Raw genomic sequence first — 121,896 nt, forward strand, 5'->3', positions numbered from 1 at the left:
TATAGCCTAGTTTTTTTTTTATGTAGCCTATGACTTGCAATCTTTATATAGGCTACAGCGACTGAGGAAAGGAGAAATGGACAGGCGCCAGTTTTGAGAAGAAAATTATACCCGTTTAGTTGAACGAATGATCGTCAATATTTAGAACTTAAAAAAATGTAAACTTACATGATAGCCTACCCTATCTTGTATTTTATTGTGTGTAACATCTAAACGAGGCGATCATCAGCGCTGCCAGTCAGGAGATTAACGAGCAGCTTTGAGGGTTTGTGAGTTTTAACGTTAAAGACACTATCAACATTACAGTAATATTTTACTTTTAATAAAGTAATGTTTTATTTTAATGCCTTAATGTTGATAATATTTGTCCAAATTACTCTTTTATTACTATTAGGCCTACTATAATTCAGTTTGCAAATACTGAATACACATTTTGTTTGTTTTTCACATTTGGTCATTTGGTAATGTTTGCAATATTTTAATTGCATATTCAATAATAAATTGATACTTCCACAAAAAAAAACTTAACTTGCATGTCAGTTTTATTGCAACACTCTAAGTGATTGTCTGGGAAGCAGACACACTCTGTCAGTTTAAATCTAGACAAACGCATACCTGGCATTCATATAGAACATTATACATTTCTATTATTCAAATCAGTTAAATGATTATTAGGCTGCATGTCAGCCGGACACTTTCCTATAACACCTGATGTACTCATTATTTAATAAGAAGAATGGCATCTATGCTAATTTTTGTCTTTCTGTTCATTCTAAAGTTTACTGAAGTCAGCCGGATCCGGGCCGCATCCAGATCAGAAGGTGGACCTGCGCCTGGACCCATCTATGACGCATCCCTGAAGTGCCAGCCTCATCAACCCTGTGAAGGCCTCATCGACACGACTGATCCTCAACAAACTCGTCTCCTTACCGGTGTGATGACTCCGACTTCCAACCAGATGGAACTGGATAAATATTCTGAATTTTCTTATTCAATCTGACCTCTGACCTGTAATGCTGCCTGAATCATAATCATACACTGTTCGCTCGATGGCCAGAGGAGAACTGAACGACTGAGCCTGGGTTCTCCCAAGGTTTTTTTCTCCATTCTGTCACCTGATGGAGTTTTGGTTCCTTGCCACTGTTGCCTTGGCTTTTGGCTTGCTTAGTTGGGGACATTTAATATTCAACAATATTATTGATTTGCCTTAAGGTGGACGATGACGCAATTTTCTTCTAGAAACAAACTTTGTTGTATTATTTTCATGTTACAGTATCACTGTGAAGCTGCTTTGATACAATCTGTATTGTAAAAAGCGCTATATAAATAAAGATGACTTGACTTGACTTGTGTAATCAACAGGTGAGGACAAACATGGTTGAATATTTACAAAATGAGATGACTGGAGAATTGCTGCACATCTGTGCCTCAGGGATGAGACGAGGGGGACATGTCAGACCTTTGACATTGATTAACATTTGAATTCAATAACGAAAAGTATTAAAGAAATGTATAACATTTAAAAAAAATAAAATAAGATTGAAATCGCATATACAGTGGCCTCTCTGGTTTATTGTATTACAGAGATAATAATTATTTTACATTCGTAATATAACAAATATTTGTTACTAATTTTATTAAGGCAATGAGACAAGAAAAAACCCAGCACATGAGTAAGACTTAACCCAGCAAGAGGGTTAATTTCACCCACTGGTTGGGTCAAATGAATGACCCAGAAATATGGGTTAAATGGTAAAACCCAGCACTTGGGTCAAACCAACCCAGCGCGTGTTCTGTCCAATAGTGACACAGCGGTGTGGTTAAGGTTGGGTTATTTTTTAACCCAGCAGTTTTTAGAGTGCATTTTACCATATCTGGAAAGCATCTCTACCAAAACCTCATTCTTAATAAAGGGTGGCACATTAGATAACGTTACCCTTTTCGAGGGTGTAGAAAGAGGAAGCACCTGCGCAAAAATGCCACGAATATCAACACCAGTCTCCACCAGTTGATTCGCCAATTCAATTGTCTTAACGAAAACAACAACAGCACCATTCATCCGCGATGCTGACAAGATATTCTCGTAACCAATTAACGTACCTATAGCTAAACTACATTCTTCAACACCAAAAACTGAATCAATTTTAACCGCATGCCGTCTCGTTAGAAACCCGAGATTCTGCACACCTGAATTCGCCATACTCCCAGTACAAACACTGGGAGCAGAGAGCCCCGCGAATTAACCACTTCACCAACACTCACGAGGTCAACAAAGTCACCCACCAAGCAAAACAAAACATACACAAAAAAAAAGAAGAAAAAAAAGATAGAAAAGAAGAAAAAATAGTAAGGAATCACTCGTACCTCACACGCTCAACGCTCCCCACACTCTTCTTCTTCTTCTTCTTCTTCTTCTTCTTCTTCTTCTTTTAGTTATCTGGCCGTTTACTCCATAGGAGCATTACCGCCACCTACTGAATATTTTATCCACCTGGGTGATGAATCTGTATTGTTTTATTTTCTTTTCTTTCTTTCACCTTTCCTTCCTTTCCTTTCCTTCCTTAAAAAAAAAAAAAAAAAAAAAAAAAAAAAAAATTAATTGAAGGGGGGTGGATACCCCACCCACCCCAAAGGATCAGAGCCCAGGCTTCAGCTGACGCTGCGTGTTCAGCTCCTCCAGCTTCCACACTGGGCTCCTCAGCCTTTAAGGCAGGCAGAGGCACCATACATCTCACCCTCAGACCCTACAGTATATTCCTATATCCTGTAACATATACCTGTAACCTCCAAAAAGATTAAAACAGCCCTATATATCTGATTGTCACTTAAACCCTTCCCCAGAAGATCCACAACACTCACTGGCCTATTTTTAATACTATTAAAAAGACTGTCACGCTGACCATCATATTTACCACACTTAAAAAGCACATGCTCAACTGTTTCTAAAATATTGCATTCGTTACACATCCCACTGTCATGCTTCCCCATTAATGCTAATGTTGAGTTTAATCCTGTATGTCCCATTCTTAATCTAGATATCATTACTTCTTCTTTTCTATATCTTCCAAAAAACTGCACTTTTTTCCCTACTGATTTCTCAATACTATAAAACCACCTACCTGTACTGCTATTTTCCCATCTTTGTTGCCATTTTTGTATTAATTTCCTATTAATCACAGATTTTATTTCACTTCTACCCAAAGGGACTTTAACTTCCACCATGTTTTTCTTTAATGCCTCTTTTGCTAATTTATCAGCTATTTCATTCCCTATTATCCCGATATGTGCTGGCACCCAACAAAAATATACAGTTATACCTTCCATTTTCAGTCTGTACAATAAAGTATAAATTTCCACTAACAAATCTTCTCTATCACTTTTTGTAGATTTTATACTTTTAAGAGCTGATGAAGAATCTGAGCAAATTAAAATCCTGTTTGGCCTAACCTGTTCAACCCATTGTAGTCCTACTATAATTGCAGTTAGCTCAGTAGTGTACACAGACAGTTTGTTACTTAGCCTCAAGCTTATTTCTGTCTTAAAATTGGGAATATACACTCCTATGCCCACTTTTTGCTCAATTGGATCCTTAGATCCATCTGTGTAAATCTGCACAAAAGAATTAAAGTTTTCTCTCATAAAAACATTAACTCTATAACTATTACTGCATATTTCTTCTGCTTTTTCCCGAGCCTCCAATAATCTCATTTCAACAACAGGTTCAGTAATATTCCACACTGCCACACCACTTAATGGCATGTTAGGACAAATTGCTTCATCCTCTATACCATAATCCTTGACCCACTGTCCATATTTCCAGCCAAAGCTATTTCCTCCATTCTTTTTGTATTCCCAACAGTCATTTAGTATTACGCGTGTACAATGATTCTTCTTACCACCTTTTAAGTTAGCCCAATACATCATTGCAAGCTTTTCTCTTCTCAGGTCTAATGGCATTTCCCCCATTTCAACCCTGACAGCATCTAGAGGAGTTGATCTTATAGCTCCACAGCAGATTCTAAGTGCTCTAGATTGTATGTTCTCCAGTTTCTTTAACTGAGATATAGCTGCATCACCATACACTGCACATCCGTAATCTATGCTAGAACGTACTAGGGCTTGATATATACATAACATTGCACTTTTCCTTGCTCCCCATTCATATTTAGTTATTGAGGTCATACAATTTATTACTCTTTTGCATTTATTTTCAATTTTCTTAATATGTTGTTTCCAAGTCATCTTCTCATCAAAGATTAAACCAAGATACTTAAACTCTGTCACTCTCTCTAAAAGTTGATCATATAATTTCAATGTAATCTGTTCAATTTTCTTTTTCCTTGAGAAAACCACATATTGAGTTTTTGATACTGAAAACTTCATTCCCCAATCTACTGACCATCTTTCAACTTCATTTATAGCTTCTTGTACTCCTTTAATTACATTTCCTATATTCCTACCTCTTTTCCATATAGCACCATCATCCGCATACAACGCCTTCCCAATGCTTGGTTTAACTTTTTCAAATATATCATTGATCATTAAATTAAATAAAATTGGGCTAATCACGCTTCCTTGTGGGGTCCCATTCAGGATACCATATGATGCTGATGTTTCCTCACCTATTCTTACCTGAAATGTACGTTCAAATAAAAAATCTAATATCCAGTTATACATTCTCCCTCCTACACCAATTCTATCTAACTTAATTAACAGTCCTTCCCTCCATAGAGTGTCATACGCTTTTTCAATATCAAAGAAAACTGCAACAAGAAACTCCTTCATTATTAATGCCTTCCTAACCTCATTTTCAAACAATAAAAGAGCATCCATTGTTGATCTTTTTTTTCTAAAACCACACTGAACTGGTGTTAATATTTCTTTCTTTTCCAGAAAATAATTTAACCTTCTTACTAACATTTTCTCCATTACTTTGCATAATGTAGATGTAAGAGCGATTGGCCTGTAGCTATTAGATTTTGTTGCATCCTTACCTGGTTTCACTACTGGTATTACTATTGCACTTTTCCAATCTTTGGGTAAATAACCTTCATTCCATATATGATTGTATAAATCCAACATTGTTTTAATTGCTACCTCTGGTAAATTCTTTAACATACTATAAGTAATCATGTCTTTCCCTGGAGTTGTATTCTTTGAGTTGTTAATAGCTATTTTTAACTCAAAAACATTAAAATCCTCATCCATACTATTTTCAGCTCCTTGTTTTTTCACACGAACATTCTCATATATTCTGCTTAATTCCTGTCTTCTATTTAAAAAATTGTCACTTAAATTTTCAATACTATGGACTTTAGAAAATGTTTTAGCTAGGACTTCTGTCTTCTCTTTATTTGTTATGGCCACTTTCCCTTCCTCTTCAATTACAGGAATCTTCTTACAACTATTAACACCATTCATTTTCCTAATCATTCTCCAAACCACATTCATTCCAGTTTCTCTCCCAATTGTATTACAGAATTCCTGCCAAGCCTTTCTCTTTGCGCTTTTAATTACCTTCCTTGCAATAGCCCTTTTTTTCTGATATTCTATTACGGTATCCTGAGTTATTACTCTTTTTAAAATCCGGAATGCCTTATTCCTCTCTCTCACTGCCACTGAGCACTCTTCAGACCACCATGGCACATTTTTCTTTTCCTTTCCATTACCTGTTATTAATGGTATAGTCTGATTTGCTGCAGAAATTATTCCTCCTACTACCTTATTATATTTCTCTTCAATATTTCCTTCCAGCTTAATGTTTGTGAAATTTTCTTCACACAACATATAAAATTCCTCCCAATTTGCCTGCCTAAATCCCCATCTTGCAAATTGACCCATATTTTCCTTTTGCACTGTACTCTGGATCTCACATATTACAGGCCAATGATCACTGCCCAAGTTATCTTCAAGTACACTCCAAGTACACTTACCAGCTAAAGCTGCTGACATTATTGTTAGATCCAAACATGACATACCACCTTTTACTATATCCATTCTTGTTGGTTTCCCATCATTCAAGCACACAAGTGAGTTTTCTTCTATAAATTCTTCTACGATTACCCCATTGTTATCTGTATTTTTACTACCCCACAAACCATTATGTGCATTAAAATCCCCACATATGATAAATTTGCCCTGAATATTACCCATCATTTCTTTTAATATATCATTACTTATTTCTTTACATGGATTGTAGAAATTTGTAATTCTGATTCCTTCTTGTTTTCCCAATACGTCTAAGGTTACACATTCTAAACTATTACTTGTGAATACTCTTTTATATGCAATGCTCTCTTTAATAAATGTTGCACACCCTCCACCTCTTCCAGCTTCTCTGTCTTTCCTTTCAACTACATATCCATCGATCTTAAAATCCAAGGAGCTATTTAACCATGTCTCCTGAATACACATGATGTCTGGCAATTTTCCCATTTCTACGATATGTTTTTTAAAACCTTGCCCATTTGATATCAAGCTCCTGGCGTTCCAATGTAGTAATAGGAAACACATTATATACCTAAGTATTATTCTGAGTCATATCCAAAGCAACATTTCCTTCCTTAGCTTTCAAAATCTCATGGACCTCCTCTGCTGTAACACCTGTTAACTTCAGAAATTTATTAGCACACCCAACAATAATCTTTATCTTATCTGACTTCCTTTCCACTTGCGAGGTACCATTAACCACCGCACAAATAAAAGCCACAAAATCAATTTTGTTCATCACAATATGTTGGTCTGGTTTATTTCTCACATCATTTACATCTTTCTGAAGAAAGGATTCTGCCATAGTTCCTTGCACATTAGTCATTTTTGTTTCAACTGCACCTTTCACCTTACGAGTTGCTTCTGCATATGTTAAATGTTGTACCGTTTTTATTTTTTGTACTTCACGGGCTTCTTGTTGTACTGGACATCCTGCATATGCTGCACTGTGTCTTCCTCCGCAATTGCAACATTTTATCTCTGCACCCTCCTCACACTTTCCATAATCATGTTCTCCCCCACATTTTGCACAACGCATTTTCCCTTTACAGATACTAGCAGTATGTCCCATGCGTTGGCATTTGAAGCACCTTAAAGGCGGAGGTACGTACTCTCTCACTGAGAAGCTTACAAATCCTAGTTTTACTCTTATCGGCAGATTTTTCCCTTCAAACTGTATCATCACGCTCATGCTTTCACATTTTTTATTGTCTTTCCACATCTGTAGCCTTCTAGCAGAAATGACTGTGCCTCCACTCAGGCTGCCTTTGATATCATCCATACTTACATTAAGAGGTACTCCCGAAATAACACCTTGAACTTTATTGCCTATTTCTGTGCACGTTATCCGTGCCCCTGCTAGCATTTTCATTTTCATTATTTTTTCCTTCTGCTTCTGATCCATGCATTTAATCATTATTCTTCCATTGCTAAGACAAGATACAGCTTTCACTACTCCTATCTCTTTCTCGATTATTTTCGATATTTTGACAGGATGGGCTTGCTGTTCTGTCTGCTTAGCAAATGTAATAATCACTTTGATTTCTTTTCCAGACATCTCTTTAGTAGCTTCACTTCTCGTGTGTCTTCTTTGTTCACAATCAGATCCATCACCCAAACTACTCTTTTTTTTCCTTTTATTGTATCTTACTTCCTGATACTCCATATCTTGACCATTATCATCATCCGAGGTGTCTCCCCACTCCGCTCCTTCTTCCGCCATTTTTCCCTTCTTCTTCTTCTTCTTCTTCTGTATTTTTTTATTGGCAGTTTGCAGTCAATGTGCATTACCGCCATCTACTGGGCTGAGGTGTGATCGCATAGGGATGTATAATAATAATAATAATAAAAAAATAATAAAAAATTTAAAAATTAAAAAAAAGCTTCAGCTGGCGCTGCGTGTTCAGCTCCTCCAGCTTCCACTCTTATAACTCCTCAACCTTGAAATAATAATATTAATTATATAAATAAATAAATAAATAAATAACTAAATTCTTCTTGCTAGTTGGCTTTCTTTAAGATAATTAATAACCGCCCTAACTGTGGACTGTGTGCTGTTTACACTCAATAAATTTCCCATGGTTAACTCTCTGTCTAGTGCTCTCTTCATATTCTCCCTTTCTCTGGTGTATTGTGTACAATCTATAAGTATATGTTTTACATTTTCTACTACTCCACAATTTATGCATAGTCCAGTCTGATGTTTCCCTATTATATGCAATCCACTATTTAAACTTGTATGTCCCATCCTCAGTCTGGAAAACCATGTTGCCTCCTGTCTTTCCAATCCACTGATTTTCCTAGCTATAACCTCTTTGTTTAACAAATGTCTGCCTTTTCCTTCCTTATCCCATCTCTCCTGCCACTTTCTGTTAACTTTATTCTTAATAATACTTTTAATTTCTGACCTACTTAATTTAATATCGATTTCAACCAGTTCTAATGTAACTGCTTCCTTTGCCAGCATGTCTGCCTTCTCGTTACCCTTCACTCCCCTGTGTGCAGGAACCCATATAAATCCTACGCTTATGCTTTGTTGACTTATTATAAAATTTATTTGATTAATTTCATCTAGTAGATCCTGTCTACATGTAGATTTTCCACTCTGAATGCATTCTAGTGAGGACATCGAGTCTGAACATATAATCACCTTATTTGGTTTTACTTCTTCCACCCATTGTAAAGCCAGAATTATTGCTACCATTTTTGCTGTAAAAATGGCCAGATGATCTGTTGTCCTTTTTTTAATATTTGCATTATACTTTAAAATGTGTACTGCTACCCCTGTTTTCCCAGTCTGATCTTTTGATGCGTCTGTAAAAATCTGAACTGTGTCTTCATAATTTATGTCAATGTATTGCTGAACGTTTTGATATATCCCTGATTTAATTATATTTTTAGCTTCCAAATCTACCCTGGGATAACAAAACATCCATGGTGGGATTGTTGGTGTGCTAACAGTTTTGCAACAAGCAATGTTGTCAATTTCCATATCTTTGGCTCCCCACACTCACTCCGCACATGCGCACAGAGAGAGAGAGAGAGAGAGAGAGAGAGAGAGAGAGAGAGAGAGTTAGTGTGTTGGACTGGGACCTCGTCTGCTGTTGTTGTTCTCACAGAGAAATCGCCAAAGAGATAATCTGGATTATTGTGTTTATGTGCTGTGCTGATAGCACGTTGAACGCGCTCTGTGCGCACCCTTTCTGTTTTGAACTTTTTGCTTCAATAAAAACGAGTGTCCCAGTCTCGCCGACCCCTGTCTTCTTCCTTCCCTTCATTTACATCGTTGAACCTCATCACATATCTCCCTCTGTTGGTGTCTGTCTCACATGAACGTGTAGTAAGCCTATTAAATGTTTTAGATTCTTTAATAGTGCTGGCAAAAATTACAATAAAAAAATTTAAACAATTCATGGGTTTAATTACATCTGAATGGCGAGATAATTGTAGGGGAGAGCGGGGGACAACCTAACGCAGGGCTAGTTGTAACACACTTGTTTTAAATACCTCCACACAGGGGCGTAGCCATCATTTCAAAAGTGAGGGGGACAGAATGCCAAGCGTTATACAAGTTTTTTTTTTTGCATTTTTTTGCAGTGTTATTCATCATTGTGCAACACAATTCGGATACCACATGACAACTTTCAGTGCTTAACTTTTTCGGGAAAAAGGAGTGAAGCGTTTATGCCGTTTTGAACTCGTTGCGACCTCTATGATGAAAATGATGGATTCAGCGCGGGTGCGAGCATGGGCGTGTCGTGATGCACGAGTGATTGATTATATATAGATATATCAACACTATATAGAGAAAAAATTGTGCCAAAATTAAGACATTTTTGGGAGATTTTTCATCTCTGTTAGTTAGAATTTTTTGAAGCATTGAAAATACATTTTGGTCCAAAAATAACAAAAACTACAACTTTATTCAGCATTGTATTCTCTTCCAGGAGTCTTCCTGCGACTCCGCAGTGACGCTGCTGACGTAAGACGCTGCTGGAGGTACCAAGATGGCGGCGGAGTAGGCAGTCGCTTTTTTTGAGAGCTCTCTTCAAGACCGCAGATTTTCATGATTTAAACTAATTTACTCCACCCGAATTGAAACGATGAATATTCAGCAGATACTTAAACCAGCAATACTGCAGCCGCCGACCTCTTCAAATCCTATAATATCAGAAAAGCCAAAGGACGGTGAGCATAATTATTGTGCAATGGATGTAACTCTGCAATCAAAGCGGGAACGCGGACCAGACTCGACGCCGCCAACTCCAAGTAAGACTTTAAAAGAAAAGAAAGCTAAGCCAAACTTTGAGAGTGGTCATCCCCAAGCTTCAAATAACGATATTTTGGAAGCAATATTGGAGCTGGGAAAACGTGTGACTGGAATTGAGTCGCAGTTAGGAGACATCAAAGAACAAAACCGACAGAACACCGCCATGATTGCTAGTTTAACCAAGACCGTGCAGTTCAACTCGGAAGAGCTAAATGAGATTAAAAAGAAAGTGTTGGAATTGGAGAGGGCTAATAGCCATTTACTGGAGGAAAACAAAGAATTGAAGAAGAAAGTGATGGAACAGAAACGATATAGCATGAGGCCGTGTCTCCGAGTGAGGGGACTAAAGGAGAAGAAAGATGAAAACCTCAGAGCGACCATCATTCCCATACTGAAGAAAATTACTCCAGAATATGCGGCAGACATGGAGCGCACGGTGGATGTTGTTCATAGACTTGGCAAACGAGAGGATAACCGCACCAGGCAAGTCATTATCCTGTTTGCATTGAGACATGTGATTTACTTTTAGCTTCTGACCAAGGCTGTATCTCAATACTAGTTTTACTTGATCTTAGTGCTGCGTTCGACACTATAGATCACACATTACTCTTAGATCGACTACAAAATGATACTGGTGTTCAAGGACAAGCACTAAGCTGGTTCAAATCATACCTATCTGACCGCTACCATTTTGTCTATTTAAATGGAGAAAAATCGATCATAAATCCAGTAAACTATGGAGTGCCGCAGGGATCTGTATTAGGCCCTCTGTTATTTTCAATATATATGATGCCACTTGGAAATATTATAAGGAAACATGGAATTAGTTTCCATTGTTATGCTGATGACACTCAAATATATATTTCATCACGGCCGGATGAAAACGCTAAATTTTCCAAATTGACAGAGTGTGTTAAAGATATAAAAGATTGGATGACGCGTAATTTTCTTTTATTAAATCCAGACAAGACAGAGGTAATACTTATCGGTTCAAAAAACCGCCCACAAAACCTCGCACAATACAACTTTAACATCATAGGATGTCCTGTTACTTTATCCTCTACAGTAAAAGACCTGGGTGTTATACTCGATTGCAACCTGTCTTTTGAAAATCACATTTCATATGTTACAAAAACAGCCTTTTTCCACCTTAGAAACATTGCTAAGCTACGTAATATGCTATCAGTTTCTGATGCAGAAAAGTTAGTCCATGCATTCATGACCTCGAGACTAGATTACTGTAATGCTTTATTAGCTGGTTGTCCTGCATCCTCAATAAACAAGCTACAGTTAGTCCAAAATGCCGCCGCTAGAGTTCTAACGAGATCAAGAAAATATGATCATATAACACCGATTTTATCATCACTGCATTGGTTACCTATAAAGTTCCGTATTAATTATAAGATATTGCTACTGACTTATAAAGCCCTAAACGGCTTAGCTCCAGTCTATTTAACGGATCTTCTATCGCCCTATAATCCATCGCGCTCTTTAAGATCACTAAATTCAAGGCTTTTGGTCATACCTAGGATATCCAGAACCACCAAAGGAGGGAGAGCATTTTCACATTTGGCTCCAAAACTCTGGAATAGTCTTCCTGATACTTTTCGTTGCTCAGACTCGCTCTCCCAGTTTAAAACTAGATTAAAGTCGCATCTCTTCAGCCAGGCATTCATATAATCCTACAGTTCAAACTACAATCCGGCCTCTAGCTCATAAATGCCAGAGGAGAACTGGCCCCCGACTGAGCCTGGGTTCTCCCAAGGTTGTTTTTTTTCTCCATTAGGTCACCTGATGGAGTTTTAGGACACCATTAGGTCACTTGATGGAGTTTTTCGGTTCCTTGCCACTGTTGCCTTTGGCTTGCTCAGTTGGGGATATTTTGGGGATATTTAATTTAATCTTATCAATCAATAAATTCCTCTTGAAACAAACTTTGTTGTATTATTTTAATTTAATACTGTGAAGCTGCTTTGATACAATCTGTATTGTGAAAAGCGCTATACAAATAAACTTGACTTGACTTGACTTGACATGTGAAGGATGAAGTATGGCTGAAAACCCAAGACTCGCCAATATGCAGTATGGAAGGTATCAGCTTTGCGGAGATGTTACCCAAAGAGGATTTGGAGGCACGAGAGCGTTTGTGGCCGTTGGTTGACCAAGCAAGAAAGGCGGGGAAGCGAGCCCGGATGATAGAATTTCGGGCTGGAAAGCGGACTCTTTTCCGGGGGCAGTACGTGTACTTCGATGGACGCCGTGTTGAGGACAACGGATTACAGACTTCTTCAGGATGATACAATTTCGGGCTGGAAAGTGGATCATTTTCCGGGGGCCGTACGTGTACTTCGATGGACGTCGTGTTGAGGACAACGGACTACAGACTTCTTCAGGATAAGACTTTAAAGGTGGAAATTTCATGAGCGGTTTGAGAGCTCTAACTTGTAGCATTTTCTTATTTCACGAGTTCACACATACATGAAATCTAATGTAGTATTTAGGCGTATTGGCTTGCTGTCCAGAGGAGGGCTCCGAGCTTGGAATTTTGCCCGAACCCGAGTACTCCCCCTTATATTGGGGTAGACCCAGCCGAGTGTGAGGTGATGGGGTGGGGTGGTGGAGGGATGCTGAGAAACTTGTCGTGAGACAGAATGTGAGGAAAAGCTTTATTTATAACGGCTTCCTCTTGAGCTTATTGGTTGATTGCCTGAACGTGCTCCTCCCGAACTTTGTTACATAAAACTTCATTTCACGAGTTCACATATTAATGAAATCTGATGTAATATTATAATGCGTATTTGGCTTGCTGTCCGGGGGGAGGGCTCCGAGCTCGGAATTCGGCCCGACCCCAGAGTACTCCCCCCTATGAATGTATAGCTCATAGGTATCTATGAGTAGACCCAGTCGAAAGTGAGGTGATGGGGTGGTGGCGGGATGCTGAGAAATTAGTCATGAGACAGGAGGTAAGGGAAGGCTTTATTTATACTGGCTTCTTCTTGTGCTGATTGGATGATTACCTGAACATGCTCCTCCCGAACTTTGTTACATAAAACTTCATTTCACGAGTTCACATATTAATGAAATCTGATGTAATATTATAATGCGTATTTGGCTTGCTGTCCGGGGGGAGGGCTCCGAGCTCGGAATTCGGCCCGACCCCAGAGTACTCCCCCCAAAAAGGCCAGATGAACGCAGGACAGCGAGCGTAGAATTTATCCCCCCAAAATGTGGAGGGTATGTATTACCAAGGAACGAGCTTGCCTGTTCGACTGGGAAGGCTCTCGCAACGTCCGACGGGAACTTGGATGCTCACGGCATCGGACGGATAAGCCCGTTCTGCAGTTGAACTAACACCTCGATGACGCAAAGATTATGCAAGCATGAATTTGTGGACGAGTTTAACCGTTCACCCAGGAGGGCTCTCGCAGCGTCCGACGGGAACTTATGTGCTCACGGCATCGGACGGGTAAGCCTCGCCAGGTTGGACGGAGGGCGCCCGCTGAACTCGGTCGGGAGGGCTCGACCGGCGCTTCGACGGGGCTGGGGCACGGGAATAGACCCCTCGCGGCCCGACGAATGGGGAGCCCACCTGGCGACACAAGCACGGACGTCCGGCGACGACTAAGACGGGCAGACTCTCACTGCAATTCGAACGGGAGGGCACGACCAGCGCTTCGGAAGGGGGACGGAGCCCGGCATTCGAACGGGTGAGCCATCGCAGCGTGCGAAACGGGGGAGTCTGCATATGATTGAAAAACGTTTCATATGAATATTAAGCGAGCGTTCAAGCGGCGAGCCCAGATGCAAACGGAAGTTTTGGTGTAACGGATGTAACTAAAAATGAAGCGCGGCAGGTACGAACTAATTAGTGAGGGCTTGGTGAGCATTTCTGATATGAAAACGGCTGGATCTAATGTAGGTTTTGAAGGCATTCGATGACCAGCGACCGAGGGTTTTGATTTGTTGTTGGGAGAGACCTTTTTGTGCGGCTGTGGTAGCTGCTCCGATACGGAATGAGTGGCTAGAGAAATGATCTGCTGTGACGCCGGATTTGTTGAGGACTGCTTTAAGGTGCTTTTGGAACCAGAATCTCGTAGCTGGATGATTGGAGTCGTTAGTGAATAGTGGGTCGAATGGGGATTTGGACGTGGAACGTTTGTACTGCAGGTAATTAAAAAGAGCATGGTACGGTTGGATGGGAGTTTGTAGATTGAAAATATATACGAAGTGACCTTTTTTAGCTCTGTCAGTTTTACTTTGTTTAATGAAGAATGATATGGTTTCATTATCTACGATCTGTAAGTCTGAAATTGTAGGATGAATATTTGGGTCGAATAAGGAAGTGATGGTCAGTTCGGAGCAGCGGAGGAAACCGAAGAATGCTAGGATGAACATGGCTTCTAATGTATAGGCGGTGTTGGAGGAGTGGTATCCGAGACGGAGTGAGGAAATGCATCTGGTGAGTATATCGATTGTGATTGGTTGTCTAGTATCTGGGCGAGTGGGGCGGGTTCTTTGGATTCCCTTAATTAGAAGGGACGTTTGGGAGTTATTAAGCGCAGGTGCAGGTTTACCGTGGATTAATTTATGGAAGAATTGAATGCCGCTTAGATAACTTTTTATGGATCCGGCTTGGAGACCTTTGACTCTATGAAGATGGGATATGAATGAAGTAACTGATAAAAGAGAAAATTCGGGAAACGAGAGGTTGTGAGAGAGATGGAACGATTTGAACGATTTCCACGCGGTGTAATATGTTTGCAGGGTTCTGGGAGAAACTGCTTGGAGGATGGAATCGATAAACGTGTCCAGGAGGGATTTTAGCGGATGGTTTATGGGAAGATCAGCTGAGAATAAGGAGGTACTGGGGTTGGAGTGGGGTCTGCTTCTGGTGCCAGCATCCTGAATTTCTGAAAAGAGAAACGGGAGAGAGAGTCAGCTATTTGATTTTGAGCCCCTGGAACGTGTTTTGCAGTTATTAAGAACTGGTCGCATGCGGAGATCCAGATGAGGCGTCTGAGGAGTGGCATTATCGCAGGTGAGCGAGAACGACCTTTATTAATACAGTGTACGGTTGCTTCGTTGTCGCAATGGATTTGGATGCTTTTGTTTGACCACTCTTTCCCCCATAGGGAAGCTGCGACAACGATCGGGTAGAGCTCGAAAAGGGCCGAGGAGGCTGAAGACTGGGGTGTGTCTAGGAGCTGAGGGGGCCAGGGAGACGCGAACCAGCGTCCTTGGTAATAGCCGCCGAAGCCGATCGAGGGAGCTACGTCTGTAAACAGTTTGATGTCGAGGGGGAGAGAGATAAAGTCGTCGTAAAAAAAAGTTAAGCCGTTCCACTGGTTAAGGAAATTAATCCATAATTTTAGCTCGTTCTTGGACTCGTCAGAAAGGATGATCCGATCTTCCAGCGCATGAACGGATGAAGTGAGGGCGAGAAGATGCGCGATAAAGGGGCGGCCCTGAGGAATAATGCGCATAGCATAATTTAGGTGGCCCAGCAGCGAGAGAAGTTCGCGTTTTGAACAATCTGAGCTGTCTGTAAAATTGGATGCGATTAAGATGATACGATCGATTTTTTCCTTAGGCAGTGAGGCCTGGAATTTTACGGAGTCCAGATTGATGCCTAGGAACTCGATAGATGTAGTTGGACCCGATGTTTTCTCCTGGGCTAACGGAATCCCTAGCTCGGCGAAAACTTTTTGCACTGTGAGGAGGTGAGCCTCGGGGATGGCGTTGTATGGTGAAATTATTAGGAAATCGTCGAGCAGATGGAGCAGATGAGGAATTGCATAATTATTGGAAAGGATCCAACATATGGCTTCAGAGAGAGTGTCAAAGATTTTCGGGCTGCTTTTGCAGCCGAAAGTTAAGCGCACGGCGAAATAATACTTTTTCCGCCAGTTTACACCGAATAAGTGCCACGAATCAGGGTGGATTGGCATTACTTTGAAAGCAGAGGAGATATCTACTTTTGCAAGCCATGCGCCTCGACCAGCTATTTTAATCATAGTTATGGCCTGCTCGATATCATGATGCTCGGATATGGAGAATTATGGGGGGCTGAAAGGTCGATAATCAACCACTTTTTTCCTGAGAATTTCCTGGTAGCCACGCCTATGGGGCTGATGCGAAATTTGTCGAACGGGGGAGCCTCGAAAGGGCCTATCATGAACCCGGATTCAATTTCTTTTTTAATTAGTTTATCTACTACTTCAGGCTCCGCTAAGGAGGACTGAAGATTAGCGCAGATAATGTTTTGCGTGGGATAGCTTTCTACGCCGGGTTTAAAGCCTTGATTGAGACCTGTCAGCAAATAATTTGTGAAGTTTACGTCTGGGTGGTGTGATAATTCCTAGGCCAGGCGGAAAACATTCACAGGAGTCGAGAGATAGTTTTTTGCATTTTTATTAACAGATTTTTTGACTGGGCATACCACGCGGGCGTATGCACCGCCACAGTAATCGCAGACGTGAAGAAAACGACAGCGTTGTCTTAGGCATCTCCCTTCATTGAAGTTTCTACAAACTTGTCTGTCGGGTGCCGTGTATGGTGCTCTGATCGAAAGATCTTCTCTTGCGGGTCGCGGAACGTAACTTGTGGATTTTATGGCATTCTGTTCTGGGCAGGGAGGGATCGATGGATTAATTTGGGGGCATGCCGTGGTGACATGGCTTGTGGATCTGCAGATTGCGCAGGAGATACTTCTGCACCCGAGGAAGACTCGGTTATGGAGATCGGTGTCCAACGCTCCCCAATAAGGACACTGATTCCACTGGGAAACGCGGACGGCGCATTTTGCGGAAAACAATTTGTGGTATGTATAAAAATGACTTCCCCCCATAGGACAACGCGAGCTCCGCTATGATGGAAAGATAATCGTTCAGCTCGCGTCGTCTATGGGGGAAAGACGAGCATATGATTTCTGTATAGCGGCTGAAGGCAATGCAGAATTCGGCCAGTGATAATGTACGAGATGAAACCTGTGTGTTATTTTTTAGAGTAACTGAAATATCGCCGCAGTCCACCTGGCGATTGGACTCTGATGGGGGAAACAAGGACAAGAGAGAACCCAAATCTACATCTGCACCTGCAAGGATCTGGGCTCTGATGTTGTTCGTCACTGGAGGAGGTTCTGCGGCAACTGCATTCGGAGGGGCTGGTTGAGGAGTGGCTGAGAAGAGAGAGAAAGGAGATCACACTTGGAGGGGGTTGAAGGGAGGGAAAGTCGGGGCTGTGGCCATTTGCGGAGGCATCCTCGCGCAGAGATCGGCCCCCGGGATAGATGGAGGAGGAATAGGAAGAGCATAGTGTGGAAGGGGAAGGGGAAGGGGAAGGAAATGCGCTGGCGATTGACCGGCTAACGGAGGCATCCTCACGTTAGGGTGAGCACCTGGCGCTTGGGAAGGAGGAAAACTGAAAGAAGTAGAAGGGAAGAAAAACATTTGGGGATCATGTGTGAAAGTGGAATTGCGGAGATCTGGAGCGTGAGGTACCACGGTGGGAGGGGCTGAGGAGGGGAGTTGACCCGGAAAAGGTTGGCGCCCTTCCGCGACTGGATCCGGGGCGCGGCCCAGGCTAGCGGAAGGTCTGCGATGACGTGGCGCGGGGGTGGGGCCCGGCGCTGCAGGCGAGGAAGGTGTGGACGCTGCGGGACGAGCGATCGGGGCCCGGCGGGCCTTGCTCGTTTGAGCCGATGAGATTGGAGCTGAAACAGAAGGGTGAGAAGATTGTAAGGTGACATATAAATTAAACAATTCTGCTTTTTTCATCCTGCGGGAAAAATTTGCATTGGAATTAATTAAGGCTTGTCTCAGCCCCTTAACTGTCCACTTCCCTATGGGAGGGATGTTTGGGGGCACTGAAAGGTGGGAAGGCGCGGAGGAAGATGATGAGGAAGATGATGAGTTCCTCGCTGGCGGTGGTGAGGGGAGTCTTCGGCGTCTCGGAGTACGCGGAGAGGATCTGGAGAGCCGGCGTCCCCTGTTTGAGGATGGAGGCTCGATGATGTTAGCTGCTGGAGAGGAAAATGTCGCTGGAACGGCGGTTTGCGATGGAGACACTTCCGTGGAGAAAGACTCATCGTCGGAGGGGAAGAGCTCTAACTCGGACATGACGGCACGAAGGCGGATTCCGATGCTGAGAAATTAGTCATGAGACAGGAGGTAAGGGAAGGCTTTATTTATACTGGCTTCTTCTTGTGCTGATTGGATGATTACCTGAACATGCTCCTCCCGAACTTTGTTACATAAAACTTCATTTAGTAGCACAGTCAAAAGTATTGTACAAAATTAGTATTATTATTTATTTATTTATTTTATTTTTGTTAGTTCATGTTTAATGTTAAAATTTATTTTGGTTCTTTAAATGTTAGGGGCTTGAAAGAACTTGTTAAATGAAAGGCATTGTTTTTATTTTGTTTTTTACAAGAAACTCATTCCTCAGAAGCTGATGCATCGTTCTGGTTGAATCAATGGGGCGGAAAAATCCTGTTCAGCCATGACTCTTCAAGATCCGGTGGAGTAGCGATTTGCTTCAATAACTTTCCCGGAGAAGTTATCACACATCGGACTGACACAGAAGGACATTGGTTGACAGCTGTGGTGAAAATTGAAGGTTCTTTCATAATATTGTTTAACGTATATGGGTATAATAATGATAACCAAAATTAGTCAATGCTAGATGATATAACAAAGGTGATTTCTGAGCTTAAAGGTCGATATCCTACAGATTACATTTTTTGTGGAGGGGATTTGAACAGGACTCCAAATGAGTGGCTTAATAGGTGGCCAGCTAGTGTTGGAAAACCCCAATATAATATCCTAATTAATAACTTTATGGCTGATAATTTTAGTGACATTTGGAGAAAAATATATCCAGGAATAACAGGTTTTTCATGGTTTAGACCAAATGGAAGCTGTAAATCTAGGATTTATTATTGGTTGGGTACTGACAATATAATGAGTCATGTTACAAAGACAACTATGTCAAATGCACCTTTATCAGATCACTGTTTCATGGAACTAGTCTTAGAACCTACAAATAAATCAACATATAGGAAAGGCTTTTGGAAATTGAATGGCAAATTATTACAAAATGAAGAATATTGCAGTAAAATCCGAGAAATAATTACTGAAATCCAAAATGATAACGCAATTATTGGTCATAGTAACAAATGGGAATTCATCAAATTCAGAATTAGAGAAGTCAGTATTCAGTTTAGTAAAGTACTTGCCAAAAAAAAAAAAAAAAAGAGTTGGAAAGCAAATTATTACAAGAAATACATACATGCTGTAGCAACACCAATTTAACCTCTGAAGAAAAAAGCAGACTAGTCGAATTGCAAAACAAGTTAGATCAACATTATCTTGACAAAGCACAGGGAGCTTTCGTGAGATCGCGAGCAAGGTGGATTGAATCAGGTGAAAAGAATTCCTCTTATTTTTTTAATCTAGAAAAAAACCGACAACAAAAAAATTGCATCTCTAGTCTTTTAGTAAATGGTGAGGTAAGGAAAGATTCTAAAATCATAGAAAATGAAGTCTACGTGTTTTATTCTAAATTATATTCTTCTCAGTTCTTGAAAGTAGACTGTAATAATCTCTTTCAAATCTTTGTCCATTAATCCCCCAGATTGATTTATCTCTAAAAAGATTCTGGACGCAGTTCTTAAGAAAATGGCTTCAAATAAATCCCCAGGATCAGATGGCCTCAAAGTTAATTTCTATAAATATTTTTGGGAAGATCTGAGAATCATATTATTTGAAGCGTTAAAAGAATGTATAGTTAGGAAAGAATTGATGACTAGCATGAAACAGGGTGTAATTACTCTGATTCCAAAGCCGGGGAAAGACAAACGGCAATTTGACAATTTAAGACCAATTACTCTATTAAACACAGATTATAAAATATTTTCAGGATCCATTGCAACTAGACTTAAAGGTCCCATGACATGCTACTTTTTGTAGGCTTTAATATAGGCCTAAGTGGTCCCTAGTACTGTATCTGAAATCTCTTTCCAAGACACGCAGTCGTTAATTTCTAGTTTAGAGAAGACAGTAATGTGGCTTATTTTTTAATGACAAAGTTCTCCATGTCCTCATATATTGAAGTCATGTTACACAACCAATGATTTACTCCTCAAGAGTTAACTCTACTCAACACCTGCATATATATATATATATGTATATATATATATATATATATATATATATATATATATATTAGGGGGTTTGGTTCGATACTGTAATGTTGCTGAGGAAGACAGACGAAGACGAGGATCTAAACGCAGGGTGATTTAATAAAGTAAAACAAAACAGAGAACACAAAGAACAAAAGAACAAAACCTTGGGAATCACAGAGAGATACAACCATTACACGTACAATAACTGACAAAGTAACAAGTGAAACACAAGGGCTATAAATACACAGGGACCAACAAGCTAAACAAGATAACAAGGGGGTGTGGCTAATTAGAAACACCTGGGAAGACTAATAAACTACAAAACTACAAAGGACTACAAAACATGGCACAGAACAGGAAATAAGTCCACACAAGACATGGGGAACACAAGACAGGAATCATGACAGATACGATACACTTGTGTCACGGTTCGGTTCGTTTTTGATACAGCAAAAAGAGAGAAATGCCAGAGAAATTTCCTTGTTTTTTTAATTTTTTTATTCTTTTTTTAATTAAAACTAACATCATAAACTATTCTTTCTTTTTTTTTTACTTTGAGCAATTCTAGAGCTATAATTGACTCTTTTTAGGAGCATATAAAACAAAACAGCTACTCCGGAGAAAAAATAAATGTAATATTGTAGTAGTTATAAACAGGTTTATTTTAGTTCAGATTAACATTTGAGGGCAGCAATTGTATTCATAATGTCAAAATAAAACCGACGTAATGTTACTTGAAGGCATTATAGCCTACTATTCCTGCCAAACTTCCATGTCTGCAGTTAGTTTTACTACAGTAAATCCATGGTGAATGTTGCAGATCTGTGGACACTGGATAGTTCATTCATGGCACAATGTTTCTTCCAGGTTTCCACGTCAGCGCTGTTTGATCCGTTAATAACGGAGAAATGTGAATGTTTCTCCCTAGATCTCGCAGAGATGTTATTACTTCTGTGGCGAATTCAAATGCTTTCTTTACTGGATCTCTTATTAGCACTGTGTAGTAACAGTGTCGCATGATCACGATCGGCACGCGCTGCACTGATCCAAACTGATAAACGGTCCTTCAACCACACAATAACGAGCAGTTTCGTTCCGCTTGCATTACGTTTGCCATTTGATGTTGGGCAATGTTGTGGTCGCTCCGGCGGTCTTACATAAAAGCCATGATATCTCTCGTGGACAAACTAAAATCGCGCGTGCGCGTTCCTACTTCCTAGCTCATTTTCTCATGGGCGGGAAATATTCTCTGGGCGGACAAAGCAGAGAAAGGGGAGGTACCATTTCTCCTTATAACGTCATAAGGAGGAGATTCAAGATCAGCCCGGTTGAGCTTCCATTTTCTCAAAGACAGAGAAAGATAGCAAAAGCTCGATTTACACCGATTAAAATTTCTAGAAACTTGGGGACCATATACAGGCTAGGGGAACTCATATTAATGTTAAAAAACCTCAGAAAGTGAAAATTTCATGTCATGGGACCTTTAAAAAAGGGATAGCAGACATAATAAGTGAGACACAGTCAGGCTTTATAAAAGGAAGAGTCATTCATAATAACCTCAGACTTGTTATGGATTTATTAGACCACAGTGATTTAATTGATGATGATGGTTTTATATTCTTCCTTGATTTTTATAAGGCCTTTGACTCTGAGCATGAATTTATTTTAAAAAACACTTCATTATTTTGGTTTTGGCTGCAAATTCAAAGATATTATACATAATTTATGCTCTATTCTGATATAAATAGCTGTGTGTCTTTGGGACACGGGACTTAAAGATTTAATATTGGTAGAGGAATAAGGCAAGGATGTGGAAGCTCTCCCTTGTTGTTTATAATGGTTGCAGAAATTCTGTCTATTTTAATTAAGAACAGCGTGATAGAAGGTCTGAATTTGATGGGCAAACAAATAATTATAAGTCAGTTGGCTGATGATACAACTTTGTCTCTTAAAAATGAGTTCCAAATTCCCATAGCATTACAAGCTATCAATATTTTCTCAAAAGCCTCCAGACTTCAGTTAAACTTAAATGAATGTGAATTATTGCCATTAAAAGACCAATCCATGCAATCATTATATAACATAAAGGTAAAAAAAGAAGTCAAATACTTGGGTATTGTGGTGACTAAAGACAAAACGATCTCTGAAAAACAAAACAAAGACAATGTTGACAACTGCAAATCATTTCTAAATAGATGGCTACAAAGAGATCTTTCCATTTTTGGCAGAATATTGTTAACTAAAATGGACAGTTTATCTAGATTAATATATCCAGCTTACTTCCTTCCAATAGCACCCCAAATAGTTAAAACTATCAACAAACTAAATTTTTATTTCATATGGCGGAATAGATGTCATTATATAGCCAAGCAGGATTTAACTAGAACTTACGAGGATGGAGGTGGTAATGCAATAGATTTTGATTGTATGAATGGTATGTTGAAAATTAGATGGTTGAAAAACTATATTCAAAATCAAAATTCATTGTGGTCTTATATTCCCAATCGGGTTTTTGTGAAAAAGTAGGCGGCATTAGTTTTCGATTTTGATTTTAAGAAACTTCCTTTGAAACTTTCAGATTTCCACCAACAGGTCCTTCTGTATTGGAAATTAATATTCAAGCATAATTTCACACCACACAATACACCAATTTGGAATAATAGGTATATATTGGTAAATAGAAAATCTCTTTTTATTAAAGAATGGTTTTCTAAAGGTGTCTGGGCTATTGCCCACTTCATAGATGTGGAAGGAAATGTCTTACATGTTGAATTCTGTGACAAATTTCAAATTAGATGTACCCAAAAGAAGTTTAAACAGATTGTGAAAGCTCTCCCAGTATCACTTGTAGCTATAATTAAGCAGGATATAATATATTCAAAAATCACTCCTACCTTAAGACAACTTTACATTAATGTGTCATAATTCAGGGGCGGAAGCAATATGCAAGTAAACTCTTTTATTGTTGGTCAGAAGACACAGCAAAAACACACGGGTGGGCTGGTGGCGCAGGGACTTGATGGTCAGCGTGGAGGTGAAGACAGGTGACGGTGAATCCAGTGAAGTGAACATCCAACACGACGAACACCACGAAACACCGAACAGGACACGATCTGGAACTGGAACTGGAACTGGAACTGGAACTGGAACTGGAACTGGAACTGGAACTGGAACTGGAACTGGAACTGGAACTGGAACTGGAACTGGAACTGGAACTGGAACTGGAAGAGCAGACGACGACAACACACTGAGGACACCAAAACCAACGATCTGACAGGGAAAGGAGAGTGCGATGAGTTTATATAGCAGAGATGATTGATGGTAGCTGATGAGGGGAATGAGATCAGGTGGAGTGCTGATCAACTGAACGAGCAGCCACGCCCACTCACACACACCCACACACACAAAACAACAAATACACGAGACACGAAGAAACCAGTGAATTCATGAACCGTGACATAATGGTATTAATTTTCAGAATTACAAATGTAACAAGTTTATAAGGAACTGTTTACTTAACTGGCCAAACAAGCTCTCTCAAAAGAGATTATATTCTCAAAGACTTTGGAAAGGAGATAATAAAAAAGATTAGATGTAAATACTTAAAATTCCCAGTCCCGCCAAAGATGAAAGAAATGCAGTTTAAAATTATAAATAGGATTTATCCAACTAATGATTTCTTAAAATTGAGATTTAAAATGGATGTAGGAAACTGTAACTTCTGTGAAAATGAATCCGAAGATTTGGATCACCTTTTCTGTTTGTGTGAAGTTGTACAAAGGTTTTGGCTGGACCTTCAACAATTGTTCGTCTCCAAAGGAATTCAGATGATGAATCTAACAATTAGTGATATCAAATTTTGTATTTTTCACAATGATCACAATGGTTTTGGCATTAACAATGTAATTTTGTTAAGTAAACATTTCATAGGCTGAAACTTTTTTATAACTCTTTATTATTGATTAATAACAAGAATGCAGAGAAACTGGCTTCTTTTATAAACAATCTTATTGAATAATTGCCATTTTGATTCATTTTCTTTTGAATATGTAAATGCCATTTTTTTGTCATTTAACGTGCTCCATGTTATTCTGTTCTTTTATGTATTTATTTTCTAAGATGTGCACTGTAGGTTCGTAGTAAGATTTTTACATTGTACCTGATTTGTTTGTATTTGCTTCGTTAATTCAATAAAAAAAATTTTTTAAAAGACGCTGCTGACATGTTATCTGGTGCGCCCGAGCTTCGTTTACAGTCTGAGGGAGACGCACGCTGTATTCAAGCTATTCTACATTGTTTGTATTTTGGTATTGCTATATTTTTATATATACAAATACTGTAAACGAAGCTCAGGCGCACCAGATAATGCTGGGTACACACCAAAAGATAATCGGGCTGATTTTGGGCCGATTTCTCCCCTTCCGACAATCCTAGCTATGTCCCGATTATCTTGATGGTTTAACAGATTATTTTATCAGATTTTCCCTTGGTGTGAGGTGTGATAAGAGTGTCCGAACCTGCTCGGAAGAACGTCGGAGCCGCTCCGATCGCGAATCGTAAATATTAAACATGTTTAATATTTACGATCAGAAATCCTGATGTGTGGGGGGAACTCCGAGGACAAACACGCGCACGCTCTGTAGATTATCACGTGAAACGAAACAATATCCAATCAGAAAGCGAGATGATGGAAGACACGGTCATTCTCACACACACACACACACACACACTTGCAGGAAGCTTAATGTTAAGATTTAGTATTCATAAGTGTAAATTTCGAGGAAACAAGCCTTTGTTTTTCATTTTAAGAGCAGAAATTTTACAATACCTAAACACAATATTGGGTTTGAAAAATAAGAAAGCTGCAAAGTGCGTTTCAATCTGTAAACATTTTCAATTTTTTTTTAACTTTTAAGTTTGTCACTGTTTATGTATATGTCTTTTTATGTTTGTTTATCGGCTTTACTCTTTGTACCCCCCTGACTGTAATTGTATAATTCTTAAAATCAATAAAAAAAAATAAAAATAAAAAAAAAGCTGAGTGTTAAGGGTTCAGTGAGGTTCTATAGACTAGAGGGATTAAATAACTTTTTCTAAAGAGACAATAAATCCAATAAAGAATAAATAAAGACAATAAAGAATGAATATATTTCTGTATAAAAGGTTATATATAATGGTAGGTACAATGGTTTTTTTCACGTGAATTTTCTGTGAAAATCATTCCAAACACTATCGCAATTTCTTCCTGCATATCGTCCGTCATGCTTATTCTGAAGTCTCACGATATTTTGCGAGATTTCCTGTGTTCATAGTCGAGACTCTGGTTGAAAATCTGTTTGTGTGTGGTGTGCTGTCTTTGTCACATCATGGCAGACCACACACTATAGGAGCAAAACGCTTAAATCTAGGATTTTTTGTCCTCATGTTTGTGGTCTGTCACATTTTGAAAATCTTATAAGATGTAAAAAATCTTTTGGTGTGTACCCAGCATAACACGTCAGCAGCGTCTTACGTCAGCAGTGTCACTGCGGAGTCGCAGGAAGATTCCCGGAAGAGAATACAATGCTGAATAAAGTCGTAGTTTTTGTTACTTCAAAAAAATTCTAACTAACCCACTGATGTCACATGGACTACTTTGATGATGTCTTTTTACCTTTCTAAACAAGGACAGTATACTGTGTATACATTTTCAATGGAGGGACAGAAAGCTCTCGGACTAAATCTTAAAATATCTTAAACTGTGTTCCGAAGATGAACGGAGGTCTTACGGGCTTGGAACGACATGAGGGTGAGTCATTAATGACATAATTTTCATTTTTGGGTGAACTAACCCTTTAACTAGTTGTTAACCAGCAGAAGACACTAGCCTGGTTTAAATCCCAGTTGACAAATCGGCAACTCGAGCACCAGAAACTACCACCAAAGACACACTGAATATAATGCCCTGAATTAGCATTAAACCAGAAGACGACCTCATTTAAACATGAACCGCTATACAACACAATTTTCCGATGCTTTATAAAATTAATTGAGAAAACATAATCCTCATAATATGATTGGTTAGCATCAAAGGTACAAAAAAGAAAGGCTCAAAAGCAGAGTGTGGCGAGTCATGCTTCCCCTCAAAAAGATCAGGGACCGGCTCGTCGCTCTTAGCAGCCTCACAATAGACCTAAAGAAAAAGTCTTGAGGGTTTTCTGTCATTTGTTCTGATTCTTCATCAGCTCTCAAAAGTATAATATCTGCATTATTTTATAGACTGAAAACAGAGAGTATAATTGTACTTTTGTTGGATACCGACACATGTTGGGATAACAGAATGAAGCTGGTTATGAGTTAGCAACAAAAAAAAGCATTAAGAAAAGTTTGTTGGATATTAAAGTAGTCTGATCCTCTGGGGTGGATGAGGCACTACATTCTCATGAAAGAATACAGTGCAGAAACATCACCCATGCAAGAGACAGGTATGCATAGGTGGCGGTTTTTAGCTTTTTTAACACTGTTTTAGCATAAGAAACAACATTTATTGGACAGTTCAAATCTGATTTGGTCCTGATTTACATGTAATGTTATTGCTCAACATGTTATTAAGTCACGTTTGATGAGGACGCAGCATTGCATTTGAAAGAGCTGGATCTGAAGATGAATTCAAACATTACATCATGATTTCAGACATTTGTTTTTTGTATGATAGAGTAGAGAAGATGAATGAGTGAAACTCTTCCCACACAGAGGGCAGTGATACGGTTTCTCTCCAGTGTGGATCCTCTCATGTGTTTTCATGTGTCCTAACTGACTGAATCTCTTGTCACAGTGTGAACACTTGTAAGGTTTTTCTCCAGTGTGAATTCTCTGGTGCTGTTTCAGTTCAGCATTTGTAATAAAAGTCTTTCCACAATCAAAGCACAAATAATTCTTCACACCACTGTGTATTTTCTGGTGTACTTTTAGATGACCCAGATGACTAAAACTATTTCCACACAAAGAACACATGTGAGGCTTCTCCTTTGTATGAACTTTCATGTGGACCTTCAGCGTATCTGCCCTAACAAAGTTTTTACCACACTGATCACAGTTAAATGGTCTTTCTCCTGAATGATAATGCAGATGTGATTTAAAAGAGCCTAATTGTGTGAAACTCTTCCCGCACTGATCACATGTGTGCGGCCTCTCTCCAGTGTGGATTCTCATGTGATCCTTAAGATTTCCTTTTTGTGTGAAACTCTTCCCACACTGATCACATGTGAAAGGTTTCTCTGCCGTGTGGATTCTCATATGACGTTTAAGACTTTGTTTGTATGAGAAACTCTTTCCACACTGAGAGCAGGTGAAAGATTTGTTTGATCTTCCTTTCAGTAAAAAATGTATTTTAGTCTGTGAGTGACTCAAAGATTTATTTCCTTTTTTGACATCATGTTTCTCCTCCGCTTCACTCAGTTCTTCACTCTCCTCATTCTTCTCCTGCAAGTCTAAAATGAAAGTAAAAAAGTTGTCTGTAAATCATTAAAAAAAATCAAAGAGAGAAATGTGAAGGGGGGAAAGTGAACACTGATGTAACAGCAGAAAGTAGACAGACGCTATACGAAAGTTATAACTGCGTACAGATAACAGCGTGAGTCCTGATTTTCACCTCTTCTTCTGCATTTAAAATGTGCAAATTGGCGAGACAAAACACGTCCAAATGATGGTGTTGGTAAAACTTAGCAGTTAATCCACGAATCGCATGCATTTTCTGGTGCGCATCATTTATTTTTACCAGATACCAGTTATGTATGTGCACCCCTCACTATAAATAAGTATTTGGTTCATTTACGCAAAAGTTGCATTCCTGTTACCTTGAATTTTTTTTTTTGAAACAAATTGTTTCATTTTTATATTTGATTGTTTATTTCTAGAAATTAATAAAATCATGTGAATGTCAAATATTTTAAATATTTACAACAAAAGTTCAGTAACATGGTTGCAAAAATTGTGAACCAGATGTAAAATGTAAAATAAAACCACGTGGATAGTATTTAGTTCGAGTTCCTGATGTTGACAACTAGGGATGCACCGATACCATATTTTCATAAACCATCTGATATTCCAAATTCTTAGTATCGGCTGATACCGATCCGAAAACATTGCTGTTTTTTTCTTGATCACTGTAGTATATCTATCTATAGTGGAACTGGTTACTAAACACATTGCACTAAATACACACATTACTTATTATAGAGAATTATAGAGAAAAACAGCAAAAACAAAAATTATCAATCTACAACAACACAAAATATATTATAAAGGAGAGTCGATAATTCAGCAGCAAAAAAAAATTGGTGCACAGTAATTTTATAAAATCTAATGAAATGCAAAATTTTGTGGGGAAAAATGAACATAAGTGTATTGGAAATCTGATTAAATGTCAAAACATAAATTAAAAATGGCCCTGTACGTTATTTTTTTTACTTTAACTGTTATTTCACAGCTCCTATAGCTTTTCTTTTTTTTTTACTACAACCATAAAATCTTTTCAACTGCATGAAGTTTTATAACCTTAATGATCTTCAGCATCATTAATAAAGAATAAAAAATAAACACCAACCTCTTTGTTCTTCAATTTCTTCATCTTTTATCCTGCAGAGTTCTGGATCACTCATGTTCTCACTGTCCTCAATCTTCTTCACTTGTAGACTGATGGGAATAATCCAGCATTTATTGGTGAACTGCAGTGGGAGGAGCTTCACTGAAGGGGAATCAGTGTGTGGTAGGAGGAGCAGATCTGCCCAAATCAAAAATAAATCATCAAATTTGTTTTCACAATTTTACACATTGTATGCATTTATGTTCATCTATCAACATTTACATTTGTACAAAACATGTAGAAAAACATGAATAAATACCAGAATTAAAATAATCCAAATATAAAGAAAATGTAAGAATACAAGTAGGATAAACTAAACTAAAACTAACAGATTAATAAGCAACAAATAACACATTTAGATGAATTTTTATTAATCGTTTTTTAGTTTGTAGTCGTTTTTACATAAAATATGGTTTATCACAGACTATAACAAAATAAATTGTAGATTTTCAAATTATGCAGTTTGTCTCAGTCTGTTGACACCAGTGAAATGAGCTTTAAGTGTCAGTTTACAGGTGATTGAAGACATCAGCATAATGAATGAGCTGAAAACTATTAAACTATAGACATTCAAAATAGAGGCTTTTTAGCAGCTGTTAATAGTGACACTCCTGAAACAAGCTTTACAGATCAACAGCAGAGATCTGACTTCATTTGAGTCAGGATATGCTGAACAAAAAAAAAACTGCTTTGTCAGTATATTGATTCTCACAATCTGAGACAAATAAAACATCAGTAATAAAAATAAAAATACAAATGACAACCATCTTTGCAGTAGTTTTTTTCTTTTCTGCTTCTTTTATTTAGGAGACGTTTCATTCTATAACTAGCCTACCCTAACAGTGGGATAAGATATTCATTTGAACCTAAATTTAGTTTGATTTTCCAATAACTACATTATCAATAAAGAAATTAGATCATTCATTTCTCACAGACTTAGTATAAAATACCCCCTTTCTCTTTTGATTGATGTAGAAGATAGTCAAAGCTTCTCAAGAAAAGAAGTGAGATCTGAATCTCACACTTGAAACTGTCTTTCAGTTGAACTCTGATCACAGTGACAACTTTGTATGATGTTTCTTTGCCCTGATTAATATGGAAAATAGAGCTTTTATTGCTCAAACTATTTTTGGGTCATGTTTGGTGAGGACGCAGTGTCGCACTTGAAAATGTTGGATCTGAACATGAACTACATAGATCATGATTTTAGACATTGGTCATTCGTATGTCTGATTGATTGAAATTCATCCCACATGGAGGGCAGTGTTACGGTTTCTCTTCAGTGTGGACCCTCTCGTGTTTTCATGTTTCCTAACTGACTGAAACTCTTCTCACAGTGTGAACACTTGTAAGGTTTCTCTCCAGTGTGAGTTTTCATGTGATCCTTCAGGACTCCTGTTCGCGCAAAACTCTTCCCACACTGATTACATGTGTGCGGCTTCTCTCCAGTGTGGACCCTCTCAATTCAGAATTCAGCCAGCCATGCATTATATGTTTTATGGGTAATCTTACTGTAAATAATGAATGAATGAAATGAATGAAACCTCAGCACAAACATCATATACACCACAACAAAACTCAAGTTTCTTTTTTTATATAATAGTTGTCACATACACAACACAGATGACCCATAGCTGCTGTTCACACAGGACTTGTTACTAAACGGGTTTAAATCCCAGTTGCGCAAGAATTTACAAAACAAATCGGCAAGTCGAGCACCAAAAAAAAAAAAAAAAACTCCCCACACTAAAATCTACCACCAAAGACACACTACATATAATGCCCTGAATTAGCATTAAACCAGAAGATGACCTCATTATTGAATAAAAAATAGTTCCCTCACAAAACGCTTCTATTAAACATGAACCGCTATAAACCACAACTTTCCGATGCTCTTTGAAATTCAATGAGAAAACATAATCCTCAAAATATGATTTGTTTGCATTAAAGGTACAACAAAGAAAGGGTCGTACTTCCCCTCGTAAAGATCGGGGACCGGCTCGTCGCTCTTAGCAGCCTCACACTAGACCAGGGATGGGCAACTTCGGTCCTGGAGGGCCACTGTCCTACAGAGTTTAGCTCCAACCCTGAAAAAATCACCTTCCTGTAATTTTCTAGTAATCCTGAGGACCTTGATTAGTTTGTTCAGGTGTGTTTGATTAGGGTTGAAGCTAAACTCTGTAGGACAGTGGCCCTCCAGGACCGAAGTTGCCCATCCCTGAACTAGACCTAAAGAAAAAGTCTTGAGGGTTTTCTGTAGAGAAGATGACAGGACTTGTGTGAAGCTCTCCAGACTCACATTGGACACTCATTGGACTCATACATTTGCATATAAGGAAATAATGGGAAAGATGGCACCTGTGAGTAGTTTGGCATGCCGTCGGTCGCTGTTTGTGTTTTATGCTTTAATTGTCTTGTTTTTATCCTTGTTTGTGCAGCCAGTTAGTTCTCTTCGCGTTTATGAGCGCGATTTTCTTTTAAGTCTCCAAGAGTCAGCGGTGGTGGCTTCCAGCTGTTACTCGGGTGGAAATAAGTTTTGTGATTCCCCGTTTATCGCACACGCAGCTGTGAATCTGTGTGGCCTCTCGGAAACGCAATAGGAGATGAAGCGTTGAGGAGTGTGGAGGCGTTGGTGAAACAGAGACAAGCCCGTACCTTTGCGGCTGGTCCGGCCGTGCATGTGGGCTCATCGGTGGATGTCATCGACTCATCTCGTACCTCTTCGTGTCAACAGGATGCAAGGTACTCTTATCTGGTTTCGGATGTTCCTCAGAACCAAGAGTTGTCAAGGTTGATTAAAGTTTCGCGACGTCGTGTTAAGAAGAGGGGGGTTGCGTACATTTTTAAGAATTGTTTTAAATGCAGGCTGTTGACAGTGGACAAGTTTTCTAGTTTTGAGGTGCAAGTTTTTAAAGTGGTCTTGATTAGGCCAGTTATTTGTGCACTAATATACAGACCTCCTAATTATAACAAGGACTTTATTGGGGAGTTTTTATCTTCTGATCACTTGTTGTGATAGCCTTGTTAAATTAGGTGATTTTAATATTCATATTTGCTGCCCTGAGAAGCCCTTGGTACAAGATTTTTTGTTGCTGTTGGACTCTTTCAACCTCACACAGTCTGTCGATGGTGCTACACATAAGCAGGGGCATACTCTTGATTTGGTTCTGTCCTGGGGTGTACCAGTGGGTGAGCTGACTATTGAGAACATGGGGCTCTCAGATCATTTTGTTATTATGTTTAACGTCACATTTGCTGGGCTCCCTTCGGGGTCCGTGCCAGTTAGCCGTCGTGCTCAGGCTATCAATGCTGGTTCTGCCTCTAACTTTTCTGACCAGTACAATGCCGTTATGTCAGTTATTGAGTACAATCCATCTATTTGGGGTTTAGAGGAGCTGGTATCTGACTTCAGTATGGGCTGTAATCATATTTTGGATTGGATTGCCCCCTGAAAACAGGTAAAATCAAAAACTGTAACTCAGCCTTGGCTCAATGAAGAGAGTCGGCTGCTTAGAAAAAAATGGAGGCAGGCAGAGAGGAAATGGAAGACAGATAAACTACAGGTCTCATATAAGATACTTAGAGAGTGTATGGTATCTTATCAACAGTTTGTCAAAGCGGGTAAGGCCATGTCCTCACTAATACGTTTTCGTTTGAAAACGTATATTTTTCTCTCCGTTTTGGCCTTCCGTCTACACTGAGACAGCGTTTTAAGTCAACGAAAAGGTAGCTTTTGGAAAATGCTCTCCAAAGCGGATACATTTGAAAATGCCGTCTTCGCGTTGTAGTGTGGCCTGTGAAAATGGAGGCTTTTGAATACGATGACTCATTTTTAGTCATGTGATGCAGTCATATGACCAATTCAGCCAAGATGGTGAATGACATTGTACAGCAGTTGTTTTGGATGCTCTGTTTGACAGCCTTGTTAAAAATTAATGTTAGTTTGTACATACTGCAGATTGTGTTTCTTCAAAGGAGCCAGAATGTTTACTCGCAGTTGCGTTTCAGACCGTACATGGAGCGGAGATTTTGGGTGAGACCTGGATGCTGCCTTGCGTGGTGGGATAACTTTGTGCATGGAATTGTCGTGCCTGAGGAGTGGCGTGAAAACTTTAAGATGTCTAGGTATTCTCTGTATCATCTGAGTGAACTGTTACGACCTCACATTCAAGGCCAGACAACACGACTGAGATCACCGGTGGACGTTGTTACAAAAGTTGCATGTACTATTTAAGTGACGAAGGTAGACTGCAGAAAACAGTGAAAATAATCAGAGAAGTGTGCAAAGCAATCACATTTCACCTGGGTCCCGAGTATGTTTCACTTCCATTCACAGAACCAGAGATACAGACACTTGTCACAAACTTTTATGAAACACACGGAGGGGCTGAAACATGCCACAGTGTCTAGGGGCTATTGACGGCACACATATCGAAATTAAGCAGCCTTCATCAAACTCCACTGATTACATCAATAGGAAAGGCAAATTCTCCGTGTACAGGCTACCTGTGATTACAGGTACGCATTCATGGATGTTGTTATTAAATGGCTGTAATAAGGGATCCACTGGAGGCAAGTTGAGAAATGAGAACCCAAGTGCAGTTTATTGTAACTAAAATAAAACATGACGTGGCATGAAAACAAAAACCATGGCATGAACATGAAACTTGCACAACAGCAGAATTACAAGAAACAATACTTGACCAAGACACATGGCAAACATGAGGGCTAAATACACAGACTAATGAAAAAACAAGGGACACCTGTGAACAATGATCAGACAATTAACCAATGACAAGACATGGCAGGATCACATGACAAACAGGGAATCACATGACAGACATGGAAACAAGACATGACAAGAACAAACCCAAAACGTGACAGAATCCCCCCCCCTCTAAGGGCGTCTCCCGACGCCCAACAAAACCAAAACACAAGATAAGACCAGGAGGGTGGTGGAGTGGAGGAGGTCATGGGGGAGGGATGGTGGGCCAGGCCCGTGCAGGGGGACAGGACATGGGACGTGGCATGGCGTGGACGGGCCTGGGTCATGGCATGGCGTGGGCGGACCTGGGCCGTGGCAAGGCGTGGGCGGACCTGGGCCGTGGCAAGGCGTGGGCGGACCTGGACCTTGGCAAGGCGTGGGCGGACCTGGACCGTGGCAAGGCGTGGGCGGACCTGGACGTGCAGGAAGCCAGGGCGGACCCGGCAGTGCAGGAAGCCAGGGCGGATCCGGCAGTGCAGGAAGCCAGGGCGGATCCGGCAGTGCAGGAAGCCAGGGCGGATCCGGCAGTGCTGGAGGCCAAGGTGGACCAGACAGTTCAGGTGGCCAAGGTGGACCAGACAATTCAGGTGGCGAAGGTGGACCAGACAGTTCAGGTGGCCAAGGTGGACCAGACAGTTCAGGTGGCCAAGGTGGCGCGGCCTCCATGGTCCTATCAAGGACCCTACTGCCCCCCCCCAAAAAATTTTCTTGGGGACAGCTATGGGGTTATGGGCTGGAACAGACGTGAACAGGATCTAGCTCGGCAGACGTGACGTGAACAGGCTCTGGCTCGGCAGACGTGACGTGAACAGGCTCTGGCTCGGCAGACGTGACGTGAACAGGCTCTGGCTCGGCAGACGTGACGTGAACAGGCTCTGGCTCGGCAGACGTGACGTGACAAGAACAAACCCAAAACGTGACAATGGCCTGGTAGCGTTCACGATGCTCGAATATTTGCAAATTCAAAAATCAATGCTTGCTTGAGAGATGGAAAGATTCCTTCTTGTCCAAAAGTAATCGTGGAGGGAGAAGATCCTGTTCCTGTATTTCTTCTCGGAGACCCAGCATACCCCCTGCTGCCCTATGTTATGAAAGAGTATGCGAGTGAAGGTTCTACTCCTCAGGAACAGTACTTTGGGTTTTCACTGTGCAAGTGCAGAACGGTGATTGAATGCTCATTTGGACGTTTAAAAGCACGATTTGGAGCATTACGGAGGGCAATGGACATAAATCTGGATGATCTTCCATTCATCATCAATGCCTTTTTTGTTTTGCATAACTTTTGTGAAGCTAACAGAGAAATCAATCCAGACCAAAATGTTGCTGCAGCTGTCCAATATGACAGAAACTTCCAGCCACCAACACAGCACAATAATATCAGAAAAGAATGCAATGAAACTGAGGGAAGGCGAGTAAGAAATGTGCTCACAAAGTTTCTTGACCCTTGAATGATGCTCATTTCAGATTATTGCATATAAATTTTGCCACTTACTGTTATTTCTCTGAATGAAAAAGTTAAGCAAAATTCAGTTTGGTTGACATTAAGCTTGTCTGATTAAATTATACATTAAGATTGTGAACGTGATTTAATGTCCAAAGTGCTTAGGCTCCTGTAAAGTGTTAATGCAAACAGCATTGAAACGGTCATTATATTCACCATATCTGTATAAAGCAAGACACTGAGTCATGTTTGGATGACATTGAGCTTGTGTGATTAAACTATACATTCAGTTTGTTTTATATACAGTTTTCTGTTAACATGATATAAAATCGAACGTGCTTATGCTCCTGGAAAGTGTTAACTCAACATTGTAACACATTATATTCATCAGATCTGTAAAAAGCGATACACTGATTCAACAAATGAATAAAATGTATTTTGTTTACGAACAATCATTTATTGTGTAATTGCTTCAAGATATGCAGCAGGGGAAAAAAGTTAGGTTACTTGTTGTTGTTACTGCAGAAAAAGAAAAAAAACTCCACTCTGTCAAACAGTACAGTGAAAATTAACTCATGCCTTTGTAGGCATTGTAAACATGAATTGCTGAAAATGTCCACAAAAACAAATTTCACTTTAATGTAAACTTTACACGTCTGTCATCAGAGAGGAGTCAGAGAAAAACAGCATTACCAAAAAAGTCCATTAAACAACTTAAAAAAAAGGACCAACATTGTAACCATGGCTACAGGAAACTTGAACAAGGCATCAGAATTAAACCAACAATAACAAAAAGTGTTTCTTTTTTAACAAGCACTTATATCATGTGTATTATTGACATGACTACTCTGTGTCATTCGAGTAAAGATATTCAGTGTACGAAAATGGAGCAGAATCTTCATGGTGCTGTGGTGGTGTTTGTCTGGTTGGTGCTGAAGAGGGAGCAGAGGCAACAGCTGAACCATAAAGGTAACCATTGCTGATGGTGTGAGCTGTAACGTCGTGGCTGCGGCGGTGGTGCAACAAATGGAGTCTAGCCCATTGATTATCTCATAAGTAAAAATACGTCTGTAACTGAATTTGTAATTTTTTCAATGTTTGATGTCAGTCGGCCAATGTTCTCTGAAAACTCTTTGTTTGTTGCCTCCATCCTCTCAAATGTCTGCCTCCTTAGCTTAAGATCTTCCTGTGCAAATGTAATGAGCTGTCCTTCATTTGACAATTTTCTCTTAAGCCTCTCTTGTCTGTATGATGACAGCGTTGCATTCAGCCTGTCATGTCTGTTTTGAGTCTCTGTAGACATCCCATCTGAGTCCTCACTTGCTGTAGCAGGAGAAGGAGCAGAACTACAGAGCGAAGGAGAAGGGCTATCGCGACTGACTGACAGTGGATAACTTTCATCGCTGGTGGTGCTGCTTCTGTTGTTTATGTCGCTTGTTTCAATGCCACAATTAATGGTGGTGACGGCTGGAGAACCACCCCAGATCTGCTCACAGAGATCAAAGTAGAGTAGTACCACTCTTCCATGGCCGCTTCTCCTTCCGGAGTCTACTGCATGCCTGTATTTAAGCCTGTGTTTTATCTGTGCAAGAGAATTTAACCCTTTAAGCATGTGCGATGTTTCAGATAATATGGCAAGTGTAAACACATGAATCGGATATGGGTCACAGTTGAAAGAACGTGTAAACGGACGATAAAAAAAATCTGATAAAGGTAACAAATCAGAATTGGGCATCAAGACCTGCAGTGTAAACGAGGCCTTAGATTATTTAATAGCGCTGGCAAAAAAGACAATAAAAAATTTAAACAATTTATAGGTTTAATTGCATCTGAATGGTGAGATAATTGTAGGGGTATAAGCGGGCACAAGCTAACACAGGTCTAGATGTAACACACTTGTTTTATATACCTCCACACATACCAACATGACGTGCATTTACTAGTTGCCATATCAACACTATATAGAGAAAAAAATTGCGCCAAAATTAAGAAATCTTTGGGAGACATCACTGAACATTTATTTAACCATTGCAAAAATAAATTTCTGAAGTTCATTTTTCATCTCTGTTTTTTGTTTATTTAATACAAGACAAATCCGAAATTATTTTAATCTTATCTTTTATTTAACAGTTGTTAAATAACTATTTAACTAGTTGCTAACCAGCAGAAGACACTAGCCGGGTTTAAATCCCAGTTGACATATCGGCAACTCGAGCACCAGAATCTACCACCAAAGACACACTGAATATAATGCCCTGAATTAGCATTAAACCAGAAGATGACCTCATTTAAACATGAACCGCTATCCAACACAATTTTCCGATGCTCTATGAAATCCAATGAGAAAATATAATCCTCAAAATATGATTTGTTAGCATCAAAGGTACAAAAAAGAAAGGCTCAAAAGCAGAGTTTGGCGAGTCGTGCTTCTCCTCGAAAAGATCGGGGACCGGCTCGTCGCTCTTAGCAGCCTCACAATAGACCTAAAGAAAAAGTCTTGAGGGTTTTCTGTAATTTACAGCTCTCAAAAGTATAATATCTGCATTATTTTATAGATTAAAAACAGAGGGTATAATTGTATTTGTTGGATACCGACACATGTTGGGATAATGGAATAAAGCTGAGCAACAACAACAAAAAATCACTAAGAAATGTTTGTAAGTAGTCTGATCCTCTGGGGTGGATGAGGCACTACATTCTCATGAAAGAATATAATGCAGACACATCACCCATGTAAGAGAAAGATGTGCAGTAGGTGGCGGTTTTTAGCTTTTTTAACACTGTTTTAGCATAAGAAACAGTATTTATTCGACAGTTCATGTCTGATATGGTCCTAATTTATGTTATTGAGTCATGTTTGATGAGGACGCAGCATTGCATTTGAAAGAGCTGGATCTGAAGATGAATTCAAACATTATATCATGATTTCAGACATTTGTTTTTTGTATGATAGAGTAGAGAAGCTGAATGAGGGAAACTCTTCCCACACAGAGGTCAGTGATACGGTTTCTCTCCGGTGTGAATCCGCTCATGTCTTTTCATGTTTCCTAACTGAATGAATCTCTTGTCACAGTGTGAACACTTGTAAGGTTTTTCTCCAGTGTGAATTCTCTGGTGCTGTCTCAGTTCAGCATTTCTAATAAAAGTATTTTCCAATCAAAGCACATGTAATCCTTCACACCACTGTGTATTTTCTGGTGTAATTTTAAAGCACTCAGGTGATTAAAACTCTTTCCACAAAAAGAACACACGTGAAGCTTCTCCTTTGTATGAACTTTCAGATGGTCCTTCAGTGCACCTGCCCTAACAAAGTTTTTACCACACTGATCACAGTTAAATGGTCTTTCTCCTGAATGATAACGCAGATGTGATTTAAAAGAGCCTAATTGTGTGAAACTCTTCCCACACTGATCACATGTGTGCAGATTCTCTCCAGTGTGGATTTTCATGTGTTGCTTAAAGTGTCCTTTTTGTGTGAAACTCTTCCCACACTGATCACATGTGTACGGCTTCTCTCCAGTGTGGATTTTCATGTGTTGCTTAAAGTGTCCTTTTTGTGTGAAACTCTTCCCACACTGATCACATGTGTACGGCTTCTCTCCAGTGTGGATTCTCATGTGTTCCTTAAGGTGTCCTTTTTGTGTGTAACTCTTCCCACACTGATCACATGTGAAAGGCTTCTCTCCGGTGTGAATTTTCATGTGAAGTTTAAGACTTTGTTTGTATGAGAAACTCTTTCCACACTGAGAGCAGGTGAAAGATTTGTTTGATCTTCTTTTCTGTGAGTGACTCAAAGATTTATTTCCTTTTCTGACATCATGTTGTTTCTCCTCCGCTTCACTCAGTTCTTCGCTCTCCTCATTCTCCTCCTGCAAGTCTAAAATGAAAGTAAAAAAGTTGTCTGTAAATCATTAAACCATCAAAAAGAGAAATGTGAAGGGGGAAAATGAACACTGATGTAACAGCAGAAAGTAGACAGACGCTATATGAAAGTTACAGTATAACTGCGCACAGATAACAGCGTGAGTCCTGATTTTCACCTCTTCTTCCGCGTTTAAAATGTGTAAATTATGCAAGACAAAACACGTCCAAATGATACTTTCGGCAACGGTAACTTTCACTCTAAAATGGTAAAACTTAGCAGTTAATCCACGAATCACATGCGTGCCGAACCGTGGGGCCTGTCCCGTATGGATCACAGATCAACTATACGATCCGTTGCACCCCTAATAATTAATGAACACACTTATCATCATGATTGCTTACCAAATTTGACCAAAGCTGGAGAAAACTCCTACTCCAGTAAGTAAACGTGTCCCTGTCCCCGAACATGTTGGTACTCAAAAGCACTTCCCTCCATGTTTTCTGGTGCGCATCGTTCATTTTTACCACATGTACACCAGTTATGTATGTGCATCCCTCACTATAAATAAGTATTTGGTTCATGTAAGCAAAAATTGCATTCCTGTTTCCTATTCAGGAAAAAAAAATATTTAGTTAAAACAAATTGTTTAATTTTTATATTTTATGTTTACTTCTAGAAATGAATAAAATCATGTGAATGTCAATTTTTTTCAATATTTACAACCAGATGTAAAATGTAAAATAAAACCACTTGGATAGTATTTAGTGCGAGTTGCTGATGTTGACAACTAGGGATGCACCGATACCATATTTTCATAAACCATCCAATATTCCAGATTCTTAGTACCGGCTGATACCGATCCGAAAACATTGCTGTTTTTTTCTTGATAATTGTAGAATATCTATAACTCTCTGTGTGTGGAACTGGTTACAAAACACATTGCACTAAATATACACATTACTTATTATAGAGAATAATAGAGAAAAACAACAACAACAAAATATTAATCTACAACAACACAAAATATATTGTAAGGAGAGAGTCATTTTTCAGAAGCAAAAAAATAAATAAAATAATTGCTGCACAGTAATTTTATAAAATCGAAACCTTTAATGAAATGTTAAGTTTAGTGGGGAATATTCGTATAAAATACATTCATGAAAAATGTATATTACATTAAGATTTATATTTGTATACATCTAAGCTATATATATATATATATATATATATATATATATATATATATATTTATATTATTATTATTATTTTTTATATATATAACTCCGGCTAGATAAGCAAATTCACAGACCTTCATATATACAGATCAAGTATAAATTAAAGGGTACCCATACGAAGAAGAAGTTTATTCAAGTGTGCTATTAGTATACTTATTTTAAACTACAAAATAAGAAATTAGTCTACTTAGCAGAAAAATACTTTATGTAGTTCTCAGAAATATACTTCGAATTGCACTTGAGCATACTTTACTTATACTGACAGAAAAGTCCATGGGCCCTATTTTAACGATCTGAAACGCGCGTTAACTTTGGGGGCGAGTTTTGGCCGTTGTTGCTATTATACCGGCGGGATAAATGACTCTTGCGCCCGACACAAATCTAAAATGAGTTGGTCTGAAGTACCTTCATTATTCATAGGTGTGGTTTGGGCGTAATGTGAAATAAACCAATCAGAGTGACATCTCACATTCCCTTTAAGAGCAGGCGCGCTTGTTCCATGGTGGATTGCTATTATAACAGCGGATTTGCCAGGCGCGCCAGGAGCGGTTCACAGCCGAGGAGACCGACGTTCTCGTCAGGGCCGTTCTTGTCATTTTTTCACATCTTCATGGACGCAACAATGATTTCCCTAGTTTGTTCAAATGAATGAATGAATTAATTAATTAATTAATTAATTCTTTATTTTGAACAACTAAAAAATTAATTAAACCAAAGACAGCAACACATGAAATATCCATCAATAAAAATAAAACAAAACAAACATTTGCATAATAATCACACTGTTCAAAAAGGGATAGGCAGAATGTCTCAGTGTCTGGTTTGTGTTCCCTGGTTACCACTAGATGTCCTCCTTCCCCACGGTGTCTGTCACATTCTGAACTACATTCCCCACGATCCTTGTTTCCTCATTGCACTCAGCTGTCCCTTGTCACTAATCATTGCACTCAGCCTATTCCCCATTAGCATTGTCATTTCCCTGTGTATATAAGCCTGTCTGTTTTAGTATGTGTCACGGAGTCCTTGTATTTATCATGCCACTTTTGTGTTCTGTTTCCTGCCTGTTCTTGTTTGTGTCTTGTTTTGGATTGCCTTATCGGATTTTGACCCATGCCTGGACTTGACCACTGATACGGATTTCCCTAATAAATACTTACTGCAATTGGATCTTCTCCCTTGTTTCCTGTGTGTGGATTCGTGACACAGAAGCCCTAGGCTTATCAAGACCTACAAGACCTAATATTTTCCTTGTAATAATGTATGATTTGTAAAAATGAAAACTGCTCCTTCTGTGTAGATGAGAGAATCAAAGTGCATGCGCGTTGTGCACACGCTACATTGATTATGGCCAAGCACGCGCCCTTAAAATAGCATATGAATAACATGCGCAACGCGCCACTGACTTTAAACTAGGTTTTTCGTACGTGTCAGTGTCAAATAACGTAATAATGTAAACATAATGAATGGTGACTGTAGAAAGCAAAAGCCGAATCCCAGGCATTTTGGGCGATCTCGAAATCCTGGCCAGATATGTCCTGGTTAAACAGGACGTATGGTCACCCTATCATATACAGTCTTATGTAACTTACTTTGATTGAAAATATTGATTAAAATATTGATATAAAACAGATATGATTCTAATTCTGTGTATTTCTATTTAGCTAGTCCACTGCTAGTGTACATAGGAATTTACTTTAATTCTACTTAAAGGACAAGTTCGGTATTTTACACTTAAAGCCCTGTTTACAGATCGTATCTGATGAAATAGAACGGTTAAGATTAAAATTTGGACACATGCTCCTGTCCCGAGAATTTTAGGTTTATTTCGCTTTTGTGGACCTATTTTGCCAAGCGTCACACCCGTGATTCTTCCGTTGAGCGCTTGAATAATAGACACTCCAGCCCAGTTGGTGGCGATAATGCACCTTTGCCAATTGCAAGCAAACCATGGGCATTTCATTGAATACACAGAAGAATCAGAAGAAGAAGTGGCGGAGTAATACCGTAAAGGTGCTGCGGTCTCACAGCACGTCCTATTAAGTCAATGGAGTTGGACAAAAACTACGATAAAACCTGTTGGAATGCATCTTTTTCAGCGATTTTTGAGTGAACATATCAGTGAACACCCCTGACCACTCGGTGAGTTTCACGTCTTTGTAAACGAAAGTTTAATGTGTTTTTAGGACGGAATCTTCCAGTGCACATAGACAACCATTGTGGGGGTGGGGGGGGGAAGCGAAATAAACCTAAAATTCTCGGGACAGCAGCATGTGTCCAAATTTTAATCTTAACCGTTCTATTTCATCAGATACGATCTGTAAACAGGGCTTTAAGTGTAAAATACCGAACTTGTCCTTTAACTCATTATTTAATTTTGCAGCTATCCATGTTTCACTGTTATACGGTAGGGGGCGCTATGACACATCTTCTAGTACAGAATCTCCGGATCAAAACACAGGAGAAGAAGAAGCTGTAACAAGAGATAGAAGATTGCTCACTCAAATGTAAAATAACATGATCATCAAACATTAAAAAGCTTGCAAATCAAAACTGCTTAATGTTAACAAATTAAATGAAGCGTAACCCAAAATGTTAAAATGTTGCCTTTCTTAATGAAACTTATCAACATTCAAGTGTTGATAAAAGGATGCATGAAGCTAATAAAATGTTTTTAAAATTAAAGTACAGTACTACAGTTAAAGGTATTTTTCAAGTATAAAAAATTAAATTTGAACATAGTTTAATAGACTAGGCCTACTGCAAGTGCAAAAAATAATATATAAATAGTAAACTATAAGTATAATGTCAAGTTCACTTAAAGAAAACTTGTAGTATAAAACTACTAAACTAGTTGTTTAATGAAAGTATACTTCAAAGTGTACTTACATAAACTAAAAATTTGCTACAAGTATTAAAATAGTAAACTACTAGTATACCCATAAGTTCACTCGCAGTACAAATGAGAAACGTGAACTAGTTGTGCACTTAAAGTTTACTACTGTTACACTTATAGTGCACTTAAACATATACTTTTACATACTAAAACTGGGCCAATTTAGTCCCAATTATTAAAATAGTCAAGTCAAGTCAAGTCAAGTTTATTTATATAGCGCTTTTCACAATACAGATTGTATTGTGGCAGCTTCACAGTATTAAATTAAAATAATACATCAATGTTTGTTTCGAGTGGAAAACGTCCACGTTTGGTAATGCTGATCAATAGTATTGTTGATTGATTGATTCATTAAATTAAATATCCCCAAATATCCCCAACTGAGCAAGCCAAAGGCAACAGTGGCAAGGTTACACTTACAAGTTTACTACAAGTACATATTGACATTAGTATACTTACTGCTTAATGTATATTTAAAATATACTTGAACATTACTTAAGTATACTTCATAAAATTAACTTGAAGTACAGTATACTTCTTTTTCATAAGGGTATCGAATCATCTCGGAGTGAGTTTTACCGCGCTGACTGTCGTAACAGAACGTGACATGCTGTTTAAATGCTGAATAGAGGATGGCTGAGCCTGAGAAAGAGTTTCTGAAGAGTAAATATTAATCTGTCCAACACAACATACTGCACAAAGCTTTACTATGCTTTTTTGCCTTTTCTGGAGCTTAACAGTAACAACCACGAGCAGTGTTGTGCATGAACGCGTTCAATGAACGACGTTCACTGAACGCGTTCATATTTTCGCCGAACGCTGAACTGAACGAATCACTTTTCATACAATGAACGTGAACGAGAGCGGCGCTCACTCTGGCAGGAATGAGCAGCACGCGCAGTTCACGTTCACGCTCATTTGAAAAGTCAGGTTTTACGACACTGTTTACGGCAAACACCTTGATGATGGTCCAGCATGGCTAGTGCTAGTACTAGTTCACGTGATTCAAACTTAGTTACTGCTGAAGCCAGTTTTGAAGAGCACTTAGCAGAGTTGTATGTACAAACAAAGGAAGACTCAGACGGAAAAAACCTAACGTTTTTGTGCAAACTGTGCCCACCGGGACTAAACAAACAAGTGCGTACGTCAGCCACATCGAGCTCAAATTTGAAGCGACACATCGAGTTACGGCATCCGAGCTATCTTGGCAAATATCTGCGACTGACTGATGAACGCAAGAAATCATTAACGAAGAGAGGACCGCCGCCAAGCACACCCACCCAAGTTAAGCTCACTGCATTTAGTAAAGGACCTGCTGTTTCCTTCGTTTCCCAGCAACAAGTGGACAAGCTTGTATTGGATTACATTGTGGGAGATCTGCAGCCTTTGAGTAAGGTCGAGAAGCCATCGTTCATCAAATTAGTGACAGGTTTGCAGCCATCCAGGCATGTGCCTTCAAGAAAGCAGGTACAGAAACTACTGAACAATGCATTCCAGGAGAATATTTCTGACTTAAAGAATGAACTCTCTGAAGTTGATGCCGTATGTACAACAGCAGATTGCTGGACTGCAGTGAATAAAGCGTTTTTAGGCATTACTGTTCATTGGCTCAACAAAAATAATATCTCTCAGAGAAGCTCTGCAGTGCTTGCATGCCGTCGTGTTCGAGGAGCACACACACATGATGTTCTCGCCAAAGCATTGTCAGAGGTGCATAAAGAGTTCAGAATCCAAAACAAGATTGTGTGCACTGTGACAGACAATGCTTCTAATTTTGTGAAAGCATTCAACTGTTTCACAGAAGATTTTCCCACTGCTGATAAAGATCCAGATCCAGATGTTGACAGTGATAATGCAGCAACTGAAAATGAAAATGAACCAGGATCTACCTCGCCTCCTGCTGTAGATGAAGAGGATGACATGGAACCTGAGCCTCTCTCAGCATTGGAAGACCCCCGTCTTCCCCCTCACAGAAGGTGCATGGCTCACACCTTAAATCTTGTTGCCAAAGACACAGAGAAGGTAACTGATAAACAGTACAAAACACTGTCGAGGGCTGTTTTTGCTAAGGCATCTGCTTTGTGGAACCGGATTAAAAGAAGCCCCAAAGCTTCAGATTTTATTGAGGGAAAGCTTGGGATTGGTTTTGTGTTCCCAAATGATACACGGTGGAACTCTTTGTATCTTGCTATGAAGCGACTGTCTCACATAGCAACATTAATTCCCCAGGCAGACACCAATGAAGCTGCTGATACTGTCACTCTTGCATATGACAACCTTATCCTGCATGCTGTCTGTGATGAGTTTGGCTTTAGGCGGTTCTCTGCAGAGGAAATCAGCTTCATCCACAAGTTTGTGGATGTAATGAGGCCCCTAGCATCTGCACTGAACATCCTGCAGGGAGAGAAAAACGTCTTCCTCGGGTATTTGGCTCCGACCATTGTACAACTACAAAATGATATGAATGGCCTGCTGGAGGAGAGCACAAAGCCCACTGCTGCACAAGGTCTGATTACATGCCGTCCTCTCATACTAAACATCCTGCAGTCACTGAAAACAAGGGTTGAAGCCATGCTTGAGAAGAAGGAACACATATTGTCAGCCATGCTGCTGCCAATATTCAAGCTCAACTGGGTGGAGGATGAGGAAAAACGGCTGCTTTACCGAGTTATGCTGAAACGAGAACTTCTAACTAGCAACTCAGATGACTCAGAAACACAAAACTCTGATCAGTCTCAGCCTAGTGGTGATACTGACAAAGACACAACAGCTTCCTTCTTCAGGTTTAACCAAAACCCTCAGAATCTCAAAAAAAATGAAGCAGACACTTACTTGGATGCACCAACCACAGATGGCTTTGCAGAGTACATGCTGCTGCCCAGGCTCAAAAAGCTCTTCCTTAAATACAACACTGCACTCCCCTCAAGCGCTCCAGTGGAGAGACTTTTCAGTATCGGAGGCCAAATATTCAGGCCCAGGAGAAACAGGCTTGGTGATGAAAACTTTGAGAAGCAACTGCTCTTGAATGCAAACAGAAAGCTTAAAGAAGTTTAACTTCTTGGTTGATGTATTGGACTAGTAATATCCACTGTAACTCTTTTGTGGTGCTATAAGAGTGGGACATCTTGTAAAGATGTTCCAGCATGACAAAAACTCAGGAGTCAACCTTCTTTTTTTTTCTCCAAATGTTTACGTTCAGTAAGTTATGCTGCTTGACTATTGCACTTTGAAGCCTTTGACTCCTTTCTGTACAGATAAATCCAGCATCTGAAATTGAATGCTATGTTTGTTTATTAGAGCTATATGCTGTATAATTTTCAGTTTTCAGTTTTCAGACAAATATAAGTCAGGAAGAGTTAGAAAAAAAAAATATTAATGAATGTAAATGGCATTGTCATTGTTTACTCACTGTTTACTGTCTTTTGAGGATGCTAGAATGTGTTGGTCCAGTATTTCACATTGAGCAGGGTAAGGTCATCTTAAGTTAAGTTGTTCAGCTGCTAGCTGTTCATTTTCTTTAGACAAATATAATCAGGAAGATTGTTTTATTATAAATGAATGTAAATGGCATTTTCATCGTTTACTCACTGTTTACTTCCTTTTGAAGGTGTGAAAATGTGTTGGTTGAGTATTGCACATTGAGCAGGGTAAGCCCAAGCTAATTTGACATTACAGTACATGACTACTTTGGTTTGGTTTACATAGTTACTGCCGTTCAGAATATGCTGGATTTTTGTCAGTAGGCTGATCTTTTCCCCATGAACCTGAATATACCTTTTTTTTAAGTCCTGGGTAATTTGGTTCATGCTGGCTAAATAAAAGTTTCACTGAACATACAGTATACCTTGACTGCACCTTGTATTTTCCAATTTCTACATATCATGATTACACATTATTTAAGGGGTAAATATATTCTCTATCTCAACATAATTTTTCTCCTGGCTATAATAATTGTCTCTTGTTTATTGGTACAATAATTTTGATTAGTTTTGGAGTGGCAGTGATTTGCAGCTGGTAATGGATGGTAAAGAGGTTCTATTGAGTAAGATAGTGGCCTATCTTAAAAAGAATTTAACAAATGAACGTGAACTAGTTCATTTTTAGATATGTGAACTTAGTTCATTTTTAAAAAAAATGAACTATGAACATGAACTAGTTCATTATCATCTGTGTGAACTGAACTTTGAGCTAGTTCTTTTTAAGTATGAACTGGCACAACACTGACCACGAGTACGAAAAGTATTGGATTTGGATCAGTCCTGTCCAAAAATTGCAGTATCGGAGCTGATAGATACTGGATATTGGATCAGTGCATCCCTATTGACAACCAATATAAATGTTTAATTTGAGTTTCAGGATATTTTCTACCCGGTTCATAGAAAGTGCACTGTATTTTTTCACATTAACTACATTACTTCACAGCTCCTATAGCTTTTCTTTTCTTTTTACTACAACCAAAAAATCTGTCGAACTGCTTGAAGTTTTATAACCTTAATGATCTTCAGCATCATTAATAAAGAATCAAAAATAAACACCAACCTCTTTGTTCTTCAGTTTCTTCATCTTTTATCCTGCAGGACTCTGGATCACTCATGTTCTCACTGTCCTCAATCTTCTTCACTTGTAGACTGATGGGAATAATCCAGCATTTATTGGTGAACTGCAGTGGGAGGAGCTTCACTGAAGGGGAATCAGTGTGTGGTAGGAGGAGCAGATCTGCCCACATCAAAAATAAATCATCAAATTTGTTTTCACATTTTTACACATTGTATGCATTTGTTCATCTATCAAAATGTACATTTGTACAAAACATGTAGAAAAACATGAATAAATACCAGAATTAAAATAATCCAAATATAAAGAAAATGTAAGAATACAAGTAGGATAAACTAAACTAAAACTAACAGATTAATAAGCAACAAATAACACATTTAGATGAATTTTTATTATTTGGTTTTTAGTTTTTGGATGGTTTATCACAGACTATAACAAAATAAATTGTAGATTTCAAAAGTGGTGATTATGCAGTTTGTCTCAGTCTGTTGACACCAGTGAAATGAGCTTTAAGTGTCAGTTTACAGGTGATTGAAGACATCAGCATAATGAATGAGCTGAAAACTATTAAACTATAGACATTCAAAATAGAGGCTTTTTAGCAGCTGTTAATAGTGACACTCCTGAAACAAGCTTTACAGATCAACAGCAGAGATCTGACTTCATTTGAGTCAGGATATGCTGAACAAAAAAAAAAACTGCTTTGTCATTATATTGTTTCTCACAATCTGAGACAAATAAATCATCAGTAAAAAAAAATATATATAAAAAAACAAAAACAAAATACAAACACAGATGACAACCATCTTTGCAGTATTATTATTTTTTTGCTTTTATTTAGGAGACGTTTAATTCCCCACTACAGATAAATAACTAGTCTACAGTGGGATAAGATATTCATTTGAACCTAAATTTAGTTTGATTTTCCAATAACTACATTATCAATACAGAAATTAGATCATTCATTTCTCACATACTTAGTATAAAATATTTAGAAGTAACATGAAATGTGGAATGGGTATTCAATTTCATTTTAACAATGTAAAGTAGAGTAACTAAAGCATATTTTATGATTATGTAAATATAGAAAGCACTGTAAACTTCTAATCTTATTTCAGAAGAGTGAGTCAATGCGGTGCACATTTATAGACATCTTCAATAAACACAAAACTCTTACAACTTTTCTCAAAACAAATGCATACATGCTCTCTCTGAGCCCCAGCCCGACTGCGCTTAGATTGTTAAAATAGGGCTCTCTGGATCTCAAAGTGCTGTGGTTAACAGTGTTAAGACACACGCAAACACTACGAATGTTATAATGCAGCTAAAGCAAGAATCAAGGCTTCTTCGGGACAGCATTCTCGCATTGAGAAGCGCAATTACACAACATTTTAAGATGAAGAGGTGCTCTTTTGGTTTTCAACTGAAATCAGACACTACTGATATTTATTTAGTACATTTACCGTTATGAATTATAATACCATTTGGTTTGTTGGTCCGTTGGGTCGGATTGCTTTCACATCTCAAGCGAACCGTTCCAGAGTTTGTTTGCTATCGGTCCGAGACCACCTAGTTCAGGAGGTACAAAAATATTTAAAAAAAATAAAATAATTTGTATATGGAGTCTTTTCATTCCTCTTCTAATAAATCACCAATGTCTCTTATTATCTGAAAGTTTTTGATCCTTTTAGTTTTTATACACTGCAGTGATGGAAAGTATAGTTACAAATAAAATCTACAAAAAAAAAAAAAAATAGAAATTTGGTTGTGTCTTCATATATTTAGATTTCTGAATAAAGCTTTTGCCCATAATCAACATTACATTTATCTTTGTCTCCAACCAAGACATATCTGAGTGCACATAAGAAAAGAAAAGATGAACAGTTCATGTCAACTTGATATAATACAGCCATTTAGTTTAAAATTAAACCAGTGTCTTAAAAACTCACTTGACAAATGTATATATATATATACTAATCAAGTTATATAATCATTATTATATTCAACAAGTGATTCACATATATTTTTAATCATATTTTGTTGTCAGCATTTCTACCAGTATATTTCTAAGTGCATTATGGTGTCTGTGACTAATCTTTATTACTCTGAACGAGGACCTTGAGAACAGGCTCTTTTTATTGGGAAAACAGCTAAAAACTAATAAAAGAGGGCAAGCCTGAAGACTAATCAGATGACTCTGTGTCTGTTTTCTGTTGACCAAGTTAAGGTTACAGGGGTCAACCTCTACCTGACTTGATCTAGTTCACAGAATTGTACTTCTTTCATGTGTATTTCTCTACAGAATAAAGTGAAAATGATACTTCTTTCTGGAGGGAAGGTGTTATCAGTATGTTTTGGGTAGTCTGTCCTGATAATACAACCTTGGTAGAACTGTTATTCTCGTTGTGCTTTTGTGTATGCGTTGCATGTTCTGTGCAGGTCTTCTGATATCTGTCAGAAATAGGGGTACAGTCCATTTCTGTCCCCCAAAGTACAATCTACACTAACATACCCCATAGGGCTTATTATTGGACCTCAAGGTACATGAGGGTCAAAAAGCATTAAAAGGTACATATATGTACCTTTTATTTTAAAAGTTACGGTACAATATTGTACCCTTGAGGGTACAGCCCCAGTGACAAGCCATTGTACCCCTAAACGTACAATTATGTACTTTTTTTTTCTGAGAGTGTATGTAGCAGCAGATCTCAAGACCCCTTTCGACGACCTCCAAGGTCATCATCGGACCTCCAGGGACTCTGATGGCAATTAAGCAAACTGCACATTTGTGGTTCTTTCAAAAATCCTTTATTAAGACTTTGGCAAATCCAGCACTTTTCTTGGAATTTCATTTTAACAGCCTGTTAAAATCGTGCCTGCTACCTTCTAGGAGCCATAAGAGAAGAATGATGAGGATGAGTCACAAGGATGAATGATGACATGTGTGAATATTCATTTAAATACTAAATGTTTACATACGGTGGGTATTAGCCTAATAATAGGCCCCAAGTGTAGTATCAATTCCAAATTCAGCCAGCCATGCATTGCTTTATGGGTAATCTTACTGTAAATAATGAATCCACATGATGGTTTATCATGAGTCTTTGTTCATCTATTCATAATATTTTAATACAAGTCACTCTGAGATGTTTCAGAGCTTGCACCAAGAGCTAAAAATGAAATCTGTTGTTTTATTCAGCTCCAAGAAGCAAAGGTTTATTGAGCGTTCACTATTTTAAAAAAAAGTCAATGATCTTTATCTAGTTAGGCTGTAGGCTACAAAGAGAAGTTGTAATAGTGAGGGTTTTATTCCCCACAATGTGCACAAAAGCATCTGCTTGAAACCACAGCACATACATCACATACAACACAACAAAACTCAGTTACTTTTTTTTTTTTTCACAGGACTTGTGTGAAGCTGGACATGGTCAAGTTACACCCATTTTGCTCTGCAAATAGTGCTGACAAAAATTACAATTAAAAAATTAACAATTTATAGGTTTAATAACATCTGAATGGCGAGATCATTGTAAGGGAGAGCGGGGGACAACCTAATGCAGGATGTAACACACTTGTTTTAAATACCTCTGTCAGGGACCAAGGCAGTGAGGCAAGAGGACACAGGAGACTGTTTCCAAAAAAAAGGGGTTTTATTACCCAAAATATTGAAAAGTTACATAAAGACCAAAATTAATAACTAGGCCTTAAAAAGAGGTCAACAAAAAATAACTGACTATAGGCTCAAATACATAAACTCATAACACAAGGTTAACTGAACAAAAAACTGACCTGCCACAAAAACACAAAAGGGAGCTTATATAACAGCTTGACAAAACCAAATAAGATAGAAGGGGTAAACAAACTAACACATGAAAACTCAAGAGCTAACTAAGGACAAAATCCCCCCCGGCACATGGTGAGACATGGTATGGCCTAATGAGCTGGCTCCCGGATATAGGTCTCCTCAGCCCTTAGCCACTCCTTTCGCCCAACCAGGAAGGGACTGCCCCAATAGTCCAGGTAACTCAACACAAAGAAACATGTGATTAGTGCACTCCCTGTAAATCAATGTAAAGGTAAAGCAAAATAAACTAAATCAAAAAAACTGTTGTGTTCATTATTTAGATATCATAGTTTAGATGACTGTAAATGATAAGTGCAACAAACTAAAGAGGTGAAATAATAAAACTGTAATCAAATGTTTAAAACTGAGGTGATGTTACCCTGTGTGGTCGTAGCCATCACAACCTCCAAACATGCCAGCATGACGAAACGTGCAATTACTAGTTGCCATATCAACACTATATAGAAAGTGTCGTACTTCCCCTCGTAAAGATCGGGGACCGGCTCGTCGCTCTTTGCAGCCTCACAATAGACCTAAAGAAAAAGTCTTGAGGGTTTTCTGTAATTTGTTCTGATTCTTCATCAGCTCTCAAAAGTATAATATCTGAATTATTTTATAGATTGAAAACAGAGGGGTATAATTGTACTTTTGTTGATACCGACACATGTTGGGATAACGGAATGAAGCTGGTTATGAGTTAGCAACAAAAACAAAAAGCATTAAGAAAAGTTTGGTGGATATTAAAGTAGTCTGATCCTCTGGGGTGGATGAGGCACTACATTCTCATGAAAGAATACAGTGCAGAAACATCACCCATGCAAGAGAAAGATGTACAGTAGGTGGCAGTTTTTTAGCTTTTTTAACACTGTTTTAGCATAAGAAACATTTATTGGACAGTTCATGTCTGATTTGGTCCTGATTTACATGTAATGTTATTGCTCAACATGTTATTGAGTCACGTTTGATGAGGACACAGCATTGCATTTGAAAGAGTTGGATCTGAAGATTAATTCAAACATTATCTCATTTCAGACATTTGTTTTTTGTATGATAGAGTAGAGAAGATGAATGATTGAAACTCATGCCACACGGAGGGCAGTGATACAGTTTCTCTCCGGTGTGAATCCGCTCATGTGATTTCATGTTTCCTAACTGACTGAATCTCTTGTCACAGTGTGAACACTTGTAAGGTTTTTCTCCAGTGTGAATTCTCTGGTGCAGTTTCAGTTCAGCATTTGTAATAAAAGTATTTCCACAATCAAAGCACAAATAATTCTTCACACCACTGTGTATTTTCTGGTGTACATTTAAATGACCCAGCTGACTAAAACTCTTTCCACACAAAGAACACATGTAAGGCTTCTCCTTTGTATGAACTTTCATGTGGACCTTCAGCGTATCTGCCCTAGCAAAGTTTTTACCACACTGATCACAGTTATATGGTCTTTCTCCTGAATGATAATGCAGATGTGATTTAAAAGAGCTTAAATGTGTGAAACTCTTCCCACATTGATCACATATGTGCGGCTTCTCCCCAGTGTGGATTTTCATGTGATCCTTAAGGTTTCCTTTATGTATGAAACTCTTCCCACATTGATCACATATGTGCGGCTTCTCCCCAGTGTGGATTGTCATGTGATGCTTAAGGTTTCCTTTGTGTGTGAAACTTTTCCCACACTGATCACATGTGTACGGCTTCTCTCCAGTGTGGATTCTCATGTGATCCTTAAGATTTCCTTTTAGTGTGAAACTCTTCCCACACTGATCACATGTGAAAGGTTTCTCTGCAGTGTGGATTCTCATGTGAAGTTTAAGACTTTGTTTGTATGAGAAACTCTTTCCATGTTTCTCCTCTGCTTCACTCAGTTCTTCGCTCTCCTCATTCTCCTCCTGCAAGTCTAAAATGAAAGTAAAAAAGTTTTCTGTAAATCATAAAAACATCAAAGAGAGAAATGTGAAGGGGGAAAGTGAACACTGATGTAACAGCAGAAAGTAGACAGACGCTATACGAAAGTTATAACTGCGCACAGATAACAGCGTGAGTCCTGATTTTCACCTCTTCTTCCGTGTTTAAAATGTGTAAATTGGCAAGATAAAACACGTCCAAATGATGGTGTTGGTAATGTTGGTAAAACTTAGCAGTTAATCCACGAATCGCATGCATTTTCTGGTGCGCATCATTTATTTTTACCACATGTGCACCAGTTATGTATGTGCACCCCTCACTATAAATAAGTATTTGGTTCATTTACGCAAAAGTTGCATTCCTGTTACCTATTTAAGAAAAACTTATTTATTTAAAACAAACTGTTTAATTTTTATATTTTATGTTTATTTCTAGAAATTAATAAAATCATGTGAATGTCAAATTTTTTCAATATTTACAACAAAAGTTCAGTAACATGGTTGCAAAAATTGTGAACCAGATGTAAAATGTAAAATAAAACCACTTGGATAGTATTTAGTTAGAGTTACTGATGTTGACAACTAGGGATGCACCGATACCATATTTTCATAAACCATCCGATATTCCAAATTCTTAGTATCGGCTGATACCGATCCGAAAACATTGCTGTTTTTTTCTTGATCACTGTAGTATATCTATCTATAGTGGAACTGGTTACTAAACACATTGCACTAAATACACACATTACTTATTATAGAGAATTATAGAAAACAACAAAAATGATCAATCTACAACAACACAAAATATATTATAAAGGAGAGTCGATAATTCAGCAGCAAAAAAAAAATTGGTGCACAGTAATTTTATAAAATCTAATGAAATGCAAAATTTTGTGGGGAAAAATGAACATAAGTGTATTGGAAATCTGATTAAATGTCAAAACATAAATTAAAAATGGCCCTGTACGTTATTTTTTTACTTTAACTGTTATTTCACAGCTCCTATAGCTTTTTTTTTTTTTTTACTACAACCATAAAATCTTTTCAACTGCATGAAGTTTTATAACCTTAAAGGGATACTCTAGCCTGGGTTTCCCCATACTGCCTTGAGCAGCGCGATTTTATTCACGCTGCAAGGTAGTCTGGCTACCATGGGCTAATTTTTCCCCTGAAATAGGGAACCAATCACAGAACGGGGAGGGAGCAGCAAGACGATGACGAAGTATATGCGACACACCGAAGCAGTTTGTTTATCTATGGATCCAACATGACAGACGTAAAAATATATGCATATTTAGTTTAGCAAGCAAACACATCTACAAAAATATGCCTGTATTTCAAGTTGATAAAATAATTTAAAATCCACATCAGTTTATTTGTGCCGACGCGCCACCCCTCCCAGAATCTATAACGTTACCTAGGCTACTTCCACTTTTAAAAATTCATCATAACCGCGCGCGCGATCTGCTTGCAGTCGTCGAGATGGATGCTGAGGAGTTGAAGAAAAGAATAGCATTGTAAAGTTGTCGACAATACGTCATCAAAAATCAAGTCCAGTGTGTGGGAGAAATTTGGAGTTATCTGAAGAAAATATTGTAAAAAGCTTTGCTGCAAACATTTTCGTGTTGGATAGCCGCAAATGTGGAACTTCATCCCTGAGGAAGCACGCAGATAACTGTGGTAACAAAGCAGTATTTTTCATATTTAACACTGTTAAGTATGTGTGGTGTGCAGGGCGTGTTTGAACCCAAAATTGTCAGATGTAGGCTAGACGAAATTGTGTGGCATATAGTGGTGTAGCCGCGTCTGTTCGATTTGTGTGGTAACGTTAGCCATGTTCTTCATGTATCGGCCTTTTGACAGCTTCGGCTGAAGTTGTCCTTGTGTTAATTGTCGTGTAATAACTTCTGTATGACCTGGCAATAAACATTTTTGTAAGTGTCTATAATGTGATAGTCTAAACTGATTTTATTTCGGGTGCGGGTCGGGTGTCGGTTCTATTTTAAGCGGGTCGGTGCAGATTTTTATTAGTGCTGCTGTTGGAAAACGGGTCGGGTGCGGATTTACAAAATCGGACCCGTGCAGGACTCTCTGGTGTACACATAAATCTCTGACCCATCGTCGTCTTCTTCGTTGAATATCTGTCGCTCTACTTACGTCATCTGGTATAATTTGAAACGATTGGCTATAAGCTACGTACAGGCGCATTTGATAGACATTTGTAGCGCCCAATAAACGGCTCTGGGCATTCGTAAACCACGCCTCAAATACGAGAAAATGAACATGTAGTATCCAGACCACGTCTCAAAGAGAAAGTGGTCTGACGTTAGCCAGGCTAGGGATACTCCACTTTTTTCGGAAATATGCTCATTTTACAACTCCCCCAGAGTTAAACAGTTGAGTCTTACCGTTTTAGAATCCATTCAGCCGAACTCGGGTTCTGACGGTGCCATTTTTAGCATAGCTTAGCATAGATAATGGATTCTGATGAGTCCAGTTGCATTTCTTTCAAAATGACCAAAGAGTTTCAATATTTTTCCTATTTAAAACTTGACTCTTCTGTAGTTAAACCGTGTACTAAGATCGACGGAAAATGAAAAGTTGCGATTTTCTAGGCTGATATGGCTAGGAACTATACTCTCATTCCTGCGTAATAATCAAGAAACTTTGCTGCCGTACCATGAGTGCAGCAGGCGTAATGATATGACGCAGCGCCTGAAAATAGTCCCCAGCTCGGTAACTTCCAACGTGACCGGGACTAAGTTTGTCTAACCTATTAGACCTATTTTCAGGCGCTGCGTCATATCATAACGCCCAGTTCCTTGATTATTACGCCGGAATGAGAATAGTTCCTAGCCATATAGGCTTAGAAAATCACAACTTTTCATTTTCCGTCGATCTTAGTACACGGTTTAACTACAGAAGAGTCAAGTTTTAAATAGGAAAAATATTGAAACTCTTTGGTCATTTTGAAAAAAATGCTACTGGACTCATCAGAATCAATGATCTATGCTAAGCTATGCTAAAAGTGGTACCGTCAGACCCGGAGTTCGGCTGAATGGATTCTAAAACGGTAAAACTGTTTAACTCTGGGGGAGTTGTAAAATGAGCATATTTCCGAAAAAAGTGGAGTATCCCTTTAATGATCTTCAGCATCATTAATAAAGAATAAAAAATAAACACCAACCTCTTTGTTCTTCAATTTCTTCATCTTTTATCCTGCAGAGTTCTGGATCACTCATGTTCTCACTGTCCTCAAGCTTCTTCACTTGTAGACTGATGGGAATAATCCAGCATTTATTGGTGAACTGCAGTGGGAGGAGCTTCACTGAAGGGGAATCAGTGTGTGGTAGGAGGAGCAGATCTGCCCACATCAAAAATAAATCATCAAATTTGTTTTCACAATTTTACACATTGTATCCATTTATGTTCATCTATCAAAATATACATTTGTACAAAACATGTAGAAAAACATGAATAAATACCAGAATTAAAATAATCCAAATATAAAGAAAATGTAAGAATACAAATACAGTAGGATAAACTATACTAAAACTAACAGATTAATAAGCAACAAATAACACATTTAGATTAATTTGTATTAATCGTTTTTTAGTTTGTAGTCGTTTTTACATAAAATATGGTTTATCACAGACTATAACAAAATAAATTGTAGATTTTCAAATTATGCAGTTTGTCTCAGTCTGTTGACACCAGTGAAATGAGCTTTAAGTGTCAGTTTACAGGTGATTGAAGACATCAGCATAATGAATGAGCTGAAAACTATTAAACTATCGACATTCAAAATAGAGGCTTTTTAGCAGCTGTTAATAGTGACACTCCTGAAACAAGCTTTACAGATCAACAGCAGAGATCTGACTTTATTTGAGTCAGGATATGCTGAACTAAAAAAAACTGTTTTGTCAGTATATTGATTCTCACAATCTGAGACAAATAAAACATCAGTAATAAAAATAAAAATACAAATGACAACCATCTTTGCAGTAGTTTTTTTCTTTTCTGCTTCTTTTATTTAGGAGACGTTTCATTCTATAACTAGTCTACCCTAACAGTGGGATAAGATATTAATTTGAACCTAAATTTAGTTTGATTTTCCAATAACTACATTATCAATAAAGAAATTAGATCATTCATTTCTCACAGACTTAGTATAAAATACCCCCCTTTCTCTTTTGATTGATGTAGAAGATAGTCAAAGCTTCTCAAGAAAAGAAGTGCGATCTGAATCTCACACTTGAAACTGTCTTTAAGTTGAACTCTGATCACAGTGACAACTTTGTATGATGTTTCTTTGCCCTGATTAATATGGAAAAGAGAGCTTTTATTGGTCAAACTATTTTTGGGTCATGTTTGATGAGGACGCAGTGTCGCACTTGAAAATGTTTGATCTGAACATGAACTACATAGATCATGATTTTAGACATTGGTCATTCGTATGTCTGATTGATTGAAATTCATCCCACATGGAGGGCAGTGTAACGGTTTCTCTTCAGTGTGGACCCTCTCGTGTTTTCATGTTTCCTAACTGACTGAAACTCTTCTCACAGTGTGAACACTTGTAAGGTTTCTCTCCAGTGTGAGTTTTCATGTGATCCTTCAGGACTCCTGTTCGCGCAAAACTCTTCCCACATGTGTGCGGCTTCTCTCCAGTATGGACCCTCTCAATTCAGAATTCAGCCAGCCATGCATTATATGTTTTATGGGTAATCTTACTGTAAATAATGAATGAATGAAATGAATGAAACCACAGCACAAACATCATATACACCACAACAAAACTCAAGTTTCTTTTTTTATATAATAGTTGTCACATACACAACACAGATGACCCATAGCTGCTGTTTACACAGGACTTGTTACTAGCCGGGTTTAAATCCCAGTTGCGCAAGAATTTACAAAACAAATCGGCAACTCGAGCACCAAAAAAAAAAAAAACTCCCCACACTAAAATCTACCACCAAAGACACACTACATATAATGCCCTGAATTAGCATTAAACCAGAAGATGACCTCATTATCGAATAAAAAATAGTTCCCTCACAAAACGCTTCTATTAAACATGAACCGCTGTAAACCACAACTTTCCGATGCTCTTTGAAATTCAATGAGAAAACATAATCCTCAAAATATGATTTCTTTGCATTAAAGGTACAACAAAGAAAGGGTCGTACTTCCCCTCGTAAAGATCGGGGACCGGCTCGTCGCTCTTAGCAGCCTCACACTACTAGACCTAAAGAAAAAGTCTTGAGGGTTTTCTGTAGAGAAGATGACAGGACTTGTGTGAAGCTCTCCAGACTCACATTGGACACATACATTTGCATATAAGGAAATAATGGGAAAGATGGCACCTGTGAGTTTGGCATGCCGTCGGTCGCTGTTTGTGTTTTATGCTTTAATTGTCTCGTTTTTATCCTTGTTTGTGCAGCCAGTTAGTTCTCTTCGCGTTTATGAGCGCGATTTTCTTTTAAGTCTCCAAGAGTCAGCGGTGGTGGCTTCCAGCTGTTAAATAAGTTTTGTGATTCCCCGTTTATCGCACACGCAGCTGTGAATCTGTGTGGCCTCTCGGAAACGCAATAGGAGATGACTGGGCAAGCGTGGAGGCGTTGGTGAAACAGAGACAAGCCCGTACCTTTGCGGCTGGTCCGGCCGTGCATGTGGGCTCATTGGTGGATGTCATCGACTCATCTCGTACCTCTTCGTGTCAACAGGATGCAAGATACTCTTATCTGGTTTCGGATGTTCCTCAGAACCGAGAGTTGTCAAGGTTGATTAAAGTTTCGCGACGTCGTGTTAAGAAGAGGGGGGTTGCGTCAATTTAAGAATTGTTTTAAATGCAGGCTGTTGACAGTGGACAAGTTTTCTAGTTTTGAGGTGCAAGTTTTTAAAGTGGTCTTGATTAGGCCAGTTATTTGTGCACTAATATACAGACCTCCTAATTATAACAAGGACTTTATTGGGGAGTTTTTATCTTCTGATCACTCGTTGTGATAGCCTTGTTAAATTAGGTGATTTAAATATTCATATTTGCTGCCCTGAGAAGCCCTTGGTACAAGATTTTTTGTTGCTGTTGGACTCTTTCAACCTCACACAGTCTGTCGATGGTGCTACACATAAGCAGGGGCATACTCTTGATTTGGTTCTGTCCTGGGGTGTACCAGTGGGTGAGCTGACTATTGAGAACATGGGGCTCTCAGATCATTTTGTTATTATGTTTAACGTCACATTTGCTGGGCTCCCTTCGGGGTCCGTGCCAGTTAGCCGTTGAGCTCAGGCGATCAATGCTGGTTCTGCCTCTAACTTTTCTGACCAGTACAATGCCGTTATGTCAGTTATTGAGTACAATCCATCTATTTGGGGTTTAGAGGAGCTGGTATCTGACTTCAGTATGGGCTGTAATCATATTTTGGATTGTATTGCCCCCTGAAAACAGGTAAAATCAAAAACTGTAACTCAGCCTTGGCTCAATGAAGAGAGTCGGCTGCTTAGAAAAAAATGGAGGCAGGCAGAGAGGAAATGGAAGACAGATAAACTACAGGTCTCATATGAGATACTTGGAGAGTGTATGGTATCTTATCAACATTTTGTCAAAGCGGGTAAGGCCATGTCCCCACTAATACGTTTCCGTTTGAAAACGTATATTTTTCTCTCCGTTTTGGCCTTTCCGTCTACACTGAGACAGCGTTTTAAGTCAACAAAATGGTAGCTTTTGGTAAATGCTCTCCAAAGCGTGTAACACTCTCAATTTTAGCGATGTCACATCAATAAAATACAAACAGTTCAGTCATCTCACGTTGCAAAGGTGATGTGTATTATATAAACACCCAGAAAGTACATATCATTAATCCAACAAATGAACAAAGTCCAACTGGTCAATACTCATCATAGTCCCCATTGTCTTTGCACTGACAAATGAGTCGCATAACTCTTACCACAACCTTCATTAGTCCCAGACAAATGTACCCCAGTCTTTGGTGCTGCATTGCATCAAAAAGTCCAATGTCACGAAACACTCCAAAACAACACAAGTAAATCCTGCCAGTGAGGCATGCTGCAAACAAGGATATCCACCTGGTAAGTTTGAGGTCCGTCAATTGGAAGAGTTCCCGGGAAAACAACACACCACACATTGGTTCCTACCCCCTTATATACATATGCAATCGTCATTCATGAAGAAAACACCAAACAGGAAGAAACAAAAACAGGAAATAATACAAGAGTCCAGCACAGCATTATAGGAAATGGAGTCAAGAACTTCACCGTACTAGAAATCAAGATACAACTTGATAACCTTAATCCCATTTCCATTCTTGCATCACACACTGACATAAATTAAATATAAATATGTAGAGGTGCTACATAGTTCCCTCCCCCAATCTATGACATAGTAGGAATAGGACCATAGTACCTTTTCAAATTAACAACATTAATACTGTCAGCTTTTTCAGGAGAACCCCATCTTATACTGTAGTTTACTGGCCCCAATTTCTTTTCCACCCTAGCAGGCCCCTCCCATTTAGGCGCAAGCTTGGCTGAAAACCTGTTAGGAGCACTAGAGATAGGATGAGAACGGAACCAGACCAGATCACCTGGTTTAAACTGCGCATCTTTATACCGGGCATTGTAATATCTGGCTTGTCTGGCACGTTGCAATCCCACTCTACGTGCCACCTCATCTGACAATCTTCTTTGTCTGTCTAGCAATGTATAGGCAGCTTGATTCGGAGATGGTGATTTTATATAAAGTCTTTCAAGCGGACCTTTCAAAGATCTTCCAAGCATCAGTTGTGCCGGAGTTACACCAGTCGACTCATGATGTGCTGAATTGATAGCGAATCTTAGCTCTGGAAGCCACTGATCCCAATTCGAGTGCTTATCTCCAACAAATGATGCAATCATAGTTTTCAAGGTTTTATTTACTCTTTCGGTTAAATTTGTTTGGGGATGATAACTGGTTGTTAATTTCTGTCCCACTCCCCAATCTTTACATAGTTCAACCAAAAGATTTGAAGTGAATTGAGGCCCCCTGTCAGATACAAGATATCGAGGTACCCCCCACCTGGTAAATATCTCTTCCTTTAGTATTTTCACTATCTTCGGTGTTGTACTATCTTTTAATGGAAAGAGTTCTACCCATTTTGTATAGTAGTCAACAATCACCAGCAGGATCGTGTTTCTTTTCTTACTTAAAAGAAGAGGACCCATTAGATCAATTCCCAGCGTATGGCTGGGTTCCGTAACTTCTGTTGACTGCATAAGCCCAGACGGTTTGGAACATTCCCCCTTGTATCTCTGGCAAACGTTACATGTCTTGACATGTTCACAAACGTCTTTGCGAACAGTAGGCCACCAGGCCACCTCTAGGACCCTCATGAGTGTCTTTAATCTGCCTAGATGTCCTCCCAAGGGGTTGTCATGGAAGTACTCCAAGAACGACTTCACCAAGACTTGTGGGACCACCACTTGGAATTTATGCCCATCCTGTTTTAGAGGTACTCGTCGATACAGAATGCCTTGATGTTCCTCCATTTGTATCCTCCCTGGTTTCTGAGGCAGATCTTGATTACATTTCTTCAATGATGGAATGTCAGGGTCACTAGCCTGGGCTTTAGCTACCTCAGACAGATTGTGTGGCAAGTCAGTAGTGAGTTTGGATCTTGTTATAACCATGCAGGGTAACACACCTTCAGAGCGGGCCGGATATATTCTTGAAAGAGCATCTGGTACCTGGTTGAGGCAACCCCGTCGATAGAAAACCTTAAAGCAAAAAGCTTGCAGCCGAAGAATCCACCTGGTCAACCTTGAAGACGTCTTCAGGCAATTAAAGGCCCAAGTCAAGGCTGCATGGTCTGTATAAACTTCAAACTCCACTCCTTCCAAGTAATGCCTCCACTTATCCACAGCCCAGACTACTGCCAAGCACTCTTTCTCGGAAGTTGAATAATTCGTTTCAGCCCCCTTTAGCATTCTTGAAGCATAGGCAATCACCTTCTCACCTTCTTCAGTACATTGAGTAAGGACAGCACCTAGCCCCACGTCGCTTGCATCGGTATGTACCTGGAAGGGGAGTGACAAATTAGGCTGAGATAGCACAGGAGGATTTGTGACTGCACGTTTCAATTGCTCAAAACTGTCCTGACATTCCTGCGTCCAATTCCATCTCACTCCCTTCCGCTTCATATGATTTAAAGGCGCAGCAACATCCGCAAAATGAGGTATAAACTTGTGATACCATCCTACAAGTCCTAGAAACCTCTGTAGCGACAAGAGATCACCGGGCACTGGAAATTCACTTATGGCTTGGGTTTTGTCAGGATCCACCTCCACACCATTGTCTGACACTATGTGTCCCAAGAACTTCAGCTGACGTTGAAAGAAGTGACACTTCTTCATGTTCAGACTTAATCCTGCTTTAAACAATTTCTCCATTACAGCCCTCAAATCGACTAGATGTTGCTCTTTTGTCTTGGAATATATGATGATATCATCAATATACACGAAGCAGATCTTTCCAACGATCTCACTCAATACTGTCTGCATCAACCGTTGGAAAGTGGCTGATGAGTTCCGTGCTCCAAACGGCATGGTCTTAAATTGAAATAGACCTGCTGTAGTAACAAAGGCTGTTTTCTGCTTAGAGTCCTCTGCCATCTCCACCTGCCAATAACCTGACTTCAGGTCTAAGGCAGAAAACCACGTTGCCCCGTCCAAGGACTCCAAAATTTCGTGGATCATGGGCATAGGATAGGCATCTGAAATGGTCTTGCTATTTACCTTCCGATAGTCAACACAGAATCGGAATGTTCCATCAGTTTTCTCTACCAGGACAACGGGTGACGACCAAGGAGAGAGAGAGGGTTCAATGATGTTTTCTTTCAACATCTTTTCTACTTCTTCCTCAATAATCTTCTTTTTAAATGGTGAAACCCTATAAGCACGGGATTTTACTGGAACTTCGTCTGAGGTCTGAATTTGATGTTTTACCACTGAAGTTTTTCCCAACTTTCCTGATGTTACATCCGGCCATTCCTGCATCAGCTGCTGTACCTCAGGAGGGAACAGATCTCCGTCAACCATTCCTGGCACATCCTTTCTGGTTCTCGAAAAGGAATATGATTGTTCCTCAGTTATAGGATAATACAAGCTGAGGTTGCTCCGTGGATGAGAGCCAATCATTTGATTTCCAGATCCTTGGATAAAAGATGGTTGTTGACTACAGATAAAAGGATAACCAGAGTCACCTCTTTTAGAGGGTAGTTTGTAGCAGAGTTGTGAGAAGTCAAAGGTGGCACCAACATGAGTCAAAAAGTCCAATCCCAGAACAACGGGAAAAACCAGGTGGGAGTCTTCCATTATATACACCTCCACCTTCCCTCTTTCTTGGTGCCATTCATACTTCAGCTCAACTTGTCCCTTCGATTGATGCATCTTTCCATCAGCCATCACAAAGTTCTGCTTAACATTCTGAATTTCATCATGCATACCTGCAATCTCCTTCCATCGGCTCTCTTGCATTAGGGTAAAGGCACTTCCCGTATCCACCACAGCCTCAACCTGCCATCCACTCAGCATGATAGGGACCACCAGAAGTGATGCTGGATTAATTTGATTCCGATGGTGATGGCGCTGTATCACTGATAGACCTGCTGACATACTGGGAGCAACGGGTTTGTTAGAGCCTCTTTTATTTATCTTGTCTTTTCCAGCTTGGTCATTGACTTTTTGCCAGTAATCTTTTATACTCATACAATCTTTTTCCACCAGGGATCCAATCTTCACTAACTGCTCAACCGAATGTACAGTGCCCCTCAAGGAACCTGCTATTTTGGGGTTGACATCATTGAGGATCTTGTTAACCAACTCTTCCTCACTCAACTCAGGTTTCCATTTTATACACAAAGCTCTGTAATCATATGCAAAGTCTCTGAGCTTTTCTCCAGGTTGCTGCACCATCACTCTCAGCTTCTCCTCCACTTCACTCATATAGTCTGCAGGGAGAAAGGCTGCCATGAAAGCTTCTTTAAATGATTTCCAATCATGGACTGTACACTTTACCGCCCTCCACCAACTCGAGGCTGAACTTTTTAAAACTGTACTCAATGTCCCAAGCAAGTCAGGCCATGAAAGAGGTCTTATCTCCATGTAGCTTTCACATCATTCTATGAAATGCAATACATCCGCAATTTCCATGGATAGTCCAAATTCCGGAAACTCTAGTCTAATCGGAGGATTTGCATAGGAGGAGGATGCACCGGCCAGACCAGACAAGCTATGTGTATTAATCTGAGACACATTACTCACAGGCTCAACATGGACTTGGGGAGTCGTGGTTCTACTAGTAAGTAACCGTGGAGAAGTAGGGGTACTACATAACTTAACTTTCAACAATTTCCTCTCCCATTTCTCATCTCGACGAAGCAAACAATTCACCACTTCCCTTTCCAACCTCTCCAAACCCTGATTATATCTTTCTTCTAATTTGGAGAGACTGATATCGATAATTTCCCTCAAACTGGTCTCTCTATTTAGAGAGCTATTAATGGCATCAGTTAATTTAGTTTCTAAAACTTGTATCTGTTCTTTCACATTCCCAACTTCAGTTTTCATTTGCGCCATTTCAGTTTGTGACAAAACATTTACAACACTTCTCGTCTCATCATCATCATCATCAGACTCATCTCCATCAGATGTAACATATAATGAACTTGACATAGAAGATATTTCATTGGTGGAGTTCCTTCTTAATACAAAAGATTCAGCAGAAAAATCTGTCTCATTACCCTTTTGTTCTTTGTCTTGTCCCTCTACATTCTCCTCATTACCACTCTCCATTATCTCCAATAATATACACACCACTTGCACATAAACAACTTCCCCGTACGGGCCACCAATCTGTAACACTCTCAATATTAGCGATGTCACATCAATAAAATACAAACAGTTCAGTCATCTCACGTTGCAAAGGTGATGTGTATTATATAAACACCCAGAAAGTACATATCATTAATCCAACAAATGAACAAAGTCCAACTGGTCAATACTCATCATAGTTCCCATTGTCTTTGCACTGACAAATGAGTCGCATAACTCTTACCACAACCTTCATTAGTCCCAGACAAATGTACCCCAGTCTTTGGTGCTGCATTGCATCAAAAAGTCCAATGTCACGAAACACTCCAAAACAACACAAGTAAATCCTGCCAGTGAGGCATGCTGCAAACAAGGATATCCACCTGGTAAGTTTGAGGTCCGTCAATTGGAAGAGTTCCCGGGAAAACAACACACCACACATTGGTTCCTACCCCCTTATATACACATGCAATCGTCATTCATGAAGAAAACACCAAACAGGAAGACACAAAAACAGGAAATAATACAAGAGTCCAGCACAGCATTATAGGAAATGGAGTCAAGAACTTCATTGTACTAGAAATCAAGATACAACTTGATAACCTTAATCCCATTTCCATTCTTGCATCACACACTGACATAAATTAAATATAAATATGTAGAGGTGCTACAAGCGGATACATTTGAAAATGCCGTCTTCGCGTTGTAGTGTGGCCTGTGAAAATGGAGCCTTTTGAATACGATGACTCATTTTTAGTCATGTGATGCAGTCATATGACCAATTCAGCCAAGATGGTGAATGACATCAAACTCGAGGACAGTTGCGTTTCAGACCGTACATGGAGCGGAGATTTTGGGTGAGACCTGGATGCTGCCTTGCGTGGTGGGATAACTTTGTGCATGGAATTGTCGTGCCTGAGGAGTGGCGTGAAAACTTTAAGATGTCTAGGTATTCTCTGTATCATCTGAGTGAACTGTTACGACCTCACATTCAAGGCCAGACAACACGACTGAGATCACCGGTGGACTTTGTTACAAAAGTTGCATGTACTATTTAAGTGACGAAGGTAGACTGCAGAAAAAAGTGAAAATAATCAGAGAAGTGTGCAAAGCAATCACATTTCACCTGGGTCCCAAGTATGTTTCACTTCCATTCACAGGACCAGAGATACAGACACTTGTCACAAACTTTTATGAAACACACGGAGGGGCTGAAACATGCCACAGTGTCTAGGGGCTTTTGACGGCACACATATCGAAATTAAGCAGCCTTCATCAAACTCCACTGATTACATCAATAGGAAAGGCAAATTCTCCGTGTACAGGCTACCTGTGATTACAAGTACACATTCATGGACGTTGTTATTAAATGGCCTGACAGCGTTCACGATGCTCGAATATCTGCAAATTCAAAAATCAATGCTTGCTTGAGAGATGGAAAGATTCCTTCTTGTCCAAAAGTAATCGTGGAGGGAGAAGATCCTGTTCCTGTATTTCTTCTCGGAGACCCAGCATACCCCCTGCTGCCCTATGTTATGAAAGAGTATGCGAGTGAAGGTTCTACTCCTCAGGAACAGTACTTTGGGTTTTCACTGTGCAAGTGCAGAACGGTGATTGAATGCTCATTTGGACGTTTAAAAGCACGATTTGGAGCATTACGGAGGGCAATGGACATAAATCTGGATTATCTTCCATTCATCATCAATGCCTTTTTTGTTTTGCATAACTTTTGTGAAGCTAACAGAGAAATCAATCCAGACCAAAATGTTGCTGCAGCTGTCCAATATGACAGAAACTTCCAGCCACCAACACAGCACATAATATCAGAACAGAATGCAATGAAACTGAGGGAAGGCGAGTAAGAAATGTGCTCACAAAGTTTCTTGACCCTTGAATGATGCTCATTTCAGATTATTGCATATAAATTTTGCCACTTACTGTTATTTCTCTGAATGAAAAAGTTAAGCAAAATTCAGTTTGGTAGACATTAAGCTTGTCTGATTAAATTATACATTCAGATTGTGAACGTGATTTAATGTCCAAAGTGCTTAGGCTCCTGTAAAGTGTTAATGCAAACAGCATTGAAATGGTCATTATATTCACCATATCTGTATAAAGCAAGACACTGAGTCATGTTTGGATGACATTGAGCTTGTGTGATTAAACTATACATTCAGTTTGTTTTATATACAGTTTTCTGTTAACATGATATAAAATCGAACGTGCTTATGCTCCTGGAAAGTGTTAACTCAACATTGTAACACATTATATTCATCAGATCTGTAAAAAGCGATACACTGATTCAACAAATGAATAAAATTTATTTTGTTTACGAACAATCATTTATTGTGTAATTGCTTCAAGATATGTAGCAGGGGAAAAAAGTTAGGTTACTTGTTGTTGTTACTGCAGAAAAAGAAAAAAAAAACTCCACTCTGTCAAACAGTACAGTGAAAATTAACTCATGCCTTTGTAGGCATTGTAAACATGAATTGCTGAAACTGAAAATGTCCACAAAAACAAATTTCACTTTAATGTAAACTTTACATGTCTGTCATCAGAGAGGAGTCAGAGAAAAACAGCATTACCAAAAAAGTCCATTAAACAACTTAAAAAAAGGACCAACATTGTAACCATGGCTTCAGGAAACTTGAACAAGGCATCAGAATTAAACCAACAATAACAAAAAGTGTTTCTTTTTTAACAAGCACTTATATCATGTGTATTATTGACATGACTACTCTGTGTCATTCGAGTAAAGATATTCAGTGTACGAAAATGGAGCAGAATCTTCATGGTGCTGTGGTGGTGTTTGTCTGGTTGGTGCTGAAGAGGGAGCAGAGGCAACAGCTGAACCATAAAGGTAACCATTGCTGATGGTGTGAGCTGTAACGTCGTGGCTGCGGCGGTGGTGCAACAAATGGAGTCTAGCCCATTGATTATCTCATAAATAAAAATACTTCTGTAACTGAATTTGTAATTTTTTCAATGTTTGATGTCAGTCGGCCAATGTTCTCTGAAAACTCTTTGTTTGTAGCCTCCATCCTCTCAAATGTCTGCCTCCTTAGCTTAAGATCTTCCTGTGCAAGTGTAATGAGCTGTGCTTCATTTGATCATTTTCTCTTAAGCCTCTCTTGTCTGTATGATGACAGCGTTGCATTCAGCCTGTCATGTCTGTTTTGAGTCTCTGTAGACATCCCATCTGAGTCTTCACTTGCTGTAGCAGGAGAAGGAGCAGAACTACAGAGCGAAGGAGAAGGGCTATCGCGACTGACTGACGGTGGATAACTTTCATCGCTGGTGGTGCTCCTTCTGTTGTTTATGTCGCTTGTTTCAATGCCACAATTAATGGTGGTGACAGCTGGAGAACCACCCCAGATCTGCTCACAGAGTTCAAAGTAGGGTATACCACTCTTCCTCTTCTCCTTCCGGAGTCTACTGCATGCCTGTATTTAAGCCTGTGTTTTATCTGTGCAAGAGAATTGAACCCTTTAAGCATGTGCGATGTTTCAAATAGTATGGCAAGTGTAAACACATGAATCGGATATGGGTCACAGTTGAAAGAACGTGTAAACGGACGATCAAAAAAATCAGATAAAGGTAACAAATCAGAATTGGGCATCAAGACCTGCAGTGTAAACGAGGCCTTATTAATAGCGCTGGCAAAAAAGACAAATATTTTTTTTTTAACAATTTATAGGTTTAATTGCATCTGAATGGCGAGATAATTGTAGGGGTATAAGCGGGACACAAGCTAACACAGGTCTAGATGTAACACACTTGTTTTATATACCTCCACACATACCAACATGACGTGCATTTACTAGTTGCCATATCAACACTATATAGAGAAAAAAATTGCGCCAAAATTAAGAAATCTTTGGGAGACATCACTGAACATTTATTTAACCATTGCAAAAATAAATTTCTGAAGTTAATTTTTCATCTCTGTTTTTTGTTTATTTATTACGAGACAAATCCAAAATTATTTTGATCTTATCTGTTATTTAACAGTTGTTAAATAACTATTTAACTAGTTGCTAACCAGCAGAAGACACTAGCCTGGTTTAAATCCCAGTTGACATATCGGCAACTCGAGCACCAGAAACCACCACCAAAGACACACTAAATATAATGCCCTGAATTAGCATTAAACCAGAAGACGACCTCATTTAAACATGAACCGCTATCCAACACAATTTTCCGATGCTCTATGAAATTCAATGAGAAAACATAATCCTCAAAATACGATTCGTTAGTGTCACCGGTGCGGACTCGGATGACCAGCCACCCCGGACTTTAGACACCACCGTGGGGAGCCAACACCACAGGTCCACAACAGATGGACAACGCAGACAAGAGATAATTTCAAAGGAATAACAATCTTTATTGAACACAATTTATCAATGAGCACAAGCGTGATAGACTTCCGTGTCTTCTAGGTCTTCTTCAGCTACGGGTAGGTACTGATCGAACGTCGCAGCTTCGCCCTGAGGGCGACTTCGCCAATGATACGGCTTGCTTCAGGACTCGGACGGTGAGTAGACAGGTAAGGGTTCTTCTCAATACAGGATACTGTCGTTGGTGCACAGTAGTGGGACAATAATTCAAAGCTTACTTCACCAGCGATGCTGCATCCTTCAAGACTCGGACGGTGAGTAGACAGGTAAGGGTTCTTCTCAGTACAGAATACTTTCGTCAGTGCACAGTAGTGAGACAGTGGTTTAAAAGCTTACTTCACCGGCGATGCTGCATACTTCCAGACTCAGACGGTAAGTAGAAAGGTAAGAATTATTCTCAGTACAGGATACTGTCGTCGGTGCACAGTAGTGGGACAAGAATTCAAAAGCTTACTTCACCAGCGATGCTGCATTCTTCAAGACTCGGACGGTGAGTAGACAGGTAAGGGTTCTTCTCAGTACAGAATACTTTCGTCAATGCACAGTAGTGAGGCAGTGGTTTAAAAGCTTACTTCACCAGCGATGCTGCATACTTCAAGACTCAGACGGTGAGTAGACAGGTAAGGGTTCTTCTCAGTACATAATACTTTCTAGAGCTCACAAACAGAGAGAGTGGATTAAGAGGAGGTTTCAGTGAGGCATTGTAATACTCAGAGCTCAAACGGCCCGAGAGAGGATAATACAAGATACTTCACCAGCACAGCTGTAACACTCTGGGATTCTAATCGAGAGCAGGTATCATAACTTTTCACAAACGTGTAAGCAGGGGTTGCAGCCGCTTGTCAGCAAAAGCACACCGCGCTCGTGTTCACTTCAAATCCACAGCAATGAGTCAATGTGTATCAATAAAACAAAAGCACTGCAATTCACTCACACATTAAGGCTGATCCGAGGCCTCAATCCCTTCGTTACACTCTCGTGGGGGGATATTCAATACTCCATTCCTCTTCAGCACACTCTGAAATGCATAACTTCCCCAACAGTCAGATTTACATTCACTACGTCCTCTTCAAGCTTTTCAAATGTTAATAAGATAAAATCAATTCACTTAACTCTTTCTCTCCCTTCACAGCGCAGATCCAATCGATAAATCAGTCCAGCAGATTCCCACGGACGAACTCTGATCCAGCAGGCTTCAATGGGCGACTTTCACTCCAACGAGACTTCAACAGGAGACCTTCACATCCAAACAACTTCCCCGAACAAGCGTGTGCCCAGAACTACTCCACAAAACCCAACTGCGAGAACCTCTCAAACCTCTCTGAGTGGCCCTTTTTATCCTTGGCTTGTGAAACAGGAAGCCTATGCGAACGCCACTTCTCTCTCTCCCGCACCTGCCATGCATTAGCGCTAATCAGGCCGGGCAATATTCCTGCCACACCCGGGGTGCTTCTCATTTCTTATTTGTGCATCCTCGTTTCCTTTCCTCGCTTCCTTTCCTCGCGTCTCAGCTCCGCCCCCTGTAGGATGCGAGGGAAGGCTGCAAGGAAAAGACGCGAGGACGGAGGAATCGAATGTAACTTTTTTAAAACATTGGAATACTTGATCACTCAAGCGTCACTTCATCGCGTCATCAGCAGCGCTCAAAGGATCTGCCCTTATGTTGTTGAAGTTTGTTTATTTAAGAAATTCATAATAAATAATAATAAAGCAAGATACCCTGTTGAAATATGTGAGATGTGTGGTTTATATAAACTGCAAAGGTAAAGTATAAATTAAAATGATTGTGACCGATGTGAAGGGGGAGGAGAATTTAGACGTGCGTCACGTTTAAGTCGATAAAACTCTTCCGCATAGGATACACCTGTGTATCCTCGCTCGTGACTCCTCAGGAAGCCTCCTAACTCCTCGATCCTAGACTCCTCGCGGTGCAATTAGAGAATTGAGATGTCCTTCAAGATGGCTGAGCTCGATCGGTTTCCGGGTCATAGGATGGAGGACGGAGGAGAGAGGAGACGAGGAGGGATATTGAAAAGCACCCCCGGAACCGGAGTGGGATGTGTTGCACACAAATCATTCCCTCGGGAAACTCGTGACTCATCAAAGGGTTCCGCTCGCTGAGCGTTTTTGTCACCCGTGACATTAGCATCAAAGGTACAAAAAAGAAAAAGCAGAGTTTGGCGAGTCGTGCTTCTCCTCGAAAAGATCGGGGACCGGCTCGTTGCTCTTAGCAGCCTCACAATAGACTTAAAGAAAACGTCTTGAGGGTTTTCTGTAATTTGTTCTGATTCTTCATCAGCTCTCAAAAGTATAATATTTGCATTATTTTATAGATTGAAAACAGAGGTTATAATTGTATTTGTTGGATACCGACACATGTTGGGATAACGGAATGAATGTTGGGATAGCTGGATCTGAAGATTAATTTAAACATTATATCATGATTTCAGACATTTGTTTTTTGTATGTTTGAGTAGAGAAGATGAATGAGTGAAACTCTTCCCACACGGACGGCAGTGATACAGTTTCTCTCCGGTGTGGATCCGCTCATGTGATTTCATGTTTCCTAACTGACTGAATCTCTTGTCACAGTGTGAACACTTGTAAGGTTTTTCTCCAGTGTGAATTCTCTGGTGCAGTTTCAGTTCAGCATTTGTAATAAAAGTCTTTCCACAATCAAAGCACAAATAATTCTTCACACCACTGTGTATTTTCTGGTGTACTTTTAGATGACCCAGATGACTAAAACTCTTTCCACACAAAGAACACACGTGAGGCTTCTCCTTTGTATGAACTTTCAGGTGGCTCTTCAGGTAATCTGCCCTAACAAAGTTTTTACCACACTGATCACAGTTAAATGGTCTTTCTCCTGAATGACAACGCAGATGTGATTTAAAAGAGCTTAAATTTGTGAAACTCTTCCCACACTGATCACATGTGTGCAGCCTCTCTCTAGTGTGGATTTTCATGTGATCCTTAAGGTTTCCTTTTAGTGTGAAACTCTTCCCACACTGATCACATGTGAAAGGTTTCTCTGCAATGTGGATTCTCATGTGAAGTTTAAGACCTCTTTTGTATGAGAAACTCTTTTCACACTGAGAGCAGGTGAAAGATTTGTTTGATCTTCTTTTCTGTGAGTGACTCAAAGATTTATTTCCTTTTTTGACATCATGTTTCTCCTCCGCTTCACTCAGTTCTTCGCTCTCCTCATTCTCCTCCTGCAAGTCTAAAATGAAAGTAAAAAAGTTTTCTGTAAATCATAAAAACATCAAAGAGAGAAATGTGAAGGGGGAAAGTGAACAATGATGTAACATCAGAAAGTAGACAGACGCTATACGAAAGTTATAACTGCGCACAGATAACAGCGTGAGTCCTGATTTTCACCTCTTCTTCTGCGTTTAAAATGTGCAAATTGGCGAGACAAAACACGTCCAAATGATAAACTTTCACAGTTGGTAAAACTTAGCAGTTAATCCACGACTCACATGTGTTTTCTGGTGCGCATCATTTATTTTTACCACATGTGCACCAGTTATGTATGTGCACCCCTCACTATAAATAAGTATTTGGTTCATTTACGCAAAAGTTGCATTCCTGTTACCTATTTAAGAAAAACTTATTTATTTAAAACAAACGGTTTAATTTTTATATTTTATGTTTATTTCTAGAAATTAATAAAATCATGTGAATGTCAAATATTTTCAATATTTACAACAAAAGTTCAGTAACATGGTTGCAAAAATTGTGAACCAGATGTAAAATGTAAAATAAAACCACTTGGATAGTATTTAGTTTGAGTTACTGATGTTGACAACTAGGGATGCACCGATACCATATTTTCATAAACCATCCGATATTCCAAATTCTTAGTATCGGCTGATACCGATCCGAAAACATTGCTGTTTTTTTTTTTCTTGATAATTGTAGTATATCTATCTATAACTCTATGTGTGTGGAACTGGTTACTAAACACATTGCACTAAATACACACATTACTTAGAGAATTATAGAGAAAAACAACAACAAAAATGATCAATCTACAACAACACAAAATATATTATAAAGGAGAGTCGATAATTCAGCAGCAAAAAAAAAAATGGTGCACAGTAATTTTATAAAACCTAAACATTAAGTGAAATGCAGAATTTAGTGGGGAAAAGTGTACATAAGTGTAGTGGAAATCTGATTAAATGTCAAAACATAAATGAAAAATTGCCCTGTACGTTATTTTTTTACTTTAACTATGTTATTTCACAGCTCCTATAGCTTTTCTTTTCTTTTTTTTTCTCTTTTTTACTACAACCACAAAATCTGTTGAACTGCTTGAAGTTTTATAACCTTAATGATCTTCAGCATCATTAATAAAGAATCAAAAATAAACACCAACCTCTTTGTTCTTCAGTTTCTTCATCTTTTATCCTGCAGGACTCTGGATCACTCATGTTCTCACTGTCCTCAATCTTCTTCACTTGTAGACTGATGGGAATAATCCAGCATTTATTGGTGAACTGCAGTGGGAGGAGCTTCACTGAAGGGGAATCAGTGTGTGGTAGGAGGAGCAGATCTGCCCACATCAAAAATAAATCATCAAATTTGTTTTCACAATTTTACACATTGTATGCATTTGTTCATCTATCAAAATGTACATTTGTACAAGACATGTAGAAAAACATGAATAAATATCAGAATTAAAATAACCCAAATATAAAAAGAATGTAAGAATATAAATACAGTAGTATAAACTAATTCAAAAATGAATCTACAGATCAATAAGCAACAAATAACACATTTAGATTAATTTTTATTAATTGTTTTTTAGTTTGTAGTCGTTTTTACATAAAACATGGTTTATCACAGACTATAACAAAATAAATTGTAGATTTCAAAAGTGGTGATTATGCAGTTTGTCTCAGTCTGTTGACACCAGTGAAATGAGCTTTAAGTGTCAGTTTACAGATGATTGAAGACATCAGCATAATGAATGAGCTGAAAACTATTAAACTATAGACATTCAAAATAGAGGCTTTTTAGCAGCTGTTAATAGTGACACTCCTGAAACAAGCTTTACAGATCAACAGCAGAGATCTGACTTTATTTGAGTCAGGATATGCTGAACTAAAAAAACTGCTTTGTCATCAAATAAAACATCAGTAATATAAAAAAAACATAAAAAATATAAATTACACCCATCTTTGCAGTAGTGGGTTTTTTTTCTTTTTTTTTTTTTTTTTTTTTCTGCTGCTTCTTAACTAGCCTATAACAGCGGAATAAGATATTCATTTGAACATAAATTTAGTTTGATTTTCCAATAACTACATTAGCAATAAAGAAATTAGATCATTCATTTCTCACAGCCTCAGTATAAAATATTTAGAAGTAACATGAAATGTGAAATGGGTATTCAATTTCATTTTAACAATGTAAAGTAGGGTAACTAAAGCAATTTTTATGATTGTGTAAATATAAAAAGCACTGTAAACTCCCAATCTTATTTCAGAAGAGTGAGTCAATGTGGTGCACATTATAGACATCTTCAGTAAACACAAAACTCTTACAACTTTTCACAATACAAATTCATACGCTTTCTCTGGCCACTACCCGGAGCGATACAGTGTTGTTTGCTAGTTTCAGCCCGACTAGCCTACGCTTAGATTGTTAAATCTGGATCTCAAAGTGCTGTGATTAACAGTGTCAAGACACAAACAAACACTATATGAATGTTATAATGCAGAGCAAGAATCAAGGCTTCATCGGGACAGCAAGAATTATGATATAATTTGGTTTGTTGGTCCGTTGCGTTGGATTGCTTTCAAATGAAAACGTATATTTTTCTCTCCGGTTTGGCCTTCTGTCTACCCTGAGACGGCGTTTTAAGTCAACGAAAATGCTCTACAAAGCGGATAAATTTGAAAATGCCGTCTTCGTGTTGTAGTGTGGCCTGTGAAAATGGTGGCTTTTGAGTACGATGACTCATTTTTAGTCATGTGATGCAGTCATATGACCAATTCAGCCAAGATGATGAATGACATTGTACAGCAGTTGTTTTGGATGCTCTGTTTGACAGCCTTGTTAAAAATTAATGTTAGTTTGTACATACTGCAGATTGCGTTTCTTCAAAGGAGCCAGAATGTTTACTCGCAGTTGCTTTTTAGCGGCGAAACAGACTGTACATGGTTGCGTTTCAGACTGTACATGGAGCGGAGATTTTGTGTCAGACCTGGATGCTACCGTGCGTGGAGGGATAACTTTGTGCATGGCATTGTCGTGCCTGAGGAGTGGCGTGAAAACTTTAGGATGTCTAGGTATTCTCTGTATCATCTGACTGAACTGTTATGACCTCACATTCAAGGCCAGACGACTGAGATCACCGGTGGACGTTGTTTCAAAAGTTGCATGTACTATTAAGTGACGAAGGTAGACTGCAGAAAACAGCGAATGCGTTTGGATTAGCCCGACAAACTGTGTCTAAAATAATCAGAGAAGTGTGCAAAGCAATCACATTTCACCTGGGTCCCGAGTATTTTTCACTTCCATTCACAGAACCAGAGATACAGACACTTGTCACAAACTTTTATGAAACACACGGAATGCCACAGTGTCTAGGGGCTATTGATGGCACGCATATCGAAATCGAAATTAAGCAGCCTTCATCAAACTCCACTGATTACATCAATAGGAAAGGCAAATTCTTCTTGAATGTACAGGCTACCTGTGATTACAAGTACACATTCATGGACGTTGTTATTAAATGGCCTGGCAGCGTTCACATTGCGCAAATATTTGCAAATTCAAAAATCAATGCTTGCTTGAGAGATGGAAAGATTCCTTCTTGTCCAAAAGTAATCGTGGAGGGAGAAGATCCTGTTCCTGTATTTCTTCTCGGGGGGAAGTTAGGCTACTTCTTGTTGTTACTGCAGAAAAAAAAAAACTCCACTCTGTCAACAGTGAAAATTTACTCATGCCCTTGTAGGCATTGTAAACATGAATTGCTGAAACTGAAAATGTCCACAAAAACAAATTTCACTTTAATGTAAACTTTAGATGATGTTTTATTAACAAGGTTCGGGAGGAGCACGTTCAGATAATTAACACAAGTGGAGAGCACTCAGCAATCAATTGTAAGAGGTGTATATATACTCAGCAGTCTCACCACATTCCATTGACAGTTTTGCAGCATTTAGCCCGGCAGTACCGTCCTAACAGGTCCGAATCGAGCAATTCCCGTCCGATTAATAATCTCTCGTCTTTGAGGAACCTCTGCCGCAATCCTCTGGTGTAATCTCGTGGGCGTCAAGCTTAACAAACGGGATCATAACCGCGGGCGAAACATCCGCGATCTCCTTCCGTGTATTTATCTACACTGGTCCATACAATAATTCCCGCCATAGAGAAATGGTCAGTAAGGCAATACCGCCCTCTTCACGCGAGGGGAACGGTCTTCCTGACAAAGTAAGCCGCGCCGCAGATTCAGTCCCGGCCAGTCCATGCTCAACGTCTGCCGGGTCAACTCAGTGAGTGCTCAGCTCGGCCCTTCTCGTGTCTGTCCTTGGTTGAGCTTGGCATTGTTGTTTGAGTCACGAGCCAGTTATGCCATCTGTAGGCCTATACAACATTTTTGATCAGGGTAATGCACGTTTTTAAATTGTTTTTGTAGCCTACAAATGATTTACCGTCATACATAAACAGTAGGTCGCACGTTACATGCAGATTGCTCACAGAATCATTAAGAACATTGTCCTGCAATTTATTTTCAAAACCACGAAAAAAAAAAAACTATATATAGGCTACAAGCAGTGTTGGGGGTAACGAGTTACAAAGTAACGGATTACAGTAACGATATTACTTTTTTGGGTAACGAAATAAAGTAACGCATTACACTAAAAATATCGGTAACTACACTACTTTACTAGACTATAGGAACGCGTTTTCCTGCGTTACCCAATTCGTGTTTGCCTGCGTGTAAAGCTCTGATCTGTTTGTGCTGCGTGCATGTCTGTCTGTGTGTGTGTGTGTGCGCGCGCGGCACCGTTGTCATAGAGATCGATTTGAGTGACGTAGCTGCTGGTGCGAAGGGGAGCGGGAAATGGAGACGGAGGAGACGGACAGGGGGTTTCGGCCAGTGGCGATATTCACATTTCTTTCAGTTTATTGCTCGAAAGGACCAAAATATTCGCGTGAAATGCACTTTATATGCTCAGGCAGCAAGTACTGGCCATCGGGACTACCGGGAGATTCCCAGTGGGCTGACGTGCCTTTTGGGTCGACATCTCAATTTTTTTTTTTTTTTTTTTTTAACGGACCATAAAACTCGTACATCGGCGGCCCATTCGTTTTGCTTAATTGGCGGCGCTGGGTTAAGTAAGTGCGTGCCGGTGTAATGCATTAGTTAAAAAAAGTATTCGTCAGTTTTTTTTTTTCCTGATAGCTGACCGGCCCATGAAACACCTTGGCCCATTGGATCTTTTCTTGATTGACACTGGGCTGGTCCAATCACATCTTTAAACACCTCCCCCTTTGGGCTTTGAGCGAGCGTACAAGTGTTTCAGTGTGTATCTGTCAAAATAGTCTGAGAGATGGAGAAGAAACGCAAGGAATGTGCAGAGAAAATTAGCGTGAAAAATAGACACAGACCCTTCAAGCAGACACTGTAAACTGTGTCAAAATGTTTTCTGCAGCAGCAGGACCTTCATCAGCTCCCGTGGCTGATGATGAGGATCAGGACAGACATGAGAAAGTGTAGAGCCTGCGGTAAGCAGAACTAACAGTTACTTTCAAAACACTTAGGCTATCCCATACACAAAATAAATACATTTTAAATATATTTTCAGAGTATATTTTGGAATATATGCAAATATTTGAAATTGGCCCAATAAATATATTTCACACCATATTATATCACATCATATATTTTTGTTATATTTCAGAATATATTTCAATGTACTTTTTTTCTGTATGGGTCCCCAAAAGTGTCAAAATATATGTGGCATATATTCCAAATACATTGAAATATATTCTGAAATATAACAAAAATATATGATGTTAAGTGTGAAATATATTTATTGGGCCAATTTCAAATATTTGCATATATTCCAAAATATACTCTGAAAATATATTTCAAATATATTTATTTTGTGTATGGGATGTCATGAGTGTAGGAACCCATTACCCAGTAACACATTATTTCCACATCTGCATAGTTGACGATTACCGTAATTTACTATAAATTTAATGAGACGCGTTTGTAAACCATGTTTTCCATCAAAATAAAAGATCATGTGCTTATATCTCTTTCAAGTATAGAAATTAGTACAAAACTAATTATGAAAGTTTCCTTTATTTTTCAGTGCATTTGTTTTACAATATATGCATATTAGTGTGCTATTATTATTATGGCCAAAATGCCAGGGCCGATTTTTTTTTGTCCCAGTCCAGCCCTGATTATGTGTCTACCACCGCAGACATTTGTCCTTTATCCTGTTGTCTGTGGATTTTACAGTGAGGCATATTTCTTTGTGCAGACATGGATATTGTTCTTTCATATGGTTTTACATGCCATTTTGTATAGGCTACATTTATAAACACTATGCGGACAGGCTAAGTGATGATAGGGCTATGATTTTTGTCCGTATCTACAGGGTAAATTAAGAAATGGGAAAGTAAAGTAATAAGTAGTGAAGTTACTTTTCAAATGCAGTAACTAGTAAAGTAATCTCATTACAATTTACAGAAGTAACTAGTAACTAGTAACTAATTACTTTTTTTGAGTAACTACCCCAACACTGGCTACAAGCAGTGTGTTTCACGCCAAGAGTTTAGTAATCCTTAAGTGAAACACAATTAAATAAATGCAAGATGCCTACATTTATGCAAAGCTTTGTCTTTTACCATAAATTAACTTCAGACAGTCAAAATTGTTCTAAATGTGAACTGTTATCTTTGCTCGGTCACTTCAATGTGCATAATCCTGCAAGGATTTCATCTCACCTCTCACCTCCCCCGCTAAACCCCACTCTCCTCCCTTTGTTCAGCCACACACCGCAGGAGCTCAGTTTCTCCAGGTAAGTTTATCCACTGCCGCAGCAGTGATGTCTCCTCTGGTCCTACTAGAGCTCAATTTCTCGGGCTAATTTTTCTCTAATATTGCAACAGTAATGTCTCCTCCGCTCCTACTAGAGCTCTGTTTCTTTGGCTAATCTTCTCCACTGCCGCAGCAGTGATGTCTCTTCTGCTCCCACTGGAGCTCTTTTACTCCGGCTAATTTCTCCACTGTCACAGCAGTGATGTCTCCTCTGCTCCAGCAGGAGCTCTGTTTTCTCTGGCTAATCTTCTCCACTGCCACGGCAGTGATGTCTCCTCTGCTCCAGCAGGAGCTCTGTTTTCTCTGGTTAACCTTCTCCACTGCCACAGCAGTGATGTCTCCTCTGCTCCAGCAGGAGCTCTGTTTTCTCTGGCTAATCTTCTCCACTGCCACAGCAGTGATGTCTCCTCTGCTCCCTCAGGAGCTCTTTTACTCCGGCTAATTTATCCACTGTCAGAGCAGTGATGTCTCCTATGCTCCAGCAGGAGCTCTGTTTCTCTGGCTAATTTTTTGTAACTCGCCTGTTAAAACCCCTATGCGATTCCTCTCTGTCCAGCCTCTTTCTCTGTTCCAGCGGACGTTGCACACATCTGTTTCCTCTTTCTCCGTCCAGCGAGCATTAGTCTCCCAGCGGATGCAGTGAGAAGAGAAAACCTCCCAGTCAAGCACTCATTTTCCTCTTTCCTGTTCTTCTTTCGTCCAGCGAGCATTGGTCTCAACTGACACAGTGAGAACTTCCCGGTAGAGCACTTACATTTTCTCTTCCGTCCAGCGAGCATTGGTCTCACAGAGGACGCAGTGAGAAAATATCCCGGTCAAGTACTCCTTTTTTTTTTTTTTCTATTTCCTCTTTCTGTCCAGCGAGCATTGGTCTCACAGCGGAGAAAGAAAGGTGCAAAACCCTCCCGTTCGGTCGTTCCAAATTACAACTACTCCTCATTCGCAGGCCAGCAGGGCCCGTCAGTCTGGCACAGTGAGCCGCCATCACGGGCCCTCCTGGCCAAGCATCCAGGCCCCTTCTCGAGATTCCAGCCCGCCTAACTTGGCACTCATTCGACTTGGCACTCAGTCCGGCGGCTGTCCTCTGCTCTTTAGCCTTTTGGGGGGATACTCTGGGTTCGGGCCGAACTCCGAGCTCGGAGCCCTCCCTCCGGACAGCACGCCAAATACGCATAAAACTTTACCCCCTCAAATTACAGTGAGGAAAATAAGTATTTGAACACCCTGCTATTTTGCAAGTTCTCCCACTTGGAAATCATGGAGGGGTCTGAAATTGTCATCGTAGGTGCTTTCACCAGGGCTGGACTGGGACAAAAAATCGGCCCTGGCATTTTGGCCAAGACTGGCCCACTACATAATGTACATATGATCATAAAACATATATTTTGACACATTTTACAGCGTCTGCTTGAAGGGCTTGTATCTATTTTCCATGCTATTTCTCTGCACAATTCCTTGTGTTTCTTCTCCATCTCTCAGACTATTTTGACAGATACACACTGACACTGCACGCTCACTCAAAGCCCAAAGGGGGAGGTGTTTAAAGACGTGATTGGGCCAGCCCGGTGTCAATCAAGAAAATAACCAATGGGCCGCTGGGCTGTTCTGTCAAAAAAAAAAAAAAAAGTAACGCTGACTTTTTTTGACCAATGCATTACACTGGCACTAACCCAGCGTCGCCAATTAAGCAATACAAAACGAATGGGCCACCGATGTACGAGTTTTATGGGCCGTTTAACCAAAAAAATAAATAAATTATGATGTATCGGCCCAAAAAGTACATCAGCCCACCGGGCATTTGCCCGGTATGCCAGATTACCAGTCCAGGCCTGATGTCCACTGTGAGAGACATAATCAAAAAAAAAAAAAAAATTCCAGAAATCACAATATATGATTTTTTAACTATTTATTTGTATGATACACAGGGCTGGACTGGCCATTGGGCATACCGGGCATTTGCCCGGTGGGCCGACGTGCTTTTTGGGCCGATACATCTCATACTCATACATCATTTTTATTATTATTATTTAAAAAAAAAAATTTTAACGGCCCATAAAATTTGTATATCGGCGGCCAATTCGTTTTGTTTTGTTTCGCTTAATTGGCGGCGCTGGGTTTGTGCCGGTGTAATGCAGTGGTCAAAAAAAGTCAGTGTTAGTTGTTTTTTTTCTGACAGACCAGCCCATGAAACACGTAGATCAGCGGCCCATTGGTTGTTTTCTTGATTGACACTGGGCTGGCCCAATCACAACTTTAAACGAGTGAGCGAGCGTGCAGCAGTGTCAGTTGTATCTGTCAAAATAGTCTGCGAGATGGAGAAGAAACGCAAGGATTGTGCAGAGAAATAGCGTGAAAGAATAGAAACAGGCCCTTAAAGCAGGACACTGTAAAATGTGTCAAAATATGTTTTCTGCCCTTCATCAGCTCCAGTGATGATGATGATGATGATAGTGAGGAGGATCAGGAGAGAGATGAGAAAGTGTAGAGCCTGCGGTAAGCAGAACTACTTTCAAAACACTTAAGCTATGTCATGATCGAGTGTAGGAACCCATAACCCAGTTACAGATTATTTCCACATTGCATAGTTGACGATTACATAGAAAGTATATAAAGACGATTACCGCAATTCACTAGAAATTTAATGATATGCGTTTGTAAACCATGTTTTCCGCCAAAATAAAAGCTTGATGCAGTTTGCGTCAAAATAAAAGATCATGTGCTTATCTCTTTCAAGTATAGAAATTGGTACAAAACTAATTATGAAAGTTTCCTTTATTTTTTTGTGCATTTGTTTTACAAAATATGGCTATTACTGTCATTGGATTAATGTTATAACTATTATTATGTAGTAGGTGTAATGTAAATAGACACTGTAACTAAAAGAGGTTTGAATTTTTCGTTTAATTTGCACACTGAATATGGGTTGGAGCTTTTAATTTTGAACTCTCAAAGTGCACCAGATTGATGAATTTAACATTAAAATGCACAACATTTTCTCACGGGTGGGCATGCCCCCGGACCCCCCTAGAAGAACCAAGGTCCACCCATCACAGTTTTACCAAAAATCCTGTGAGAAACACTGGTATTGCTATGTCATTGCAGCTTATAGCTTGTTTTAGGATTCATCACTGTGGAGTATAGTTCAACTGTATTAATTAATAAATGTCAAATTTTCACTCGTTCCTATACTCACTCATTACATGGCATTAGTGGTTTCAAGGAATAGGAGTTGGTATGCATATAATTAAGGGCGTGCAAAGATGGGTGGTGTTGATGTATGATCATATAGTGGGCCAGTCTGGGCCAAAATGCCCGGGCCGATTTTTTGTCCCAGTCCAGCCCTGATGATACAGCTGCAAATAAGTATTTGAACACCTGTCTATCAGCTAGAATTCTGGACCCTCAAGGACTTGTTAGTCTGCCTTTAAAATGTCCACCTCCACTCCATTTATTATCCTAAATTAGATGCACCTGTTTGAGGTCGTTAGCTGCATAAAGACACCTGTCCATCCCATACAATCAGTAAGAATCCAACTAGTAACATGGCCAAGACCAAAGAGCTGTCCAAAGACACTAGAGACAAAATTGTACACCTCCACAAGGCTGGAAAGGGATACGGGGAAATTGCCAAGCAGCTTGGTGAAAAAAGGTCCACTGTTGGAGCAATCATTAGAAAATGGAAGAAGCTAAACATGACTGTCAATCTCCCTCGGACTGGGGCTCCATGCAAGATCTCACCTCGTGGGGTCTCAATGATCCTAAGAAAGGTGAGAAATCAGCCCAGAACTACACGGAAGGAGCTGGTCAATGACCTGAAAAGAGCTGGGACCACCGTTTCCAAGGTTACTGTTGGTAATACACTAAGACGTCATGGTTTGAAATCATGCATGGCACGGAAGGTTCCCCTGCTTAAACCAGCACATGTCAAGGCCCGTCTTAAGTTTGCCAATGACCAATTGGATGATCCAGAGGAGTCATGGGAGAAAGTCATGAGGTCAGATGAGACCAAAATATAACTTTTTGGTCATAATTCCACTAAACGTGTTTGGAGGAATAAGAATGATGAGTACCATCCCAAGAACACCATCCCTACTGTGAAGCATGGGGGTGGTAGCATCATGCTTTGGGGGTGTTTTTCTGCACATGGGACAGGGCGACTGCACTGTATTAAGGAGAGGATGACCGGGGCCATGTATTGTGAGATTTTGGGGAACAACCTCCTTCCCTCAGTTAGAGCATTGAAGATAGGTTGAGGCTGGGTCTTCCAACATGACAATGACCCGAAGCACACAGCCAGGATAACCAAGGAGTGGCTCTGTAAGAAGCATATCAAGGTTCTGGCGTGGCCTAGCCAGTCTCCAGACCTAAACCCAATAGAGAATCTTTGGAGGGAGCTCAAACTCCGTGTTTCTCAGCGACAGCCCAGAAACCTGACTGATCTAGAGAAGATCTGTGTGGAGGAGTGGGCCAAAATCCCTCCTGCAGTGTGTGCAAACCTGGTGAAAAACTACAGGAAACGTTTGACCTCTGTAATTGCAAACAAAGGCTACTGTACCAAATATTAACATTGATTTTCTCAGGTGTTCAAATACTTATTTGCAGCTGTATCATACAAATAAATAGTTTTAAAAAATCATACATTGTGATTTCTGGATTTTTTTTTATTTTTTAGATTATGTCTCTCACAGTGGACATGCACCTACGATGACAATTTCAGACCCCTCCATGATTTCTAAGTGGGAGAACTTGCAAAATAGCAGGGTGTTCAAATACTTATTTTCCTCACTGTATATGTAAGTGTGAACTCGTGAAATGATGTTTTATTAACAAGGTTCGGGAGGAGCACGTTCAGATAATTAACACAAGTGGAGAGCACTCAGCAATCAATGGTAAGAGGTGTATATATACTCAGCAGTCTCACCACATTCCATTGACAGTTTTGCAGCATCTCTCCACGCTTCTAGTCCTAAGCACTTACATACGGGGGGAGTACTCTGGGTTCGGGCCGAACTCCGAGCTCGGAGCCCTCCCTCCGGACAGCACGCCAAATACGCATTAAACTTTACCCCCTCAAATTATATGTAAGTGTGAACTCGTGAAATGTCTGTCATCAGAGAGGAGTCAGAGAAAAACAACATTACCAAAAAAGTCAAACAACTTAAATACAGGACCAACATTGTAACCATGGCTACAGGAAACTTGAACAAGGCATCAGAATTAAACCAACAATAACAAAAAGTGTTTATTTTTTAACAAGCACTTATATCATGTGTATTATTGACATGACTACTCGGTCTCATTCGAGTAAAGATATTCAGTGTACGAAAATGGAGCAGAATCTTCATGGTGCTGTGGTGGTGTTTGTCTGGCTGGTGCTGAAGAGGGAGCAGAGGCAACAGCTGAACCATAAAGGTAACCATTGCTGATGGTGTGAGCTGTAACGTCGTGGCTGCGGCGGTGGTGCAACAAATGGAGTCAAGCCCATTGATTATCTCATTAGTAAAAATACGTCTGTAACTGAATTTGTAATTTTTTCAATGTTTGATGTCAGTCGGCCAATGTTCTCTGAAAACTCGGTTTGCAGCCTCCATCCTCTCAAATGTCTGCCTCCTTAGCTTAAGATCTTCCTGTGCAAATGTAATGAACTGTCCTTCATTTGACAATTTTCGCTTAAGCCTCTCTTGTCTGTATGGTGGCAGCGTTGCATTAAGCCTGTCACGTCTGAGTCTCTGTAGACATACCATCTGAGTCCTCACTTGCTGTAGCAGGAGAAGGAGCCGAACTACAGAGCGAAGGAGAAGGGCTATCGCGACTGACTGACGGTGGATAACTTTCATCGCTGGTGGTGCTCCTTCTGTTGTTTATGTCGCTTGTTTCAATGCCACAATTAATGGTGGTGACAGCTGGAGAACCACCCCAGATCTGTTCACAGAGTTCAAAGTAGAGTGTACCACTCTTCCATGGCCGCTTCTCCTTCCGGAGTCTACTGCATGCCTGTATTTAAGCCTGATAGCCTTTAATTTTGTAGTTATTGTGAGTTTTGTGACCTCGTCCTTACTGTGGGGGTAAGCGACGTCATCTACAGGATATTGCTCTTTGAAGCGGTATTTCGCTGTATTTGTTTTGGCACATCTCCCAATCTACATTCTCGCTTGCTTTGGCCAATTTATACTCCTGTGTTACTCGCAGCAACAACTCCACCTCACTGCTGGCCCATTTAAAAAACTCAGTGCCTTTCCTTGACATTGCCGCAAAGTTTCAAAGAGCCGGAAAGTAAATAAACGCCTAGTGGAAATGACACAGGTCGAATCTTTACTCATGCGCAGTACGGGGATGTAAGCGTTTTTATATGCTTCAGTGTGGATGAGCAACTTTTGGAAAACATTTGAAAATAATAGTGTGGACGCGGAGCATTTTTAGACAAACTCTTTTTCAAATTTATCCGGATTAGTAGAGGTAGCCTAAGGCGCAGCATTTCTCCTATTTAATCTCTAAGAATCAGCACAGTCCTAAAATTTTATTTTGTGTGATTAATACAGTTCTAAATCCTGCATGCCCTATTGTTTTTGATAATTCAGAGAGAGCTTGTGAAAATTGTTTGCAGTTTTTATGGATAAAATCTCTGCTATTAGAGCGAACATCTCTAGTTCTATCCGGGTTCCAAGCCATTTTCAATCTCCCCCTGATTCTATTACCTCTGGCCAGTTAAGTACATTTGAGCTGATAACTACTTCAGACCTGATAGAAATTGCCCAACATCTCAAGCTTGCTTATTACTCTCTTGATACCATCCTGCCTTGCTTGTTAATTAAGGTTTGGGATGCGGTGGGTCCAACTACATCATCTGTACTGAATCAGAGCCTTGTAGAGGTGCGGTAGTCATCTTATTTTAAGCACGCTCTTGTGCAGCCTCTTTTGTGTTAAGCAATTATAAACCTATTTCTAAGGTGCCTGTTTTAGCTAAAATGCTGGAGAAGGTAGTTCTTAAACAACTTCATATTTTTTAAATAAAAATAATATTTTTGATACATTTTAGTCGGGTTTCAGACCTCAGCATAATACTGAAACTGCCCTTCTTAAGGTGACCAATGACTTGCTTTCGTCTGTGGATTCTGGGAACTGTGCTGCCGGATCTGAGTGCAGCCTTCAATAGTGGATCTCCTTGAGCGTCTGAGTCTGTGGGTGAGCATTATGGGGACTGTATTAAGGTGGCCACATCGTATCTAAAGCAGAGAACCTTTGCGGTGGAAATAGGGAGTTCTATTTCCTCCACTTGTCCCATCATCTCTGGGGTCCCTCAAGGTTCTTGTCTCGGCCCTGTCTTCTTTTCTTTATATATGCTATCTCTGGGATTAATCGGTCAAAAGTATGGCGTGGCATATCATTGTAATGCAGATGATACCCAGTTGTATCTTCCTTTGAAACCGAATCACATCTCGAAATGGTCAGTGTTGCTTGACTGTCTGGACGAAATAAAGCTGTGGATGGCATCAAGTTTACTTCATTTGAACGAATCTAAATATGAAGTGATGATTTTTGGCCCACCAAAGCTAGCAAATCAGATTGCATTTGACTTGGACCCTTTAGCCTCTAATGTTAGTACTCAGGGGAGGAACCTTTGTGTGATTTTATTTTATTTAATTTTATTTAATTTTTTTATTCCGAACTGAAATTCGATAAACTAATAAACACTGTGGAGTAGCTTTTTTCAATTGAGGGGCATTGCCAAATTGAAAGGCTTCCTGTCTTTTAAAGATATGGAAACTGTCATCCATGCATTCATTTCGTCCAGATTGGATTACTGTAATTCTGTTTATTTGGGTTTTTTAAGAAGTTGCTTTCACGGCTGCAGCTGGTGCAGAATGCTTCGGCCAGACTGTTGACTGGCACCAGGAAATATTCAAGTATCTTTCCGGTGCTGGCTTCTCTGCATTGGCTCCCTGTTGAGTATAGGGTGCAATTCAAGGTCCTTTTAATGGCTTACATGTCTATATCTCGAGTTTGTTACAGAATCATGTTGCTGCTAGACCACTAAGAATCCTCTCAAAGCTTAATTTTAAATGTTCCAAAATCTATGTTGAAAACTAAGGGAGATTGTGCCTTTGCGGTAGCAGCACAGCGTCTTTGGAATAGTCTCCCTTTACACATAAACTTAACTAGTTGCTAACCAGCAGAAGACATTAGCCTGGTTTAAAACCCAGTTGACAAATCGGCAACTCGAGCACCAGAAACTACCACCAAAGACACACTGAATATTATGCCCTGAATTAGCATTAAACCAGAAGATGACCTCATTTAAACATGAACCGCTATCCAACACAATTTTCCGATGCTCTATGAAATTCAGTGAGAAAACATAATCCTCAAAATATGATTCGTTAGCATCAAAGGTACAAAAAAGAAAGGCTCAAAAGCAGAGTGTGGCGAGTCGTGCTTCCCCTCGAAAAGATCGGGGACCGGCTCGTCGCTCTTAGCAGCTTCACAATAGACCTAAAGAAAAAGTCTTGAGGGTTTTCTGTAATTTACAGCTCTCAAAAGTATATCATCTGCATTATTTTATAGATCGAAAACAGAGGGTATAATTGTATTTGTTGGATACTGTGGTGAGATCTGGTATTTATCTTATTTTCCTGAATAACCCCTAGTATCACAGGTAATCTTTTGCTGTCAGGTCAGAATAGGATCATTTCCTCACTAGCTTGTTTTAAATTATACCAGCAAATCTAGGTGTAGTCCCTACACTCTCGTGAAACAATAATAATCATTGACAACTAGACATATGGATCAAATTCATGTTTACCCTCCAGTAGAATCGTTCCTGGAACCTTTGTTGTCCTTGGTCTTGCAAAGATTATTATAATGCTCTGTCTATTACTAATATAGCTGTCTTTGTAAGCTGAAGTAAAACTTAACAGTGGTTGTCTTTAGAAATAAACATTTATTTAAACAAAAGATACAAATACTGGTTACACAATAGTTAACATTTGTAGCAAATCATCATAAGGTTACATGTTATAATACTTCAGCTTATCCAATCTCAACAGGGCAGTCCTGTATGAGTGGAAAATTACACAGGCTATTTACCTTGTAAGAAGAATCAAGCAATAGATATAAAAAATAACTTGTTCCCATCCGAGATCTTCAAGTTAATATAATACAGCAGAGCAATATAAGCAAAAAGAATCTCAGTTAATAAACTGAGCTAGAAGAGAACTAATTTCTCCCCAGGGATGCACACAACATCAAAATCAAAAATGCAACAACTCATAGTAAAAATTGCAGTCATATTTACAGTGGTGGTCAGAACTGATGGCACCCCTGATAAATATGATAAAAAATGGCTGTAAAAAATAAATCTGCATCGTTTATCCTTTTGATCTTTAATTAAAAAAAAGTGCCAAAAATCTAACCTTTCATTGAAGTAAAATAATTGAAAGTGGGGGGTAAATCACATTATAAAATAAATGTTTTTCTCCAAAACACGCTGGCCATAATTGTTGGCACCCTGTTATTAAATTATTTTTGCAACCTCCTTTTGCCAAGATAACAGATCTGAGTTTTCTTCTATAATGCCTGATGAGTTTGGAGAACACCTGACCAGAGATCAGAGACCATTCCTCCATACAGAATCTCTCAAGATCCTTCAGATTCACAAGTTCATGTTGGTGCTGCTTCTGTTCAGTTCATCCCACTCATTTTCTATATGGTTCAGTTTAGGGGACTGGGACGGTCATTGCAGAAGCTTCATTTTCTGCTCCGTTACCCATTTTTGAGTTGATTTTGATGTTTGTTTTGGACCGTTGTCCTGATGGAAGATCCAACCACGGCCCATTATAAGATTTCTAGCAGAGGCTGTCAGGTTTTGATTTTTTATCTGTTGGTATTTTCTAGAATCCATAATAACATGTATCTGAACAAGATGTCCAGGACCTCCAGCAAATAAATAGGTCCACAACATCTAAGATCCAGCAGTGTATTTAACCAGCAGTGTATTTAACCGGGTTTTCCGCCAAAGTCTTTTTTTTTTTTTTTTTTATCTGACCACAGAATCCGGTCCCTTTTGAAGATCCAGTCGTGTCTGACAACTGAATATGCTGGAGTTTATTTTTGGAGGAGCGAGGAGGATTTTTCTTGAAACCCTCCCAAACAACATGTGGTGATGTAGAGGTTGTTTGATCATTGTTTTTTAGGCTTTCTGACCCCAAGACTCAACTAATCTCTGCAATTCTCCATCTATGATCCTTGGAGTCTTTGGCCACTCAAACTTTCCTCCTGACCGTCCATTAAGACAATATAGACACACGTCCTCTTCCTGGCAGATTCGTAACATCTTTAGTTAATTATAACTTCGTAATTAATGCCCTGATAGTCATGGAGATTTTCAATTCTTTAGCTATTTTCTTACAGTCACTTTCTATTTTGTGATGCTCAACCATCTTATGATGCACATCAGAACTATATTCTTTGGTTTTATTCATTGTGATGGATGATTCAGGGAATTTGGCCTTTGTGTTTCCTCATATTTAAACTCCTGTGAAACAAGAAGTCATAGCTGGACAATTTCATGTTCCTAGTCACCCTGGTGTGCTAAATTAAGGTAAATATTAATGAGAATATACTTCAGAGATATTTTTCTCCTAAAAAATTCTAGGGGTGCCAATAATTGTGGCCGACGTGTTTTGGAGAAAAACATTTATTTCACAATGTGATTTACCCCCCAATTTCAATTCTTTTACTTCAATGAAAGGTTAGATTTTTGTGCATTTTTTGAAGGAAAGATCAAAAGGATAAACAATGCAGGTTTATTTTTTTACAACCATTTTTGTTCATATTTACCAGGGGTGCCATCAATTTTGACCACCACTGTATACGGAACTGGGTTACATTGTTCCTACAACAACCTTCTTCTGATATCGACATTGTTCCTTTCCGTCTTCTGCGCTTTGGGCTTCTTATGTATCTTTGTGCGTGCATATGTATCTGGAAGTGTGTTTGTAGGTTCATAATATCTATCAAAATTAAAATATTTCACTACAATACCGACACATGTTGGCATAACGGAATGAAGCTGGTTATGAGTTAGCAAAAAAATAAAAAAATAAAAAAACACTAAGAAAAGTTTGTTGGATATTAAAGTAGTCTGATCCTCTGGGGTGGATGAGGTACTACATTCTCATGAAAGAATACAATGCAGATACATCACCCATGCAAAAGAAAGATGTGCAGTAGATGTCTGATTTCATGTCTGATTTGGTCCTGATTTATATGTAATGTTATTGCTCAACATCTTATTGAGTCACGTTTGATGAGGACGCAGCATTGCATTTGAAAGAGCTGGATCTGAAGATGAATTTAAACATGATTCATGATCATGATTTCATACATTGTTTTTTTGTATGATAGAGTAGAGAAGCTGAATGAGTGAAACTCTTCCCACACAGAGGGCAGTGATACAGTTTCTCTCCGGTGTGAATCCGCTCATGTGTTTTCAGGCTTCCTAACTGACTGAATCTCTTGTCACAGTGTGAACACTTGTAAGGTTTTTCTCCAGTGTGAATTCTCTGGTGCTGTTTCAGTTCAACATTTGTAGTAAATGTCTTTCCACAATCAAAGCACATGTGATTCTTCACACCACTGTGTCTTTTCTGGTGTAATTTTAAAGCACACAGATGACCAAAACTATTTCCACACAAAGAACACACGTAAGGCTTCTCATGTGTGTGAACTTTCAGGTGGCTCTTCAGGTATTCTGCATTAACAAAGTTTTTACCACACTGATCACAGTTAAATGGTCTTTCTCCTGAATGAGAACGTAGATGTGATTTAAAAGCGCTTAAATGTCTGAAACTCTTCCCACACTGATCACATGTGAACGGCTTCTCTCCAGTGTGGATTTTCATGTGATCCTTAAGGTTTCCTTTTTGTGCGAAACTCTTCCCACACTGATCACATGTGTGCAGCTTCTCTCCAGTGTGGATTTTCATGTGTTCCTTAAGGTTTCCTTTTTGTGTGTAACTCTTCCCACATTGATCACATGTGTACGGCTTCTCTCCAGTGTAGATTTTCATGTGTTCCTTAAGGTTTCCTTTTCTTGTGAAACTCTTCCCACACTGATCACATGTGAAAGGCTTCTCTCCGGTGTGAATTTTCAAGTGAAGTTTAAGACTTTGTTTGTATGAGAAACTCTTTCCACACTGAGAGCAGGTGAAAGATTTGTTTGATCTTCCTTTCAGTAAAACATTTTTTTTAGTCTGTGAGTGACTCAAAGATTTATCTCCTTTTTTGACATGTTTCTCTTCTGCTTCACTCAGTTCTTCGCTCTCCTCATTCTCCTGCAAGTCTAAAATGAAAGTAAAAAAGTTTTCTGTAAATCATAAAAACATCAAAGAGAGAAATGTGAAGGGAGAAAGTGAACACTGATGTAACATCAGAAAGTAGACAGACACTATACTAAAGTTATAACTGCGCACAGATAACAGCATGAGTCCTGATTTTCACCTCTTCTTCTGCATTTAAAATGTGCAAATTGGCGAGACAAAACACGTCCAAATGATAAACTTTCACTCTAACGGTGCGTGTCCACTGGCACGGAGCGAGCGGAGCGGAGCAAGCGTTTTCAATTAATTCCTATGGAAGTCGAGCTTCACGCTCGTGCAGTGCATTTTGGGATTGCCAGCGGACCGGAGAAAGCGTTGAGAGCAACCGAGAGCGTCAAAAGGTTGGACAGTTCTCGACTTTATGCAAATATCAAGCGAAAAACGCGGTCGGCAGCCAATTGCTGTGAGGTTCGGGATGTGACGTCTGTTTTGAGAGTTTAAAAAAATGCAAATTGTGCCGGAGTTTATGCTGGATTTAGTGCGTAAATCATTTTGTTTACAAATTAGACGCTTTGCAGTTGTTATATATGTTAAAGGTTTTATTTTTGACGTGTTCATTGTGATTATATTGACTGGATTTATAAAAGTTTATAAAATTGAAAGGATATCTTTGCTTGGTGCACTTGGAAACAAAGCTTATCTATTTCTAAATGTAATCGCGTGCATTGCTGGTGATTATAATGTCCGTGTGTTGAAAAAAAACTTCGATTAAACACAACAGCAACAGACACACCCCAAAGCGGAGACGTTACAGCGTTGCCAGCGGCACTGAGCGGAGTTTTGCCGCTGTAGTGGACACGCACCGTTATGGTGCGTTCACACCGGACGCGAATAGCGCGTCAGGCGCGAGTGATTTCAATGTTAAGTCAATGCAAAGATGCGTTACGCGCGTAAAAAATTGCTGCAGCGCGAATGAGGCGTAGAGCGCGGCGCGGTAGACGCGAATACGCCTCATTATAATAGCGGGAATTGAGCGTCTGGCACGTTAAGCGCGAATGATTTTATTATCAAATGATTAAAATGATTATTAAATGACTGCTCGTGCGGTTGACCGTTCGGTGGAGAAAAGTAGCTTTTGAATGTTTGTCTTTTCGTAACGTGAGTTTGTGAGTGTTTTGTTCCGGGTATCGATCGACTATCAACTACTACCGTATAGTTCTAGTTCACCACTATCGTGGTGTGTTTGTGAGGGTGTTGCCACTTCCTCACATACTGGGATCAACAAGCCGACGTTAATTAAACCAGTTAGCTTTTGCGCTCACTGCTCCAAAGTATGGATTTTACATGGACACTCTGGACTTTTATGCTCTTATTTTTCGTTTTGGATTATCTGCCTGCTGCATCATGTGGATATACTCTTCCGGACACCCGACGGATTACTTATTCCAGGGATTTTTTATTGCAGTTGCAATTTCACTTCCACCAAGGCACTGACAAGTTGCCAGAGGAGCTACAACGTAAACTCCCAACCGACAGGACAGACACTCTGCACAACAATAGAAAGAAGGTAACGAGACGGGGGAGGAAGAAGGGTGGAATTAAAGCAAAACTTAGGCGAGGAGGAAATAAGCACCGTGCGCTCCCCTCAGTGATTCTTGCTAATGTGCGCTCATTGCGTAACAAGACTGATGAACTGCAAGCTAACGTTTATCACATGTATGAATACCGGACTGCTTCCATTCTTGCTTTCACTGAAACGTGGCTAACTGGAAGTGACAACAGTGACAGTATGTACATAGATGGCTTCGGGTCCCCTGTAAGGTTAGACCGTGATACTGAACTGACTGGTAAGCACCATGGTGGTGGTGTCTGTCTCTACATCAATCCACGTTGGTGCAAAACAGTTGTTGTCAGAGAAGAACTGTGTAATCCTGACATTGAACTCTTGGCTGTCTCCCTGCGTCCCTTCTACCTTCCCAGGGAATTTCCACAATTGTTTTTCATTCTGGTTTACATCCACCCCAGGGCAAATGTATCCACTGCTACAGATTATATAAGAAATACGCTCGACAGACTAGAGCTGATATCTCCGGATGCCCCCAAATTCATTATGGGCGATTTTAATAACTGTTTTTTAGATAAATCAATTAAAGGATTTTATCAGTACGTCAACTGCACCACCCGTTTAGGGAAAACACTGGACAAATGCTATGGGGGTCAGTTCCAGACGCCTACAGAGCCGTCCCCCTCCCCCCTTTAGGCTCTGCTGACCACAGCAGCATATTGCTTGCTCCCGCCTAAACACCTGTGGTTAAGAGAATAGAGAAAGTCACCAAGGACATTAAACAGTGGACACCGGACAGTATTGACAGGCTTCAAGGGTGCTTTGAAACCACGGAATGGAATACCCTCACATTCTGCTCCACCAACATCAGTGAGCAAGTGGATACAGTCTCAGCATACATCACTTTCTGTGTGGATAGTATTATCCCCTCCAAGAAGGTTACAATTTTTCCTAACAATAAACCCTGGGTGACTAAAGATCTAAAAAATATATTGAATAAGAAAAAGAGATTATTTTTTACCGGTTCTAAAGCTGAGAAGAAGGAGGTAAATAGAGAGGTCAAGCGAGCCATAAAAATTGCCAAGCTGAAATTCAAGAACAAAGTGGAGCAGACCTTTGAAAAAGGGAACCTCCGTGCGGCTTGGCAGGGCATCAAGAACATGGCAGCAGTGAACTCTGTCTCTTCCAGCTGCAAACCCATCCAGGTAGCAGGAAGCAGCTCCACTTCACTCCCGAATGACCTCAACTCCTTCTATACTAGATTTGAAAAAGACAACAGTATCCAGCTAGAATCAATCATCTCCACTCTCAGACCGGATGACTACGGCCTCAGTATTAATACATCAGAGGTGGTGAGGGCCCTCAAAAGGACGAAAAAGAATACAGCTCCAGGGCCAGATGACATCTGTGGGCAGACCCTCTGGCACTGTGCTGAGCAGCTGGGAGGTGTGTTCCAGCATCTGTTCCAGGGCTCTTTGAACAGCAGCACAGTCCCCGCGATGTGGAAAAACTCAACAGTGATCCCATTCCCAAGAAGGGCACCACCAGGGTCCTGAATGACCTTAGACCAGTCGCTCTCACCTCCCTGGTCATGAAGGCCATGGAGATGATCATCAAGGAGCACATCACCAAGGCAACTAGTTCGATGATGGATCCACTGCAGTTTGCTTATCAGGCTGGCAGGGGTGTCGATGATGCAAACATATTCATCTTAAACATCATCCACAAGCACCTGGAAATACCAAGCACCTCAGCCAGACTTCTTTTTGCAGACTTCTCATCAGCATTTAATACAATGCAGCCACACATTTTGGCAGAGAAGCTCATCACACGCTTCCACCTCAACCACCAACTCATCCTGTGGATTATAGATTTCCTTACCAACAGATCACAGAGGGTGTTGGTGAACCACACCTTATCCGACAACCTCTTCACCTCCACGGGCTCTCCACAAGGCTGTGTCCTCTCTCCACTTCTCTTCATCCTCTACACTGATGACTGTAGATCCACCCAGCCAAATTGCCACTGTGTGAAATTTGCTGATGACACAGTCCTCCTGTCTCTGCTTTCCAGTAATACACAACATCATAGCCCAGCACTGCAGGACTTTTTAGTTTGGTGCGAAAAGTCTTGTCTTGAGCTGAATATAGATAAAACTAAGGACATGATTGTGACCTTCTCATCCAAACAGAGACAATTAGCTGAGGCTGTCACTACTATCATCCAGCAGGGGCCAGTGGAGATAGTGGAGACATATAAATACCTGGGATCAACTTTTGACAACCTGCTAAGGTTTTCCACTAACACAGAGGAGATCCTTAAAAAGTGTCATCAGAGACAATATTTACTTAGGAAGCTGAAGTCATTTGGGGTTAACAAAGTCATTCTTAACACATTCTACTATGCTTTTATTGAAAATGTAATAACCTTCTCATTCATTAGCTGGTTCCACTCCATCACCCTGCAAAATAGAAACCGCCTATTGAGTGTGGTTAAGGTCTGTTCAAAAATCACTGACCAGCCCGTCCGAACTCTTACTGCCTTATGTGACCAACAGACTGTAAAGGTGGCACGCAGGATTATTAATGACCCCTCTAACATTCTGTTTTCGGAGTTTGAGTGGCTACCCTCGGGATGTAGACTCCGTTGTCCGCTTTGTCGGACACAGAGGAGGAAAGCAATCTTCATCCCGAGGGCTGTCCAGCTTATGAACGTTAACAAGAACAAATGTTTTTTATCTGTTTTTTTAAAAAGTGCTTTGAATTGAATTGAATTGAATTAGTGCTATTTGTGCATTCACGCGTTTGACACGAATTCGCGTCTGCCGCCCGAGTTGAAAAAACCTGAACTTCTGCGTCAAGTTTGCGCGAATAGCGCGAATTGAGCGTCTGGCGCGTTAAGCGCGAATGATTTTATTAGTGCTATTTGTGCATTCACACCTTTGACACAAATTCGCGTTTGCCGCCCGAGTTGAAAAATCTGAACTTCTGCGTCAATTCGCGCCGCGTTAACCAATCAGGAGCCTGCTTGCTGTTGTCACGTGGTGAAGTGACAGATTGTTATTTTATGTTTGGCCTCAATAAATTATTTTGTAATATGACTAAAATGCACAACAATAAAGCAAATCTTTCACATAAAAACTCGATTTCAATATATGATACTCATTTTGTATTGAATGCTATTTATTCCATATCTATTCTAGATTATATGAAACATTGTTAATCTAATGTAAAGACAACAAACACAATTTAGTGTATACAAAAAAAAAAAAATATCACAGGACAGGTTTAACTTTTGGAGGCTGGCTCCATTTATTATCAAAACAAAAATAAATGACAGATTAGGTGGGTGCGGACGAGGGTGAACCTCGCGCCGTGCTGTACAGCGCGGGCTCGTCAGGCAGCGACCATTCGAGGCCGAGGCCTTATGCGGCCTACGCTGTTCTCGTTAGCGGCCTCACCGTTAGGTCCACCAAACCTAGCTCCTGTAGCAAATTGTGAAACTCCTGAAACCTCCAGAGGATCTGGTGGACCCGAGTACAGCGTCGATGTCCCCTACGCAGCTGTTTCTGCTCTCCAGAGCATATACGAGCGGTGACTCTCTCGATTAATGCTACTGCTAATGCTCGATAAACATCTAAAAAAGATGGCCGCCAACGGGTTTCGAAACGTTCGCCTCCAGATTTCGCCTCTTATGCGCGTAAATTTCGCTTCAAACTTTTGTTTTACTCGCGTCAATTTCGCTCTTGACGCGCGAATTAACACAAAGTGGTCAAGCGTATAACTAGACGCGGCAGGCATGAATTTGACGCGCTATTCGCGTTCGGTGTGAACGCGCAGTAAGATGGTAAATCTTAGCAGTTAATCCACAAATCACATGCGTGCCGAACCGTGGGCCCTGTTGTATGGATCACAGATCAACATATCTGGTTGCACCCAGGGCTCTCAAGTGTCACGCATTGAGCGTGACAGTCACTCATTTCGGTCTTCCCGCCACACATTGTATTTCTCACGCGGAAAAACTATTTATAATATATTTAATATGCCGCAGCCCCCAACATTTCTCTGGCCGTGCAGCTCTCACGGTTCAGCAGGAATCAAGCACGTTATGGTCGTGCCTGCCACGACGTATCAGCCAATCAAAAAAAAAAGAAAAGGGCTACACAATAGCCAATCAGAAAATAGCACTATTGTATCTGGGTAAGATTTAACGCAACAACCAATGAAAATAAGCATATCCTGGAATTGTTCATGTGCCCGATAGTTTCGTTCACCCATAGAGGAAATCACTCCAAGCTCCGAGCATCACTTTGAGCACAGAGTAAGTTATGATCTCCTATTTTAATGTTACAACAAATTCACAACTTGTTTGACACAAATAGTGACAACTTGACTGCTGTTAGAGAATGTTTCCCAGATAATTAGCATCAGGTTTTCATGAGTGTGTAACTTAGCCAACAGTTTTACAGCCTGTTCACTGCTCAGCTGACAACACCTGCTCAGAACAAGTAGTCTAGGCTTAGTCATATTTTCGTTATCACACAATGACTGACATATTGTCACATTATAAACATCTCTCTCTCTCTCCAAAAAGGCTTAATAATTTGATTAGCACAAAATAAATTAAAGTGTATTGCATAGTGGATATTATAGGTCACTTTTAAAATAATGTTTTTTATATATTTTTTTATATTTGTCTTTTATTATATCCTGGCCATGGATGCATTAATCATTGTATCTGTCTTTCTCTTTCAAATATGTAAGGTAAAAAGCAATTATGCATCCTCTCATTCGCCCTGAGAGGAGAGTCCCCTAAAAAGACCAGGTTAGAGGATGCTGGCCCAGAGAAGGTGGCGAAAAGGGTAGGCCCATTAGATGAGGAGACAGAGGAAGAGACAGTGCAGGTCGAAGGCAACAAGTCCAAAAAGGCAACAAACACTTACAATAAAAAACACCAGTGTTACGTACGCCGCGCTTCGTAATTTTTGTTTGTGCGTATGTTGCTGCATATGCGTGTTGTGTATGTCTGTGTACTTTGTTTCAGGTGTGAAGCTCGATTGGAGAGTCCGCCTGTCAATCTGCTGACGTCTGGAATCGCGCCACCAATCGCCTGTCGCCGTGCAGTTTATGAATGGCTCTAACTTCAATGGCAGCAGTCGAGACAGACTCTGGGTTGGGAAAGAGTTTGCACACTCTGTGAAGACGGTTCTCTTGTTCGAGAGACCAGTCTGAGAGACTGATCATTGTTTGGGGTTCGCTGCTTTTGTGATCTTGCAGTTAGATCAGTTCTCTTTGTGTTACTCTTGGTAACTTGCGCGAATATGTTTTGTGTTGCCCTTGGTAACTTACGTGCTTGCAGTGCCTGCTAAGTGTTTATTGCTGTCATGAAATATTCATCTCAGTTCATCGTTCAACATTGTGCAGACTGACGGGAGAGGTTGTGAGTCAGGTAAGCAGGTCGCGACCTACATTTGCACACGTAGTTTATTGAGATGTATTAGTGTTATTAATGTACTAGTGTTAGGAGTGGTGCTAACTATGTATGTTTTTGTTTTAGTTAGTATAGTTTAGTTATAGCGTCTCGTACGCTGAAGATGTTTATTTCTACCTCTTTTGTTGATAGTTAGTTTAGTTCTTTAACTTTAGTTAAAGGGGCTTTTTGTTATATTCAGTTTTTGATTTAAGCACCACTCTTTTGCTCTTTCCTCTCCCTCAGTTTGTCTGTACTTTTGATTATTCTGGTTACGTTGTACGAATTGTAAATATTTATTACTTATTACTAATTTATTACAGATGAAGCATTAAAATCTTTCAACTAAGTCATAGATTGTTGTCTGTTCCTGTTCCATTGCAATTCCTGTTACTGTATTGACACACACACATGCAAAACTTTTGTTACGTCTAATAATATTCCTAGACAAATAACATCTAATTAACGAGGTACGTAACATATTTGGGGGCTCATCCTAACTTTTATATTGGTTACAATATTATCTTGTGTAATATTTGTTTGTGTGTGTTTTTTAGTGTGGTGCGGGAAACTGCTCTGGAAACGAATTAGTGCATGTTGAAGTGAGTATGGGGGAATATTGACAATGAATACTTTTGATTTGCAATCATTTATTGCTGATCCAACTTTGGAAATTTTTGATCGATGTAGAAAAGACGATTTGTTGCAGATAGCTGAATACTATCGCATTCCTGTGGTGAGGCAATCTCTAAAGCACATTATTAAGAATGAAATTTGGAAACACTTGGTCGAATTAAAAGTATTTTTATTTCCAGATGCGGATAGTGAGAGAGACGTATGACTAGTGTGGTAAGTTTGGAGGAAGCAAAAGGTGAGGATGCCGAGGTGGAGGTTGAGGCCGAGCCCAAGGCTGTCTTACCACCCTTCTACCCACTTTCTCCGCCTTCCATTGACTCTGGGGGTGATGCGCGACTGAGGGTCCGCCTAGCCTGAATACAGATGGAAGCGCAGGAACGGGCTGAGACGCGCCAAGCCGAAATTAAGCTACGCCTAGAATACGTAAACTAGAATTTGAAGCTGAGACACAGGTGAAACTGCGACAGCTCGAGTTGGAGTCAGCGAAGGTTGTCTCGGGTCGAACTGCGCAGCCTAGCCCTGTTATTTCAGTAAATTCTGAAAATTCTGTGAGTGATGTTTCGACCACTACATTTGATGTTAGTAAACAGATAGCTTTAGTGCCTCACTTTAGAGAATCCGAAGTGGATGCGTACTTCGCTGCTTTTGAGCGTGTGGCTGCTGCACTTCGGTGGCCAAAAGAGGTTTGGTGTCTTTTACTACAATGTCGATTAGTTGGAAAAGCACAGGAAGTCTGTTCTGCACTAACCTTAGAGGAAAGCATGCAATACGATATAGTAAAGAACGCTGTTCTTCGTGCATATGAATTGGTGCCTGAGGCATATCGGCAACGTTTCAGGAACCGTAAGAAGGTAGCTCAGACATTTGTGGAATTTGCCCGTGAGAAGGGAATTCTTTTTGATAAATGGTTGTCTTCTAACAACGTGCAAGATTAGAGTTCGTTAAGAGAGCTAATGCTTTTAGAAGATTTTAAGAATTGTCTATCGGAACGAGTAGTCACGTACCTGAATGAGCAAAAGGTCACAATGTTATCACAAGCTGCGATTCTTGCGGATGAGTATGTGTTAACGCATAAGAGTGTGTTCGCTTTACCCCGACCAGAGAAAATAGTGAGTTCGTTTTCAACTCAAAATTCAAGTACCCGTGCTAAAACCAGTTCACCACAGAATAAAGAAACACGAGAATGTTTTTATTGCCACAAGATGGGACACCTTATTTCTGTTTTTCCTTATTTCATAATCTCTTTGGATTTGGTATATGAGCAATTATTAATAACAACAACAAAAACACTAATAATAATGAATGAAACACCCCCATTCTCGCAACCTGTACAAACTTTTTATAAAATTAAAAACATTTTTTTTATATTTTATGTTTATTTCTAGAAATTAATAAAATCATGTGAATGGGTGACCATAAGTGTAATTGAAATCTAGTAAAATGTTAAAACAAATTAAAAATGGCTTTTTGTATTCAAATAAAATACATTTATGAAAAATGTACATTACATTAAGATTTATATATACATCTAAACTATTTATAACATTTATATATAACTCTGGCTAGATAAGTAATTATATGCAAATCCACAGATCTTTATCTACAGATCAAGCATAAAATAGGGGGTATTGAATCATCTCAGAGTGAGTTTTACCGCGCAGTGACATGCTGTTTAAATGCTGAATAGAGGATGGCTGAGAAAGAGTTTCTGAAGAGTAAATATTAAAGTCAGCAAATCTGGCAGATTGAGTGGACTTAGCCAAATTTTTGAATGTTTCCAACTCTCATGCCCCTCCCCCACTACCAGCTAGCACCCTCCCATCGAGTTCGTGCTTGTCAGTGCGTGTGTACCTGATTTTCTGTGAACGTGTCTGTCTCTTCAGCATCGATCAACACCATGGACTCGGAGGTAGGCTAATCTACCCATAGATAGCAATAACCGAGGAATTGGAAGCTTGTTAGTAGATTTTCTCTCCGCCATCACGCTTCATACAATCCAACACACCTGCGAACTTCAGGCGTGTGCATGTGATATTGTGCGCAGGGGAGGGGTATCTGTGGCGTGTGCACGAACTGTGATTGACGGTCAGATCTCACACCCTGATTGGACCAGAAGAACCGGGAGCGGTGGATTTTTGCAAAACAAATAACAGGCTCCAGGTGGAGGTAGAAGCGCAGGGTGTTTTCTAAAACCGGCTGATTTATGTTGTTCTGTCGGAGCATAGTGCCGGTTTCAGTGAATATGATAAAAAAAATCTTTAATCTGTCCAACACAACATACTGCTCAAAAACGTTTCAGGAGCTTTACTATGCTTTTTTGCCTTTTCTGGAGCTTAACAGTAACAACCAGGTGAGGTGCAGGTGAGGACACATTTGAGCTGCACGCACTGCAGTCTGAGCTGGAAGCTGTTGAGAAACAGATCCACAACCTTTTATTGAGACAGGCCGAGCTGAGAGACCGGTGTTTGGCTCTTGAAACATCACGCGCCGATGCACACAAATCAGTGTTTAACATTACTAACCCGCTGACTCCGACCGCGTCTACTCCGTGCGTTCCTCAGCATCGGTCGCAATCAGCCATGGTCTCATTCACTCCGGCTCCAACACGCCACCACGAAGCCTGGGTGGTTCCGCAGCGGAAGACGCGAGTCAGGTTTAGACCAAGACTTTCTCCGACCCTCCCGGTTTTCGAGTTATCCACACAAAACCGCTTCTCCCCTCTACGCGAAACAGAACACGATGCTGTGATCATCAGCGATTCCATCGTTCGGCACGTACACGCTACGTTAGGTAAAAGTAAGGTGCAAAGTCACTGCTTTCCTGGTGCTCGTGTTTCTGAAATCGCTGCTCGCGTTCCCGAGATCCTGAACGGTGACGAGCGCGTCGGAACTGTGGTCCTGCACGCGGGAGTGAACGACATCAGGCTGCGCCAGACGGAGATTCTGAAGAAAGACTTCAGGAATCTAATCGATACGGTACGCAGCACATCGCCTGAAACAACGATCATTGTGTCAGGACCGCTTCCCACGTACCAACTAGGGCATGAAAAGTTCAGCAGATTATTTGCGCTAAATGAATGGTTAATGTCATGGTGCAATGAGCAGAAACTGCTCTTTGTAAATAATTGGAATCTGTTTTGGGAGCGTCCTAGGCTTTTCCGTGCTGATGGCTTACACCCAAGCAGATTCGGAGCAGATCTTCTGTCAGATAACATCTCCAAAATGTTAAATACCCTTTGACTAGTAACCAAAAGTCCAAATCATAGTCTCTGCTGCACCAATTCAACTGATATAAATACTAGTGTAGAACATTGCATAGAAACCGTGTCTATTCCTCGTTTAGTGAGATCAAATAATAAATCTACTGCAGGATCTAGGAAAAATCTAATTGTTATTAAAACAGAAAATGTTGCTATTAATAAACAAAAACTATTTCTAAAGCTAGGTCTTCTAAACATTAGATCACTCACACCTAAGGCAGTTATTGTAAATGAAATAGTCACAGATAATAGCTTCGATGTACTTTGCCTTACTGAAACCTGGCTTAAACCAAATGATTATTTCGGTATTAATGAGTCTACTCCTCCTGGATATTGTTATAAGCATGAGCCCCGTCTGATTGGTCGTGGCGGAGGTGTTGCAACCATTTATAGCGATATTCTAAATGTTACTCAGAAAACGGGTTATAAGTTTATTTCATTTGAAGTACTTGTACTAAATGTTACGCTCTTAGATGTTAGAAAAACATCCCTATTATCTCTAGCCTTGGCTACCGTATATAGACCGCCAGGGCCTTACGCTGATTTCCTAAAAGAGTTTGCAGATTTTCTCTCAGACCTATTAGTCAATGTCGATAAAGCATTAATTGTTGGAGATTTTAACATACACGTAGATAATCCAAATGATGCGTTAGGAGCTGCGTTTACAGATTTATTAAATTCATTTGGGGTCAAGCAAAACGTCACCGGACCAACACATCATCTTAATCATACACTCGATTTAATTATATCACATGGAACCGATCCAACCGATATAGATATCATTCCACAAAGTGATGAAGTCACTGATCACTACATGGTAACTTGCATATTACGTACTGCTGTAATATGTCATGCGGCGTCGCGTTATCAACCAGGCAGAACAATCCTCCCATCCACCATAGATAATTTCTCAAATTGCTTATCTAATCTGTCTCAGCTGCCGCCTGAACCCAAACAAACAGATGAACTAGAAGAACTAACTAGCACTATGAGCACCATTCTCTCTAGAACATTGGATGTGGTTGCACCTATTAAATTAAAAAAAGGTCAGAGAGAAAAATAAAGCACCATGGTATAACAATACTACGCATGTTTTAAAGAGAGAAACCCGTATTTTAGAGTGTAAATGGAAACAAACTAATTTAGAGGTCTTTAGAATCGCGTGGAAAGACAGTATGTCACGTTATAAAAAGGCACTAAAAGCGGCCAGGGCTGAGCACCTCCGCAAACTAATAGAAAACAACCAAAACAATCCAAGGTTTTTATTTAACACCGTGGCTAGACTAACAAATAAACAGACGTCACCCGAACAAAATATCCCGTTACAGTTCAGTAGTAATAATTTCATGAACTTCTTCACTGAGAAAATAGAAAGCATCAGAACCACAATTGTAAACGTTCAATCTTCAATCGCGCCTTATAATTCAGCTTCAATTATCACCCCGCAAGAACAATTACAGTGCTTTACAACTATAGAACAAAAAGAGTTAAATAAACGTATCACTTCATCTAAAACAACAACATGTTTATTAGATCCTATACCAACTAAACTACTGAAAGAAGTGTTAACTGTAGTGGAAGAGCCTCTCCTCAATATTATTAACTCGTCTTTATCTTTAGGTCATGTTCCAAGAACATTTAAACTGGCAGTTATAAAACCTCTCATTAAGAAACCACAATTAGATCATAATAATCTAGCAAATTATAGACCCATTTCAAATCTTCCATTTATGTCTAAAATATTAGAAAAAGTGGTGTCCGCTCAACTGGGCTCTTTCTTGCAACAAACTGATATCTATGAAAAGTTTCAGTCTGGATTCAGACCGCATCATAGCACTGAAACTGCGCTCGTTAAAATCACAAATGATTTACTTTTAGCTTATGACCAAGGCTGTATCTCAATACTAGTTTTACTTGATCTTAGTGCTGCGTTCGATACTATAGATCATACATTACTCTTAGATCGACTACAAAATTATACTGGTGTTCAAGGACAAGCACTAAGCTGGTTCAAATCATACCTATCTGACCGCTACCATTTTGTCTATTTAAATGGAGAAAAATCGATCATAACTCCAGTAAACTATGGAGTGCCGCAGGGATCTGTGTTAGGCCCTCTGTTATTTTCAATATATATGATGCCACTTGGAAATATTATAAGAAAACATGGAATTAGTTTCCATTGTTATGCTGATGACACTCAAATATATATTTCATCACGGCCGGATGAAAACGCTACATTTTCCAAATTGACAGAGTGTGTTAAAGATATAAAAGATTGGATGACGCGTAATTTTCTTTTATTAAATCCAGACAAGACAGAGGTAATACTTATCGGTTCAAAAAAACGCCCACAAAACCTCGCACAATACAACTTTAACATCATAGGATGTCCTGTTACTTTATCCTCTACAGTAAAAGACCTGGGTGTTATACTCGATTGCAACCTGTCTTTTGAAAATCATATTTCATATGTTACAAAAACAGCCTTTTTCCACCTTAGAAACATTGCTAAGCTACGTAATATGCTATCAGTTTCTGATGCAGAAAAGTTAGTTCATGCATTCATGACCTCGAGACTGGATTACTGTAATGCTTTATTAGCTGTACAAGCTACAAACAATAAACAAGCTACAGTTAGTCCAAAATGCCGCCGCTAGAGTTCTTACGAGATCAAGAAAATATGATCATATAACACCGATTTTATCATCACTGCATTGGTTACCTATAAAGTTCCGTATTAATTACAAGGTATTGCTACTGACTTATAAAGCCCTAAACGGCTTAGCTCCAGTCTATTTAACGGATCTTCTATCGCCCTATAATCCATCGCGCTCTTTAAGATCACTAAATTCAAGGCTTTTGGTCATACCTAGGATATCCAGAACCACCAAAGGAGGGAGAGCATTTTCACATTTGGCTCCAAAACTCTGGAATAGTCTTCCTGATACTGTTCGTTGCTCAGACTCGCTCTCCCAGTTTAAAACTAGATTAAAGTCGCATCTCTTCAGCCAGGCATTCATATAATCCCACAGTTCAAACTACAATCCGGCCTCTAGCTCATAAATGCCAGAGGAGAACTGGCCCCCGACTGAGCCTGGGTTCTCCCAAGGTTTTTTTTCTCCATTAGGTCACCTGATGGAGTTTTAGGACACCATTAGGTCACTTGATGGAGTTTTTCGGTTCCTTGCCACTGTTGCCTTTGGCTTGCTCAGTTGGGGATATTTTGGGGATATTTAATTTAATTTTATCAATCAATAAATTCCTCTTGAAACAAACTTTGTTGTATTATTTTAATTTAATACTGTGAAGCTGCTTTGATACAATCTGTATTGTGAAAAGCGCTATACAAATAAACTTAACTTGACAACCACAAGTACGAAAAGTATTGAATTTGGATCAATCCTGTCCAAAAATTGCAGTATCGGAGCTGATAGATACTGAATATTGGATCAGTGCACCCCTGTTGACAACCAATATAAATGTTTCATTTGAGTTTCAGGATATTTTCTACCCAGTTCATGGAAAGTGCACTGTATGTTATTTTTTTTTTTTTACTTTAACTATGTTATTTCACAGCTCCTATAGCTTTTCTTTTCTTTTCTTTTTTACTACAACCACAAAATCTGTTGAACTGCTTGAAGTTTTATAACCTTAATGATCTTCAGCATCATTAATAAATAAAAATAAAAATAAACGCCAACCTCTTTGTTCTTCAGTATCTTCATCTTTTATCCTGCAGGACTCTGGATCACTCATGTTCTCACTGTCCTCAATCTTCTTCACTTGTAGACTGATGGGAATAATCCAGCATTTATTGGTGAACTGCAGTGGGAGGAGCTTCACTGAAGGGGAATCAGTGTGTGGTAGGAGGAGCAGATCTGCCCAAATCAAAAATAAATCATCAAATTTGTTTTCACAATTTTACACATTGTATGCATTTATGTTCATCTATCAAAATGTACATTTGTACAAAACATGTAGAAAAACATGAATAAATACCAGAATTAAAATAATCCAAATATAAAGAAAATGTAAGAATATAAATACAATAGGATAAACTAAACTAAAACTAACAGACTAATATAAGCAACACATTTAGATTCATTTTCATTCAATTGTTTTTTAGTTTGTAGTTGTTTTACATAAAACATGGTTTATCACAGACTATAACAAAATAAATTGTAGATTTCAAAAGTGGTGATGATGCAGTTTGTCTCAGTCTGTTGACACCAGTGAAATGAGCTTTAAGTGTCAGTTTACAGGTGATTGAAGACATCAGCATAATGAATGAGCTGAAAACTATTAAACTATAGACATTCAAAATAGAGGCTTTTTAGCAGCTGTTAATAGTGACACTCCTGAAACAAGCTTTACAGATCAACAGCAGAGATCTGACTTCATTTGAGTCAGGATATGCTGAACTAAAAAAACTGCTTTGTCGTGTAATGGCAAATTTTGATTTTCATTGATTGCTGTATTGATTTTCATTTACTTTCAGTATAAGACATTGAAATGACCCTTGCTGTACGTGGTCTGGCTATTGTAGACTAATGTGTGTGTGTTTCTCTTAGCACTGGGTAACAGGTGAGGCGTCAGGAGGAGGCAGATTGAAAAGGGACCCTTACGGTCAGAGGTCTCCCAATTTAGAACTTGTGAGTTTGTAAGAATAAACTCAGCAGGATTAGATCACTAGCAGAGAAACCTCTCCTTGTTTAGATGGGAGCCTGAAGTCGGGTAACCTTGAAAGCAGTATAAAGGCTCCTCTGCCTTTCCTCCCGTTGTCGCACATTTGCTTCACAGACTGTACTGCTGACTTCTGTGTTTCAACTGGGCCTTCTTGCAAGAATAAATACTTTAAAAGATAACCTGACTCAGAAATGTCTCTTACGCAGTGATGAATGTTTAATGATATATTTTTTTGCCACTACAGTCATAATATTGTTCCCACAATCTGAGACGAATAAAACATCAATAATACAAAAAACAACAACATCAAAACAAATACAAATGACACCCATCTTTGCAGTAGTTCTTTTCTTTTCTGCTTATTTTATTAATAACTAGCCTTCCCTAACAGCGGGATAAGATATTAATTTGAACATAAATTTAGTTTGATTTTCCAATAACTACAAATAAATTAATTAGATCATTAATTTCTCACAGACGTAGTATAAAATATTTAGAAGTAACGTGAAATGTGGAATGGGTATTCAATTTCATTTTAACAATGTAAAGTAGGGTAACTAAAGCATATTTTATGATTGTGTAAATATAGAAAGCATTGTAAACTATTTCAGAAAAGTGAGTCAATGCGGTGCACATTTATAGACATTTTTTTCAGTAAACACAAAACTCTTATAACTTTTCTCAAAACAAATGCATACATGCTCTCTCTGAGCCCCAGCCGTACTAGCCTGTGCTTAGATTGTTAAAATAGGGCTCTCTGGATCTCAAAGTGCTGTGGTTAACAGTGTTAAGACACACGCAAACACTACGAATGTTATAATGCAGCTAAAGCAAGAACCAAGGCTTCTTCGGGACAGCATTCTCGCATTGAGAAGCGCAATTACACAACATTTTAAGATGAGGAGGTGCTCTTTTGGTTTTCAACTGTGAAATCAGACACTACTGATATTTATATAGTACATTTACCGTTATGAATTATGATATAATTTGGTTTGTTGGTCCGTTGGGTCGGATTGCTTTCACATATCAAGCGAACCGTTCCAGAGTATGTTTGCTATCGGTCCGAGACCACCTTCAGGAGGTAAAAATATATACAAAAAAAAATGTATATGGAGTCTTTTCATTCCTCTTCTAATAAATCATCAATGTCTCTTATTATCTGAAAGTGTTTGATCCTTTTAGTCCTTTTATACACTGCAGTGATGGAAAGTATATCATTAATTATTTTAAATGTGTTTGCTTTAGGGGCCACTGGAAAGCTAACTTACTGGTAAGCTCACAACTTTTATGCAATTAGCTTATCATAAACTTGCAAAATCATAAACTACAATTATGGTACAGAAATGTAGGGTATAGCTCTATATTAGGCTAATATAGAATTAAAACAAGATCAAACAAGTTTGTTGTGGAGGATTGTCATGAGGTCAATACCAACAAAGAGGAGGGATGGGAGTTCACATGATCCATCTGGCAAGTAAACAAGTGTTTTTAATGAAACATTTTTTGGAATGGCCTTTAAAACACACTTAAAATTGTTTGTGCTTTCAATATAAATTGTATTTAGTACAAAAGTCTGCTATATGAATAAATGTAAATGCTGGAACGTGAACTACTTTCTGTGGTTTCAGCCATTGTTTGTTTTTTTGTTTTTTGTGTGTGACTGAGAACTAAGAAAACTGAGTGAAAATGTTCCCACATGGGCACTTGCAAACTTAGGTAAAGTTGGTTTTATATTCGCACATTTGCACTTTTTTGCTTAAAAACTGCCTCAATAACAAGCGCAATAAAGCAAATTTTTGCAAAATAAAAGCAGCTACATGATCTTTAGGACAAAGATGGTGAACTACAACACTCTCCACAATCGATCAAAATGGGCAAATATTGTTTTAATGGCATACAAATTCAGTGAACATTCAATGTGTGTGGTAAAGAAGATAGGGACCGTCTAAAAAGTTCTATTTTTTTTTCCATTGTGTGCAAACAGACAACTACATTTTTGCAAAGTACAGATGTACCAGCAAATCTCTCTCACATTATGTGTTCTAATGCTATTGATTGTACTTTAGCAACAATAAAAAGTGAATTAGGAAACCTGCCTCACTATACATAATGTACATAAATATTTTTAGAATAAAATTACATTAATTCACCAAAGGGATTTTTTACTATCCGAAGGTTGTAGCATGTTCCTAGTGACCATACTGACTTACTACTGGTGAAATTTTGACAAAAACTCCCTTACTGTACGTACAGTTGACAAATATGTTTTTTTTTTAATTACTGTAATTCACCCTAAGTATTTTTTCGTGTTCCAAAGGCTGTAGTGTTTTCCTAGTGACCAGACTGACTTACTACAGGTGAAATTTTTACAAAAAGTCCCTTATTGTACGTACAGTTGACAAATATGTTTTTTTTTTTAAATACTGTAATTCACCCTAAGTATTTTTTCGTGTTCCAAAGGGTGTAGTGCTTTCCTAGTGACCAGACTGACTTACTACAGGTGAAATTTTGACAATACCTCCCTTACTGTACAATTATCAAACATGTTTATGTACTGAGCATATTATTACATATGTTTATTACATATGTTTATGAAATAAACTGTAAATCACCTATAGTGTTTTTTTTATATATATCCCAAAGGTTGTAGTACTTTCCTAGTGAAAGCACTGACTTACTACAGGTGAAATTTTGACAAAAAGTCCCCGTACCTACAGTTGACAAATATGTTTTAAAAAAAAATTACTGTAATTCACCCTAAGTATTTTTTCATGTTCCAAAGGCTGTAGTGTTTTCCTACGGACCAGACTGACTTACTACAGGTGAAATTTTGACAATACCTCCCTTACTGTACAATTATCAAATATGTTTATGTAATGAGCATATTATTACATATGTTTATGAAATAAACTGTAAATCACCTATAGTGTTTTTTTTTTATATATCCCAAAGGTTGTAGTACTTTCCTAATGACCAGACTGACTTACTACAGGTGAAATTTTGACTATAACTCCCTTACTGTACGTACAATTATCAAATAAGTTTATGAAAAAATTACTGTAATTCACCTAAAGTATTTTGTCATGTTCCAAAGGCTGTAGTGCTTTCCTAGAGACCAGACTGACTTACTACAGGTGAAATTTTGACAATACCTTCCTTACTGTACGTACAATAATCAAATATGTTTATAAAAAAATTACTGTAATTCACCTAAAGTATTTTTTCATGTCCCAAAGGCTGTAGTGCTTTCCTAGTGACCAAACTGACTTACTACAGGTGAAATTTTGACAATACCTAATAATACTGTTTTACATAATAATATAATACTGTAATTTTTATTTATTTTTTAAGGTTGTAGTACATTAATAGGGGCTACATTATTATTAACAGTAGTGACTGAAACTGTACGCATTGGTGCAGCAAATCTGACAGATAATGAACAGCAAGATCATGGAGGCATTCAAGATACTGTACAGTACACTGTTTTATTTCTATTATCTTTCTAATTGTTCATGGAATACCACTGGGATTATACATAAAAGTTGTAATTAATTCCTCGTGGTTAGAGTAATATTCAATTTCACCTCTTCAAAATTTTGCTGTTGTTGATCCTCTCTTGGTTTAAGTTGTTTTGACATTCGGACCCTGAATTTAGGCACGTCGTGACCTTCCACACTTGTAGTGATTGTAATGAATAGTAATTGGACCAATTTTTGAGTCTGTAGGACCAACTCTATAGCGCCACCACCAGTTCAAAAAATGCAACATTAAAAGGGTTATAGCTTTTGAACCCTTTGATGTAGATGTGAATGTAAATAGATGTAAAATGAAACTTAGTACACCTGATTCCACTCATTATGGTAATCACAATCAATATCTTACAATAAGACTCTTGGCTCAGATGATCTTTGGACTGAGCCACACAGAAGTGACTGAACAGATTTTTGATTTTTGCTACCGTTCCCGATATATTTTTCTCCAAATTTGACCTGTATTTGTTGCCTTATGGTAGTTAGCTTAGCATGCTAATTGGTTAACATGAACCATGAACCATTCCGGTTGTGGGTTTGAATGCTGTGTGGCATATTCCCAGATCGCAAGAGGTATTGTGGCCTTAAGTGGTGGAAAAGTTGCTTCTGTTCCAGACATGGTGCCTATATGTGAACGAACTCGATAAATACAACATGCAGCAAATTTATACAAACAATTTTCATTTTGAATTGCTTCTCACTTGAACTATTGGACCTTCTTCATCTTGCCAAAAACACAACTTCCCAGTGGCGCAATGATATGAGTGGCAGGTATCTGACCCAGAGATAATGGGTTCGAGCCCCACGTGGCATGTTTTTAAAAAATTGTGTGTAATGTTGTGTCATGTCGATTCCTTTATTATTCAACGTTGTACTAATCTTTCTTCCTCTTGGATTAATGTATGTCTTGTTCATTCTATGTTCATTCTCATCTGAACTTCTGTTCATTTTGAGTTCATTTTCACCTATACTTCTAAACCAGCTCTTTTTTCTTCAATTTCTGCTGTTTTTACTATTCCTGCTCTTGCTGCTGCTTCAGGGGCTTGGCCCCGTATCGCTGCTTGCAGCTATATTTCCTTTATTAGTACCTTTGAGGGACTAATATGTACTCTATAGGTACAAAAGTGTACCTTTTGAAAAGGTACCGCCACAGTGACAGCTTTTGTACCTTTTTTTCTGAGAGTGAAGATTGGATTTGGTGAGGAGGAGAGTCTTCTCAAAACATTAAGATAACATGTTCTTTCTCTCAAGGAGAGGATACTTTAAATCTAACTGTAAAGTAAAGACTTTAACTAAGAAATGGTCTCTCAACTATAGGTTTCAATGACTCCTGAGACCATTGCTATCAGGGTAGCCTAGAAAAGCAGATGGATGTAGTGACACCTGTTCAGTGGTGGACAGTAACGAAGTAAATGTAATTCGTTACTGTACTTAAGTAGCTTTTTTGCGTATCTGTACTTTACTGAAGTATTTAAATTTGGGAAGACTTTTACTTTAACTCCACTACATTTCAAAGTCAAATATCTTACTTTTTACTCTACTACATTTTCAAAATCAGTCGTTCCTTTTTATTTATGAGTGGATAAAAACTTAACTGGTCAAACGAGCCACCTATCACAGTAGCCTACAACGTGCGCGCTTTGTTTTGAACTTGCCTTGGTGGTATCTATCAAGCGCGAACCAGAGCCGTTAAATATGAGAGTTGCGACCATAGACAGTATATAAGAGGTTGCGATACACACGGCTTGTTCGACTTGAACCGGCGCTGCACAGACCGATCAGTTTATGACATCAAAGTATAGAGCGAAATCGCGAGAGCGATTGAAAAGCATACAGAGCCGTCTACTCTCTAATCGCTCTTGCTGTATTTTAATGTCATTCACCGATTGGTCTGTGCAGTGCGCCGTTTCAAGTCGAACAAGCCAACTGTGATCTCGCCGCCGCGCGGTCACGTGATTCGTGTAGCTCTCAATAGTTCCAAACAATTTGTGTTGCCAATAATTTTAAGCGGGGCAGAGAGCAGCAGCTATTATTGCAGCAATTATCGGTAAATACTGACGCATAATGAACATTGCTTATTACCTTGACACTAAAATCACTTGCATAGCCTATAATAGCATTTTTTTTTTCTGAGGAGTAGCAGAAACACTGCATTAATACGTTTTGGTGTTTAATTTTGTAGGGAAATTGGCTGCTCCCATAATGTAGTGTGTGTATATATATATTCAATGGCATTGTGCAGGTTTATGTGAATGTATCATAACATTAGGATGTTTATAATTATGACCATAGACGCTTGTGAAAAATATGTACAGTAAATACTGTAAATGTATTATACCTTATGGGATCAGTCCCCTTCCGTCCAAAATTAAACACACAAAAAATGTATTCAATTCAAATATATATATATATATATATATATATATATATATATATATATATATATATATATATATATATAGTCTAATTAATGTCATTTTATTAATAGATTGATGTGCCAAGAGTGACAGAGTCTTCACGTAGACTGATAAGCAAGAGTCTTGTGACAAAAATTATAATAGGACATTATAGCAATAAAAAAATCATAGTACTTGGATACTTAAGTACATTTGAAGGCAAATACTTTTTTACTTTTACTCAAGTGAATGTTTAAAAGCAGCACTTCTACTTTTACTTGAGTAATATTTCACCTTGAGTATCTTTACTTTAACTCAAGTACATGGTATGTGTACTTCGTCCACCACTGCACCTGTTAAAGAAGTCATCTTCATCATTTCATCTCTGGAAGCCAGGCTAAATGAGCAAGAACTGTTACTGCATTCCTGGCATGGGCCAGACCCTTACGTTACACCTCAGATATCAAATACAGACATTTAAAGGATACATGAAATAACATTTTCGATAATCACACTGATCATTTCTATAACAAAGTAAAATCTCATAAGCCTAGAGAAGTCATTCAACTCATTTGATATATAGAAGGAAAACTATTGATTAATACCTTGATTATAATCACTCATTAGATATACATTGAAGCAGCAGTGTGTTCCAGAATCCACTTCTTCAGGACTTCATAACAAAAACTTAAGCAACATCCTTATTGTAATGATTCAAGTTATTTATAACGTTGAAAATATGATTAACCTAAAATATCTGCATTTTTTTAATCAATGAAAGAATTGTGTTGTACAAGGAACAGCAGTTCTAGTACATACTTTTACCTAATACATTTATCAAAGTTAATTGAGTGATCATTAGGAACATACTATAACCATTGGAACATGGAAAAAGGAGAAATTACAGTATTTTTTAATAATAAAATGTTTGTACTATACTTACAATAAGGGAGGTATTGTCAAAATTTCACCTGTAGTAAGTCAGTGTGGTCACTAGGAAAGCACTACACCCTTTGGAACATGAAAAAATACTTTAGGTGAATTACAGTAATTTTTTCTTAAACATATTTGTTTATTGTACGTACAGTAAAGGAGGTATTGTCAAAATTTCACCTGTAGTAAGTCAGTCTGGTCAATAGGAAAGCACTACCTTTGGAACATGAAAAAATCCCTTTGGTGAATTACTGTAACTTTTACATAAAACATATTTGCGTACTGTATACAGTAGCCTACACAAAAGAACACTAAAGCAGTCTAGGTGAATACGCAGCAAATATCAAACCTGAAACTATTTTTACCCTGGTTGGCAATATTTTTAATTTTTTTACTTGACTATGTTCATGGTGCTGTCCATGTATGTGGTACTGAGGTCCTACATGATCAAGTCTGCAACTTGGGTAAGTTGGTTTTATATTTGCATATTCGCGGAGTTCCACGTTCAATATCTCGTGAGCTGAATATTGTTACTACACAAAAAACATTGTTTTAATATTTAAATCTTCCTCAAAACGAGCTTTCCTTCGGGTTTGCACTTTGCAGATGGTCCCTTCTTAGCAGCCTGCGCATAGAGATCAATGTATTTTGTTCAGTGCGAAAGAAAGATCGTTTTGAGGAAAATTATTTTGTAGCTTCTGGTGTTTTATCTGTAGTTATGTGATAGGTGTTCTCTTACGAGAGGTCTCTCGTACTGCGTAAGATATCTTACGCTAGGGGAAAATCCTTTTCCGCGAGATATTGAAGCCAAAAATTATCCTTAATTTTGTAATAATGCAAAACGCGTTGCAGCAGCAATGCAGACATAGGCGAGACAGCTCGCGCGCCTATTGGCTGCTCTGCGGCAACTGCAGCAGCCTATCGAGCGAGGCCTGGCGTGACGTCAGACCCAATCAGGGCACTTCGCGCCCGCTGTGTCACGTCCCGCCGAAATGGGCGTGGTCTAGGCCTATAAATATCGCTCGCAGGCAGCTATTATCTGATTTTTCATCCTTCAAGCGAAGCACACGCATCGCTGGAGCTGGATTAGAAGCCGCGCCGTCTGAGAGAGAGCACCTTCAGCGGGACGAGTCACTGAAGTCGCTGGCCGCGCCGCCTTCCTTGCCTTCCTGCTGCGCTATCCGGCGTTATATCCTTTCTCTGCTACTGTGTTTATGTATGTGTGTGTGCTCGCCGCCGCGACACACACTCCCATTGCACTAAAAGAGCTGGGCGTCTTTTTCAAGACGCCCCTTTTCCTGATCACGCAGCTCTCGCGCTCGCTGACGGCGACTGCCCTCACTGCGAGCTGGTTACTGCCTATGGTGACTCTGAGGACTCACCTGGCATCCTTCTCCGAGACTGCTCCTCCTCCGTTTTCTGGTCCCCCCGCGGACGGACCGACCTCCTCTTTCTCGTACATTTCTCATTCCCCTCTGAAGTTCGGGCGACTGGAAATGTCAGTATTGCAGTGAGCAAGCCTGTTGTAATACACGCATGCCTGCAAACAAACGCCAGCACGTTGACGCTCTCTTATAATACTCGCGCTAACTGAGTTATAATGTGTCTCCCCCTGTGGCCCAGTGGCAGACACCCAGGTTTTGCACGCGAGAGACCCGCGTTCGATCCCCGGGTCTACCGGCAGATAAAATTATGCCGTCTATGCTCGCTCTGTCAGTTCCCTGAAAAGGCGACTGCAGATGTGTATTTTGCAGCCAACGAGCGCGTTGTACAACCCGCTCGCCTGCACCCAAACACCGTTTATATGGTGTTCCGTGCGTCACTGGCGTAAGGGAAAAAAAGGGAGTTTTTCTGGTCCCGCTGCGGACGGACCAACCTCCTTTTTCCTATACATTTCCCATTCCCCTCTGGAACTCAGGCGACTGGAAATGTCAATATTGCAGTGAACAAGCCTGTTGTAATGCACGCAGGCCTGCAATAAACGCCAGCATGTTGACGCTCTCTGTTTCTATGGCAACTTCTCGCTCGTTCAGTTCCAGTAAATGTGACTGTTCCAGTGTATCCTGCAGTAAACAAGTCGGTTCTGTCACCCGCTTGCCTGCACACAAACGCCGTTTTTACGGCTACCCAGATAAATCCCATAAGCGTGAATTTTTCTGGTGTCCCGGCCACGGCCGATGGTGTTTTATGTGTAGAAAGAATGCCCACTGCCCAGTGCCCATCTCTACACACAAGCACAGCCCGTCACACAGGGCTTGCGCACATGAATCGACTCAGATCGATTGCGCTTCAAACATGGTGAATGTGCCCACTAACACCACGTTATGCATGTCTCACGGTTTCTGTAAAAACGAAACCAACGTGCATTCGCTTCACTCAAGCGAACAATGCTTTCAGTGTGATATGTGCCCGCTGTCCCGCGCCCACATCCACACATAGACATGACAGTTCCTACGGGAACCGCCCAGCCCTCCCCCTCGCGGTTGACCACCGCAGAGGAGTCGAGCGCGGGCAATCTGCCCGCTGTTATCAGCGCGCCCCATGCCTCAAATGTCACGAGCGCCATGCTTGTGTTACAGCACGCCGAAGCTTCTCCATCGCTGAGCGAGCGGAGCGCGCTTCGTATTCAACCCCTAGCTATCCATGCAGACGCATGGGCAAAGCTACCCGGGGTTTCGAAGTGGGTGCTGAACATTATAGAAAGAGGCTATTCGCTGCAGTTTCGCCGACGCCCTCGCCGCTATGTGGCGCGCGTCGAGACCACGGTAAAAACAGAAGTAGCACATTTACTTCGAGCCGAAGTGACGAAACTATTGAGCAAAGGGGCCATAGAGCCTCTCTCTCTCAAGTTCAGAGCGAAGGAGGGCTATACAGCAGATACTTCCTGGTACCGAAAAAAGACGGGGGTCTCAGACCCATACTAGATCTAAGGCAACTGAACAAAGTGCTTGTGAAGCGACAGTTCAGGATGCTCACGACCAGGCAAATCCTTGTGCAGATTCGCCAAGGAGATTGGTTTGTGTCAATAGATCTGAAAGACGCGTATTTTCAAATACAGATAGCGTCACGTCACAGGCGATATTTGAGATTCGCCTTCGAGGGCCAGGCATATCAGTACACAGTCCTGCCGTTCGGCTTGTCCCTGGCACCCCGTACATTTACGAAGTGCATGGATGCGGCGCTCGCACCCCTCAGAATGAGAGGCATGCGAGTGCTAAACTATTTGGACGATTGGCTGATTCTAGCGCAATCTCGCGCAGTGCTCATAGAACACACGACCATTTTACTCGATCACCTCGAGGATCTGGGTCTGAGTGTCAATTGGGCGAAGAGCTCCCTGTCACCCAGTCAGAAAATATCTTTCCTGGGCACAGAACTGGACTCACTATCCATGATAGCGCGACTATCACAACAGCGCGCGGTAGACATTCGACGCACAGCGAACTCTTTTCGCTGCGGCGCGTCTGTCCCGCTCAAGAGATTTCAGAAGATGCTAGGTCTCATGGCCTCAGCATCGTCAGTGCTCCAGCTGGGCCTGCTCCGCATGCGCCCGCTGCAGTTTTGGCTGAAAGCGCGAGTCCCACGCGAAGCGTGGGCACCCGGTTTGCTTCGCCTCAGGGTCAATCAGAAGTGCGTCACAGCTCTGAAACCCTGGAAAGCGAACGACTGGTACCAATCAGGTGTAAGCCTGGGGACTTCCTCGAGGGTAAAAGTGGTGTCCACGGACGCGTCCACCTCGGGATGGGGAGCGCTGCTCGAGGGCAGACCGTTCTTCGGCCAATGGTCAGAACGGGAGAAGCTCCTGCACATAAACTGCCTCGAAATGCTGGCAGTAGACAACGCGCTGACGCGTTTTTTGTCCCCAAATAAAAGGACACCACGCCTTGGTCCGTTCGGACAACATGTCTGTGGTGTCCTACATAAATCGCCAGGGCGGCATCAGATCCGAGAAACTGTACAGGCTGGCAGAACGCCTCCTGGTATGGGCTCAGTGCAACCTGCGCTCGCTCAGAGCAGCGCACGTGCCAGGGATCTTGAATATAGGACCGGACAGACTGTCCAGGAACAATGTTCCGGCAGGCGAGTGGTCTCTACACCCACAGACAGTCCATCTGCTGTGGAAGAAATTTGGCAGAGCGGAAGTGGACCTGTTTGCGTCTCAAGAAAACGCTCACTGTCAAGAGCAGGAGCGCGCTGGCCCATGTGTGGCCCCGCCGCCCGCTCTATGCTTTTCCCCCCGTCTCTCTCCTGCCTCAGGTGATAGAACGGATCAGGGAAGAAGGATGCTCAGTACTGCTGGTAGCACCGTTCTGGAAAAACCAACCTTGGTTCCCAGTCGTGATGCAGTTAGCAAGTACTGCCCCGTGGCCAGTACCAATGAGGAGAGATCTCCTCTCACAGGCCCGCGGCTCGATCTGGCATCCTCACCCGGAACTATGGTCCCTTCATGTCTGGGCCATCAACGGGTACATGTTGGACTCCCTAAAGGAGTATTAAACACGATCACGCAGGCTAGAGCTCCGTCTACAAGACGACTCTATTCTTCGAAATGGTCGGTGTTTTCGGGCTGGTGCACAGCCCGTGGTCTGTCACCCACAAACTGTGGTATGACGGAGGTGCTTTCCTTCCTACAAGAGCTGTTGGATGGGGGCAGGGCCCCCTCCACGCTCAAAGTTTATGTGGCGGCTATAGCAGCGTTCTCAGAAACAACGCTTGGTCAGTCAATAGGAAGGAACGATTTAGTCATCCGCTTCCTTAGAGGGGCTAAGAGACTGAATCCTCCCAGACCTCCCTCAGTCCCCGTATGAGACCTTTCTACGGTTCTGGAAGCCATGAAAGGTGCGCCATTTGAGCCTTTACAGTCAATCGATTTGAAACACCTGTCTTTCAAGACGGTGTTTTTGCTGGCTCTCGCTTCAGTGAAGCGCATAGGGGATCTGCACGCGCTCTCTGTGAGCGCGGCGTGCATGGAGTTTGGGCCCAATGACTCAAAAGTTATACTCAAACCTAAGCACGGTTATGTTCCAAAATCCCTCAACACACCGTTTAGGGCGCAGGTTATCTCCCTGTCAGCCCTACCAGTCCCTGATGAGGAAAAAGACGCGAGCCTCCTTTGCCCAGTCAGGGCATTACGAGCTTATGTGTCTCGCTCGTCTGTTTTCAGACAGACGGAGCAGCTTTTTGTTTCGTTTAGCGGACGTTCTAAGGGACTAGCCGCGTCGAAACAGAGCCTATCCAGATGGATAGTTGATGCTATAGCGCTGGCATACGCCTCCAAGGGCATGCAGTGCCCATTGGGTGTCAGAGCGCACTCCACGAGAGGCATGGCCTCTTCGTGGGCCTGGTCAAGTGGGATTGCCTTGCAAGATATTTGTATGGCGGCAGGCTGGGCCTCCCCGTCTACATTTATAAGGTTTTATAACCTAGAGGTTCCCGCCCTGCAGGCCAGGCTGCTGTCGGTCTAAATTTACCAGTATTATCTGACCTGATGCGATCAGCTCAGAATGCTGCGTCTGCTGAGCACAGCTCAATGTTCGACAGTATAAAGCTGGGCAAACTGTGTAAGACCCACATTTCCCCATCAGTTCAGGCCGTACCCCGCCCTGTCTGTATGATGAAATTCGCGTCCCATCGACGCTGCTATATGTGGAAGAGTGAGGCTGCACCCCTCCCTCTTCCCGGACTCCCTGTGAGTTCCCTGAGTGCTTGTGCACTATATGTACCCCGGGCTTTCGCCCTTGGGTCTTTGGTGTCAGATCTCAGCATGCACAGCGTTTTACATTGGGTCCCCTAGCGTAAGATATCTTACGCAGTACGAGAGACCTCTCGTTAGAGAACGTACTCGGTTACTAACGTAACCTCGGTTCTCTCTAGAAGAGGGAACGAGTACTGCGTATCTTGCCGTGCATGCACACGCTCTGGTTGCTTCGATGATGAAAAACCAGATAATAGCTGCCTGCGAGCGATATTTATAGGCCTAGACCACGCCCATTTCGGCGGGACGTGACGCAGCGGGCGCGAAGTGCCCTGATTGGGTCTGACGTCACGCCAGGCCTCGCTCGATAGGCTGCTGCAGTTGCCGCAGAGCAGCCAATAGGCGCGCGAGCTGTCTCGCCTATGTCTGCATTGCTGCTGCAACGCGTTTTGCATTATTACAAAATTAAGGATAATTTTTGGCTTCAATATCTCGCGGAAAAGGATTTTCCCCTAGCGTAAGATATCTTACGCAGTACTCGTTCCCTCTTCTAGAGAGAACCGAGGTTACGTTAGTAACCGAGTACGTTTTCTACAACGTTATTGAACGCGGAAGTCCGCGAATGTGCGAATATCGAATATAAAACCAACTTTACCTAAGTCACTTGCAAAGACTCAATATGTTTTACAAAGAAAAAATTTAATAAAAATTAAAAATCTAATTAAAAAAATATTATTATAAATGATATTATCAACCCGAGGGACAGAGTATCTTGGATTAATCTTTGATGAGAAATTGAAAACAAATGTAAGAGTATAATAAATTGCATAACGTTATAGCTAATTATGAATGTGAAGCAACCAAGAGTTCAATGAGTGTTGGTTCTCAACTGGTTTGGCATCCCACTTTCACTTAACACACATAAATTGTAAAAATATCAATGATGAATAAACAGTATAATGTATGGTTAAATAGCAGTGTTACCTTTTTCTCTTCGACGCTCTCCGTCTCAGCAGCCGTATGTGTGTGCGTAACAGTTCATTAGTTACTCAAGTCCGTGCAAATGATGAGTTAGACGAAGCGTCCAGAGTATGCTGCTTTATTGATCTCTTCGGCATGCATTCACATGGCTTTCAATGTTGCAGTTCATTTCCACTGAATATAACAATGGAAATAAGGAAAATATATCTCAGCTCTATTCAGCGCTTCACGCGACCATGCGTGTTCCTGACTACAAAACCCATAATTCCCTCCTGCGCGAACTACAACAAAAACACATCCAACTCCTGTAATTTTTTTCTTCTTTTTTTTTTTTTTTTTTCTCACTGAGGCAACTCTACGGTGCGTAGCCGCGGGAAGACATTTTACCAGGGGGGTGCTGGGGGGCGGGGCTTAATAGACGGGGCTTGATATTGTGGGGCAGTTTTTTTTTTTTTTTTTTTTTTTTTTACAAAATCCTAATATTAAACAGCCCAGACAAAAAGATGAACATA

General features: G+C 39.9%; 2 protein-coding genes across 2 annotated transcripts in view; both read right to left on the minus strand.

Annotated features, from left to right (window-relative positions):
* LOC309475623 (uncharacterized protein) overlaps positions 1-2,404 on the minus strand; it is a 43,690-nt gene extending 41,286 nt beyond the window's left edge. Inside the window, exon 1 of the mRNA XM_082138479.1 lies at positions 2,365-2,404. The gene's annotated coding sequence lies outside the window, so the exon portion shown is untranslated. The remainder of the gene's footprint in view (positions 1-2,364) is intronic.
* Positions 2,405-38,395: 35,991 nt separating this feature from the next.
* LOC309474979 (uncharacterized protein) lies at positions 38,396-121,624 on the minus strand (the record flags this gene model as incomplete). The annotated part of the gene is made up of 8 exons (XM_082137598.1): positions 121,388-121,624; positions 114,889-114,925; positions 114,719-114,786; positions 106,865-107,041; positions 74,225-74,401; positions 56,757-56,933; positions 47,806-47,982; positions 38,396-39,150 (listed from the first exon to the last, which is right to left on the minus strand). The coding sequence occupies exons 4-8, from the start codon at positions 106,917-106,919 to the stop codon at positions 38,396-38,398; spliced, it is 1,341 nt and encodes a 446-aa protein (XP_081993724.1). The 5' UTR covers positions 106,920-107,041; positions 114,719-114,786; positions 114,889-114,925; positions 121,388-121,624.
* Positions 121,625-121,896: the final 272 nt, after the last annotated feature.

The sequence above is a fragment of the Leuciscus leuciscus genome, assembly GCF_965113295.1.
Source record: "Leuciscus leuciscus genome assembly, chromosome: 15".
Lineage (NCBI taxonomy): Eukaryota > Metazoa > Chordata > Actinopteri > Cypriniformes > Leuciscidae > Leuciscus > Leuciscus leuciscus.